The sequence below is a fragment of the Spea bombifrons genome, chromosome 4, assembly GCF_027358695.1.
Source record: "Spea bombifrons isolate aSpeBom1 chromosome 4, aSpeBom1.2.pri, whole genome shotgun sequence".
Lineage (NCBI taxonomy): Eukaryota > Metazoa > Chordata > Amphibia > Anura > Pelobatidae > Spea > Spea bombifrons.
The window spans coordinates 104,499,476-104,643,654 of NC_071090.1; the positions used below are offsets into that span (position 1 = coordinate 104,499,476).

The following is a 144,179-nucleotide window of genomic DNA, read 5'->3' on the forward strand; positions in this document are numbered from 1 at the left end:
ATCTGCCCCCAGTTTTTGTACAGAAATTTAGACCAGTCCAGGGAGGCAGTAATGCATGCGGGTCACGTACGTATATATTACTTGGGGCAAGCTAAGGGGATGAGTGAGGGAGGGAGGGAGAGAGTAAGTGAGGGAATGGTGAAATTGTATAAGTCTTTGTGTGTGAGCATGTATGTGTATGTCTTTGTTTAAGTGTGTAAGTATGAATGTGTGTGCGTAAATGTGTAAGTATGAATGTGTATGTGTAAGTGCTTATGTGTAAGTGTGTGAGTATGAATGTGTGTGCGTAAATGTGTAAGTATGAATGTGTATGTGTAAGTGCTTATGTGTAAGTGTGTGAGTATGAATGTGTGTGCGTAAATGTGTAAGTATGAATGTGTATGTGTAAGTGCTTATGTGTGAGCATGGGTGTGTATGTGTAGGGATCTATGAGCATATATGAGTAAATGTTTGCGTGTGAACATGGATGTGAAAGTGTAAGTGTGTGAGCATGAATGTGTATGTATAAGTGTGTATGTGTGTAAGCATGAATGTGTAAGTGGGTGTGAGAGGAATTATGTGTTAACAAGAGTGTCTAAGTGTGTCTTAATGAGTATGTGTGTGTGTGCATGTGTGTTGGCTTAAATGTGAGTGTGTGTGTAAAAATGTGTGCCAGTGCCTAGGTACGTTACTGGGGGGGTGGGGCAAGGTACCGATGGAGGGTGCCACAGATGGGATCCAAATAAAAAAAATGGTGTTTTTCACATGATATCACACCAAGCTGCTAAACTAGAGCTGAATACGGTATAAATATGGCTTCCTGTGGTAGACTTCTAAGTAGAAGAAATGCAAACATATAAACAACTACTTAGTAACCTAAAGTAAATCAATAAAAGAGAGCTGGATATTTAATTACTGCATGTTAAAGAAGTGTACACGTGTGTATGTGCATGTTTAAGTAAATCTGATTCCTTTTGTATGCCTTCAAATGAGATGATCGGATGGGTCACTCGGTTCAACCATACTAGCTCTTCAAATCAGTGTTCAGAATACAGATAACTGATGTATATGATACGGTACACGTGACAGACCCAGCATTATCTATTATCACGTTCCTGTCCTCACTTTATTATTATTTCTCTTTTCCTCTCCAGCCACTTTTACAAAGGCTGTAATAGGGAAACATTTATAATAATTAGAAATGATGTTCTTAATGCTGCGTTTTATTATGTTCAATTCAGCAGAGTCGGTGGAACAGCAGCTTTAATCCCCATAAGTAGCCCTCATTAAAGTATTGAATTACCTAATGGGGACCCCCGTTCTATGAGTACATTCCAAAGAGTATTTATGTATAAGTGAGTAACACTCTTCACCCTAACCACCAATCAGCTGATTTTTCCCTGGAATTTTGTTAAAAAAAATGTTGGCAAGCCCGATGTTTCGAAAGAAATTCGCTTGGCTGTTCTTATCTCGCATCCTGCAGATATTAAAAAAAAAAAAAAATAATTGAATGAGCAAAGAAAATATTCTCGTTTGCTTCAGCCGTTCCCTGACGGCCTCAAGGCCGGTGACGACACGGAAAGGTCCCAATAGCGCAATAATACGAATGTCATAGCTGCCAAATCCCCCGAATTTCCCAGGTGACAAAAGATTTCCCAACAGCTACGCCGGGCACTGAAAAGTAGAGATATGCGATATAAACGGAATTTTCTCGTTGCCCGTGTTGCTGAATGAAATATACGTCACTGGGGGGGGTAGGTGTCCCATCGCAACGACCCCAACCCAATGTGTGCCGATCAGGACCAATACGAGGACTTTTAGTCTAGTTTAGGCGTGGCGATTACCAAATGCCTGCATTTAGCTTTTTTTTTCGGGAAGACATTCCTATACCTATTGTTCTCCCATCCCCTGTATTCCATAATGGCGTGTAACGTACGCACACGGCTTCCTATGTGTGTTCCTCCGAGCTGACGGACCGTTACTGCTGATCGTGTTTGTTTATAGTAACTAACGTTGGCATGTCAGGAATCGGGATACGTTTTTCCTCTCCTATGATCGTGTCACTTCAGCCGTTTCCTAAAGCATTTTCTATGACAAAAGGAATTAAGTCAATTAAAATTAAAAAGTGAAAAAAAATGTAATATTTTATATTTGTCTATTTATAAAGTCATTTATTTTGTTTAAATAGCCTAGAACAAAAATGTTCCAATATTTCTGCGCGTGTGTGATCCAGATTGAAATAATACGTTCTCACCAATGACATAATGATGTGACGCTCCATTGTGGGCCATTATTAGCCTAGAGTTGCCCAACCCATGGCGCGTGGCTCTTTCGCGCGGCCATGCGCAGCCAAGGAGAATGGTAATCGTGCTGCGCAAACTGAAAATATAATGGGTGACGCATCGGGTATAAGGATTTATCCCATAATAAAATCCCCCAAAAAGTCACGCAGAAAATTCATCATGCACGCAATCAGCAATTTTTATTTTTTTTGTTGAATGCCAACGTTTTGACCAAAAGATCTTCGTCTGGGTCAAGAAGGCCTGCCAGTGTTTTCCTTTTTTTTTTTTTTTGGCCCTGACACAGACCCTTTGGGGAGGCTCACCCATGGGAAATTAAATTAATGGCCTTTTGCTAACTAAGGTTGTGAGCACCATCTTTAACCCATTAAATGCCACCGTGTCTGTCCTTTCGTGCATCCTAACTCTTGTTTTCGGGAATTTCAGGAGCGTCGTCCTGCGATGTAAATGTTGCGGAGCAGCAGTTGTTTGCGGAGCGGAACGAGTTTGTCCTCTTAAACTGCACGTCCGCGTGTTCGCCCTTACACTGGAAATCCCCGCTTCTGAAAGACAACAGGACGGAGGGCGACGGATGGATATCGGTCATGGTGAAAGCCGAGCTGAAAAAAGAAAAGGCCTATTGCAATTATGTATACCCCAACGCGACGCTGATTACAAAGGCGGTGCAAGTCATTGGCTACGGTAAATGATTTATATCGAATAAGGGGTGCCACCGCGAGAAATATCTTACAAACACCACAAAATAACAACTCACCAGAATCTCTTTTATTTTATTTCAGCCTTTCCCAGCGGGGTGGCAATAGACATGCCGGATTTACTAAAAGAAGGGGCTCTGTATGATGTCACGTGCAGTGTTTACGGGGTAGCACCCATTGATTCTGTCACCGTGTCGTTGACAAGAGACGGTCAAGTGAGACAGGAGAAGAGGTTTGACAACGACAGCCGGCAAGGGATGGTTAATGAAACGGTGACATTCCAGTTTATGGCGCGACGGAGTGACAACCTGAAGGACTTCTCCTGTGAAGCCACCCTGGAACTTGGCACTTTTCTCACCCATACGGTTTCATCTAACAATGTCACCGCTAGGACATTCAGTAAGTGACGCCGTTATACCTTTTACTGGGTAGCTTTTCGATGGCCGTATGTTTCTATTCAAAGCTCTTAACATTCACTCTTCCGGTATCAAACTGTGCAATGTTCTTGTGTTTAAAGGGACTACTCTGTCCTTGGGGCCAGTTCATGTTTAACACCCATGTCCATCCCACTGCCCCACCCATCACCCCGCGTTAAGCTCCTCCCATAAGCACACCTTTGTGCGAATAGGGGCAAGCCTAGGGTTCGTGTATCATGCATACATACTAACATGCCAACTCACTCTACCACCATACACACACACATGTTCTTTCTCCTCCTCTGCCCCTTCCTGGCACCACAACCTACCATTGTTGACTCAGGAGGAGGTGGGCTGGCGCCATGCTCACTCGACGTCCTCACATACTATGTCTGAGCGCTGGGATACGACATCTAGTGTCCAATAGGAGATTCAGCGTGTTGGCCCTAAGCAAGTACAGCCGGCAGCACTGGCCTAGCGCCATGCCTCTGTTTACTTGTCTCTTTTACCGCTTGGATACAATTAAAACATTTGAATATCACTTAGAGGAAAAGGAAAGCTCATGTTAACTCCCAAGATCCTCAGCCAGATAACAAAATGGGTGATGAAGGTTTGTTTTTGTTTGATTTCCTTGACGATAGCCGTTTCATGTGCTTTGCTAAGAGTTTTGCAAAGCCATCTGGCATCGAAAGGCTCGACTTCCTTTTGGCCTCTTGACAATTACGACAGAGACCAACATCCTAGTAGGATGTGAAGGGATATTTATCTCCCCCACTTAAAAAAAAAGGAAGCAGACATTGTAACACGAGCAAGGATAATGGTTACATGTAGTGAGATCTTCAGTGCTATCTGGTGGTAGGAATCTCAAGTAGTCTTCACAAGATGAGTTTGTCCAACCTCCGATGAGACCTTTGGTCAACTTTTTCTGGCCAAGACTTAGTAGTCCTGTACTCGACTATTACATGATTGAGTTTATCCAATATAGAGAAACTGCTGTTTCTATACTTATTATTTGACTTTTAGAACCCTGTGATACCCTCATACCCACCCAACATTCTAAGCTTCCAGAATAGAGGAACACCCGTGAAGGAAAGAGGTATTCGGGGCATAAAAAAGCAGACTCCCTTCATAAAGCCTACATAATTACTTTTGCTAATTATAATTCATCATTAAACCAGGAATAAGGTATGCTTTCAGTATTTATAAATTGTAGAAAAAACTGTAGCATGTCTGAAATCACATTGATTACATGTATAGTTTTGTTATTACAGGTCTACCAAATAACATGGAAATAATCTCGAAGGTGTGGATCGAGACAGGAGCCACCGCCGAAGTTAAATGCGTGGCGCCCAAAACGTTCCCCCCAGAAAACGTGACGATGGAAATGCGTTTTAACTTCGATCCGTTGAGTCTGGATACGATCGTAAGGCCGGACGGCACGGTGGAAGGGAGAAGTACGCTGCCTTTGAGCAACGTGCCAACTGGGAAAAACGAGCTTGTCTGTGAAGCAGAGGTTTTTGGCTTCGCAAGAAATAGTTCCTTCGAAGTCAATATTTATGGTGCGTGCATCTATTAAATACATTAATAAACCAAGCGTAAACGCGGTGTACAGGGTGGCGATGGTCGGGCAGACCTGGCATTCTAAGTCTGCTTGCCCCGCGTGTGGTGGACCACATCCAGCCAGTCTGAGGGTGTAGGATCTAAGTTTAGAGATGGTATCACCAGTGGTCTAGTGGGGATGCCAAGAGATTTGTAACACAAGACCAAACCGGGAATAAACACTGGCACTGGGGCTGTAAGACCAGCCATGGATAACTCCTTGACATACAGTTACGCATGGGTACAGGAGCCACCTTTACTAGACGTAGAAGTGCAGTGTGTGGCCGTATATGATCAGCCGCGTGCTACAATACAACACATTGCTGCATTTATAACACAGCTATGGTGCCTGGGAGCTTCCCTGGAATGGTCTACACCTCCTACTAGACATTGGCGTTATGAAAGGGGCAAATAACACCCTTATTACATCATAAATTGGAACAGGGAGTGGGCAGAAGCGAATGAGACGTGGATGGGGTGACACCACTGCTCTGATCCAGAGTATAAAAGGCTGATACAGAGGACCGGCAATTTCATTTGATACCTGGAGAGGTCTTGGTCATGCATATATAGTCCAAAGAATCATGAAATATGATGTAGGTATTCATCTAAAAAATTCTGACAATTCTTGGAGTGAAATGGACTAATATTTGTTTCTGTTAGACAAGGATATTGATTGACTATTTCCCTGTTGTATCTTTCCATAACTCCAAGTGCTATTTATCCTCAACAGAGCACCCAGCCATCGCATACGAGGTATCGAAAGACGGCATCGGTTTGGGTGAAAACATAACGGCATTTTGTAATGTAACAAACGCTAACAAAGAAGTGTATATAATTCGCGTCTTGGAGAGCGGGCAGGTCGTGTGTGAAGATGATAGATTTGGAAGACTCGCGTGCGATATTACTGCCGGCCGCAGATTGCCCGAGATGATTGTTACGTGCAGGGCTTACCTCATTGAGAATGAAAATGTAACCGAAGAGGAATCTAGAAAAGTTTCAGTATATTGTAAGTAACGTTTGACGCCGACATTATCTTTAGATTCCATATGGGATCAAACGTACCCAGTAATGGTGGAAGGGTTGAAGACCATATTGACCCAGTGATGGTGGCGTGATTAATGGGTTAAAGGTTTAGTACCATGACAATGACATGGTTTACTCGCACATTTCCAAGTCTAGTCATTAGAGTAACTGTTACGTTGGGTTTCTATTCCACAGATCCTCCACAGTTCACGGATAATCTTTGTCCAAACAACGTCATATGGGTAGAAGGAAAGACTACGCATCTCCCCTGCGAAGCCGAGGGGAACCCATTGCCTTCGGTGACATGTAATCTGCCCGACAATATAACGAGGAAACACTCCGGTGCTTATACATGTGAAGCTACGAACGGTCATGGGAAAGTGGAGAAGTCTATAAACCTCATAGTGCAATGTAAGATATATTATTATTATTATTATTATTATTATTATTTTTGTTTATTAAGTGCCAACAAATTACACGGCGCTGTACAATTTAAATGGGCCAGTTAACACATACATAACATAAGGTGTTGAGACCATGAACCATTCAAGGCCAACTCCAACTTGGCCCTTCTTGCAAGAGCAATTTGGTATATTATATGTAATATTCATTTATTGATATCACCTGCATCTCACTGCATGGAGAATAATCCTAATCATACGTTTGATTCCTTAAAACCAGTCATTCATCACCATAACCCCGTTTTTTTCTTTATTTACTGTCAGATAAGCCATCGCCACCTGTAGTAACCGTGGCTCCCAGCGCAGAAATTAGAAACGGATATCCTTTCAATCTGACGTGTGAGTCGGACGCTCTTCCCGCTTCCGAGTACAGATGGAGTCTCCCACCCGATGCTGTCGTGATCTCGTCCTCGGATAACAGCTCCATCACCATCACCCACTCGACATCCTCCCACGGCGGGGAGTACAGGTGTGAGGTCAGCAATAAGCACGGATCGGCAACAGCAAGCGTCAATGTACAGATTACGGGTAAGCGTAGAGAGTCAACACCTGTACGGACCCTAATCTTTAACTAAAATAACTCTTAACTATGCATTTGCTAGCACACTGTATGGCTGAAGTGTTTTGCACTTTAAAGTTCGAACTTGTCAGTGCCATCTTTGCCGAAAGCGTGTCAGTACCATATTTGTCCCCAAAACAGCTTGCCCACGCCATGTTTATCCCCAAAACAGCTTGTCAGTGCCACTATGAACTATGGGGGAGGATGGTGGTTTAGGGCTGGTTGACTGCCTCAGTGCCTGGACAGGTTGCCATCATCGAGGGGACAATGAAGTCCCAAGACTATCAAGGGATCAAATGGGACAATGCCAGGGTGGCTGCCCGCAGGAAAATGCACTCTGGGCTTTTGGAGCGGCCCAGTCAGAGCCTGGATCTTAACGGCGGTTCTACCATTTATTAAATCCGCCAGCTCTGCAAATGTTTAATGGGTTCAATGAAGACATCAAAGATGATCATTGTGAACCCCCTGGCAACAGGACCCAGCATGGCCGGTTCCACGTTGATACAATGTAACAGTGCGTACACCACGCTCCCTCCCAAATGATATATTAAAAAAACAAAATGAATGTAGTTATACTAAAAGTTTCCTTATTCCATGCATAATTCTATTACAATGTGTTTAATTTAGACCTGTCAGCAACAATATTCCAACGGAGCGGGTTTCTTTTTTTGGGGGGTCCAAAACATTGTTATTTAAATGTCTCTCTTGTTTTATTTTTATGACAGATAACACCTGGCTGATCGCTCTTATTGTCAGCGTGGTCGCCGCCGCTGTCCTGCTATCGGCTGGCCTGGTTTTTTACTGGTTATGGCGAAAAGGCAAAATCGGGTTTTACCGCGTAGAAAGTGCGCCGTGCAAGAGTGACTCCGCGAACGAGATGACCGAGCTGAGCAACGGGCACCAGCTGCAAAGTTAGATTTCCAGAATGTTGTTCTCTTTAGGACAGTAAGATTTGACGCATTGCCTTGTATGTTGCCGCCAAAGAATAGGAACGCTGTTCATCGTCTCCGCTAGCAGCGTCACGTTCCTTCACACACACACAGCAACGATTCTTAAAACGATGGGGAAGGAAACTTTGTGAACGTCAGAAGGATGAAGAAAAAAGTATTATGTCGTCTATCGGTGATGGGTCGGTTAATGCCCAACACCGAATCTCCAAAATCTCCACCCCACAGCTCAAGATTATTATTATAGACGGTCAAGGCGGCCATAATGCGGCTATAAAGACTACAGAATGGACCTCCGATCTGAAATAGCCATCAGATAATTTGTTTGTTACCTAAGAACTGTTGTTTTTTTTTGTGTATAAGTTAAAATTCACCAAATTGCCCACAGCAATGTAAAAGGTGGGTTCCAACATCATTCATTTCACTCTCTAGAATGATAGTTGCGGTTGGTACAGTTTATCGGGCCAACAAACAAAAAGATGTAACGTTGCGTAGCTGTTCAGACCTCCTTTTCAGATGGAAAAATCTGTCATTTTAGTGTTCCTGAAGACTTCACCACATTGCATTTGGCCAGAAGACACTAATGTGTGATGCGGTCTGATTAGATACACAGGCAAGGGCATTAAGAAGAATGTACACATTTTAATGTTGCAGAACACTGTGATACACTCATACCCAGCAAACACTGTGACCGTCAGGGTTTGTCTCTGAGTCTCAGGGGTTTTTTTTAACCACAAACTCAAGGTAAACAGGCAGATTGTCAGGTTCTCGCACTCTGGATGACACCTTCTTATACGGTTTGGACTGCTGCTTGTCCCACTGCAACCTACCCCCAGCATTTCAGGTGCCCCTTTGTTGGGGGTGAAGGCAGGGTAAAATCTAGAGATGGGGCAAGGGAGTCTACCCCTCGTGTATGACACTCACAACTGTCTGAGATAATGGAGGCATTTGGGAGGTATAGTGCTATAATTCATCTGAAATCCCTGCTTGAATGTAGGTGTTGATTGTTTGTTGTTAGAACCATTCAGGTGCTCAGTGGGATTATTGCAAAGTCTATATCAGATTCAGGGACTCTATGTACCCCGCGAGTGATTAAATATCTCCGAGGAATAATGTAATACGGAATGCTAGACTATCAGCATTGTTTTATGGAGATCGGGTCTTGCTCCAGATCCTCCTGGGCTTGTATGATAAACATACGTTTATATCTGAGTAGGGCTTTACATATCAATTCAGATTTAGCTAAAGCATTTAAAACAACGCCTTACGGGAGACCGGCATATCTGGGAACAGGCGGGGGAGGGCTGGCAACTTCTGGCCAGGGAAGCAGGTAAAGCCAAGCTTTAATATGCACACACATACACACTAACACACACACATACTTACACTAAGTCTCACTTACGCACTTATGCTAACACACGATCCCTATCACACACACTTACTCATATACATTAATCCTCACACACAGACACACATACACATTCATGCTCACACCAAACACTTACACATTCATGCTCACACCAAACACTTACATACGTTGATGTTGCCTGCTTTCGTCGAGAACTCATATACCAAGAACCCTCCACCATTCACTGGATTCCTAAACTACAGAATGACTTCTGAGCAAACTGCTTGGGCTGTCGGCTAGGTCCAATAAAGGACTACACTACGGCAGCAAGTCGACGGTTTGCGCTCCTCACCTTGGGATAATCTTCAGCTCGTAGAGCCTTTTCAGCATTATTATTGTTTTTTTGGTTGTATGGTTTTTTTGGATGTATTTTTCTGCTGTTGTCAATCATCTTCGGTGCAATACCTATTTACAAAGATGCTAATGTAAGTAAAACTGTGTTGCATTAAAGTTTGAAAAATAAAAAAAATTTAACTTCTTTTTCCCCTTTAAAAATGGGGTACCTGCTAGGCCCCCTGCTTTCTAATTTGAGTATTGATAGTAAAGAAAGAAGAAGTAAAATTTAAGAAGTAAAAACCATGTTCTGATGCATGAACAAACCTCGATTTGTGGAGTCATTCCCTGATTTGGGTTACAAGTTGACTCATTAAGTAATGTGCAATGTCAGGCAGCAGCTGCTAAAGCTAACCACGTAATATCATTCTCTAAAATTATTATTATTATTATTATTTAAATCTTTTTTTTGCAGGGGTTCTTCTTACCAAAAGCAATTTCTGTTAAAGGGACACCACAGACGTCATCAGCACTTCAATGCTTATTAGCTACACGGCCCCTTTAAATTGTAGCGGCTATATTTTCTGCAGAATCTGCCCAAATGCATTTGCCCCTGCCCCAAGCTATTTAGTGTGCAAACACATCTCCCCGCATCAGATTTACCCACGGCCTGTTGGCTTCAGCGATTTCAATGGAACACTGAGGAGGAGGGTGGCTGCAGCACCAGGGCTGCAGCTTCTAGGTCAGCCATTTTTTTTTCTTTTGCATATTTGTTACTCACACGAGGTTAGGGTTACTCGCGCAGTACTTTCCTATACATTCTTCTATAACATTTCACTGTCCATTTAATTCACGCATTGCATAGAATACACATTACGTTACAATTTTAAACTAACCCAAATACTTTTACCCGAGACATCTAGCGGCTACAGGTTGTCTGCTGAATTCAGTAAAGGTTGGGTTAGCCGCGTGTCTAGAACACCACTTTTAAGGATTAGTTACTTAGTCTTATTTCTACCTAGATTCTGTCCATTTTTGAGCTATACATCACAAGCCATTTGATTCCTATAGCTTTCTCTATTTCATCATGGCTCCAGACTTTTGTATAAGGCAGCTTGAGAAAGCGCTTGCTTGACTTGTAAGCAACAATAATATTGGTCCTTTCCTGGTAGATCTCCTTGACAGACAGAACATGTGCTTAAAATTTATTTCAGGCTTCCCAGGGCTGTCCAAGCTCGTATTTCAGAACCATTTGGCTCTCTCTCTAGACTCATCACGCTGAGAATCAAATGCTTAAACGCTCTGCTTCTCTGTTGAGAAACTAAAAACCATTTTCCAGCCAACATGGTTTGTTTACACAAAAAAAAGTCTCCCTCCCAGAAGCTTCTGGCTGCAATGCAAAGGAATTTTAATGCCATGCTGTCTCCAGTGCTAAAATTATGCATGATCTACATGTTCTTCATCTCTCAAGACCAGCTAATCCATAACGTGTGTGTGTTTATGTGCGTGCAGGAGGTGGGGACGAACGACAACACGAAAGGTACAACAAATAACTCCCTCGTAGACATTGATAAGAGAACGGTAAACCTTACATTAACACACAAACTCACTCTAACATCATATCCTTACACCATATGCTAACACACACCCACTCACACTAACACCTTATGTTAACACTCTATAACAACAATATAGGCCCAGGCTGCCCATTTGACAGGCCAGGCACATGCCATGTTCTCACCGACCCCTGACATGCCCTAACCAACCCCTGATAACCCCTCAGCCCCTGTAATGCCGCATCAGCCCCTGTATTGTCCCCACCCGCCCCTGCCATGTTTCCATCAGCCCCCGTTTTGTCCTCAGCTAAACCTACAATCCCCCTCCTCCAACCCGACTTTTTCCTGAGAGGGGCACCATTCTCTTGTGGTCCGGTGAAGAAGCTGTAGCTAGCACATCACGTTCACGCAGGACTTGCCACAGTCTCACAGAAATAAAGTGGGATGGTAAAGGGAGATCCTATTAGCTCCCTCACCTGACCCCTTGGGGAGTGCGAGGCCTGGAGTGCACCCTTGCTAAGTTGGCCCCTGGGTGCAGTGTAACCGCCTTACTACACCCCTGTAAATAACTCACCTCAATGCATATGATAGCTGAAAGGTCCCTTTACATTTCTGTGACTCACCCACTTTTTTGTTCTTTTTAACATGCATTTTTCTTTAGTGAGGCTGTCAGAGACATTACATTTTATTACATAACATAACAATATTCTCCCTCGCTGTTTTGACAGTGTAAATATACTCTACTGCCAATGGGTGGCGCTGTTGTACAATTGATCAAAGATTAATATCAATGAACCATGAATTGAATACATCGAAGGAGATTATAATATATATATATACATATATATATATATATATATATATATATATAATATGGCTCTTCTGGCACAAAGTTTTAATAGAAGTCTTATAAAGCATATTTAAGGAATGTTATATACATTATTTAGCCATAGTATATAGATATAATCCAGGAGAAGATGGACTCTTTAGCTAAAGGTGATACATCTTATTGGGTCAACATAGAAAAAAGATGAAGTATCAGATTTAAGCTTTGAGACTTATGTGGTCTCATCTGTCTCAATGTTGGCCAAATAAAGATTATGACCTTCAACTAACTCCACGGTTATGAACACAGAAGAAGCCCATCACATGATTAAGAACCACAGATTTTTCTTAACTGCGTAAAAATTGGTGTCTTTGTTGTTTATTGTTTAACCATTAAAAGGTTAAACTTAAATAAATGTAAAGGAACCTTCTACATAAGGTGTGCCATAAAAAGCAGAAGAGTTGGACAATGGGACACAGTGTTACTTTGTATTAATTCACGTGTAGATATTAAATGTTAGTTTTAGTCCAAGGTAAACTGGAAGTGGGATTTGGCCAGTCTACCCAAAACTGTTGCATCACAGAGTTCACTGTGATGTCACAACATGACAGATTGACTGTGTTCTTCTGTGGGGTCTCTTTACTAAACTGGGGGTCTGCATCACTCTCCATTATGAACATACTTAGGAACCTGATGGAGCTCTTGCTCTTTTGGGGGAATGGAGTGGAGTCAGCTCTATCTATCTATAGCTATAGGTTATTTGCACATGGGGTGGATATCACCCTAGAAAGTCTTCATTGGGCAAAGAGTAGGACAGGGAGTTGGTGGGGAATGGCTGAGGCCTTAACTTAACCCTTTAGAGGAACGTGACCCTTAGACCCCAGAAAGCAGCACTTCACCTGGAGACTCCGGACCTGGAGTTCCCGGATCTAATTAGAAACAGTGACGTATCCAGGCCTAGTCCGATGAGACCTAAGGCGTTGTGCCAATGGGGGGGGGCGTCAATCCCCCTCCTGCAAAACAAGAGGGCAGATCACCCTACCCAGCCAACCTCCTCAGCAGCCTACTTCCACAGACATTTGGCGCCTTTAAGACACAGGACACCAGGATATAATATCACACGGTGCCGTTTAATGCATTCTAGATAATGACTGCGGAGGGGGTGGCTGGGGAAGCTCCCTTGGGTCAGACATAGGGCAATGCCCAGGGTAAATAGGCCACTGATTATAAATACCCAACCCCAGTAAACTTCTCCTGCCAGAAGGGCTGATCTTGCCCTGTATAATGCGTCCATAACGTGGGGAGATTTATTGAAAGCAAACTCACCAATTTAAGGCTGCTGTTCCACTTCCATTAATCACCCTGGCATATTCAGCAACTGAGCCTTACCAGATTTATTATTTTATTCTTTCATCACTTAACCAAGAAAAAAAATGTCAAGGAAGCCTCTTCCATTTCTATGGCAACAACCATCACATGACAATTAAACGCTAATGGCAAAAATAGAAATGAGCCGTGAATGATTATTTCCGGGAAGGAAGGTTCTGGTGCTACCTTTAGTGACCAAAGTGTTTAGCCGCGAAGGTGTGGAACGGCAGATAACTCTTGAAAAGTCCCAGTTGGGTTGGTGATTAAAGGGACAGAAAGCTAATCACTGGGTAGAGACAATGGAAGAGGAAGACAGCGAAGGAGGGATACGTCAACATTGACACATACCAGTCTCCAGTCTACTTTCCTTCCTGTTCTACACCTCAGCCCCCTCTATGGCAAGCGTAAAAATAGCAGGAAGTGCCAAAGGCATTAACGTTCAAGAGTAGCGGCCAACAAAAATGGATATCGCTAAATCTCAGGAAGAACGTAGCTGCCAAAAAATGAAAGCATGCTTTTAGCAGTCACAGCGGGGATGTCTGCCTAGCACCGGTCTCTCTTTAGGAAGGAACGTGCTTACCTGGCACCCAAAGCCCCGATGCTCCTCTCACAGGGTTCTACAGCCCCCAGTTGGATCTTTTCTGAATATATTTATGCATCTACATATTAATATGGAATAACAGTTCAGGCACGCGCCAGGCACTCATATTTCTAACATCACACAACAAAGATGCCCATTTTGAAGTCCCTAGGTAACGATAGGCAGTTGCAGAAGGTCAATAAATAACTAATAATAATAACAAATTCTCACTCTGATGAAGTCAGCAACAAATATATAAACATAATATAAATGAGAGGTTTTGGTTATATGAATTGGCCAAAGCATAATTAAGCTCACCCGCCACGTCAAGGCACACTCTCAATAGGGTGAGAACCGACTCCCACCTTCATAGTAGGCTCAAATAATACAAATGTGTAAAATGAGGCCTAACAAACAGGTGTGAGCAGTTGTAGAAATTCCCCCAACCCCCTGCCCAAGACAGGTCCAAAGCAAGCCAGAACCTGGCAGGAAGTAGACGGAACGTCCAGAACATTATAAAAAAAAAACCCAGAGGTTACACGGTAACACTGAAACCATGGCAACAGAGAGACCATGGAGACTGGCACGTCTGTACTCTGCCCGTCCCTCAGGCTTGGTTATGGGGGAGTTGGCATTGCTTAATTGGAGACAAATACAGATATCTTGCGGTTTTAATAACTTAAAAGCGAACCGAATTCGTACCGGAACTCTAACCATATTCGTAAATTAATGAATCCTTTTTTTCTTCTTCCAAATCACGGCTCTGCCCTGCGAGTCACAATAGAGCTCTGAATGTTATCGCGCGGCCGGCGGCTTCCTACAGCCCTACGCTTGTTATTACAGCCCCGTACATAACAAGTGTCCCTGCTGTGGAGGGTCAGTCCCAAATCCTTGTGTCCTTCCTTCCTCCCCGATGCCTCCCTTTTTTTAAAGAGCTCAGAAAGTTTGCAATTCGCCAATATGTTGGAAGCTATGGACAGCTCCGCATGTTTCCAGATTGCTTCTTTAGCTTGAAGCGCAATGCCTGGATCAGATATTGTATGCCCTTCAAATGCCCTTCTTGTATAGAACCTCAAATGTGCATGAATTCTGTAGAATTCTCATGCATGTGTAAGTCGGACACTCTATGCATTATGATTGCTGGAACTTTTCTGTGAAGGATTTAAAGGGGTGCATCACTAGATTTATTAATCAGCAACTTAACAATAAGGAGAGCTAACCTAATGGGGTGGAATAATCACGCAGATCCTGAGAACAGGAAGATGAAATACCCTTTTCCCATATTCATTCATATGTTTCGATAATAGGGGTTTATTTGGCGTACAGAACTGTAAAATATAAGATTTGGGGGGGGAAAAATTGACAAAATCTTTAAATCCTAGGTGCATCGAAAGTAAATCCTTCAGACTCAATCCATCATCTTCAGAATTGGCTGGACTAAGGTTGGGATGAGGTGGAAACGGGTGAGATTTAGAGAATGACCTCACAAAGCAGGTAGGATAAGCGCCTTGTCTAAAATGGGTAGAGAACCGTGTTTTCAGAAGGTGCTTTGTTTGTCGTCTCAGCAGCGGGATCTGTTCAGGAAATACTCAGCATATTGTTTGAAATATTTTAGTTTGTGATGCATCCCCTTTTTCTGTTTTGCAACTAAGCAGATCCCACTAAAATATTATATTTCACGCTGGTAACAGTCTCCGAGGGAGAACTTGGCCCGAGTCGGGATGATTATAAATCACTTGCGCTTATGAAATGTTCAGTTGTTTAAACTTTCTAAAGCAAATAGATTCGGTGCTCTCGCAAACCCCGACGTGATGCATAAATATAACAACGAGTAGACACCACTCTAAAACACGACTCCTCGTACTAAACAAGAGATAAAATCATTAGAGGGATCTAAAACGCCATTCGCTCGCTGTCTGGTTCAGACGTTCTTCTGTGCAGGAGATGTATTGTCTTCGCTTAATCAAAAAAAAGATCTCCAGATCTTCAAAGCTTAGTCATTTTTTTCCGCTGAGTATTCACAAAGTCCAAACCTGGGCCAACCGGAATTAATATTGCTGCGTTGCAATAGCTACCCAAACAGCTCTTTTTTGTGTTGAAATGTATTTATAATTAGGTTTAAATGCCCAGCACCTGTACTTGATGCGGGCTTCACAGGAATCCCGGGCTGAATCCTGCAGACATCCAGTCTGTTCCAAATTCTGCCATGGTATTTTGGGAGGGGGAATGGAGTGTTGGCCCACCTTACTTTCCAATTGATCTACCTCAGGGACCACTTGGGCTTACGGTGTCACATCGTCTATACCTTTATTTTATTATCCCTGATAAGTTGTAAAGCAAGACCAATTTAGAACAAGTACAGGGCACCCCCCCTTGGCGCTTCGTCACGAGAATTCCATTTCTGGTAAAAAGTCTTGCTTGCTTTCTTTCTTAATTCTTAGGGGCGTTTTTAAAAAAATATTTTTTTTCCCCTAATCTTCCAAAATCCTCTTCACAGACGTCACTGTGGTCTAGATATATCAGGCCGTGAGAAACCTCAGTCCCTCCTCATTGGAACAAATCTCCAGAGATTTATTTCATTTGTCTTATTTATGAAATGTATTATAAGGATACCGGGCACTGAATACAGTTGTGCTGATGTTTTTTTTTTGTTTTATTTTAGAGCTGATCTTTGGTTTTTCATGGAAGTAGAACTCGACTCGCAGGTCCCCTATGTGATGGTACCCAGGCACTTCCTAGCTGTGGGCTACACGGTCATCACCTGTCTGGATATGCAGGAAAGGCTTGGAATCTTCTGGCCCTGTGGACATGGAAAGCCAAGTGCCTGCTCACCATAACTAACATACATACACACAAGCACTAACACACACTTATTGTAAGACACACATTTACTCTAAGAACACACACATTTGCTCACTAATGCTCTCCAGATAGGGCCTTGGGCAGGCCTAGAGGACCACATCTCGTTAGAAGACCATCCAAGTTATAATATGACTCCTGCTATATACAGAGGCCAAACAAAGATAAAGTAAATAAAAATAAACGTATCAATGAAAAACATGGGTGGATTCAATGAACCTTCATTGTTATTAACTGTGGCTGAACATGCCTGGTTTGTGGCTCAACGCCCTTCTAAACCCCAACTATGGACCTAGGCTTTTAAGCTGGCTGGTTCCTGTGGTTGAGGTCATCAAACACCAGTGAAACCATTAAAAAGTGAAACCACGAATGTTTAGAGGCTCCAGCTGATCGCTGCTGATCACTACCTGCATTAAAGATGGCCGGCGTTATAGGTGAGAATTATATGTGGTCATGGTTTCAGTTATTGGAATGAGTTATACGGGGTAATATAAAGTTTTAGGGAGATTTATGTGATTACATAGCTGTTTAATCTGCCGACTCGCTATACCAATCCCACCGCTGGCTCTCCATACCCTCAAGACCCCTCAATAGACGAAGCTCACAAGAGCATGGCCCCTTTCACCTTCTGTACCGGTACGCATACCTGGAAACTTCCGGGCCACCTGGAACCTACCTAGGACCTACGTGACAACAGAAGACGTTCTTCACTTGGAATATATGTGGTTTTACGGACAGGTTTTAGACGTTCGGCAGGAAAGAAATCAGTACATCAGAGCAGATGTGTTATCTCCTTCGCTGGAAATGTTTTCCTTCCGTTATAATTTTGGCCAGATTGGACAGGCTCGGCATACTTGGCACCGTTATGTATTTTTCTTCTACTGCCTTGAGATTTTTTTTTTCGAGTTCTCAGCATGCTGTCTGCCGACCGTCACGTTCATCTGTTATCAGTTATTTTATTTTTTTTTCTATTGCATAGTTTTCTCGAAATCATTTCATATTTTAATGCAAAGGTATTTTATCAACCCAGTCATTGCTGTATGGGGTCGGACAAAACAGGCCCAGGGCGCCCAGCATATATCTTAAATAAAATGGCGGCGTGGTGTAGTAGAGTTGAAATAATCGCGGCAATCTTCCTCCCCGGCGCCTGAGATGTATGTACAGAGTTGAACGCGTAGGCTTCCTCTGCAGTTACCAGAACAATGCTGATTAGTCAGCGACTAACTGGCAGCTTCTACTTGATTAAAAAAAGAAATAAATAAAATCCAGTCCCTGCTTTTGATTGGCTGCTTGCTACCGTCACAATTAGGGTAGTAAAAATAATAATTAATAATAATAATGTGGCAGCATGCTACCAGATGATCCGTTATAAATGCATCTGCTCAGGATGCAGCAGAAAAAAAAATCTGATCCCTTCTATTACGCAAGAATCCATGCTGGTGATGTCACAGGTGGCCCGCGGACGCAGGTGTGCAAGAGCTGCAAGAAGGGTGGCAAGCTTTTTAGTCATGGCATCTGAACGCTTCCCCTCGCTGCCCTTGATCCTCAGTGCCTGCAAAAGCGAGACAGAGAGGCTGCTCTGCAGGCAGTGCTTGAAAATCAGGACTGCACGACAAAAAAAACAGGACAGTGGGAAGGTATGACCTCCCAGAGGGCGAAAAATGAGTCTGAACCTCGGCACGGGAAGGTTATCCCACCCCCTTAGTGTATATACTCCATACACATCCGACGTTAATGGGGAAATTCCCTAGTTTCCCGATAACCCCTCCTGTTTTCGTATAACCCTCGTAGAATGATCCTTGGAGGAGCCCCCCCGTCACGGCTCTCCGTAGCTGGTAATCCTCGCGGCTGGTTTTCCTTTACTGGCTCCAGCAGAGAAAGAGTTTCATTCCAGGAACTCGTACATAAAAAAAAAAAAATCCACTCTCCGCATCTTCAACGAATTGACTTCCTTCCTCCGATTGTTTTGACAAAGCTCGTTACACGGGACTGTAAAGCAGCCCGAGCGCGCCCGCCACCCTCTCGCCCCGCTCCGCGCTCCGCTTTCCGATGGAGAAGTCCTTCTTCTGGATCGCTGCAGCCGTCGCGCTCGTCAGCATCTGCCGAGTCCATGGTAAGCCTTCTTTTTTTTTTGTGTCTGATCTACCATGATGCGCGTTCCTCCAGGTGCTCGACATAGACGGAGGAGAGGTGATTTCCGACAGACGATTGGGTTTTAACAAAGCGAGAGGATAGGATGGATTAAGCGAATGTTCCAAATTCCGTGTCGGGTGAACCGTCCACGATATCGAAAAAAAAAAAAACAACCCAAAATAGAAGGAGCCTGGGACGTCTCAGGAGAACTTACAATCTGTTGGTGGGGCGTAGATAGTAAGGTTTCTTCCCCACTCTCTGGGTGATGGGGTAGGTTTTGTTTCTGATCTGTCTCTTCTCCATCACAGATCCTGCACCCAGGGGTGCTTTTGACTTCCACGGAGTAATTAAAGTCCTGGTTTCAGTACAGGGGTAGGCAGCAATATTGGTTTTTTTTGTTGAGAGGGTAAGTGGAGCAGCCTCCCAGCAGAAGTGGTAGAGGGTAATACAGTGAGGGGACAGGCATTCGGCTCCTGAATCTAAGACGAGACCAACAACTAAATCTGGAAAATCAGCCAGACTAGATGGGGCCGAATGGGTCAACATCTGGCTGGCAGATATGGAACTATACTGCCAGCCATATGGAACTATACTGCCAGCCATATGGAACTATACTGCCCCAGCCATATGGAACTATACTGCCAGCCATATGGAACTATACTGCCAGCCATATGGAACTATACTGCCCCAGCCATATGGAACTATACTGCCAGCCATATGGAACTATACTGCCAGCCATATGGAACTATACTGCCAGCCATATGGAACTATACTGCCAGCCATATGGAACTATACTGGAATCACCTGGTGACCAGGGCTTTCTCCACCTAAAGCTGCCGTTCCACATACTCTACGTTTTCTGCTAAATGCCAAAAATGTCTTTTATTCATTCATTAAACATGCAAAACGCTGCTTTATTTTTCATTTTTGCTGGGACCTTTTAATTGTCATGTGACGCGGGACACTCCTGTAGATCGTACGCTTACGAGCAAGACCCTCTTTACCTAATGCATCGGGTCGTCTTGGTCCGTCCCTTTTAGTTCTAATAAGTATAATAAAAGATCATTGTAATGCATTGATTGGTTGTTGCTATGGAAACTGAAAAACTTATTAGAAGTTCTAGAATGTTTTTCAAGCGATTAAGAATAAAATGATGATGTTATTCTTAACATAAGTGGAACAGCACCTTTAAAAGCAGAGTTCATCGCTTTGTCTTTTTGGGCAGGACAAGAATGTTTATTAGGAATAAAATATTTTTAAAAATTGCCAAAATTACATTTTTACATAATTTTGACCCATTTTAGATCGCATTCGGCAAACGAAATACATTCTTAGGACTTTTACTTTCCTTGGTTTTGTACATGTGCCGGGGTTCTCATTACTACATTTAACCCTTTCAGTATTAAATACTACGCTGGTGCACAGTATGAAATGCATACATGCAATCTCACTGCATTTACCTCTACCTCTTCTGCTGGGAGGCTGTTCCAGCTATCACCCTCGCATTTTAAGCTATAAAACCAGGTTTTTATTAGTTCATAGAAGTATACATGAAGACTAACCCCTTGACAACCATTAATGTGCCAGACACGTAACAAAAAACAATCAGTCAACGAGAACTGAAATGCCTGACACTTCTTTGGAAAAATGGTTTTGAAATAGCAAAACGCTACTTATTACCCCATAACGTGCAGAAAAAAGCATAAACACATCGGGTGTTTCTAAACTCAGGACAAATAGTAGAATCTATTTAGCAGTTTTTTTTCATTAGCTTCATTTTTGGATGAGTAAAAAGATTTTTCAAAATAAAAGTTAGAAAATGTGTTTTTTTTCCTTCACTTTTTCAACATATTTTATTATTTTGTTTTATAGAACATTAGATCATATGAGCAAAAATATGGTATATGGAAGAAAGCCCTTCTTGTCCTGAAAAATATATATATATATAACTCGTGTGGGTTCAGTAAATGGGAGAGGAGAAAATTACAGCTGAACACGAGCAGCGCAAAAGCGTTAAAAAGGGTACAAAAAAAACAGCTTGCTCCTTAAGGGGTTAAAGCACCGCCATGGAACATTTGCATATGCATTTGGAAAAGAAAAACGATTTGATCTGCATGGAAAGCGTACGACGAGATTGTCAGTATCAAAAAAATATGTTATGATGGTATCTTTTTTTTTTTTTTTTTTTTTTTTTTAGATTTTAGCGTTTTGGGCATTTGAATTGGCTTTTGTTGTTATACTGACTCATGTGTATGAAAATATTTTTTATGGAGTGATCAGCACGACAACTGGCCCCAAAATGTGTTTCTTTGTTATTTGATCAGCGGGCATATTCCTTAAAAGAGGTTTAGATTTACAAGACATTTCTATTCGTTTTTTTTAGCGTTTCTTCGCAGCGGCCGTCTTAATTCTACCCTGAGGATGTAAGGTTTAGATATCATTTAAGGAAGTTTTACATTTTAGGATAGTGGATAAATGGAACAGCCTCCAAGCAGAGGTGGTAGAGGCAATTGAAAGATGCGTGGGATAGGCATATGGCGTTTCTTATAAACACCTGAACGGGTTATACAAGAAGTTTGTGCGTTCCAGCATTTTGTGTCACCCCACTGCCACGATTCCCGGGAAGATTGCCGGTAGGCAAATAAGAGCTGCCATTTAAAGGGCCGCAGACCGGAACGATCTATATGTTCAACCTATACGTACAGAGAAATATGTAATTAGAATCGTCCGCAGAGCACAATGTACGTCTTCTGTGTATCTATGGGTCATTAACCACGTAAAGAGCTTTTATCGCACCGTTTGCTACAATTCTAACCATATTAGCTCAAGAGGGTTTATGAAAATGGCTTCATGTCAAAAATGTTGCCAATCTTCCTTCTTGCCCCTCCCCCTCCATTTAATATTGTTGCAAGCAATGCAATAAAAGCTCTTGAAAGCGGTTAGTTCAATTGATACTTGTTGTGACGCTGCTGTCAAGAATCCCAGAAGTCTGATTGGACACTAGACACCGTGAGTTCACGTTATGAAAAATCAAAATGGAACCCATGCAATAATTGCACTATTTAATGAGATCTGATAATCGAATGGTGATATTGGCCATCGACGTGAGCATGCTGGCCATCCTTCTACTGTTGGTTGGGTTTAACCCCTTAATGATAAAGCCCGTACATGTTATTGTTTAACCCACCGAGATTATGAAGAACCAACCCTTGCAGGGGTCCTGTAAGAACAGCTGAGTCGGCCCTGTATAATGCATGCACTGATTTACCTATGCATGATACAGGGCCAGCTCGGCCTACCTTGCAGGAGAAGCAGATCGGGTGTTAGCCCTTCATCATGCGTAGTAATATCAGGGAACCGAAACCGCAGTAACTATTAGAATGCCTCTTAGTGAACCGCGTTAGATTATTTCAATGTGTAATAAAGCATTACTTGTTCTTTAGACTGCACGTCCGTAAATGTATATAAATATAGCTATAAAAAGGCTCCAGACATGCTGACGCCTACATATAACGGTGTCACCGAAACGGCACAGATTATCAAACAAATCCATAAAATAAGTCTAGGCAGAGAACAAACAGAAGCTTTTATAGGTATATGGTGTGTATGGCCTGATATCACATAAACATATATATAGAAGATATAATAATAATAATAATAGGCAAATCTATATCCATGCCCTCTGGTAGAGAGATTGTGGGGCGATTACTCTCCTGGGCGCTCGGTTTGAAAGAAACCACAAGCTGAGGTAACGGTGCTTTAAAAAAGTTTCCACTGTTAATGAGCACAAAGCCATTGTGACCATGCGCAAACACACAATACATTTATCCGATAGCAGGAAAGTCCCACCGATAGCGTTGGGAGGTACCTGGAGAGAAAAGGCTCCATTAATGGAGTATAGTAGCTTCCGGCTTCGAAATATCTCGGAATCTGATAGACCTTAAGAAGACAGAACCAATTTTATGTAAAGTATTTTTTTTTCTGTTATTCTAAACATATCATAACCCCCCCACACCAAATCACCGAGGTCCTCCTAGGTCTCCCCAGTAGGACAAAGGGATTATATTGTGTTTAGCTGACGGAAATGGAATTCATGATCAGTGTTTAATAATTAGAATCATGGGTTCTTGCACCTTACAAGTTTAATTTACTATCATCTTTCCGGCTGTATAAGCGTGTGTGTGCGTGTCATAACGGTTCTGTTACCAGGAGATCTTTTAGCACCATAGAAATGTCATTGTATACAATGTTTAGGGAGAACGTATATAACTTCATTCTCAATATTTGGCAATCCTTCTAAACAGGAGGGTAGGAATTTTTTTTTCCAGGCATGGAATGTTGAGAAGAGATTTGAGGCTTAGAAACCATTTAGTAACGGTGACAGTAACAAGAAGCAGAGGAAACACAATATTTAAAATGACTAAAGGAAGATGTGGTAGCTTCAAGAAGCCGAGTTCTATGATTCAGAAGGGGGTGCTGAGGAAGGCGAGATTAAGGATTACAAATTTTGGTTTATTTTATGGAGAAAAAATGGTGCCAGTGTTTATTATGGGAAGTTGTCTCTTGTGACGTATGGTTTAGGGTGACACAGGTACAGCACATATCTTCTATCTATCTATCTAATCTATCTATCTATCTATCTATTCTATCTATCTGTCTAATCTATCTTTCCTTTTATCTTAATAAAGGTCTATTAATAAAGAATCACATTATGATTGGAGTCTCTTAGTCCACCTAAATTAGGTTTGCTGAAACTGAGTGGCTGGTCTATTCACTAAGGAGATCTTAACTCAGCTGAGCTGCCATCTCAAGACAAGATGCTATGAAAAACACAGAAACTGGTCTACTCGTGTAAATTAAACTAAAAAAAAAAAGTCAAAATGGCATACAAATTATAACTTGGTTTTCAACTTAACAAATCAACTTAATTCCTTAGAAGGAGGCAGGTTGGCCCAAAACTCCATTAAACCCTGTAGGACTGCCCAAGCTGATGACCAACCGTCAACCTCCAATACAACAACCAACATGGCAGCAGTTAGGCTCAACTCAGCAGCAGCAAAATGGAACTTGGTGACAACTCCACAGAACATAATATTTAACTAGACGACAACGTAATAATTTTGATGCTGTCCAAGTTGGCTTAGCTGAGTGGATTTGAACTGACCTGCTGTCTCTCCCTCTCTCCATGAGATCTCCACCCAACTTTTATTAATCAACAGATCTCCCTGTTTCGTCCCCCCTTTTGGCTCTCTCTCCCACCGACTCACTTTCTCTGTTCTCCTTGATCACATGTAAATGATTCTGAACTGTTGACCCAAATCACCATGACTCCTAAACCTAAACACGCCAGATTGTTTATACAGATTTAGAGACACGTGCTCTGCTAGCTGCTCGCAGATGTTTTATTCTCATTACGGGATTTGGCTGCGTGACATCGTCCGTCCAAGTCTTGTCCCCAGTTACACAGGAATATAATATAGCTATTGACTGACATGGCTGATATTATAAATAGATGAAGACTGGTAAAACTTCTATAACGCCTACTGCTCAGCTTGAAAATCTTACAGTAATATGTAAAATGACAACTGATCGATGTCTCCCCCTAGTGGTGAGATCTGGCATGAATAAATAGGCATAGTTAATCACTTTGGGCTTTATTCACTAAAGCGAGAATTGCATCTCCGATCATTGACTTCTTTATACTTCCTGAAGGTCCAACTCCAGTGATCGTCTGCTGTAGGAAGAGTTTGAATGGCCATGTATAATGTATAATCAGTGAGATTCCATACATTGAACTATACATTGCACAGGGCCAGTTCAGCCCATCTTATTGGATAAACTTGCCAGTGTTGGCCCTTAGACTTAAAACCACAACTCTCCTGCAAACTATCCTTAGAGTTAATACTATTAAAAAAATGGTACCCACTACCCAGACTTTCTCAAACCTTTTAGTTTTAGCCTTACTAAGTACTAAGTTACCCGGCCATCTACCATCGGCAGGAAGCTGTTGACTTATCCTTCTAAAAAATGTAATTGATGCTAATTTAATGCTTCATTTTCATTTTATTCCTTTATGTTATTTTCCAGCTGTTGGACAAGGAGATAAAAAATGAAAGGGGATTCCCACCATGTTATTCCCCTCGGTCTATGAACTGATAATATTGGGTCTTGTCGGCTCCAGTGGAAATACCAATGATATGTAAACAAAAACAAAAACAAAAAAAAAACAAGACAAAGACATGGGTAGCATGGTGGTTACCCGAGAAAGCTCTCTTTTCACCCGAGGTTCAGTCTCTAGGTTCTTTGTGGCTGCAAAGACTTCATTACCTGTGGAAGTATGAGATACCAGATAACGGAATATTTCAAAGTGGGGATAAGTGGGTAGATTATGAAGAATGAGGTCAAAATGTGGTCAATGTCCATCAAGAACACCCCGTAAGAGAGGGTTATGTAGCATAGGATGGGTTAGTGACTGTATGCATGACCTACTGCTTCCAGGACTGTCCTGAATAAGCCCCCAAACAATGTTGTTCACGATCAAAAACGTGCCCAGAACACCTTCTGAAGCGAGAATATTACCATTTTATTCTGCCGCGTTTAACAGTCACAGGATGGAAATCTGCGGAGCGGCCCCTTCCTACATTCTTCCCTAGAGGGGCTACCTTGGCTTGGGAATGAATAGACTCCTTGCTAAATTACATCTCGCCTATTGTTCCCAGTCCCAGTAACTTGGAGATTGTTTTGGCCAACATGGATCTGGATTGGTTTGTATTTCCGCTTTAAAATCTACAGCGAAAACAGCCAGAAAGAGAGAAAGTTACCCAGTACAAACCAGTCAGAATGCTACGCGTTCCTGTAAGACCTCCAGACTTGTGATATAAACAGCAAAATGTTAAAGGCTACCCCTGATTAAAAATGATTACTTGTTCTCCTGCCTCCTGCCTTGACTCTGTCTGGAGTATCTTACATTGATCTCCTGCCACCTGCCTTGACTCTGTCTGGTATATATATTACATTGATCTTCTGCTGGCCGCCTTGACTCTATCTGGTATATATCACTTTTGTCTAATGTCTTAACTCTGTTTGGTGTATCTTACATTGGTCTCCTGCCGCCTGCCTTGACTCTGTTTGGTGTATCTTACATTGGTCTCCTGCAGCCTGCCTTGACTCTGTCTGGTATATATTACATTGGTCTCCTGCCACCTGCCTTGACTCTCTCTGGTATATATTACATTGATCTCCTGCAGCCTGCCTTGACTCTGTCTGGTATATATTACATTGGTCTCCTGCCGCCTGCCTTGACTCTGTTTGGTGTATCTTACATTGGTCTCCTGCCACCTGCCTTGACTCTGTCTGGTATATATTACATTGGTCTCCTGCCACCTGCCTTGACTCTCTCTGGTATATATTACATTGATCTCCTGCCGCCTGCCTTGACTCTGTCTGGTATACAGTATATTCCATTGATCTTCTGCCGCCTGCCTTGACTCTAGCCTATAAATCTACCATTATCCTCCAGCTGCCTGGACCCTTGTCTAACATCTAACATTTTCATTAAACTCTGCTCAAGAGCCAAACAATCAATCTCTTTCACCACCCCTGACATTTATAATAAATATAGCGTTTTCAGAACAGTTTGTATTTTATTTCTCAACTTCAGAACTGCTTGTGTATTGCCAGAGTGACTTATTCTAGGAGATCCTCCACATAATAGAAATGAACAGCATTTTCTGAGGCCACTCGTCATGATAAACTTCACAGCCTTACTCCTTTCCTGTAGAAAAATTCCACTTTCCCTGCGATCGGAGAGCTCTTTAGAACACGAGGTTTCCAGCGAGACGGCACGATATCGTTTAGCCTGTCGCTGTCTCTAGAATATTAAGATGTATGTGTTAGAACGTGGAAATGAGAATTTCCTCCAGATGAAGAAGAATGTAAATAATTTCCTGCACACTTAGAGGCCAGATCCTCACGGAGTCCCCACTACACAAAGCTTACAAAAAAAAGACGCACTTAATAAGTTATTAATTGTTTTCCTGCCACATGGAGGTTCTCTGTAGGCATTATTATTATTGTGGAAAAAGGGTTTCGGCAAAATAATGTTACAATGTAAAATATGGTTTCATTTGAATTCATTATTTTATTGTTACGTGCCTCAATCCTGAATCTTTTCTTCCTCTTTCAGCGTCGCTACCGGTTCCCGTCCTGACATTGGAAGACAACATCATGGAAGGTGAGGAGGCCGAGTTCTCCTGCACTTTACTATATAACGAAAGTTCTGAGGTGGATTTAGAGATTCTAACGAGCTCGGGAGAACCTTTTAAAGACTGTCAGCAGCAATCAAAACCCTTTCCAAAGGTGACCTGCAACCCAGAGGTTACTAAGGAGTTCCACAATACGGAGGTAACTTGTGAGGCTCGCCTATCAATCAGGAGCAAGCCAAAAACCATATTTGTTAGATGTGAGTATATAACCTATATGACCTTTTTTATCCCCTTATAATTTCCCTTTTTCCTATAATTGTTCCCCCATTACTTCATATAATACCGCCCTATAACTCCCCCCCTATTACTCCATATAATCTCTCTATAACTCCCCCCTTACTCCATATAATGCCTCCCTATAATTCCCCCCTATTACTTCATATAATACCGCCCTATAACTCCCCCATTACTCCATATAATACCTCCCTATAATTCCCCCCTATTACTTCATATAATACCGCCCTATAACCCTCCTTATTACTCCATATAATACCTCCCCATAACTCCCCCTATTACTCCATATAATACCTCCCTATAACTCCCCCTATTACTCCGTATAATACCTCCCTATAACACCCCCTATTACTCCATATAATCTCTCTCTGTAACTCCTCTCACATACCCCTCTTTAAACTGTTTTTAGATTTCTTTTCCCTCTCTCTCCCTTCATCCAGCCGAGCCAGCTTTTACCGACTGCCCGCAAGAGGTCACTTGGGTAGAAGGAGAAAAAAAGTCCTTTCACTGCAAGGCTGGCGGCTACCCGCCCCCCACGGTGACCTGCTCGATGGACAAAGTCACATACAAAGAAGGCGACACGTTTACAGTGAGCAGAAACATGTCCGGCAGATACACCTGCAGAGCCAGCAGCTTCGACGTCATTACCACCAAAGTGACAGTGAGCGTGGAGTGTAAGTCTCAGCGCCGTGATTCCCCGACAGCCTTCCCTCACCGCGTTAGCCTCTTACCCCTTCTAAAGCCATACAAATCCTATTAATATAAGAATAAGAAATAATTTATTTATTGCCCCCTTGCAGTCAAGCCCAAAGTATTGGGCATTAAAGGGCTGTCAGACCTGGCAGTGGCTGAAGGGGAGAACGTGACTTTGGTTTGTGAAGCAGACGGCCTCCCATCTCCAACCTACAGCTGGGACACCCCGACGCCCGCCGTGGAGATATCTGCCGACCACCGCACCGTTGCCATCGGAAACATGGAGGCCAAACACAAAGGAGAATACATCTGCAAAGTTCAAAACATACACGGGAATGACGCGACGAGTCTGACGCTCACCGTGCCAGGTAACCACTCGTGACGCTCTCAACCGGGGTTAAATGTCTCGGGGAGGGCTCGACAAGGCTTTCCGGGGTTTATTCATGAAAGAGGGAGTTTCCAGGAAAAAAAAAAATAACAAAAAAAAACGGCAAAAAATCTTGGGTACACAAGGCGCTCCATGGTCAATAAAAGGATTAAAATGTGTTTTTTTTTTTTATTATTATTTTTTTTATTTATTTTTTATTTTAGGATCCAGCAAGGGAGAAAAGCCGACGGCGTTTTACGGCTTCGCAATTTCCGCTCTAATAGTTTTGTATCTGATTCCTTTGCTTCTTTGATTTCGGTTTCTTTGCTATGCTTTGCTTTTTTTTATGTTTATATATTTTTTATTGCCAACTACTGAAAAAAAAACCCCCAAGTGTGTACATTGGATACAGATTTAAATTAAAATATTGTAGAACCGAGCAAAGTGTTTTTTTACTTCATTATTTGAGCCTCTCTGGCGTTCTTTCATTCTTTTGTGATTATTAACAGATCCTTATAATTCCGTTCAGTAAACGTATTATGCGTGGAGTATATTATGTAGTTCCTGTAAAGCATATATTCAGTGGAGGGGAATTGCACAGAAATCCCAATATAGGAGCCCAATAAGGATCCAGTAAGGATGTAAACACACACAGACAAAGTTATATCACTTGACACGGTAACGAATGATCAACATCTATATACGTGGGAGCCACGGTTCAAGCCCCGTATGTATTTGCCTCTTGCCACATCCCCAGATAGTTGCTGTGCAGGAGATATGGTGGGAATCCGACCTCCATTTCTGCTCATGCACGGAAAGCACTTTCATCGACTTCAATGAGAGTGCTTTCCTACCACTTGAAGCAGCCAATCAGTGGCAAGAATCACTGGACCATGGAGGAGGAGGGCAGCTGCAGGTGGAGGGCTGCAGATTCTGCATCAGATTATCCCCCCCCCCCATAAAGTACTTTAATATGCATTTTTCTACTGGGGCTGCCATGGATATTAAACCGGTCCTTTGATACTTGGTGTTGCATGGTTTCCAAGAAAATAAAAAAATAAAAGGTTGAATACATAAAATTTGCCATTAATGTTAAATATAATTTACTGATCTTCCTACTCTAACCTTAAACTTGTATTTCTCTGTTTATTAAAAAAAAAACAACGTAATTTATAGTCAAGCCGTGAGCCATTATGTGTATTGCACCCTTTTGACACGCAGGGCATAGAGACGAAGGCCGTGGGTTTCCTGTTATCGGGCTGCTGGGCAGAACTATGCAAGAAAGAGACGTCTGTGTCAATGTGTGTACGTTTCCTATAATCATTTCCGTTAATCATTCTTGTTTGAGTGCAAACCCCGAAACCGGGCCACAAGGATCACTGTCGGTATTTCCTTCTGAAGGCACAATAGGAAGACATACGGGGGGGGGGTGTTGGGTGGAATTACAAGTAAAACATACAATGAAGCTTCAGGTGGTGGCTGAAAATCTCTCAATCAAAACCTCCCAGAGAGCATTTGCCCCTCTGCCTCCTTTTCCAGCCCCCCCCACCTGGAGGAACGGGGTAACTGCCCCCGTGCCAGCCCTCCCCAGTATCCTACGCTGGCAATGGGAACTTGAGTCCGTATGGAAGACGGAGCCACCACTGACACCATCTGACCGTAGAAAAACAATTTATTGCTCTGTAAGAAAAACAGTTACAGAGTCCTACTTCACAAAATAAACAAAAAGGAATAAGAAATTATCTCATTAAATATCCTATTCGATCAGCAATCTTCACTTGCCTGCAAAAGAAAAGAAAACAGACAGATATAATTGGGATATAGTTGGGTCTCCGACCTTTCATTTAATGAGAGCCACGCATGATTAACAAACGATTTTGAGAGCTGGTGCAAAAATATATTAAAAAAGCAGCATTTTAGATATTAAGAATATACACTATATGGACAAAAGTATTGGGACACCTGACCATTAAGTATGTATAAAGTAATGATTGTTCTTTTTGTTGTATTTCATTCCGTGAGTTAGTTGCTCTTAAATAGATACATTCACCGACGTCTTCTCCCCCACATATAGCGCCCCCCAAAACCCACTAAAAGCCAAAAATGTTCTATTTAAAGCATAAAAAGTCACCTATAAATATAATGTGTCCGGCGAGTCAAGAGTGAAACTGGCTTTTCACGGCTGAGCACGGAAGGTTCCGCCACATTCACAGTATCTGGAACACGTTTTCCCGTCTCTCTTGGGAATATTCCAACAGTCGTAGCATCTCACTCCGTATTTCTTGTACCTTTGCAGCCAAGAACATAGAGAGGCAGTCAATACCGGAAGAGCTGGCCAAAGAGGGGAAGCACTGGGGGTTATACAGAGCAATAGAGGGGGTTATAGGAGGATGGATACAATGTTATTATACGTAAGGCACGGAATGCTGTGTACATTGTGTTACCTGATCCCACAGGCATTGCAAAGCGGGGTTCCATCCTCAGCATCTCTCCACAGGGGGGTCTTCTGAGTTTTACATGAAGCACATTGCTTGGTCCCTTAATAGAAAGACGAGCAGGGTATGGTTATTTTATCCCATATCCCATAAAATTTCCCCCGCATTAAACCGATCCAGATAGTTATACTGTAGTGAGTTCACGGTCCTTTCATGGTATATGAACTAAAGGCAAGCAGAGCAATGTTATCATTTTAGATTAGACACAATGATTAAGGCTAGGCTAAGCCTACCGAGGGTCTACGATTGGCTTCAGCCATTTCAGCGTCAGTCGATCCCCCTCTAAATCAAAGACAACCCGAGTCTATATATAGTAGCCGCCCCCCCCACGAGACTCACGCAAACCAACACTGATCAATAACGATACCAACGATACAGATTTTGTCTCTACACGGAGGCAGCGCGGTTTAGGGGTACAGCTGCTCCCACCTACTTTTTCTCATTTGCGTCCAGATAAAGGGATCAGTCCCACAAAAATGTATGGCCTAGCGTGATAAAACAGGAGGGGCTCCAGTGACCCCAGTAGCACATATGGCTACACTGTGAGATAAAGGGGTATGGTATGGAAGCATACAGTATGGATCTCTACTTCAGCCAACTAGATCAACAAAAGGGTGAGGTCCCTGAGACAATTGACACAGACCCTAGTACCAGCTCCTAAGAGTATTATCCAACTTGGAGGACCTCATACCAAACCACAGAATATGGATTAGGGGCCAGACTACATTCAATCAATGAAGAAATAGAACCAACTGGCCCTCAAATTGGCCCAGGGGCCCATATGTAAACCAAGGATAGTCATGCCCTGCCTACAGACCTTCAAATTAAAAAACAATGTCCAACATAGCTCCTCGCGCAGCTTGTGCGGCATAGCGACCCAACTAGAACACCTTATATTCCTAAGGAACCTGCGCTGCACGTTCTGCTAAGTTACTAGCCTGTATGGCATGTTAACCTTTTAAAAAAAAATGGAAATGTATTGTCTAGGCCACCAGTAGGCAAAGGGTTAAACAGGAGGGTTTGTGAACTGGTTGGATCATTTGGGGCGCTTCACCACGCAGAAGAGACACAGAAGCAGTGCAGGGTTGCCTCTAATTGTGTAAGAATCTGGTTATATTACCCACCGAGCACCAAAAGCGGGTTATAGAGAGACAGATAAAGCGGGGCCATCGTAATAAACGGCCTCTGGTGCAAAATCAGAAGCGCCAATCCCTTTGGTGCCCAGCAGGCTGTGAAACATCCGTAGTTTGCTGTTGGGAATTATTATCTCACGTACTTCTTGCAAATGAAGAAAGCTGGTCGTCGTCGGAGCCGCTGGACAACACATTATATCCGCGCTTGGATTTCTTGGTGCTTTTTTGTTTTACTCTCCTGTGAAAAGAAGACGTAGAAGAGAGGATCAGACCTACGTAGACTACCTCCGAGTGAGGCTTTGTGAAGTATGTGTAGGGCGTCCGATGTCACATGACTGGGGTATTTATACAGCGATACTCCAAAAAGTGCTGTATATCTACCCGCATGTTAATGGCTGTGTCTTGGCAGTACTTGCCTATGCGTGGTTATATTATGGAGAAAACAAATTTAAGGTGAAATTTACCTGTTTCCCAATCACTACACACGTACCTGTACAACGATGTCACTATGAGGCGATAATCCCCACCGTGCTCCTTCTCCATGCGCATCCGAAACTCGACTCCCCGGAACGAGGGATCGTCCTTCTCCGCGCTTTTCACCGGAGCTGTCTGCTTCCTGGAGCTCTTTCTGCCGGGGACCAAAAGGTTCTGTTGTCCATTTTTAAAGGGGCAAGAACGTCTCAGAGTCTTGTCTTCACGCTCACCCGGAACCTTTACTTTTTCTTTATCACAAGAGCCGCGCTCTTCACAGACAGTTTGAGGGTTAATATTATTTTTATTACGACTCTGATTGGGGTCGGCACATAACGGAACATCCGGACCCTTATTACCGTTTGAGGCATTTCGCAACACTCCGTCGCTCCCTCTAAACCCCCCCTGGTGTATTTTTAATTGGGGGTCTTCTCTGGCTCCGTCTTCCTGCCACCGGCCTGCTTTTCCCAAGCGGCTGCACTTTATGCTGATCAGGTTCAACAGTTCCATTTCATTGCAACTTTGTAGCGATGTTTTGTGATTGACCACAGGTGAGCTGTTTGCGTAGTAGTTCCATAGGCGAGGGGGGCAGTTGGGCTGGTACATGGGGGAATTGCTTTGCTGGTTGGCCGTATCTTCTGTGCAGGGGGTCGCGGAATTAAACTCTCGCTTTTCCACCTTGGGAAGGAGCTTCAAACTTTCTCGCAGAAAATATATGACGTTCGGCTTCGGTATCTGCAGCAAGCATCTCATCTTATTTCTGCGACGTCTCAAGTTGTGGATGTGACCCCTTGAGGGACGCCAGGGCTCCAAATTTTCCAAAACAGAGCTTTAAGAACAAATTTAAAAAATAATAGCAAAAAAATAATATATGTATATGATTCATGAAAATCAAGTTATGCAATTATTTTACCAAATATATGTCGTTGGTCCCGTCTTAGATTCAGGACCCATATGCCTGTCCCATGCATGTTTAAATCCCCTCAACCAATTACCCGCTACCACTTCTGTTGGGAGGCTGTTCCATTAATCTACCTACCGCCATCTACGTGGTAACACTTTTTAAATGTTGGGCTATTAACACTGATGATCTGCGGCAGGGTATTGATACCGGGCCCAAGCCTGTTGGGTAGACAGACATCATTTTATTGCAGTTATTTATCTCCTGGCACCAGGGGACGGCCGTTGGCAGCTGTCCCGTTGGGTTTATTTGTTTTTTCCCCTGTAGATGCTTTCTTAAAGTAAATACCCCCTTTTGTTGCCTTTACTTTTTAACAATAAACACCATTAAACTGGTTTATTTGTAATTACTGAGGAAGGGTTTTGTGTTATTTACAAACAAATACACACATCATCCAATAAGTCATATTACTCTTCCAGAAGGGGAGCCGTAATACCCTTCTGCCCCGATGAGGGGTTTTATTACAATATTCTCAGTTGGAGACTAATTAAACTGATATGTTAAAAGCTTGTGTGATGTAATGTATCACTGCTCCCCCTATGATATAATGTATCACTGCTCCCCCTATGATATAATGTATCACTGCCCCCCTATGAAATAATGTATCACTGCCCCCCTATGAAATAATGTATCACTGCCCCCTATGAAATAATGTATCACTGCCCCCCTATGAAATAATGTATCACTGCCCCCCTATGAAATAATGTATCACTGCCCCCTATGATATAATGTATCACTGCTCCCCCTCTGATATAATGTATCATTGCTCCCCCCCTCTGATATAATAAATCACTGCTCCCCCCTCTGATATAATAAATCACTGCTCCCCCCTCTGATAGAATAAATCACTGCTCCCCCCTCTGATAGAATAAATCACTGCTCCCCCCTCTGATATAATGTATCACTGACCCCCTCTGATATAATGTATCACTGACCCCCTCTGATATAATGTATCACTGCTCCCCCCTCTGATAGAATAAATCACTGCTCCCCCCGCTGATATAATGTATCACTGCTCCCCCTTCTGATATAATATCTCACTGCTCCCCTCCTCTGATATATCACTGCTCCCCTCTGATATAATATATCACTGCTCCCCCTTCTGATATAATATCTCACTGCTCCCCTCCTCTGATATAATATATCACTGCTCCCCTCTGATATAATGTATCACTGCTCCCCCTTCTGATATAATATCTCACTGCTCCCCTCCTCTGATATAATGTATCACTGACCCCCCTCTGATATAATGTATCACTGACCCCCCTCTGATATAATGTATCACTGCTCCCCCCTCTGATATAATGTATCACTGCTCCCCCCTCTGATATAATGTATCACTGCCACTCACTGACATTCTGCTTTAGAACATTTGGAGATGAAATATAAGGAAACTTTGTTTTCTTTCTGCTAATATTCTCCACTCGGGTGTTTCCAGCCCACGGAGTGCGTGGAAATATTCACTGCTCACTGAGGGTGTGAAACCTTGAGGTATTGGGGGCAAATTGAGCGGGAATAAAATGAGCGGGAAGCAAAAGTGCCCCAAGTGCCACCCCGGCCCAGAGATATGGTTAATAATGATAAAGGGATAGAATTCTGACTAAAACGGGTATTATAAGCATGTTTCCGATTGAACCCCGGGGGGGGAGGGGGGCCAGGGGGCACGGAGTAACACACGGCCCGATAATACCACAAACACCACAACGGGAGACATACACGTGTGATTAACCCTTTAAATTCCTGGGAGCAGCCAAAGCCCCCTGGCAAGCAAAGTGTTAATGCTGCAGCACTGGGGTAGTACCCCATTACTTGACAATCTTTATGTAATCCTCTGTAACCATTGTGCCCGCATTCCTCCTCCTCATACCCTCTATGACACCCATTTACCCCTCTGCCCCGTGTTATAAGCCCTGTATCCACCCCAGTTTACCACAACCTCATTTATTCCATAATTAGCCATTCTAGACTATTTACTATTTGTAAGTAACCACCAACACCCATTCTCACTAGAATTAAACCATTTGCCTCTTAATCTGCCCCTGAAGTACCCCAACATGTGAGTTTTAGCACTAATAGCAGACCTGGTGTTATCAGATCTGTGTATCCCTGTCTGTATTTCATTGTTCTTCCTTTATTACGTCAGTCATTAAAATACCCCACTTTGTGACCTTTTTCTTACTATTATAAAATAAATACCCCTCTCCCTCACACCTGTCACGGTGCGTGGCGCTCCCTCTGCTGGCCACTCCGCAGTGCTGCGCTGCCGTCTCCTCCCCGCTGGCTTTCAGCGCTCCCTCTGCTGGCCGCATCGGAGAAGCGCATCCACGGCTGCTCGGCGTTGCTTGTCCGGTAGGGACATCTAGCGGCTGTCGGCGGTACTGCAGGGTCTCGTCTTGCATCCATTGCCTTTCCAAATGGGGATCTTTGGAAGGACTCGCTTCCCAGCAGGGTGGGGAGAGCACCTCTTTGAGGAGGGAAAAATCCGGGTATTCCCCATCCGCAAACAGCATCCCTTCCATGCTGCTGGGGAGTCTGATCAGATCCACTGCTTCTCCTGAGCGATGCTTAGTGAATCTGGCCTGAAATCAATAGACTTTATCAGATTACAATTTGGGGTTCTGGTGGGTCTGATCCCTTAGGGCTGCCGGAGACATCTACCAGTGGATCCTGCAGGGGAGTAAGCAGAGAAAAGTCCTTATTCCTCCTGATCCCCTCTGCCATGTATAGAAAATTAAAGTCCATGTTATGAGGGATACTTCTGATGAAATGGGGGGGTTTTTAACTCCTTAGATCCTGGACTTGCAATGGCTTCCCATCTACAACACTGGATTGATCTGATCTGTTTGGTTGATGAGGGGTTAATGGGATAGGAGGAGTCTTCCTTAATTAAATCACCTGTTAGCGGGCTCTAGGACCGCCCAGACCCCCTTAAGGGCTTTATCTATAAAAGGAGACCCACCAATGCCCCCTCTCTCTTTCTCTTAAAGGTTTTGGGGTAAATGGAGCTGGTGGGGCAGATTGTAAAATGGACTAAAATTGGCTTAAAAAAAAAACATATTAAATTGTAGCGAGTTTGTAAGTTAACGGATACGCTTGTTGCGAATGTTAGTGGTTTATTGGTTATAAGAACAGGGTGGGAGCGTTTGACGTTATTATACAATCATGAGCGGTTATAAATGGCGTGTCTGATGAAAAGCTCCGATTAACCCTTATTCTCGTGCAGGAGGTCATAATCTAAAACAAGAGAGCCGCTTTAGATTTACCTTACTTTGCTGTGCTGGTGGTAGGTAAGTGGAACATACTCCAAGCAGAGGTGGTAGAGGGACTTTTAACAGAGCTATCCTGAAACCAACACTGATTACCGGATGGTGTGTAATATATATAATATTGTTTCTGAAAGAATGTACCAGTAGCTTGTGTTAACCCGGCAAGGTGTCTCCCATGATGCTGTTTTGGTTATAGGGAATATCATTTGTCCTAACAACTCCCAGCCAGCATGTGTCATAACTTGGGGTGATGAGAGTTGGCATCCTGCAACTACCTGGTGTCTGCCCATTCCGGAAATGTCTGATGCATACTATATTCTATGAGTTTCAGCCGGTATATGAAAAGGTGCCTGGCTGAGCATTATGTGAGTTGTAGTCAGGTATAGGACACTTGGGCTCTGGTGTACGGTGTCTTGGTGAGATCCCCCAGCCTGCTATGTAAGATCTGCATCATATCTTCGGTTATATACCTGTGTCTTCTGTTTGTACTTAATATTTGTGTTTAGCCGTTTAAATGTTCACGCTTTACTGAGAAGGTGGTAGATAAGTAGAACAGCCTCCCAGCAGAAGTGGTAGATGCTAATACAATGGGTGGTACGATATGGTTCCTTTATCTAAAACGAGACCAACGACTGATTAAGGTCTGAGTGTTTACAGCAGGAGAAACGGGCCACTAGACGGCTGAACGGGGGCTGATCTGCTGTTTCTAGGACTAAGGACCCTCTTGCTCTTTATTGTTCACAATATGTGATGTTTTGGTGAAATGTCTCATTTCTGATAGTTTAAAAGCACCTCCTTCCCATCTCTACCGGGCGATGGAGCGGATACGAAGCTGTGTTGAACCCTCGTAAACCTTCTCTATAAAGTAGGGGGGCTGCTTTATACATCTTCTAGGTATTGAGGGCAGTTCCGGTGCGAGGTGGTAATCGGAGTAATTGCCCCGGAAACCAACGAAGTATCCCTGCTCTAGAATTATTCCTTCTACATTTACACAGAGACGCTACAGCGGGGTCCTGGTCCAAGTAAGTGGTCTCTCTCTCACCCATTCACTGCCACCGATTGCCCCTCCAAGCAGAGGAAGCTTCGCGCTGCAGCCCCTAAAGGTAGGAACTTCTCAAAACTTTTTTTTACATTTTTTTTTTTTTTTTTATAATATTCGGGTTACCCGGCGATGGCCCTTCCTAGGTACGCCGACCTCGAGAGTCCAACATATTGAAGAAACGGCCGGGGAGAGGAAGGCTGGGAGCACCGACGGTAAATGCCGCTGCCAAACAGCGAGCGAGAAGCTGTACAGACCCTTTATAACGGGGCATTTCCGGTCTAAATGATTTTTATCAATAAAGTGAAGCTCCCCATAAGAGTTACGATTACAAGACGCATCCCAAAGGCTGTTGGTTCTGTCTGTACGCATCTTGCTCTAGACCTGATATTTGCCCCTCCAGCTCCTTTGTGAATTACCCCACTGATCCACTACTACCTGGCATCCAGCCGCAGATCAGAGTTTAGAATGATTGGTGGGTTTTTTATTACTTTGCATGCTTTTTAAATTAACCAGCTGTATACGTTTTGTTTTTGTTTTTTAATTAAAATCTGCAGCCATACTTTTCCTTGTTTATTGGTGGATGTTTTACCTGTTAAGTTTGCAGGTTTGATATTTGTAGAGTGTATTTAATAGAATATATTTATACACGTTTTCTTTCTTTATACATTGTGTCTTCTAGGGACCCTGAAAGACATTATTGAATTATAATATTTTTTTTTATATACGCATGGAAGAGAAGATGCTGTGTTTTCTTGAAGGTAATGGCTTCCTCCAGCAGAATTAATGGTTCCGTCGATTAGGGGAAGTGGTCCAGATCCTAAATCATCTCCCGACGAACACCGCGTGTGACGGACTCTGAAGTTCTTCTGGTGTAATGCTGCTCCGCTTTCGACTCATCAGCCTGTGGGACGTTATCCCAAATCTCTTGGGGGTCATAAAGATGTTTTTGGTAAACGTGAGAGGAGCCGGTGTGTGTGTGTGTGTTTTGGCCAGCAGTGGTTTTCGTCTTGTGACTCTGCCCCGGATGCCGTTTTTGCTTCTCTAACTGTAGAATTGTGAGCGCCGACCTCAACCGAAGCAACGGAGTCCTGCGGTTCTTTACACGTCGCTCCGCTCATCGCAGATAACGGCTCTCGTCCCTGGAGTCCTAGAAAAAGCTCTTTAACCCTTTCCCAACTGATAGATGCCAAGGACTCCGTTACTCATCTGTTTCCGTGTTTCCTTAGATCGCGGCACCGTCTGCTGCTGCGTGAGACGGTTTAGCCGGCTATCTGATGCGGTGTCTGTTGGATGTTTAGGGTGAGCAGGGCTGGTGGTGGAAATAAACCCAACAATTAAAGTTGGTAATTAAGGGGGCTAATTGCTTTATGGAGGGCCCGCTTGGGTTGGGTATCTTTTTCCCTTCTGCAGATGAAATGGTCGTTTAAAAGCTGCATCGTGTGTTTACTCAGGTAAAACTAGTTTGAGCTGAAGCTTGTGAAATGTATATAAGAATAGAAAGCAGGGGCAGATCCTTCCACAGCTCACGTCTATCCATGTCATGGAAGCGGCGGTAGCTCCTTGTACAATCCTGCATATCAGGACAGAACTTTAAGATATTGCTCTCGGCTTGGCGGGAAATGTTATTCAGACAGGGCTTAATGCTAATGACCGGTCCGTATGAGGGGGCCTTCACTTTAAGTCCCGCCAAGCATCACCTGAAACCCATGGGGGGCACCCAGTCTTTCCATAAGAGAACATGGAGGCCGGTATGGCAATCAAGGCTTGCTGGGAGAGAGATGTCCATCGCGTTACCGTCAGGCAGATGTATAATAAAATACTTTATTATAGGGTCCATTCAGTACCAGGAACATGTTGGGAGGGAGGCGTTCCCTTCTTTCCAGGCTTCCTATATACACCTCTAAGCAGGAATCATCAGGATATAACACGACCCCGGCATGGAGGTGTCTAACGTCCGTCTTCTAATTATTAGAACTACCCCAGACCTTGTCCTGTTCAGACATTTAGCGTAAAATTCAAAGCGGAGCTGGGTGTGGATGTGAGATTTAACACCTGACCCAAAGAGATATTCACTAAAAACTTATTTCAGATCATTTCATGATGAAGGGCCAACGTCGGCAGGTTTACCCCAGCAAGAAGCTGTTTTGACCCTGAATAAATCTTAAGTAGGAGGGTTTAACTATACCTTATTCGGGGCCAGCCAGACATCCTTTCCATAGCATACAGAGAAGAAAGAGTTAAAACCCACAGCTTTCCTGTCACAAGACAGCCGCTCTCTTTAGTGAATACACCCCCACAGTCCTCACTATAACATCAAGAAGCCCCATTCCCAGTAAGCTTCTGCTGTAGGAAAGCCTTGTCTGGCCCCTATATAAATGTATAGTTAAAGCAGTGGCGATGCACAATACCGCACCATATAACGCAGATAACAGAATGTTTGTTCATAATTCCTATAATCGGCAGAGAAAGAACCATAGAGACGTATACATTTAACACGCTTTAATTTTAAATTCATAGCACTGGGTTATCACTGCTGTATGTATAACCTCATACAGCGAGACCCCACATATTCCATAAAGGGTCTGACGCAAGATGATGAGCGAAGGTGGATTTCTATCCGGGGAGAATAAGTTGATGTCCTTCTGTAACCTTGGCCAGGCTGCACCTAAACCCGACACGGCAGAAAGCTCCTAAGGGTAAGTACCGAAAAAAATAAGTCTTAAAGACCCCCAGAGAAACGATTCTCCACCAAACCCAACGCCAGTCGAGTCTCTTCCCGACAGCCTGTATTTGACGGGTGATATTTCTGAGGCACTTTGCCAGCTAATAAGGCAGGGGGTGGAATTTATATAAAAGCACCCATTTCCTGCAGAGATCTTTTTTTTTTCATGCAAAGCCATTAAAACATTCCAGCAATTCCAAGAAAAAACATTCGGAGCAAGTTTTATTGGTATTGACACGGCAATGATTAGCGATACCCTAACCAAGCATACTTTAAAAGAAAATATCCACTGCAATATATTCTGATCACTCAAAAACACAGAAATATAACATAGCAATTAAAAGCCCCCCCCCGTGCCAAAAGAGGAGAAAAATAAATAAAAAAATATTGGAAGAATGTGCATTAACCTCACCCTAGTCAGCATCTCGAGAGTCGCGGTACTGGAGGGGGGGGGGATGTATAAATAAATATTCACAGTTTAGAGGTCCGAGCGCTCTTAGATGTGCTTCTATTTTAAAGGCAGAGTTACTTGATCCTGCAAGACAATGCCTGATTTACCGGCAGCAACTCAACTCACGCTTCCAAATCATCAATCCATTCCTCCAACATTATAACGAGTTTCCTGCGATTACACCCATGCCCAAAGTTTACCATAGTTGAGAATCCATTGAATATATATAAATATTTATATATAACCTGGAGTTAGCTAAGCGAGAGGAGAATTTTTTTTTTTGTAGTTTTTCAAGTTTTTTTGTCCCCCCCAGCCTAGAAAAGGTAGATGTGCGATATCGAAATATCACTGACGTGCAGTGTTTAAGTCTTAAGAAAAATTATATAAAAACCGGATCTGTTATAAATATAGGTTTTTACTTCTGATTTGCAAAAGAGAATAGTGACACAAGAGTCTAGTTAAAGAGTTACAATAATCTTAAAGAAAAAAAAAAAAAGTCTAGACTGTCGAAATAAAAATAGAATACAGCCACCTCTGTGATAGAATCAAAGAATTAATGCATTGCTAGTGCCAATTTCAAAAATACTGAAAAGTGGGAGAAAAAAAAAAATATAAAAAATTAAAAAGTATATAAAAAAAAATTAGAAAAAAATAAAAAAAAAAGATAGTGTTTGCCACGTGAGCAATACATTAGAAAAATAATCACTTGTCCAGAAGTCGGGACACTTAATCGGATTTTAGTTCCAGTATGGATAAAGGGATTAAATGTAAAGGTTTTGGGAAAATTGTGAAGAAACATATACTCTCGCACAGCCAAGAAGAGATCTCTCTCTCTCCCCCCCCCCAATCAGGTACAGGATTAAAGAAGGCAGCTATGATAACAAACAAGAGGCAGTGTGTTCTGTAAAGAAATGAAACTCATTCAATGGATTAAAAAAGGTAGGGGATTCCACAAAGTAATAATAATCATCCCCTACTAGCAACAGGAGAGAGGTTTAAAAACTACACAAGACAGTTAAAAAAAAAATTAAATTAAAAGCAAACAAACATAAAAAGTATAAATACAGATAGCATTCACATTCAAGGTGTAGGAGACGGCGTTTTGTCCTTGAATGGGATTCCAATAGCGTATTCCATCCCTTAATCCTTAAACTGCCATAGCAGCCTGGATATAAGTTAATAGGAAAGAAAATGGATAAAAAAAACTAAAAAAAAAAATTAAAAATGAAATTAAAAAGAAAACGAGCAGCAGCAGCACTTGATGACCGCGTTCCCGGCTCACGCTAGAATATTCTCTTGCGCTTGAGGTAAGAGTCCGCGTAGTGGCCTCCCAGGCCTTGTGAGTGCTGGCCAACATAGCCCCCTTCCGGGCTGGGCTCCGGAGAGGGGATTAAGTGCGAAAAGCCTCGTTTCTGAGCTCCGATAGGGGTCTGTTGGAGAGCAGAGAGATGAGGTTAAAGGCGCAGGAATTATTAACATGTTTAGGGTAGTACAGAGACGATAGATGGTGGAAGAAGTCACCTTGAGTCCATTCGTAGGTGGAGCATTCTGGTCCTCGAAGCCCATCGCTACTCCTCCAGGGCTACTTGGAAGCGCACCAACTGCCTGTGGGACAGAAGACAAGGACTGAGAAACCCACCTGCCCATCTGATAGAGAATATATATTTTTTTTTTAGTCTAGATCTGGTGCATTCTGGACAAAAGCTAAACTTTCTAACATCAGTAGGAAGAGAGAAGAAGAAAAAAAAAAAAAAAAAAAAAAAAAAAAAACTACTGACCAGGGCGTTGGGTTCACTTCATACGCTTACCTTATTCAGGTGAGTTTGCTGGCGCCCAGCCTGCAAGCCACTCGTGAAGTAAGAGGATGGAGACCCAGCGCTAAACGGGGGCAGGGGGGCAGGGGTACTATTACTGCGATTCCGAAACCTGGAAGGTGGGGGTGTCTGCAGACAAATATACCAATTAATAGAGAACCATGCCTAATAAAAGAGCATTTTTAAAAAGATTTTCACAGATCTAAAAACAGGAGTTCAGAGACAGCAGCAGCAACCGGGACTTTGAGTTTCATCCAAGCTGGAGCAATAATTACCCCAAAAAGGTATTAAGGAAAAGACACATTCTACACAAGACTGTAGAACGCAACAAGCGTGTGCCCTTTGCCCATGAGTCACGCGGTTCATACATCACCTTTAGCCTTGGCTCATAGCCTCCCGTGTTTGGGACAGTGCGGTCTCTGTTTTGAGAGAACATGTGAGGTGTCAGCTCCTGAGGAGAGAGGGGGGTTCTGTGTTAAAGTATAATAGGCTACAGGGTATATCTTGACCTTCATACGCAGAGACAAGAACGTTTCCAGATTTTGCCAGCCCCAGAACGCTCTGCTCACCCCTGGATATTCGTATGGATAGCCTTCCGGGGGAGTCAGGATCGAGTCCGATATGGAAGCCAGAGGGGTTCTTCCATGAGGTTTCATCTTATATAAAGGTGGTTTACTAGATGCACCTGCACGTTGGGGGGGAAGAAACAAGACATGCGTCCATGTTTTAGTATCTGCTCACCAGGTTGAAGGACATGTCCTGTGCGTCCTCCTCACATACCTAGAGATCCTGTGCTGCTGTTCCTGCCATGGAAATTCATGAACTGAGAAGAGTGCAGATCTCTTGGTGGATCCCCCAAAAGGGAAGCCTGTAAAACAAAGCCAGATGCAGGATCTTGGTCACTCCGTACAGAAGTCAGGGGCAGAAGGGCAAAGAGATTTTCAATGGAAAAAAGTTTTACCATAGGCTCTCCTGGCTTTTGAAGTCCAACCAAGGAGCCCATTGCAGGAGTGGGAGGAGGACTCTCCCACTCAGATGCCATCGGTCCCACAAACTGGGGTAGAGGTGGCGTTCCTAGCTCGGAAGGTGGGCCAACTGGATTACCTGTCACAAGAAACACAATACATTGGGTTCGATTACTTTATATCCAAATATCAGAAACATTGAGAAAGGAAAGAACCGGTTTGTCTGCAGCAGCAGTCGTAGACCACGGCCTTCCTCAGTCAACAGGGTCTATTCACCACTTACTTCACTAGTCAGTATGAAGGGCTGACTCAGCCCTGCATAATGCATGGTTTATTAAGCGATTAGATTTTTAAGCGTTTTATTGGTGCGTTATACAGGGTTAGACAAACTCATAATATCTTACCAAGTCCTAAATCAGACATGGGTGGTTTTGTAGTTGTGGGGGTAAGCTGGGGTGATAAGCCCACCGATCCATACAATGCAGAGAGTGGAGAGTCTCCCAGAATACCAGGTTTCTGCAGAAACACATCAGTAATGCAAAAATTAAACAAGTGTCAGGGGATGCACACCGGAATCCCCCAACATAGTAGGTCACATGTCAAGCTAGTTTAGTGCTCTTAACACAAATGATCTTGAGAGCACCAACCTGTGTTGTCTGGGCCTGCAGTACCAGCTGCAGCAGAGCAGTAGAGAGCGCAGGGCTGGAGAGAAGCGGCATGGTAGGGGGTGCGCCAAGGATCCCTGCAACAAAACCATGGGTCAATAGAGAGTTAAAAGGCAATCGGTAGCTGGGATTGGGTATAGCCATAGACAGACAGAAAGCACCAGCTATGGCATCATCACCTTGCTTATTCCCGGCCACGCCGTGTAGCAGAGGGTTTAGCAGCAGCTGCAGTGTGGCAGGAGAGCCCAGGCTGTTTAGGATCTGGAGGAAGTTGGGCTCTGGGAGAAGTCCATTACCGCGATTCAACGCCTACGGGGAAGACAGAAGAAAAGAGTCAGGCGGCAACTACGCTTTAAAGGAGTCCAGTTCCCGAAACAATACGTGCTGGAGTTCTGCAATCCATAGGAGAAGAGAGTCCATGTACGCTAGGAATCAATAGTTTATATAGTATACATGGTACCAGCTGCCGCCACTCGTCAGATTTCAAAGGTGAACCCAACTCGTGTGGCCCAGATGGGAGCTCTCTCACACATGCGCAGGTTTACACACAAAACAGGGGAGAGAAGTCTCCATTTCTGAACTCAAAGCCAATATAAACAGATAAGATTTTACAGAGGGAGGGGTTCTAAACACTCGATAACATCGAGCTAGCCCTCAGAAGCACACAGTAAACATTCACCACCCTATGCAAGGCCGCACAGAACACGTCCCTCGGACACCCCCCCGTGTATCCGGCTAGCCCACTCACCGTTGCTTGCGCGGCTATGAGAGCCGCCAGCATACTCCTGCCAGGCGGGCCGGGGGCACAAAATGAAACCCGGACTTTACTTCCAGCCACCACGGATCCATCCATCTGCTGCTGGACGACTTCGGTCACAACGTCCGACTCGTACTCCACGACGGCAAAGCCTTTAAACTGCCCGTCCTGACCGTAAGCCAGCTGAACGGATCAGAGAGAGATTAGTGGGACGCCGAGGAACGGAGACTTACTTCTGATGTCATACAGCGTCGCAGCAGGGAACGGTATTCAAGCCCCTCACTAAACCGTGTAACATGCAGCATCCCCGAGAACACCTTACAGGTCTAAATCACAGATCCAGAACACGTGACACGCGGCTCCAAAACATACACATCTGCATCACAGAGGCGTACATCCCAAGAACCTCGACGTAGTGGAGAACAAGTCCCAGGCAACAGGCCAAGAATGTAAGCACCAAAATAGGAATAAGAAGCGTTTTCCTGAATTACGACACACAGAGGATGGGTGGGGAAAGCTGAAGACAGAACGTACCTGGCAGAAGACGGGAGAGCATGTCTTTGAGAAAGCCTCCCTGAGCTCGCCAGCATCGCACTCCTGTAACTGCTCCACGCACAGGCAGCGGGAGTGCAGCAGCTCGTACGTCAGCTGACTGACATCCGACCAATGGACATACAGGGTGCGCGCGCCCAGCTGGCGCCCTAGAAGGTCAGATTTGGCACGGGAGGCAGAGTCCTTCTTCATGTACTCCACGAAGCCGTAGCCCTTGGGGTGGCCAGTGGCCCCGTTGTATACCAGGAAACAGCGCTCCAGGTTCCCGAAGGGGCGGACTAGATCCTCGAACTGCTGCTGGGTGTAGCCGTGGGGCAGGTTGGCGATGCAGAGGAGGGCATCGGTGGGCTGCAGCTGCACGGAGATCTCTCGGTCGCGGAGTCGCGTCTGGTGGAAGCGGCGGATGGCGGACTCTGCCTGCTCCCCATTCAGCAGCGTTACAAAGGCTGGACGGGAACAGAAATGGGAGTGAAAAAACCTTCTCTACCAGTCCACGGATTCACCTTAATTTTAAACACAGAATGGGTGATCAGGACATGTCCCTAAACTTGTGAAAGCCTCCACCATGTATGATCAGAAAAATAAGATCACACGGCGGCCATAAGAAAGGGTTAAACAGAGGACAAGGAGAAAGATTTAGTAAAATATTCCTGAGCGATTGTGAGAATGAAGTGTAATGCCTTCCAGCACATGCGGGTAATACAGAGAGGGAATTAAAGTATGCATGGGGCAGGGATAAGGTAGTTTAGGAAGTCAGGCGAAATATCTTCTAGTAGGTAGAAACATGGAATCTTTTCTGAACCTACATTCTGATTTAGGTTTTCCTTTCTGTCCCTCCAGCAACAGACAAATTAAGCTAATAAAAAAAAAAAAAAAAAAAAAAAAAAACAACCTTGCACAATAATTCACGCTTACCAGTTCCTTTGTATTTATCCACAAAACAGTATTTCAGCTCATATTCCCGCAACAGATCGTGGACTTCCTGAAGGAGAGGAAATAATAAATCACATTAAATTACAAAATAAAGCTAAAGTGTGTTGATTTATAGCGCCATCATATTCCGCAGTGTTGTACAAATGGGTAAACAGGCAAGCCAGCTGTAAGTAAATAAAAGCATCACACCACGATCTATGACATCAAACGTGCAATTTATTAACACAGCACCATTACAGGGGGGGGGGCAGACAGACAGGGGACACGGTTCCAGACTCAGGCCCCTGGCGGAGCGGGTGAGGTGGGGGGGGTCAGGTGACGGCAGCGGGCGTGTGTCGGGGGCAGAGGAATTCGCGCAGGATCCCATTGTCAGGGGGCCACTGAAAGGGGCGCGCGGCGATCACACGATCCAACGAGACACAGCAGCCATATAATGTATAGAAATGACAGCGAATAATACATGCCTGTTACCCGGCCGGAACATTCTGTACATTATATAAACATATATATTATATACACACTGCACGGGGCGAGTAAAGGCTGCGAAGTAAGAATGTTTTCAGAAATAGACAGTAAAAGTTTATTTTTATCATTTAACAAAACGCAAAGCAAGAGAACAGAAGAGAAATCTAAATCAGGATTTGGTGCGACCGGCCTCCAGAACAGCATCACATACACCTATATACACACACAAAAATATATACATACTGTACAGCTTTATATACATCATATGACAGCACTGTATACATTATATGTACGCACACCCACATCTATATATGCACATCATATCTATCTATATACATACACACCATGTACAGCTTTCTATAGCACCGCCGTATCACAGTGCCGTGTAACAGGTATATGTACATCACACACACTAATCAACAGATGACAGGAAGGACAGTCTGGAATACCCAGTAAATAAAGGACAAATTATTAACCTACCTGCTCCAAATTTACTATGCTTGAGATATATATATATATTATACAGATGTCAGTCCATATGGAAGTACGCATTATACTGTATAAGTGCACAGTTATAGAAATACATACATACATACGTACGTACATACTCTTTACTCTATAGGACCCCCTGACAGCCGCTCACCTGGTTGCTGATGTCGGTTGGAAGGCCCTTTATCAGCACTTTCCTCCGGTTTTTCACCTCCCGTTTCATCCTCTCCACCCGGCTCCTAATCTCCTTCGGGTCTAGGCGGGTTACTTGCTCGCCTGCCTCATTACCCTCCGCGGACATCCTTCCCCGGCTCCCCGCAGCCGCTCCGCCTCCACTCCTAACGGACACGGCCGCCGCCATCTTGCCAGGGGACTCCATGAACCTGGGAACAACACTAACGAGACGCGCTCATTGGTCGAGTTTAAACCGACCGCACAGGCGCCGGCTGATTGGTCACTTTGGAAGCTAACCCGCCTCTCACCGTGTTGTCAGGGTTACCAGAGGCGGGGTTGGAGCCTAGCGTGGCTTTATAACGGGTGCGATTACGTCATAAAAATAAATAATTCGAGGAAAGCCTAGAAATCATTCTCGCTGACGTCTAACTACGTTTCAACGAACATTTCAAATATCCGAAGAGGGTGTGGTCAGGGGCGTGCCTTGGGGCGGAGCTGTAAAGGAGTTATAGCTGTTCATATAACTGGGAAAGGCATTTGGAAGAAAGATGTATTTAAATTACACAATTTCCTTGAAATTTGTGAAATGTATGATTTATGCGGGTTTTATAAACATTATTATGACTTTTATGTCTGTAGAACCCTGCGATACCCTCATACCCAGCAAACACTCAGAGCTCCGAAAAAGAAAAGTGGCCCCGGCAACCATCCACTAAACGGCACGCCACGCGCTCCACATGCTCCACTTCAAAGTGCGCCAGATCGACCCGACCGCGGTTCCGGCCTGATATACAGGATCCCCCCATAAATCAGCCGAGTTATTTAATAACCCTTTACATGCTCTGTACTCGTGATATTGACTCGTGTTCATTAACTCTTTTTTCTTCTATTAAACATAAAGTCACAGCGCCATTTCTTGATATAATTATTATTTATTTATTATATTGCCTGCTCTCCTTCCTTCGCCTCCTTCTAGAAATCCATGTAATAGATGGGGACAGATCAGCCTAGCCGGGGATTCTCAGGGTTTTTGCCCCAGGTTAAAAAGGGTAAAATGTCGGGGTCGCTCAGTCTGGAGCGCTCTCATTCATGCTCTGCCCGGATCGGATACTATCTGTCTGCTGCTTTGGCTCCCAGTATGTTATGGTTGATATCCCTGCATGAATTCAGGTGACTCCACTAACCAAATGGCACTGATTCCTGTCCTGGGGAAGCCCTGACTTGTCATTATTTTGACACATTGGACATGCCGCTACCCACAATGTGGGCAATTAAAGGGTTAATATTTTATGGGTCTCAGAGTCACCTCATTTAGAAAGGTCCCAGCGGTTCAATCAGATATTAACTCCCTTGGTATCCTTGCCGGTACACAGTATTACTGTATACAGCCATGGGGGGGGGTGTCGGGCGCATTATATTACCATACACTGCACGGGGGGATTACTGTACGCAGCGCTGGGGGTGGGGTTACTGTATACAGTGCTGGGGGTTATTACTGTATATCTATACAGCGCTGGGAGGGGTTATTTTACTGTATACAGCGCTGGGGGGGTTATATTACTGTATACAGCGCTGGGAGGTGTTCTATTACTGTATACAGTGCTGAGCGGGGTATTACTGTATACAGCTCTCAGGGTTATTTTCATGAGACTTTTTGTGTATATGCGGGTTGAGGGATTTATTACACTTTTATTATAGAACACTTGGTGTATTGTTTGTTTAATGAATAGATCAGCTACTATCGCCACCTAGTGGTTATCTGTAACACTTCCGACCATTCCAGCGAGATAAATCCTTGTTTTCTCTTTGATAAATCTGGTTCTGCTGCTCGCTGTTACACGGACGGCCCCCGTAACGTAGTTTTTATGTGAATTATTAAAAATATACAAAGCACTTATTTTTGTTACAAGCGGGTTTCATGATTATTGCCAGTGCTCCCAGCAAGATGAATGGAAGCATTTTCCGCGAACGCACACAGGGATGTTATTATTATTATCTTTTATTTATATAGCGCCAACAATTTACGCAGCGCTTAACAAAATGCATATATACAAGGGATATGACAAGACGAGAATTGACAGACTAAGACAAACCGATACATTAGGTGGAGAGACTCGCCTCGCAGGCTTACAATCTTGAGGCAATGGGGTGACAAACATAAGGCATAGAGAAAGGGTGAGAGGTAGTCTGGGGGTATCAGTGACGGGTGAGAGGTGGTCTGGTGGTTGTATCAGTGACAAGGAAGTTGTAGCGGCTAAGATGGCACGGCTTGAAGTGGGTTTTTAGATGTTTCTTGAATATCGGGAGGGAGGGTGAAAGCTGAAGCTTCGGTGGAAGTAGATTCCAGAGATATGGGGCGGCTCGAGTGACATCTTGTAGACAGGAAAAGGAAGAGGTGATAAGTGAGGAGGAGAGCCTGAGCCCATGGGAAGAACGTAAGGATCGAGTAGGAGAGTATTTGTTTATGAGGGCAGAAATGTATGGAGGAGCGGTATTATGGGGGGGAGCAGTGTTATGGGGGGGCAGTGTTATGGGGGGGAGCAGTGTTATTGGGGGTATTATTGGGGGGCAGTGTTATGGATGGCCTTATATGTCAGTACCAGGATTTTAAATTTAATTCTAAAGGTAATTGGGAGCCAGTGGAGGGTTTCACAGAGTGGGGAAGCAGAAGAGGAGCGACGTGCAAGGAAGATGAGCCTAGCAGCGGCATTTAGGGCAGACTGCAGAGCAGAGAGTCGAGACAGTGGAGTGCCAGCCAGAAGAGTGTGGCAGTAGTGAAGATGGGAAATGATAAGTTAATTAGTTTTTGTGGATTCTTGGGTGAGGAATGGGCCAACGCGAGAGCAGCAGAGAGATCCAGTAGAATTAGAATAGAGTAGTGACCTTTTGCTTTGGCAGAGAGCAAGTCATTGGAGACTTTTGTTAGAGCCGTTTCAGTAGAGTGAAGGGGTTTGAAACCAGACTGTTGAGGGCCAAGGAGGGAATTAGAGGAGAGGAAGTTAGTGAGGCGATTGCACACAATCCGTTCAAGCAGCTTAGAGGTAAAAGGAAGCAGAGAGATAGGGCGGTAGTTAGTCAGACAGACGGGATCTGAGGAGGGATTCTTTAGAATGGATGTGATCAGCGCATGCTTGAACGCTGATGGTACAATTCCAGATGATAGAGAAAGATTAAATAGGTGGGTAAGTGATGGACATTGTGAGGTGAGGTGTGATGGGGTCAAGGGGACAGGTTGTTGGGTGAGAGGAAGAGAGAAGAGTGGCGGTCTCTTCTCCGGTTGTAGGGGAAAAGGCAGTTAGCATGGGATGAGTGGAGAGAGTGGTGGTGAGTGGTGTAGGAGGGAGCTGTAAAGAAGAGAGGTCTCGTCTGAACAAAACCCACGTCTGCAGTATTCGCAAAGCCGGCACTGACTGTCCGGGGGTTAAACGCATATGGAGTGTCCGAGAGAACGCATGCAACGTCGAAATATAACATGGATGAGTCAGGAATGCCGTCACTTAAATATTATATCCCGCTGAGATCAAATAACTCAACACAGAGACGGGTTTTGGGTTTTGGTTTTATTTCCGGCAGAACCATACAGAAGTGTGCCGAGGGTACTGTGCATCTGGCAAGCAGCTGGCAGGATTTAAAGTCAACCCGTCCAAAAATGATTCTGGTGCCCTGTCTGCAAACCGGTGTTATCACCACAGCCGGGCCAAGTCTGGCCCTGACCACAGCAATCCATACAATGTCCCTCCTAATAAACAAAAACATTTCAACCTTTTTATACAAGACATATAATGAAATCCCTGACATGTAGGTGAATTCCGTCCTATAGGGGGTTACCGTAAACGTATATACTAATCCAATTAAAAATCACAAAAAATATTAATTCCAATTAAAATAAATCAATATTCCTAAAATAACCTGCCTATCGGGGGCCATAATACTGTTAAATAACGATACAAGACAATAAAACAGATATAACAATGATAAACAGATATATCCACAAACATGGTGAGCAAAGGTCGTCGGCTCTGCCAGACAATCTAAACGGCAACGACAGGCTGGCAAAGCAGCCGGCGCGTTTCACTGTCTATACGGTTCCTCCGGGGTCATTTAGGAGAATTTATTTTAATTGGAATTAACTTTTGTGATTTTAACGGTTTTCTTCCTGACTTTTTTTTTTTTTACATAGCCTCCATTGTCAAAGGCATTGCACTTGTACAAGTAGAGATATATATAATCCCTACAGGGGAGGGTTTGCACATTCTGGCTGGGGTGGGGGGCAGGTAAAGCCAAGTGGCCCCACACTGGCCCCCATAACTAAGCCGCACATGCTCTCACACTTACACATACTTAAACACTCGCGCTAACATTGTCACACACATTCATGCTAACGCACTCTTCCTGCCAACACACACTCACTCACTCTAACATACATACATACTCACTCACTCTAACATACCCGTTAACTGGCCCGAAGCCTTCTTTCCAGCTCCTCGCACACACACTGTGTAAGCAACCCTCCACCGGGTCACATTCCTGCCTACGCAAGGTAGCCGTGGCCAAGGTGGGCCGGTCCTTTTTCAATTGCTCCCCTGCCCAGCCCAGTCTGGTTTACTTAACCCTTTATGGTTGGGCACACATTCAACTTTTTGCTGTGTGATTTTATAAAATTACACACCCATAGCACACTCAGCAGCTTTACCAGTTTACCCCTTTTTACCTATACATAAGAAAATTGGAAAATTGGCTAGCACGGGGTATAGGTGCAAATCCAGGCAACACTGCACATTATTTCTCCAGGACATGGCATTTCTAATAACGTCATTCACAGGCTGGAATTATTTTGCACACATATGGAAACGTGTATATATATATATATATATATATATATATATATATATATATATATATATATATATATATATATATATATATATATATATACACACATACACTGTATAGAATTGGCTTGCAGCAAAGCTTTCTAATGCGACGTCCTGGATCATCTGCCTATTTTGTATCGGATGCGTAGCATGCATTGCAAAAAAATCTATTAAAATGAGAAAGTTAAATGAAGACGTTGGCGCGACTAAACCCGCTGGCCCTCGGGGAGCCGAAGGAGTTCATAAAACGTATTCACAGTTTTATAATAGAAAAAAAGTTTTCAGTGGCAACCCCTTATACATCTTCCTTACCCGGGTCACTTACCCCGTAACTCACTTCGTTAACGAGCGGACACCGCTTTACCCTCTTTGGTTGGATTCCGGCTACTCTACCATAGAGAGGACTAGCATTCTAGAGAGGAAAGTGTGTTTTTTTTTTTGGCAGTCCTATTGCACTTTTATAATAAAATAAAAAACAAAATAAAAACATGTCCGCCGTTTGCGTCACTACAGTATCATCTCGTGATTTCCAGAAACCGGCGCAACAGATTAGGGGGACCTCCGGAGGTCAGACGTGACCAGGTCGGAGGCCGGCAGACACACGAGCCCCAGCTTGACGACGCAGGCGGGAATCCTATCGGTCGCAGACAGCCCATCTTGTACAGACTGCTGGTTTAGCACTTCCGCTTTCCGAGCTCTACAAAAAATAATAATAATTAAAATAATAATTAAAAAAATATTCTAAAACGTTTGGCCTCTTCGATCTAATCTATTAAAGCTGGCTTTGGTAATTGCACCAGGCTGGCAAAGAAATTTCTCTACATAAAATTTTGTTTCCCAACCCTTCGCCTCCCCCCCTTTCCGCCATACGCACCGCAGGGCCTAGCACAGGCTGAAGACCGACGGGGCCTGCGTGGAGTAGGTGGTGTGGAAGGCCTTCAGTATGGGGATGAGGTTCGTAAAAGATGGCCGATAACTGGCTTCAGTCTCCCAGCAGTGTTTCATGATCTTGTAGATCTGCCAGAAGAGAGAAGAATGAAACCGGTGACCTCACGGACAAACGCAAGAGGTGAATGAATGACGAGTCCTTCACCCATTGAAGAAGGACGTATTTCCCCATATCTCATTAACTATGTAGTATGAAACACCAACACATGTAAAGTTTGTGGCCCTGCAGGTTTCCCCCAGCCTCAAGCCATAGTGAGGGCTTTTGTCCTTCAAGAGATCATGCATCATCTCCACACGCTGTACCAAAAGTGATTATTGATGCTAAAAATCTTTATTTTATTAGGTTTTAATTTGACACACATACATATATATATATAAAATTTGTATTTAATGTATACACGCACGGACCGGAATGCGCACTTACCTCCAGAGGGCAGTCTGTAGGACGTGGTAGCCTCTGACCTCTCTCCAGCAGATCTATCAGCCGAACAACGGTCATCTGCCCCTGAGTGACGCCGATCATTTCTATGAATTTCTACACAGAAGAGGAGAGATTAGGTACACGGGTAACAAGTACACACCTTCACTCGCTGCACGTAACATAAGAAGAGCGTGTTTTATGTGCTACAAACTCGCTTTATCAAAGAGACCTTTCATTCCTAAGTTTCTTTACGGGGACAGAAATGATATACTCACGGCGGGAGGACTGAGATAGGAGTCGCATCGAGTCAGGAGCTCGTAGAGGGTGACCCCGAATGACCACACATCGGACGCATAGAAGAACTTACACTCCCTGAGACACTCCGTGGCGTACCTGCAAACCAAAAGAGCACTTGCTGGGTCATCGCCTTCAAATGGCCAACCGTAGGGGAGGAAGAGCCTGAAGAAGGACCATTGGAAACAGAACGTTGGTGCAAGATGTCTCCATAACCAAGCAAACCTCACTAAGGTGAAGGGAACTACATTGATGATGAAGAACGCAGGCGGTTCAGGAGCTTTAACTAGGAGACAAAATGTCGGCCAGAGAGACCAAGGTGGGCAGGTGGTGCGGCCACTAGATTATTGGGCACGGTCAGTGCAGGTTATATGCAAGTAGAAACATGTATGTATAATACAGAGCGCTAGATAAGATTTTTTTTTTTTTTTGGAGATCCGCTGTTAAGCCTCTTTTTACCAGAAAACGGGGCTGTCTCCATCTTCTCTGACCCTGTAATATTCGTGACCTTCCGGGACAGCTTTGGCAAGCCCAAAATCACCAATTTTCACCACATTTTCGTTTTCAACAAGGACGTTCCGGGCAGCAAGGTCACGGTGTATGTAATGCTGAGAGTGAAGGTAAGCCATTCCCTAAGAGAAAAGAAATGCGCGTTTTAAGGGAGTCCCTGCTACGCATGACAATTTTATGACAAATTGCCGAGTTCCTACAAAAAATTAGGTGTTGCAAATCAGTATAGCATCCGATGAACTCATTAAATGACAATGACACAGAAAGGTGGGTTTGTGTCAATTTATCTGCAAACCTGGAGGCGGCCATTGCTGTCAGTCGTGTGATATTTTGGGTGACTTTCCCACCTCCAACACCACACTGAGCCGATTCTTTATGGCAATGCTAATGAAGTCCTTTCCTCCATAGACTCAGGTTGAGTAGGACCAAAACATTCTCTTGTTCTCCAGCGGATTGTGAGAGTCACTTGACAAGAATCCTTCTGATTACTTACTCACCTCACAGATCTGTTGGGCAAAAAGTAATATCTGTGCCAGGCTCACGTTGTGTTTCGGTAAATAATCTCTCAGGCTCCCCAGGGGGACATACTCCATAATGAGCTGGACAACTTTATCCCCTGCAGACAGGGACGGAAAGATTATATGTGAATACCCCAAATTTATGAAATATAGACAAACGTGACATTCTGCATTATAACCGATACAACTTAATGTTATACCCAACCTCTAGAAGCACCGTATTAACCAAACGGAGAAGGTTTGACAGAGAATCTTCGCAAATGTGGCTATCTTTACAAAATCTCTCAAAGAGCAAAGGAGCATGGAAGAACATTCAGAGATTTGGAGGCATCTCCTGCCTCAACCAAGGTCAGTGTTGACGACCCCACCATCTGGAAGCTGGAGGACGCGTGGGGTTTACGGCACAGAGGCAAGGTAGAAACCCCTGCCCTATGAGAAGGAGCTGAACGCGCATCTAGAGTTTGCCGAAAAGCAAACTCCTCAAGAGTTCTGGAAGAGCCTTCTATGTACAGATAAGTCTAATGTGGAAAATGTCCAGGTGGCACGGGACCCATTATATCAAACGCTGTGCTCCACATGAAGAACTTTATACCAACGGTTAACAATGCTGATGGCAGGGCCATGGTTTGGGAATGGTTAAAATATAATGTTTTGAGATGTCCTAGTCTAAGTCTAGAGCTGAACCTCATTGAGATGCTGTAGCAGGACCTAAAAACGGCAGCTCCTGCTCAAAAACCCCCAAATGTCACTGAATGAAAGCAGCTCTTCACAGACGTGATCTAAAATTCATCCAAGCTCTATGAAATACCGATCAATAACTACGGGAAGTATCGATTTCAGTTATTGCTGCTAAAGACGGCATTGGCGGATTTTTTGGAGAGGATACATTTTCAGAAAAATACATTTTCTTAAAAAAAAAAAAAAATAATAATTTAATGTTTGTGTATCTCTTTTTCTACAAAAACAATAAAAATGTTTTATAATTTAATATATATATATTTTTTTACTAAATACAATTCTGCCTCACCAAAACCAATAGTTATTAGGGAAAAATACTGTAAGACTATACAATTTGTAATTTTTCCGCTCACCTTGCTCGCTGCAGCAGCCTTTGTACTTCACGATATTTTCATGGTACAAGGTTTTCAGGATCTTTATCTCTCCTTTCCAACTGATCTCCAGCTGCTGGCTACATCCAGATTTCAGGGACTTCACGGCCACCATCTCCCCAGTGCCATCATTATTGGGGTCGTAGCAGTACAAGCTGACCTTCCCAAAGTGGCCCTGGAACAGCAGGAGGGAAAAAATAAATGATTACAGGTCATCCCGGGTCATGGTCGGGTATTTCACGATTTATCATGAGTTTGGGCTACGGGTTCAGATGTATTGATCCACCTACTTGTGCTGCTGGAACAATAATAGCATGATAGCATGATTTAATGGAATCGAGGGGGGGGGGGCAACTAAAAACTAGAAGAAGAACCAAATAAAAGCCGAGTACCTCTCCCAGCTCCCGAATTTTCTTCAAGTAACGTTTCTGAAACACGGTGGGGTCGGCGACGGTAAAATCAGGACTTATCGAGGCGATATCAGACAGGTCTAGACGTAACAGAGAAAAGCAATGAAAAAATGAAGGCAGAAGGTCATGAATATGGCAGCCATCCAAAGAGTACTATATACCGTGCTTCACGCAGCCGTTCCCGACTAATAGTGCTACAAGCTAAATATAAATATAGTGTGAATGGCAACGGCCAATTAGAACAAAGTATGGATTTCGGAAAGCCGTATCTCTATAGATATGGTGTGGTGTACCGGGTAGACCCATTTACCTCTAAAACATCTTCAGCGCCACAGCCACAAAATGAGTTTAATTCAGTATTAGCAGCGTAGAAAAGGGATGTGTAAAATAATTAGAAAATATATACTTTTTTTAAGGTAGTGCTGTTCCCACAACAAACAAACGCACCTTCAGGTGAGAAAAAGTTATAAAGAATGTTGATGCTTTTTCAGTGTATATGGCAACGGCCAATCAGTGCCTGCTTTCATGTCACATGGCATTTAAGACCCCCCACCCAGTAAAAATAAATAAATAAAAAAAATATATTCCATGATTAAAGAATTATTGAGCACATTAGATGGAACAGCAGCTTTAATATTATATCATATGTTATAAGACGCCCAAAGTACTAACCAAATATAATAAATAAATAAAAAAAAAAAGATAAAAAAAAAAGCTGCCGAGAGGCACAGAATGTCTCGCTCACCCTGAGGCTGCAGCTGGGTCAGATCCCGAAGGATTGTCCGGAAAGACGGTCTTCCCGCCGGATTGTAGTTATGGCAGAGACCAATGAGGTTTGCAAGTTCCTTGAAGGACGGCTCGGGGAGGCCCAGCTCCTTCTCGTAAAACCGTTCTTTCTGCAGGAAAAGAAGAAGAAAATTCCTTTCATTACTATTATTTTTGGTTATCTTAGGGAGGACATCAGCGATTTATTATCCATTCAACACATTTTATTACGCATTCCTACAGAATCAGTAAAATTCTATTTTATCCTCTCCAAAATGCTAAGGTCTGTCGTTTTACCCCCCCCCCCGAAGGTCTAATCACAGAAAAGCAACACTTTAAGAAACTTTTTTTTTAGTTTCCATGACAACAACCTATGACTGCCTGCTTTTGTTTCACAGTCAGGTATTAAAACAGATTCAGCCGCGGCTGTATTGCGCAACTTTTTGTGTAATAACCAAACGATCTAAAAACCCGTGATCTAGAACACAGCGTAACGCACGCATTTACTGGAACCCAAGCAGGTGCAGGCCGCGCAGCCAGAACAGGAACAACCGGAGCTCTGCGAGGTATTTTCCAGAACTATAAAATTAGTTTTAATATCGATATAAATTGGCCAAAGTCAACAAGACATTTCAAGCACGTACGCAAAAGATTTACAAGAGGCTCTTAATGCGCTCCATGTCTTTTAATAAAACCGCCTTCCTGTAAAATATTTCCGCGCGGCCTTCTTACCACTATATACATTTATATTTTTCTCGTTTAAGGGGCGGATTCACTAAACCGGGAGTTTGCAGGATAAGTTGGACATTCTTATACCCCGATTGCGTTATGAAGGATCACCTGACCCTGTATAATATATAGTTAATGTGGGGAGGTTTTGTGGAATCCCCTCCCCCGTTAGTTTCTCTATGCATTATACAGGGTTATTTGTGGAAGAGAAGAGAGATATGATAGAAACAGAGACGTGCATTTCAAAGCAGGAGAAACTTTAAAGCAAGAGGTTATATTCTAAAAGTGGAGGGTCAGAGGCTTACGTAGAACATAAAGGAGTTTTACTGTACTGAGAGGGTGGTAGATAAGTGGGACGACTTCTCAGCAGAAGTGGAAGAGGGTAATACAGTGAGGGGATTTAAACATACATGGGACAGACATATGGCTCCTGGATCTAAGACGAGACCAACGACTGATTGATGTTTGGGTCTTTACAGCAGGAGAAACGGGCGACTAGACGGGTCTGAGGTGCCGGGAAAATTCCATGTATCCATATTTTTGTTCCATTTACGCCTTTACAATATAATAAAGGGAGACTTTGCTTCACATGCTTCCTCTACAGGCCTTTCCACACCTTATGTTTCTCACTAAGGACAGGTAGCATTTTGTAGAAATGTAGAAGATGTTATGGTCTTCAGCACTGAGTGTCTTCGGTCATCAGATACAAGAACAAGCGAACAAAATGCTACCTTAATAAAAAAACTCACCCCTGGGAACCACTAATGAGAAGTATAATAATTATTATTAAAAGGATGGAGCCCCCAGGTCTGGTGGAGGCCGCTCCCCCCGCTAGAGAGGCAGAACAAAGACCGGACGACCAGAATGTCATCGTTAACCTACGGTCGTTCGGGGTAAAACAGGCCAGTTTGATGGACCTGGACGCCTCGTACTCTCATAGAAGCCCCGGAACATGGACGCAATCATTCAGCACAAACCTCAGACGGCGTCCGCTCCTTTAAGGGGACTTCTCCGTTAAAACAGATTTCCAGCAACGTGGTCCCAAAGCTCCACTTGTCGGCAGCGGTGCTGAGACGGCCGACGTTCTGAACGCATTCCGGAGCGATCCACGGGATCCTCTCCACCCGCTCTGCGAAAGCAAAGACACAGCCGTGATCATACAGAGCAGCCGGTCAATACCCAACGACAGGCGCAGATACCCTCCACGCACACAAGCGCGTCATCATTAACATTTCACATCACGTAACGCAGCCGCTCTGTATGAGGATATATAAATAAATGTATATAAGAATAAAGAATGGAATACCCTCTCGGGACAGCACTGTGAAGGTCACTCCAGGATCACTCAGCTTGATGAATGGAGTCGAGTTCTCTTCTAGACCTTTCCTGGCCAGTAGAATATTCTTTGCGCAGACATTTCCATGCACCAAATTTTTATCTTCCTGCAGAGATGAAATACAAAGCGATTCCCAATTTAAATGGAGGACTATTTGAAACCCCTCCCCCACCAAAAACACTTGGTATGGTCCATTAAAAAGGAAACATGTCAGCCAACCCAACTCTCTTGGGGTAACATACCAGATAAGTCAAGGCACTGGCCAGCTGCCGAGCCACGGTGAATTTCCAGCCGGCCGTGATCTGTAGCTTGTCTTTACGTAGACAGACGTCTAGAGGGCCATGTTCGACAAACTCCTCCACCATGATATCTTTAAGGAGATAAGATAGATTAGGCTACCAGCACGACCCTTTGATATCATTAAATAATTAAGTCACTTACACTCTAGGACCACAACTGCAACAATAATGTGAAATTATTCAATATTTGGCATTTTTCAACACAGAGGATAAAAACAAATTATACCGGTAACAACGCCGAGTATAAGATCATCATGACTTGAAAGAGATTTGTGAACAAAGTAAATACTGATGAGGTATCTTGATTTTATGTTGAGAAAACAGGTATTTTTTTAAATAAGTTGATGTGATATCAAATGGTATTTGAGATTAAAGAATATTTGACAATTGTCCCCAAAAAAATAAATACATGTTTCCATATTAAAAGGGAGTTTAGAACATGCACACTAAGACAAATATTCTATGTGTGTGCAAACCTTCCTACACATTCATAGAACTGAAGATATGATACGGGGGAAGCAGTTTTATGGCGCACTTGTGACTTCCTGCAGCTTTGCATCAACTTCCTGAATGGGAAGCCCAAAAGAAGGAGATTCCCCCGAGTCAAACAGAGACAGCACGCAGATATTTTATGGAAGGAAGAAGTGTCTTTTAGGTCACACGAGGTGAACTCACTCTCAGATTCCCGTACGCACACTCCGTGGACAAACACCAGGTGGATGTGGGAGACCTGGCTCATCAAACTCGCCGTCTCGAAGAAAGCCTTAGGGCATTTAAAAGAGGGAAGTGTTAGACCGCGTAGAGACGAGCAAACAAAAGTTAACAAAGAACAGTCGATTCTGGGAACTAAAAAAAACCAACATTGTATGATGGAGAAGGACTAGGGGATGGCCAACCTCTGTCACGTGCTATAACATGTGCTATAACATGCAGAGCATCATGGGAGACGTAGTTCACAAGGACCGACGTGCCAGAAATTAAGTAAGATATTTTATTAGGGGAAAATAAACAACCACAGAGAAATAGATTAACCCCTTAAGGACAATGGGCGGTCCCTAAACCCATTGAAAACAATGCATTTCGAGCCCGTACATGTACGGCTTTGTCATTAAGGTTGTCGGGATATAAGTAGAAACCAGTAAATCTGATCCGTTTACTGAAGAAAAATCAAGAGAGGAAAAGGAGTCGGTATCTTCTTATTTACTAATGCGTCGTCCCCGTATGTAAATTGCTTCGCACTCTCTTAGTTAATTTGCATATGATAAAGCACGTCGATGCCCTTTGCCAGTATGGAAGCACAGAAGCTCCGCAGAGCATCGGATCATTGGGCTCTCACCAGCGCGATGTCTCGATGACTTGGATCCAGCGCTTTTAGGACCACTCTCAAATCGCTGGAGTTGTTGTTTAACTCGCCGGACTCGTAGCCCTCAATCTCGCTGCCCTTGCTCACCAGTAGTACCCCTTCGTAAATGTTGGTCCGGGTACCCTGGCCCAGGTGGGCTTTCTGTGGAGAGAGAAAGATCTTTAAAATAAAAGGTGCACAAAACTTGCAGCCAATGAAGGGATTTTCCATAACGGAGTATACAAGCAAGAAGAAAAACCCAAAACAAGCAATGGGACCAGAGATTTTTGGGGCTTTAGACCCCCCTCTGGTTTGTTAATTCACAGAGGACCTTGAGAATTACACGTCATCCCTCCTTTAACATGAAGCTGGTTTTACCACTTCTTGGGTTTCTCCGCCATCATTAATTCTCGATCCTTGCACACAGAATATAGCTCTGAACGCCTGTGAATCTATACTCCATTACAAATCAGCCGTTTCCAGCTACAATAGTCATTTACAACATTAACCCCGTCTGTGCTGGATTTCTGATCCATTTCACGTTACTTTAATGGGGAAATTTCAAAGTGACCCCAAACTTTTGAACAGCAGTGTAAACATACAACAGGGACGCTCGAGCAGCCCATGCCAAGGAATCTCTGCGTTAGAAGTGAGGTTTTTGTGTCTGGAGAGCATACGGTTATCGTGTTCCATCCCGCGGCAGCACTCCGGCGCCATGATCTCATATAAAGGGCCGAGAGGATTTTGCGTCTCTCTCTCTCTACGGCGCACACAAACCTGTAAGATTTCATGCTTGCGGATCTGGTGGAAGCTGAGTTGGCTCAGATTGAGGTTCCTGGACACCCCGCTCTCTCCGCGGTTCTTCCCTCTCCGGCAAATCGTCAGGTTGGAGATTTCTAGTGCGGGGAAAATAGATCATGGACGTATCGCGGAAGCACATACATATAACGTGGTGTCTTATCGCCCAAGCTGCTTTATATGGTTCCAATGAGTGATAAATCCACTTTTACACCCAGAATCATCTATTTTACTTAAATTCACTCAACTCAAGCAGTTGATCCATACACAACAATAACTGCAGACAGCTAGGCAGCTTACCTCCAGATTTGGGCAGAATGCACTTCTTGACGGAGAAGGTTTCGTCTCCGGATTTCAGGGTGCATCCCCGCAGATTGTCCGTCAGTTCCTTGACGCTCGGGAACCCTCGGTCCCACCCTTCCAGGACGTACGAGTCGCCCTTCTTCTCGATTCGGAACTGCTTGGAGCCCAGATCCTTGTTCTGTTCCAGGAGAGGTTTTAGAAACATTTCACTTTCCTCTACACAACAAACGGGCCGGTGAGCGCCGGTAAACAATTACAGAGAACATAGACGCGCCGGACCGGGTCACGCAGCTAAACCTATTCCCGCGGCCGCATGTGGATCGACTCCAAAAGGCAATATATAAGAACGATATATATCAAGATTGTAAGCCTGCGAGCCGAGTCTCTCCACCTAATGTATCGGTTTGTCAATTCTCGTCTTGTCAGACCCCTTGAATTTATGTATTGTGTTAAGCGCTGCGTAAACTGTTGGCGCTATATAAATAAAAGATAATAATTAGATATATAATCGGCACCTGGTTGGCTCTCTTCACCGTCATGATCATTTTGTTGAAGTTGAAAGCGCTCCAGCGGATAACATAGAGTCCGTCCTCCTGACCCTCCTGCCTCAGCTTCTGAACCACGTACTGCTCCCTGGAGGAAGGGGTTAAAAAAAGGACCGGAGGAAGGAAACATTGAATTTGATAGCAGATCAGACATATTCAGCCCGTCTAGCCTGTGCAGACTCAGTCCTTTATCTGGTTTTAAATTCAGAAAAGCTTTATGCCTGTACCTCTACCACTTCGGATGGGAGACTGTTCCACGTATCTACCACCCTCTCCATAAAGTAAAAATGGCTTACATGACCCCTAAAACTCTTACCCTCTAGTTTTAGACTATGACCTCTTGTTCTGACATTTCTCCTTTGAAACAAACGTCCCTCTTCTTAAACTCTTTATGTATTTATGACTTGGAGCAAAGGGTGGATAACAGGAGGAGGCGGAAGGGGGAAGATGGGGAGGTCAACCTACTGAAGAGGGCCGTGAATCCCGTTGGTAACACTCATCACCAGCCGAGGAGGGGCCACTTCATGACACAGATAGTGGTTTGAATCCGTCGTGAGGCGAAAATACCCGTCCACCAGCGAGACGAAGGACAGAGCTTCTTCATACGAGGGTAAAACTATCTCCTGGAAGACAGAGGACGGAAAAATCAGCCCCACCGGCCGCGGCGACACGGAACACGGACGTCATTTATCACTCGTTACGTCATCGATAAGACGCAAGGCACTCACAAGACAGCGGTTGTCCTGGCAGTTAACGCTGACTCTGCTCCTGCTGATCACGATGTGGGTGATATCCTGGAAGTCACAGAACTGAAGCCACTTGGGGTTGCTCCTTTCCGCCCCCTGTTGGGTTTTGGCCGTTTTCTGCCCTTTGGCCCGGCTCTTTTTGCTGAAGTAATTTTTGGGGGTTGGGTTCTCAACAGCTTCCTAGCATACGAAGGGGGAAAAGAAAAAAACTATTATTTATTGGTTTCCGGAGAAGTGGTTCTAGTAAATATTTGGATGGAGGTTCTTCAAAAATAATCCCAGGTCACGCAGGTTACTGGATTATAGGGGGTAAAAAAAATTAAAAAATTGTCAAGCTCTACATGTTACATAGGGGATAAAGTGAGAAAACTCACAATTAATGATACCCCTTCCCTTAAAAATAAATAAATAATACAGGCAGACACAAGCCTACGTCCGCAGCGATCAATGGGCACCACCATGAGGACCTCCCAGATGAACTTGGAGGGATCTCCATGGCTGAAGGACACGGTCAAGTCCAGCTCTACAGTTCCCCTTTACCCTTCCTCAGAACTTGAGCTCATCCTTATTGACCCCCCAAAACGTGGTCCTCATGGACTTCTTGACCTAGCTCATCTGGATTAGACCAAACGCATTGACATGAAACTTCAATAATCCCGACCTTTTCACATTCAAGTCAAATTTTGAATACTTTCTGATCAAAATGATGAGAAGAAACCAGAAAACGCTTCATTTCAATTCATGATCCGTCACCCAGAACCCCTGGTTGCCGAGTGGGACATTTGGTTTACCTCCTCCTTGCATTCCCGCCACTTGATTCCGTCCATTCCGCTCACCATGACCACGTGAGTGGTGGTGGGCTCTTGGTTCACCGTCTCCGAGTGGTCCATGTAGCCCCCGTTGATGTAGAGAGGAAGCTTCTCCCCGTCTGTCGGCAGCTCCAGGGACAGCGCCCTGAACACCTCCGAGCCGAACCGCGGGGCCAGGTTTTCCAGGGTGGACAAGTATTTGTACATAACGTCTTCTTCGCTCAGCTTCCCCGGGCCCACGGTGTGGAGGTGGAAGTGGCGGACAAACTTCTTGAAGACGTTCCTCATGCGGAATTTGGTAAGGTAATTGTTCTGCTGGATCTGCCGGCAAAACGACTTTGGGATACACTCCTTGAAGCTGAAAAGGTCAAGACGCAAAAAAGTGTAAGAATGATACATAAAAACGACCGGTTTGGGACTGATGCAGTGCCGGTTTCAGGAAGGGCACATGCGCTACTCACCTGACCTGTTTTGCCACCTCTTCTAAGGACACTTTCTTCTTAATGGCGATATGAGACAGGTGCAGCACCGCCATGCCCAGACTCTCGTTCTTAAATCTGTGGATGTCCTGCTCTGTCCAGAAATCTTTCAGCGACACCACGTCATTCACAAAGTCATACTTGCCCTGTTACCCCCCGAGACATGGAACACAAAAGCGATATTTCTATTAACGTGAAAATTGAATGTAAATATAAATATTAATAAACGTCCCATAGCTGCCAACTGACTGCGTCGCCCTGTCATTCCCTATATAATAAAGTACCTGTTCGAAGAGATACTCAAACGATGCCAAGTCCAGGATGGCTTCTGCTTGCTCAGTCTGGCTCTTCTCCTCGCTGCTCTTTGGGATATTTCGGCAAACGAGGGGTTCTTTCTCATTCATGCCGTGCCAGTTCCTGAAATAATACCTAAAAACACCAAAAAAGGAGAGGTTTGTCACACAAAATGGGGAATTATAGGAACGGTGCAGGAGCTGAGAGACCGCTCTATAAGAAAAGCTCACTATTCTATACACGGCTGGTCAAAAGTTTGGGGTCACGTAGACATTTCCTTGTTTTTCAAAGAAATGCAAATTTTGTCCATTAAAACAACATGAAATGGATCAGAAATCCAGCGCAGACGGGGTTAATGCTGCTATTGACTATTGCAGCTGGAAACGGCTGTCTTTTAATAGACTCTCTTCATAGGCGTACAGAGGCCTTTATCACTCCCATCACTCCTGTGTTCCAATGGACTGCTTTATCACTCCCATCACTCCTGTGTTCCAACGGCCCTTTATCACTCCCATCACTCCTGTGTTCCAATGGCCCTTCATCACTCCCATCACTCCTGTGTTCCAATGGCCCTTCATCACTCCTGTGTTTCAATGGCCCTTCATCACTCCCATCACTCCTAGGTTCCAATGGCCCTTTATCACTCCTATCACTCCTGTGCTCCAATGGCCCTTTATCACTCCCATCACGCCTGTGTTCCAATGGCCCTTTATCACTCCCATCACTCCTGTATTCCAATGGCATGTTGTGTTCCCTGATCCAAGTTTAAGTTTAAAAGGCTAACTGATGGTTAGAAAACTCTTTTGGGAATTATGTTACAGCCAGAAACTTCCTTGTTTTCCCTAAAAACAGCTAAATGACCCCAAACCTTCGAATGCTAATGTATATAGACAGACAAAGAGAGGGTTTATAATAAAGAGCAGGAATAAAACGCCGCTTACCTCATGCGAAAATGGAGGAGAACCTTCATGTCTTTTGAGATCTTAAAAACATGGTTGGGTGGATACCAATATTTTTCTTGAATGTCATAGAGTGCAAATAGCGTGTAGCACAGCGGGGTAATTCCTATAACACGGAGCACACGCATGTAAATGTATATCAGACACGGATCAGCTAATTACAGACACATTCACAGGGAATGAAAAATATTGGTGTAATCTTTCAATTACATTAGTCTGTCACCCTGAGGTGGGAGGGAGAGACTCCGTGCCCCATAGCCCCCTCCTGTCTGTGTCACCCTGCGGTGGGAGGGACAGACTCCGTGCCCCATAGCCCCCTCCTGTCTGTCACCCTGCGGGGTGAGGGACAGACTCCGTGCCCCATAGCCCCCTCCTGTCTGTGTCACCCTGTGGTGGGAGGGGCAGACTCCGTGCCCCATAGCCCCCTCCTGTCTGTGTCACCCTGCGGTGGGAGGGACAGACTCCGTGCCCCATAGCCCCCTCCTGTCTGTGTCACCCTGCGGGGTGAGGGACAGACTCCGTGCCCCATAGCCCCCTCCTGTCTGTGTCACCCTGCGGGGTGAGGGACAGACTCCGTGCCCCATAGCCCCCTCCTGTGTGGTCTCCTCACCAAGTCTCTGTGCGATGTGTATACAGATCTCCTCCGCCGTGCTCTCCTGCTGCGTGAAGCTCACATAATGCTCCTTATTGTTGCTCCAGTACAGATAGACGCGGAGGCCGACACCCGTGAAGCTGCAGCTTTCCATGTCCGGGTTCCGGTGTTTTGCTGCCCACTGACACAGAGCCATGTCTCAGGGCGGGGGGGCAGATCTCGGCTCTGTAGAGGGATAATCACAGACGGTTATAAGATTTATTACACAGCAGCGGATAGATAACAGCATTACTATATAAAGAGACCCCCGGAATGTGTGGAAGACCCCCGACTAAATCACGGAGAATATAAAAAGGATCTAAAAACCTAAAACTCAAACCCAAAAGAATGATTTTATTTATATACCGTGCTCCCGGTATATATACCAAGTGTCAAACATGGTCTTATCGCCATAGCAACTAGTGGAATGGACCATTGAATAATACTATCACGCCATGAGGAACTACTAAGAGGCATCTTTGTCTGCTGTGCTTTTTTTTTGTTTGGCCTGAGGGTAAAATCTATAGAGGGTTGTGGATAAGTGGATCAGTCTTCTAGCAGAGGTGGTAGAGATTCATTATGTGAGGGATTGGGGTAGGCGTAAGGCTTCCATGTACACAAGACCAAGGGCCGAATGGCTTTTAGATAACAAAAAAAAACAAACATAGCTACGGCGTAGATACTGAATAAGAGACCACCGAGGTCATCTAAGTTTGCAGAAGAACAAATACACAGCGAGGGAACATCTTCACTAAGCCTTTGAGGCCAACATATCAGGGCCCTCTGAACGTACGGACTGGAAGAAGCGCTACGGATATTGTTGGCGCCATACAAATAAAAACACCACCGTGGCCCTCTGGCACGGCTGGCACCGCTCACGTATTTAATTCCTCATAGCGTAGCCACTAAACCTCCGCGGCTTCAATAAAAAACAAACAAGGCATTTTCTAAAGCAAGAAGACGGACCAAGCCCCTGCCTGCGTGCGGCAGAAACCCCCTAGTTACCAAAATAAAATATTGCAAAAAGCTCCAGGAAAAGAGGGAAGTCAGGGGAGAAAAGAAAAAAGTTTGGGTGCCAGAGAGGGACTGGCTCCCCTAAATAAAGACAGTTGGGTGGTGCATATGCTCTCCATGTTACGAAACCAAGAAGACTGTCTTCCTTCCCATAGAGCTGTTAACCCGCTGCGGAGACGCCAATCCCTTCTTACATAATTCAACTGTAAGCTCACGGGGTCAGCGGCCTCCTCTTTGCTGAACTTCCGTGTGACATTTTCCACAGTTTTCTTGTGCGAAATGCGACATAAAATGTCCAAATTTACAAAAGAGAAGCTGAAAGTAATGGTAACTGCGTGTGTGTTACAAACAAAAAACACTGCGCTGACAGATACAGAAAAATAATAATAAAAACATACCACATGCATTATATACAAAAATTATATATTACACACACAGATATATTATATATATATATATATATATATTATACACACACACCAATATATTATATAATCACACACAGACATATTATATATTATACACACATACAGAGATATTACATATCACACACACAGATATATTTATATATATATATATATATATATATATATATATATATAATATATCTGTGTGTGTGATATATAATATATATATATATATAATATATCTGTGTGTGTGTGTAATATATAATATATTACACACACACACACCGATACATTATATATCACACACAGATATATTATATATTATACACACATACAGATATATTATATATCACACACACAGATATATTATATATCACACACACAGATATATTATATATCACACAGATATATTCTATATTATACACACACAGATATATTATATATTATACATATGCAAAAAAACATTCTTATACACTGGACTAATACGGCTACCCGAAACTACAGTACATTATACACACAGATATATTCTATATTATACATTATACACACAGATATATTCTATATTATGCAGAAACAGATATATTCTATATTATACATGCAGAGCTATATTCTATACACACACAGATATATATTATATTATGCACACACAGATATATATTATGCACACACAGATATATATTATGCACACACAGATATATTATATATTCTGCTTATTATTATGCTTCCAACAAGCTGGCTCATGCTCCCGCGTAACACAGACCTTACAGCACATGACAAATTCACCGATTATGTAGTTTCTGCCTCAGATTTTTCCACCCCGGGTATTCCCCCTGCGCTCTGGGTAACCACATCCCCTAGAAGCACTGATCAGACCTATCCCTGTTACTGATATTACTCTGATCTCTACAGGTTCACGCGATACATTCTTTTTAATACACTCACCAGCCGCGGTCCTACAAACCTTGGGGCAAAATGTACCTTACTGTGTAATTATATATATTATATATACACACACACCGTATATATATATATATATATATATATATATTATATCAGCCGCTTCCAGCTACAATAGTCATTTCCAACATTAACCCCGTCTGCGCTGGATTTCTGATCCATTTCTTAATGGGGAAAATGTGCTTTTCTTTCAAAAAGAAAATTTCTAAGTGATCCCAAACTTTTGAACGGTAGTGTAAATATAATATATATATATATATATATATATATATATAAAAATGTATATGTTATATATAATCCTCACTGTGGTCTCCTATACTGTGATTTAAGTGCAAGGATGTTCAGTGCGTTCTAACCCCACACCCCAGAATAAAACGTTAGTCTGGCTCAGATATATATACGTGACGTATACGTGAAGCCGGACATTCTATAAGGACGAGGCATCGGAGTATTCAGGAAGAGAAGATGTTAAGATGTGATACGGAGATGGGGTGGGAGGGGAGCGGCGGCGTTACACAGGAGCAGTCGCCATGAGACGTAGGCCAAGCAGGGAGCACAAAGGGAGCCTCACAGGCATCCACGCAGCAAGACGTCTTTACATATACACGCTATATAGAAACATACAATGTGACGGCCGATCAGACCCAGTCGCACCGTCTAGTCAGACTAGCCCGTTTTTCAGACTAAAGATTGAATCAGTTCTGTATGTCTATCCCATGCATGTTTGATTCCCTCGCTGTATCAAATTCTTCACTTTATATATATATATATATATATATATATTATACACAGTTGGGATGTGCTTGAGTGATTCAATACCATGTCTAACAAAAGCATATGGCATTGCAAAGGTTAACACAAGACAGCAAATCGATCAGAGAGATGATGCAGAAGTGCCCTGGGGTGACTCACAGCCTAATGCTGGATCAGGGGAAGAGGCAGAATAAGCTTAGATCATACCCCGAGACTGATGGGAGTTGTACTATAACCGCTAACGTGGGTAAGATTGGATTGTACTGTGAGGCACGATCAGTGGGTCTGTCTGTACCGTATAGATCAAAATATAGGCATCAGACGTACACCTGCCAAGTAATACTATTACATTATATATCACATATTACAATACTATTACATTATATACTACTATTACATTACATTACATATTACAATACTACTAAATTATATTATACATGCATATTATAAATTACAATACCGTTAAATTATATTACAATATATTACAGTTATATCACGTTATATAATACTATTACATTATATTATATATCACATATTACAATACTATTACATTATATACTACTATTACATTACATTATATACTATTACATATTACAATACTACTAAATTATATATGCATATTATAAATTACAATACTGTTAAACTATATTACAATATATTACAGTTATATCACGTTATATAATACATAAATATATATATATATATATATATATATATACACACACATTTTATAATATTATTACATTATAATATATACCATTACAGAAATAATATGTAACAATGTCATCAATACAAAGATGATCAAATATCATCTCCGCTGCACAATGTAAACAGATTTCCAAATATGTCAAGTTTGGGGGGGGGGGGTTGTTTTTTAATAAAAAAAAACAAAAACACATGAATCTGAGTGCGAGAGGCAGATGTCCTAATATATAGGAGCTGTTATATAAGGATGTGAGTTATATAGAAACTAAGAGTGGGTGGAAAATACTGGGTTAGACTGAGAGCTGTTAAAGAGGAGGAGGGATCTATAAATTAATGTATGTGAAGGGTATAATTATCAATGTACATTAAATACATGACATAAGACATGAGGAGGAATCTATAGGGTTATATAGAGAAGCAATAAACAAGGAAGCTATAGGGTTAAGTAGCAAAGCTATAAATAATAGGGAATCTATAGCGTTACAGAGAGAAGCAATACATGATAGGGAATCTATAGGGTTATGTAAAGAGGCTATGAATAAGGAATGTATAGGGTTAATTGGAGAAACAATAACGTATAGGGTTATATAGCGAAGCAAAACAATAAGGAATGTATGGGGTTATAAACAGGGACGCAATAAATGATAACGAAACCTATATGGTTATACACATATAGGGACCAGGCTTACCTTGCACCCGGTCACATGACCCCCGCTGTATCCGCTCTCGTGGGCCCGAACTCGATGACAGCCCGACCGTCTCTCAGGCAGGACCTGCTTCACGGACCACGCCCACTTCCGCCCATCCCACACGGCCGATTGGCTGACTGCTGCAGCCTTCCCGCATAGGTCATTGGTGGGCAGAAATTAAAGGGCCCTGCGCTGCGGGCGACAGGAAGTGCTGCGGCTGGTGGTTTCCCTGTTTACTAACAGTTCCACTGAGCAAGTGAGCCGATGTGTATATAGCGGGGTGGGGACATCATGTACCCAAGGCTTAGCATAGCTGCCAAATGTCCCGGAGCTCCAGGAAGAGGTACAATTACTCCTTTCTTCCCCCAGGACAGAGTACTTCCAGCAATTATTTTCTTACTTTTACTTACAGTAAAAATAAAAATACGTCTTCAGTAGTATTGCAGGGTTTTCCTTTTTGCATAATATAATGTTTTCAGATAGCTGCATATTAGCCACTTCAATGAGTTCTCACTCTTTTATCCGAGTCCAATCCACTAGACAAACATCTTGACTTCTTGTGGCAAACAACGGAATGGCTCAGTCTTAATCACCCAGTCGGACACTTTGACTAATGAAAGTCTATAGAGGATCATCAGACTTCATTAGCATTGCCATAAAGCATCAGTGTGGTGTTTGAGGTGGGAAAGTCACCCAAAATATCACATGACCGACAACAATGGCCGCCTCCAGGTCTGCAGATAAAGGGAGTTTATTGAAAAAAATGAGATAGATTCTTGTCAATGCCGACCAACATTACCGTATACAGTGCTGGGGGGGTTATTTACTGTATACACCGCAGGAGGGGGTATATTACTGTATACAGCGCTGGGGGTCGTTACTGTATACAGCGCTGGGGGGTTATTGCCTGCAAATTTCAAAAAATGTATAGTCTTGTTCAGAGCTTTTGCTTTTATTGGCCTCTCTTGGGCGTATCACACTTTTAAAAAATGTAACCCTGTAAATACCAAAATAAATGGAAATACCAGGTATATATATATATTTTTTTTTTTTGTCCAGGAAAGAAAAACCAATATACGATTGGTGGGGGTGCGCCAAATGAGTTCGTGGGCAATTCACAATTGAATAAAGACATAGCAAAAACACAAAATCCTGTGCCCCCCGGGAATATGTTCAGAGCCTCAGAATACTTAATAAGGTTTCAAGTCGTAATGAAAGTAGAGATGGCTGGAGGGGAGGAAGGGATGTCATCCCACGGGAGGGAATGAGATAATGTCACAGAGATAACGGATTGTGAAATATCAGCATACGTTATCGGGGCCGATAATGGCGTTAAGAGGAATGAGAGCAGAACACAGGACGGATGTGTACAGGGGGCGAACGCGCCGATTAAATAACCGGCATAATAATTACTGGGGGGTTTCAGAGACTGAAGGGTTAAAGAGCAGCATTTTACACACTAATAGAGTGAAAAAGATGCTTTTTTGGTAACTTTTTGGTAACAGACTAGTTTACATAGAAACATAGAATTTGATAGCAAGAAAAGGATCGTTCCGGCCATCTAGTCTCCCGGCATCTAGTCTGCTGTTCTTCCTGCTGTTAGGGATCCGATGTTTTATTCTAACATATATATTTAAAAAAAAAGAAAGAAGAAAATGACAGTTTCATGTGGAAAAAAAAAAGTGTATTTATTTTCATTTCAGTGCTAAGCATCACATATCATAAAATGCAGAATAGTCCGAAGGTCCAGACCCACATGGGATAAACCCTACAGGAGGCCATAGGGTTAGGCTTGGAAACGGCCCGGGTTTCCAGCACATCGGTACCGAGACTGACTTCTTATCCCTGTTAATGCCATCAGCAGCCATGATGCCAACGGCACAGCTTTCATATACACAGGTGATTAAAATGTAACCCTTTCCTGTCTGGGACCAGCAAGGTGTATTCACTAACTTGGAGAGACTAACGTTTAAACTCCCCGATATTATCATGCACCCTAGAGAACTTCTCCAAGAAGGCCGAGCCGGAGAAGTTTCCGTATGATAAAAGCTCAAGCGCCTTGATAAGTTTAACTCAAATTTCCAGCAACGTCCAAAAAAAATAAAAATATACAGTAATAGTTGGGAGTTTCTGCTTCGGGAAATAAAGAAGACGTTTACTACAATATCAGATTAAATCCATCTGCATCGCACCAATGTATGCATTATCCGGGGCCAGCTCAGCAGGAGAAGCTGCTCACTGGGGTTATCCTGTCATAAAGTATAAAGTCAACACGACTCTCCATTTAGTGAATAGAGCCCAATATGCGTAGCGATGCTCACAGACACTGGTAAGGTTGGGCAGGTCCGGGTATCGGATTAGAGCAGCCTCTGCTGATACCGGATGGAAAATGAATACATTGGTGGCGACCCAGCGATAGATTTTTAGCTCTCCTATAACATAATAAACCCCCGTTTGTCTTTGATTGGCAGGGCTGCGATAATTCACTTCTCATGACTGTAAAACAATGCAGTCCGGCCTCATAGGGTTAAACCCCGACCCGTTCTTTCCAAGCATTCAGCAGTGGTTTCATTGGGCTCCTGTTAGATATAATAAACTCGATTTTTTGGAATGTTCTATTCTATTCATGGGCTAGTGAACCAAAAAAATAAAATAAAGGTTTTATCACACATACAATAATGTTTGAGGAGTTAAAACATGTTCCAAAATTCAAAAAGGGAAGTGAATGGTTTTAGCAGCACCCCTTCCAGGCCAAGAGGTCTGGCACCCTCTTCTCTGAGGTTTAAGTCTAACGCTGTATAGATTAAACTGCACTGGGAACGACGCGTTCCGCACTTATGATGATGCCTCCGTCTGCTCGGCGGTGTCCTTCTTGGCTTCTTCGTACACGGGTTCGGCCTCGGCGTCTCCGGCCTCTGCGGAGTCCCCTCCTCTGGAATTCGGAACCCAGAGTCCCGAGTCAATACACTGCTTCATATAGTATCTGGCTTCCTACAGCACACAAGGGGTGCAGAAGCGTTATACACAGCACAGAGACACGCATGGATAGAAGAGTAGACGGGCCTGCATTACTAAACGCCCTTCCCAGAAATAACTTGTCAATCATGTCAAACTTTTGCCTCCACTGTAATTTTTCAGGGCATGCTTTATAGTCACGTGATACGATAGTGGACACCGGTAGGCTGTTGCCATAAATAGCAAATTGTTTTATGTGAGTAAACCTTCAGAGGAACGGCTAAAAAGGGCAAATCTCCTAAGGTTTATTTACTTGGCACACCTAGGGGCACAATTTATGATTTGCCCTATCATGTTTTTTATTTTACCCAAGGAAACCCAATTTCTTTTTAAGGCAAATTACTATGAACTTTTCATAAATACCTCATTTAATGCATATCACCGTAAACATTTCTCCCCTATTATATCTAAGATATTAAGTGACAAAACCTAAATCTCACCACTCCTTTAGTAAGTGTATCCAATATACGTGGTTGAACATACATGTATATGTGGCAGTACATGCATAGGTGACAGTACATACAGTAGATATACATAAGGGGATTAAACTCCAGAATTATGCAATATAGAGGTAACAACGCACAATTCCCAAGTATGAGACCTTTTGGCACCTCTTGACTACTCCCTGTCTTCATTCTAGATAAGGATGATGGGAGTTGCAATCCACAAAAGCTCATTAACCCATTACTACACCCCTGGTTAGCCTTGTAGCCAATGACACAACCATGAATAATGCAAACTTACAGTAGGGTCCATTTTGCTGATGGCGTCCTGTAGCATCTGTATATCTTTAGTATCGAAACATTTCTGGAGTTCCTGAGAAGGAAAAAAAAGGCATAAAATATTTAAGAGGAATTTGCAGATTATTTTTGCAGATTATTCATGCAGCGGGGTGTCCAGCAGGTGGCGCCCCCATATGGGTGACAATTCTTTAGGGTAATAGGCTGGTGCAGAAAGTATACATCCACGTTACTTACAGCTGGGAGGGATTCATAAACCTCCACGGGATCCAAGCCACCGGGGCCGAGTCTCTTCTTCCGCTCCTCCTCCTCGTACTCCTTCAGCGCTTTCTCTATGCGGACTTTGGCTCGTTCCTTCACTCTCCCTTTAAAAGCTTCCAGCTCATCATTAAACGCATCCATGTACTGCTGATCCGCGGTCTGAGAGAGAAAGGGACAGCTGCCGTTACCAAGAAGTAAATCGGACCTGGCGACAACATTCTGTATTCTGGCGACGGCATCTGGATTAACATGCACCGGCGCATTAGTCACGGCTGCTGAAACGCTGGGTAATCACAGACAGCAGTCATACTAAACCAGCAGTGACCCATTCCATTCCCCGACACACTAATGAGCCAATCAGGGCGCTCGGCTCGGCGAAAGCTCTTCTCCTGTATCGGCTTTCACCAGCTCGGGACCTTCGTTCACACAGGTTTCTCTCCCACGCAAACCTTATTTTGAACATATCATGCATCGCAAGGAAAGACGGGATCACAGAGTACAGAAATAATGAGAAATTGGGTTGTTTTGGAGTAAATCACATTCTTAGTAAACTGAAACAATGCTAACATGGGAAGGCTAGCATGTTACATCACATAAAATGATATATATATATATATATATATAATCACATATAATCCTCGACACACAATGGGGCGTATTCACTAAAGGAGGTTTCAACTTCTAGAATTCGCTATACATTAATAAGGTCCATCCCCAAACGAGCTTCTGCTGGATGAGCTTGGCTGGCCATGTATAACCTATAGCTAAATCCGTGAGACTTTTCCCAAAATCTCCCCACCCACTGAATTATGCATTATTCAGGGTCAGCTACAAGAAGGTTACTAGAGAAACCTGCCAGTGCGGGTCCTTCATAACGAATAGTTAAATAAGGGAATGGAGCCCATCAGCCGGACACATGAATGTATTGTCAAATTATGTTAATACCCTTTAAATCCTAAAAAGAAATCTAAAAATGCGCAGTACCAGGCAGTCTGCTTGAGGTTCAGAGCACAGCCTGCTGGTACCAGACACACCAAGAGCATCTTAAAGGATCATTCTATACGATGGCTCATTCCAATAAACATTCATCAGAATGAGAATGAGGGTATGAGAATGAGGGTATGAGAATGAGGGTATGAGAATGAGGGTATGAGAATGAGGGTATGAGAATGAGGGTATGAGAATGAGGGTATGAGAATGAGGGTATGAGAATGAGAGTACGCACCTTGATCTTCGTGAAGAACTGTCGGAAACAGGCTCTGGGGTCCACCTTCAAGCTCTTGGCCAGCTCCAGAATAAACTGCATGACGATTGTCTGATGAGCGACTTGCTCCATCAACGCATGTTTCTGCGCAGTCAAAGCAAAGAGAGTTCGTTTAAACCAAAATAAAAGGAGTTACTAAGAAGGCGATAGTTTATTCACGAGCCAATGAACTGTTAATTATGCGTAATAAAAATCTCATATGCTTTTAAAATGAGAAAGAAATGCTGTTCCTTGTAATAACGCATCCTTTTAATTCCTAAAAAGCTAATTACCTAAATTTAACCCTTCTAACCTTTCAAAAGTAGATAAAATATGCAGTTCTAACATTCTGAACAACTTTGACCTTTGCATGGGGGGGATAAAACAAACAAACCCCAAACTCACGTTCTTTAAAGAAAAATAGCCCCAATATTGTTTTGAATTATTTTGTATATTTTAGAATGAACATAATGGGCACTTTCACCCAAAAATATGTTAAAGAGCAAGAAATTCTACAAGAAAAAGCCAATTTATGTTTTAGAAGATTAAGTGGTTTTTTTTTTGGGGGGGGGTCCTCCTCCTCCTCCTCACCTCTTCGACTTCCAGATCAATGCTCCAAATCACCAGGTAGTTGGCAGTCTCCTCACACACCAAGTGCGGATTGTCTGATAAATATTTTTGGCTGTCGTCCCAGCGTCGAAGCATCCCTTGTTAAAGAAGAAGGATCAAGAGTGAGACAAGACACTTCCACTCCCCCGAATACAGCGGCCAAGTCCTTTCCCACAATGCCTTCTGGGAACCTCCCAGAAGAGGACACCGACCTTATCAAACCGGCAAACCGGACCATCTATCTCGATCACGGCAGGCACGGCGCTTACCGAAATGTTTTAGCAGCTTCTCGTTTTTTTCCACGAACGTTTTGTGCTTCTGCTCCTTCTGCTCCTCCGTTTCTTCGTTGTTTTCGGGCTTGACGTTGAAAACGCTCTGTCGTGAAAACAGAAGCCGCGTGTTACGCAGAGCGAAGAGCCTCACTCACGTATATATTCATTCGGATTGAATTCTATTCTTCAAATCCAACACGGGGTGAAAAACTATTTCTTAGAGGCACTCTTGGCATTACCTATACATGCATTAAGTGTTTGTTGTTTTTATGGGCCGCGGAACTAGTTTTTAATCTCTACTCGCACTACAAGGAACGTTCCGTGCAGGAAATTCCACTCATACAATGCAGGAAGATCAACACGGGTTTAAATCTCATTTTTATACCAAAGGTTAGAAAATCTGTCATGCTAAATCTTCCTGTTATTAGGTCACGTCTTTTAAGAGAATTCACCTTGCTGAACCCCTCTTTGCTCAATGTGTCCACATTCCACGGCATGTTCTTCTCCTTCCTCCTGAACTCATCCTCTTTCTTCTGCCAAGTCTTCTCCTCCTTCTTAAGCTGATCCAGCTCTATCTGAAGCTTCTGCATCTCAGGACCCTCTTTGACCTCTAAATCCTTCAGCTTCTTCTGACACTCGGCCAGCTTCTTCTTGCATTCGTTTGCCCCCTTCTGAAGCTCTTCCTTCTCTTTTTCAAACTGTTGCATTCTCTCCACTCGAGCCTACAACAGAAGTGAGGACTCTTAATAATCTTACAAGGAACCATAACACTAGAGGGTCAGAGGTAAGAGATAAGTGGAAGAGCCTTCCAGAAGCAGTGGTAGAGGTTAATACACAAAGAGAATCGAATACACATGAGATAGGCATAAGGTTGTCCCATTTAGCCATGGACATACCTGGTGGCGCCATCTGAACAGACTGGGAGTATCGATGTTAGGATGAGTGTCGTCTTCATCGTCGGACACCTCTATGTGATCCCACACACTGTAGTCCACCATCCTGCAGCGGAGCCGAGGCGATTGGGAGAGTCACTGCGAAAACACAGAAATACTTAGGACCAAGAAGAGAGATTGGTACGAACACAAATAATAACTCGCATCACGAGATAATAAACAGATATTAGGATATATTATAGTACAGAATACTTGGAGCTGAAATGCGCTGAGTGTCCAAGTACACAGAAATAATCTATCTCTATACTAACATACCAGCGCAGACAGTTTCTTATTAGGGTTGGGTTTCCAGAGCCGCGGCCCTCAGCATGTCTCAGAGCCGCGGCCCTCTGTGCCGAGATATGATCTCGGTGTGAGAATGATGGCTACTGACACGTCGGGGTAAATGGGTCACTCGGGGACATCGGAGATCTCTCTTGTAACCGGCCAAATGAACGGCGATGAGCAAATGCTCCTGATTGTACAAGAGAACCCATGTCTTGTGAACTACTGGCCCCCCCGGCCCAGCGTAGGCTCTAGGGATGTACGAGTAAACGTGTTCTGAAAGCAGGGAAATAACCGATATTAAAGGAATTTGAAATTGCCAACCTGCAGAGGGGACTGAGAAGTCGGCCGGCAGACAGAAGCGTCAGCCGGTCAGTAAAGGGGCTACTTTCTTCAGAACCCATAAGGGAACAGTTTTGCAAACCACCCCTGTAATATACCCCAGGCCTGCATAACAGAGAGAAGATTTACAGTCTGCCTCATCGCTGTCCTTCAACCAGCTAAACAAGCACTGCTTGCTGTCCCGCGCATGCGCCGCACTTTGGCGGCTTTCTACCCCCCGCAAGGCTGAGGACCGGCCCCTGCCAGCATCTGTCCGCACGCCAATGACATGATAGACAGACGTGACTTTCTCTCGAACCGTAAAGGCCAGAGGAGAGAGCAACTGTTAGATAAGAACAACAAACACTAATGAAGTGACAGAGACAAAATCCCTTAGTGACCGATACAGGCCGAGCTGGAACACGGAGTTCAGCCACTTATCGGGCAAATCCACTCCTTTCATCGCCCCCCCCCCTCTGATAACAATGCCCCAGGTAGGTCGCGCTATGCTTTTATTTTCTGCTTTGGGCAGGGGACACAGAGGGGCAACTAGGAAGTGGAACTGTGACACGGAACCCAAACCTTTCGATCCGCTCTCCGACCCCTCACCCTGCCCAATGTGTATGATGCAGGGAAAGAGAAGACCGTAGGATTCTAAAACGGAGAGCAAGCTCTTCAGGTGTCGCTGCATCCACCAGTAAAACATGACACAATGCAGTGTTTTGTTGAAATGAATGAGAATTCGCCGTCGTAACCTGATCCATAAAATTATCAGAAAACCATGTTCTTTTTACGCTTCTTCTTGATCAGACCAGGACTTTTTACACCAAACTTTCCCAGCCTGGGATAACGGCGTCATTGGGGGGCGCGTGACTGTTTAATTTCAGATCAAGGAGTTATATATAATTCTATATGTTTGCTATAAAGCATTCCTGTATACATTAAAAGAATAAATACAATCATCAAGCGGTATACAGCTGGGGGGAAAAGACACATCGCTTAACATATAGATGCCTATATAATCACACAGGTTATGCAACTATACGCACAGAGGATTATACATTATAATGCAGCCCGTATTCCAAGCATGCACTCGAAAATTAACAGTAAATCATAAATATCTGTATCAGAACACAGCAAACTATTATAATGTCTATAGATAAACTGGCTGAGGGTAATGAGAGTTTCTAAGCCAGATGTGAGGTATATAAAGAACAGAGTATCGCATTACAGCAGTGATATGAAGTCACATTTCCCCCACTGCAGTGAAGATTACTGGATAATGCAGGGTTCCCTCTAATTCTGTATATGTGCAACTTACACCCTAAAGGGTTAACACCAAGAGAACTTTAATTGATATAAATATTACCATATATATAAATATATAGATATACATATAGAAAAGCGCTCACTCACCAGCACAGCACACAGGATGCTCTGTTATAAGACGCACTCCCTTCTGGAAAGCTCTGGCACACTCTCAGTTCCTGCCCGCCCTTGGACGTCACTTCCTCGACCTCATTCCGTCGCTCTGCCCTCCGTCTGACGTAACGGAGAGTTGCCCACGTTCTGGTGCGTGCGCGATGGAGCCTCGCTGCGTGAAGTCTGAGTGGGCGGAGCCAACTCTTTTAACATGTATCTGGGTGGAGCGCACAGCCGCTCTTGGGGCGGAGCCTAGTGAGTGGGGCGGAATTTCATGATTTTCGGGATCAATTCAATCAGCCTTTATTTATTCGATCGCGTTACCCACGTATTTCTATTAACCCTTTACTGTGATCCTAGGAATGGGCGGTGATTTATTGACTGTACTTATTTAATGTCTTGTTTTTTCAGTGACAGTCCCTGGTATTGTTGCAGTGGCTTGAGGTTAAACATATGTTTTGTCACTGTGTATTATGATTTAATAGAAAAAGGCGTACCTCCCAACCTTCCCATTTTACATGGGAAAGTCACTTTTATGGGCTGTAGGCATCACGGGATAGTGGTGAAGATCCTCTGCTCTCCCATTGGTGGCCTGTGCAGTATCTCAGAAGGCGGTATTGCGGTGGTCCTGGCATAAACTCAAGCAATGCCCACGTGCCATTGGTCGGGACAGCCAACCAATTGGACAGAAGTCCCGATCTAGGCTGCTGGCAAATATGGCTATGGCTCCCTGCAGAGGACTGCACCGTGACCTTGGTGTTTCCATTCTTGGTAAGCGGACAGGATGAGGTCAAGTGGTGCAAAAGATGCCCGCCGGCTCGGAAGAAAGCAGGGTTGCTCCAGGGTATACACTGTGTATAAAAAACAGCTTAGTGTACCCACTCGCTTGCCCCTGCCTTTTTTGCTCAACAATACTACAGTTGCCAGCAGTGACCGGAAACCTGCTGTTCCGACACTGCTGTTCCCCTGGTGGGCCGCCGGCCGCTAGCACCCCATACACCCAATCGGCCTCTCCGGTGGCAGGTCGGGTGCTGCGGTTTGTGGCCACCAGCTGGATACACGCAGCCGCATAGTATAAAAACATAACGTGAAGCTGTGCGGATTCAGCATGGGCTGCTTAGTCATGTCCAGTGCGGCCCTGATGGACACCACACCAAACTGTACTGTTGGAGAGAGAAGGCAGGAGGTTATCAGTAGCTGCGAGTGAAGCAGCTTCTTTTACTCAAGAATTTAAAGAGCGCCTGTCACCCACAAACGTCTCCACTACAGGTACGTATCACACTTTGGATACACGTTGTTCTATAGCATTCATGCACACGCGATGTCCAGCAGTACCATCAGCTCAGCTTTGGCAGAAAACAGTGGGACCCTGGTACACCCATCTACCGTCCGGAGACGTAGTCACAAGAGGTCTTCACGAGAGACGTGGCCAAAAGGCCATACCCTCCTATGCCAAGTGATCAACTATTCATGAAAACAAGGGAACCGGGGTGCAGAAATATGGCAGCGGGTGCTCTGGACTAATATGTCAAAATGTGAAATGTTTGGCTGTTGCAGAAGGCAGTTTGTTCGCCAAAGGGTTGGAGAGCGGTACAAGAATGAGTGCAGGCAGCAGTAAAGCATGCAAGTTTGAGGCTGCATTCCAGCAAATGGAGCTGGGGATTTGGTCAGAATGAATGGTCTCCTCAGTGCTGAAGTACGGCCAGGTACGTATACATCATGCAGTACCATCTTGGAGGCGTATGATTGGCCCCAAATTTATTCTGCAGCATGACAACAACCCCAAACGCAGCCAGTCATTGAGAACTATCTGCAACGGAAAGTAGAAAAAGAAGGCCATGTAGTGACGGAGAGGCCCCCGCAGTATGAACATCATCAAGTCCGGGGTAACATGAAGAGAGAGAAAGGTAGCTGAGGCTAGCTAAATCCACAGAAGAGCCGTGGCTAGTTCCCAGAGAAGGTCGGAAACATCCTACCTGCCGATTTCCTTAAACAAATATGTGTGTGAATGAACCTAGAAGAATTGATGCTGTTTTGAAGGCAAAGGGTGGTCACACCAAATATCGATTTGATTTAGATTTGTCTTCTGTTCACTCAAACTATTTTTGAATGTATGCTTACATGTATGTATATACTGTATATATTAGTTATATAATACCATATACTGACATGTGTTGTTTGTCATGTAGTTTGTGCTTTTATATATGTCAAATGCTCAAATGTAAATTAGACTGTGATATAGCATTTTTCTCTTTCTTAATTCCCCTCGTTAGTCATAAGGTGTTAGTTTTTTTAATGAATTTTTACTCACACTATATCGTATCTATATACGGGTACAGCAACACCTTTAAAGTATTTGATTATTATACATACATAGATGTTAGTCCTGATGGTATATCATGATTTTATGAGATGTAACAGTGCCCCCCAGTGGAGAATGAGATTATTTCATGCTTTCATTTTGTTTGCTTGTTCCCTATTTGTTTGCTAAATCCCAAAATAGATTTAGGAGATTCATTAGGGCTGCTGCTCTAATGAAACAGATCTATACGCTGGGTTGCTTGTGAGCTCTGCGATTTCATACCCCCCAGGTTTCCCCGTTCAGGAGGGGCAGTCCCTCTTTGGGACCCAAATCCCCCCATCCCTCTGACGCCCCCTTTTTTCTAAGAGTTCAGAATGTTTGCTGGGTATTAAAGTATCATGGGGTTCTACAGCCCTAAAAGTCACAATTATGTGCATAGAAATATAAGAAAATGGATTTATTAAAATGTATAAATAAAAACTATTATTGCTCTTTTTCAGGAATGAGCTTGTGTATGTTTGTGAAGCGGGCATAAATACATAGAATTTTAAGGCCAATACGATCCATTTGGCCCATCTAATCTGCCCTTCTTTCCTGTTGTAAAGTCTCAGACCTTCGTCTCTTCTTAGATTCAGGTGTCATATGCCTAACCTGTGCATACTTACATTCACTGTGTAAGCCTATACTATTTCTGCTTGGGAGCTGCTACGCCATTCTACCACCCTCTCAATAAAGTAAAAGTTCCATGCATCCATTAAAAAAATAAAATAGAAGTCATTCCCATACCGGGAGTCGAACCCGGGCCACCTGGGTGAAAACCAGGAATCCTAACCGCTAGACCATATGGGAACTTCATGCAAAAGCGTTGGTTGCTGTCAGTGAAAGAATTTGGGGAACCACCTGAAACCGTGTTCTATATAAAACTACCATGGTATGCAGAGAGTCACTGACTATGGGGCAGCATTCACCCCCTGACTCCGTTCTGTGCTCATGTAAGTGTGTATGTTTAAACCCCTTTGTGACCATATGGAAGAACCATTACGTCCATGAAAAGGTAAGGCAAGATGCCCCTTCGGATGTACCAGTAAGTCCGACAGACAATACAGTGGCGCGCTCTGGTGTGTGCCACAGATAGCTGTTCTTCCTTCGGAACCAATGATCCCTGTGATCGGTCGTCATCGCATGACCGTTACACCAGATGCTTTGTCTCCCTCCTCCATCTTTGTGATTATTTTATTTATTGTTTTATATAGCGCCATCAGATTCTGCAGCGCTGTACAAAGGGTTTGATTGCTGGGAAATGCAGCCAGTTCCAGACCTCACTCTTCAAACAGGTGCTGTCCCGGTGGGTGCGCCGCTGGAAGTGGAGCATAATGTGATGCCGCTATTTGCGGCGCATCCAAAAATCTGTCAGATAGAATACTCTGCCTCCTCGGTTCCTGAAAGGCGTCATTAGAAATATCATTGATCTTCTCAGGCTGACCTCACAATCGTTCTCCTTCAGTTTCTAAACTCCTACTGCTGGATAAAAACGGATCTGTCAGATTCTACGATATATAACACAAGTTACATCCACAAAAACCCATGGTAGTTACAAATATGTATGTATATATTAAAAAAACCCACCCTCTGTAAATAACATTGGGCAGCCATCTTAACCCGCATGATTATCCCTCCCCATTGTTGCTGATTGGTTCGGTACACTTTTTATTAGACCAATATAAAGGTACGAAGAAAAGAATTCAAAGAATGATTCAGTTTGAAGGCCAAACTATACAGTTCTATCCATTTTCCTTATTACGGTTGAATGGAGTAGAAGGGAGATAACGTTAGAAAAGGGTATTGAATAGGTATGCTAGCTGTGCCCCCCTGTGCCACAAAGTTCAGCTTCTGTGAGGGAAAATAGATAATTACTCTTAAATAAAATACTTACCATATAATTATACCCCTTCACATTATAGACTTATCTACCTGCGGTGTATACTGCCGGGGAAATATTCAATTGGTTGAAGCAATTGAACTCACCCCACACGGGTAAAACAGACACGCAGCAAATGTGCAGAGACCAAGGCGAGTAAAGAGGGACAAATATGAGGGTTTTCCCTAAATATGAAAAAAATTACTTGTGTACACTTCATGCCAGAACCTGTCAATCATCATTGACTGTGTAATAAAGTGGTTAGTTCAATTGATTCTTGTTAATTTATTAGCATTATTATTATTCTTATTATAATTTATATCGCTCCAACAATTCCCATCCTGTCCGTTCATTCAAACGGTATGACAAAACTAGAACTGATAGACTAAGACAACCAATTCCGGCTTTTATCAGGAGGATCTATACTCGTGTTTACAGCTCGTTTGCCTTAATTGAACTAATTGTTCTGTCAATTTGATCTTAATTGGTTTGCTTTGATCTGCTTAGACATGTTCATACTCGCCATTAATGTACTCAGACAAGCAGCAACTTTTCATGAGAAACAGCGTCCACAATGAAGAGATTCAAAGGTACGCTCACCACATGTATATGCGAATTTCAGAGGTTATTGCTCGTTAGTTGGATATGTGCGCTGGGATCTGAAATGATTACTAGAAATGATCTTGTTTGTTTAACCAGTAATTTTTTCTTAAATTTAAGTCAAATCATAATAATTTGTGCGTTCTCTGTAAAAAATGAATAATAAATAACTAAATCTGTACCAGCATTGAATGGTTACATTTAAAAGCCTATTAAATTACTGTAGGCCTCTCTATACACCCCATGGGTTGCTTCTTATTGATCACTATGGAACCTTTTTCTCACAGTCTGGATTCTACAACCACAATCATTTATTGTGCTTTTTTACCATTATTAACACCAATTAAGGATTAGCGGCCTGATGTGGCCATAAGTAGTGGTTCCTATAAACTGGTACCACTATTAATACAAGGCCATTGTGCACGCCATCATGCTTCATATTCCTAAAAAACAATAGGACAAAATAGCCCTGTGTCACATTAGGCCATTTGGATTGCCGGTGGCCTTCTGAGTGGCGCTTATGGAGTCCTGATACTGCCACGTTTACTGTACTTCTTCTACCTGAATGCCTGTTTCTTGTACCACCAGTCCTTGTACCCGTCCGGTGACAGAACCTCCTCATATCCAGGCACCGGGGGCATGGTAGGTAGTAAAGTCCCGGCGGCAGGAGAGCACCCGGCGGTTAAACTGATGGAGAAAGGGGGCTGTTGGTGAATATCCTACCATAAGCACCAGGGGCCTAACTTGGAGAGTTACACTAGGAATTGTGAAAAATGAGTCACAGAAAGTATGTGGAATGAAAACTTTTATTCCAGCTCTATACAGGTGTATTTGAGAACTGAAACAATAGGCAGTTCTATTTAATACCTTATGAAACCCCTTTCAGACTTTAAATGTTACACCATTTACCCTCCTCCTAGAATTCTCTCCTCTTGACAACCTTTAGAATTAGGATCATTAATCACGCGCTCGCTTAGTTTGATTGGGCAATTAACTCTCTGCGTCTAATCCTTTTACAAAGCTGATGTTAAACCCTTTGTCACTGACAAAATAATTTACTATTTGACATCAAAGATTACGCAGGTATCGCGTGGCCGCGCGTGTCGTTGCGAGTTAAACACAAAATGAAGTAGGATGTTAGTGACAAAAACGCGGGGCAACAATTGCCCCTTGTGCTCCATGTCAGTCCTCGCCTGGACCGGCCTGTTGGATAACCCTGGGATAGAGACGACCGAGTGACCAAGTTCAGGATTCTCATCATTAATTCCAGGTTTTTGAGACGCAGCGTGTTTTTTTCCCAACGAGCAGATGATGTAATGTGCTGAGTACAACGAAGTAACGGCAGCCGGGGGACTGTAGTGGAGAACCCCTGGCCATTGTTGCTGTTACCCATCTTTTGGTTTGGTTCAAACGTGTTTCAGCTGAGCCAGCAGCATGCTATGGGACTGAATTTTCCAAAAAATTGTCCCATTTTGATGAATTAATCTGAGGAGAGTAAAGAAGGCAAAACAGCAGCAGCAGCAGTAGGGCAATGGGAAGGCACTGGCAAACAGACACGTCCCACACATCATATGAGACTGAAATTTCCCCCAAAAGAACAGATTGCCTAGAATAGAAAAAGTAAAGATAAAAACCACAGGTTCTTAAACCCATCAATCATAGCCATGATCAACGAGACTGTCTGTACACTTCATGCCACAATTGTTTTTGCTACTTCTATCAATCACTTATTCTGTAGCCTCCTAGAAACAAAAGTTTCTTGCTTGTTTCTAGTTTGTTTCATTTGGGGTCCCTCCTTGTTTTTGGAGAACGATACAAGCCCAATGCATAAGTCTAAGAAACATTCAAATTTGGTAAAAAACAAACAAAAAACGAATCAATAGACGTGCATTCGTATTCGGGATAACATGAAAAAGAACACGAAGGGTATGTTTTCGTTGTTCGGCCTGAACATGGCGGTGCAAAACGTACACGAAGACGCAAAACACAAAGAATCCTCGTCGTCGTCTTTGTTAATATCTTCTAACTAATCTACCCCTCTAGCCTACCTTGTATATGCAGCATCACAGGGGTTAACAGGAGCGGGAATCCGTAGGATTGCGCAAGCAGTTAAAGGTCCGTGCGAGCATCTCTATTGGTCTTCTGCAGGGGCCTCTTCTGGCATCAACCAATAAAGGGCAGCTGCCTTCGCCGTCAGGAGTGAAAGGTCCATACGAGCAACTCCATTGGTCGCTCATACAGACCTTTAACTCCTGGAGCAGGGGGTCTCCCCAGGCGGAGTTTCGCTGTTAGGAGTTACAGGTCTGTACGAGCGACTCTATTGGTCGCCGGCAGAGAGCTCCTCCGCTAGAGGAGCTCCCTTCCGGCGACCAATAGAGTCGCTCGCACGGACTTTTAACTCCTTGAACCTCCCCAGGCCAAGTTTAAAGGTCTGTGCGAGCTTTGGTTGATGGCAGAGGAGGCCCCTGCAGGCAACCAATAAAGTTGCTCGTACGGACCTTTAAAATCCTGGCGCCAAAGCTGCTGCATACTTTTACCGAGTTAACCCCGTCTTAAACCCTTCTAAAAAAAAATGGCAAAAAACGAAGAAAATGTACACGAATATTCGCCCGAACCGAACACAGAAACAGGCGATTCGTGGAACACAAACATTTTTCCCCACGAAGACGAACAAGAAGAGTTGGTCGGCGCCCCAGTCTACTAATCAAAAGCAACAAGCATTCGCACATACCGACCAATGGGCAGCAAAGGGCATTGGGGGCTGGGGAAGGCAATTAGAAAAACATATGCTCATTCTTCATGGGGTTAATAATAGAGTAATACAGAGAACTCTGGAAAGTAGGAAAGGTACATTGGTTGCTAACAGTTACACATCACATACAATAAAAAATGCAGAGAAGGTTAGAGGGTCTCTCGCTTGAAAGGGACATTGCTTCATGCGCTTCCTTTATCTACAGTATTATAGTCATTCAAAACATCTTATCCCTGTCCTTGAATCGCGGCACTCAGGGCTCGTCTGATGATTTGGTTTCTTCTGGTCTTTGGCTTCCGTCTGGAGATACCTCCACCCAGCATCTTGCCGATCTTTGGCGTGTATTCTCCTGGTCATTGTTCACATTACCCGTCGGTTCCGCCTAAGCCTTCTTTCCTGGTAGACTAACTTTTTTGACTTCTCTTTAAATAATGTACACCAGTCAAGCCTAGTGGCTGCTTTAGCACCCTCAAAGCTGCTTCAGGAATGGTGATTTTGCCAAACTCCAAGGTAGGAGAATAGACCATCTCTGTAGATATCTCCGATTTTTAGGTGCCTATGTTAAGGACTTATGCTTCATTTCTTAAGATATCCAGCTTTAATTTCCAATACAATTCCTTGCATTCCATATCATCCCCAATCCAAACCTGTAAGCCAATGAAGAACATATTAACAGGAGTTACGAGCGGTCGACTAATTGTGATACCTCTGGTGGTCAGAGCTGGTTAATGTAATTCTGAATAAACTAACAATAGAACATTAATAAAGGTAAGGAGAATTACACAGCTGTTGTCGTAACACGTGGTTCCGATACATTTGGGATTTTTTTTCCTCACGGGGCACGTAACCTGATGACACGCTGCTTTCCATGCCGGTGAGTTTTGTGGGAAAATGCCTGTCAGCAATAACGGTGAACTCGAGCATTTTTATTCTTCCAATACAGTCAGTTAACCAAAATTTGAGAAAAAAAAAATAATAAGAATAATAATATTTTTGATTGGAACAGAGCGGAAGTCTTCATCCTTAAAATGATCATTAAATACAGCAGTGTCACATGGCTGTGGCTGAACGTAGACAGTTTAAGGTGACCTTCTAAAGTGACCAGACCAGCAGAATGTATTTTTGGACCTAAAACCTATGACATCAAATATTCCTCCTCCGAAAGGGAATCCTAACGTTGGTTAAACATCACTGGTGCTGATAACGAAAGTGCTTACCTTCATTTCGATTGGAGCACTTTTCTGCCATCAAGCAGCCAATCAGGGGTGAGAATCGTCAGAGCACCGAGGAGAGCTGAAGCATCTCTGTTTTTCAGCCGTTTAAAGAATGCACGTTAATGTTCTCACAAGGTCATTCTTCTTTAGGTAAGCTTCGTGGGACATTAAACTGCCCCTTTAAATTTGGTGCTTCAGGCAACTACCTGCGCTCTTCCCATGTGGCTGAAAGGTTGGCTCAGCAACTTCAAAGTTCATAGCTACCTCCTTTCCCGCAGATGTGTGAATACAGACATATCCGATATATATTTTAGTAACTGAGACAAGACCTAAGTGGGAGAGATATCTTAACCGTACTACAGATCCATTTTAATGTACATCGCGCTAAGATCAAAACCTCGTGCTGTAGAAAGTAGGGCAGATGTATCCCTCTGGATATTACAATTTCTTTGTTCTTGCAAAAGGAAACATATTTCTTGTTTCCTAATCAGATGAAACGTGTGAAATGTTGGCTGAAATGTGCGTTTCCTGTAGTCTAACAGATAAGCTGTTCTTGGACGCCATGTTTTGCGAAGACCTTTCTAGCTCTTACCCTCGCCACGTTACTTAATTAACTGATCCAAACCCAAGAACAGTGCACAATGTCAAGCAGCAGGTGTGAAAGTCAACAAGATGTCATCATCTTCATACTAATGGAAAAGTAAGCAAGGGGTTATATGATGCCAGTCCAAGAAAAGAATGAGTTGTACCTCGTCGAGATAATGCAAACTGACGGTGGACTCCTTTTCACATGAAAATATTATGGATTTGGTCGAAAAAAACACACATAGGCTTTAAAAATCATAATAGGAAGGATTCAGATACTAAAAATGGTAGAGCTGGGCAATGGTTTCTTGTTGATAAATTACAAAAAGGCGGTGTACATAGGAGATGAATAGGAAAGTTCTCTACAGATGGTACCAACAAGAATTCAAGAAATATATCCAAGCGCTGCTGGAGGAATCGTGGTGGAAAGGGCTCAATGCTACACATCTGGTGGGACTGTCCTGTTCTAAAACATCTCTGGTCTCCAACCTTCAAGATCAGTTAAGAAATAACTCCCTTTGCCCTAGAACTTGCCCTCCTGGATTTCATCCCAATTCCTAGAACGACAAAATAATTGATTACAATAATTACAACATCTACCAAGCAATTAATTGCAAGAAACTGGAATCTGGAATTACCAAAGAAGAACTGCTGGAAATAATCAGCAAGACACATAAACCGGAATACACCTCTCACAAAATCCATGGATCAATTCCCACTTTCCAAAAAAACATCGGAAGCTTGGGAGCTGTGGCTCCAAAAGAGGAGAAGCAAGCCTAACTCCAAAAAAACTTCTTCAAACTATCTAGGAGGAACGCCTTCCTGGGAATCTTCTACCCTCGTCTTTCTCTCCTCTTTTCTCTCTTCTTTTTTTCTCCTGTTTATTCATCTTTTTAGTCTGTATATATATAGAAAAATAATCACACGAGGAAGATGCTTGCTTAAGGAGAGACTGGAGCTCCATGACTTCCGTCTTCTATATACAGTAGAATACTGTATTGTGGCATTACTTTTTTAGAGGCATAGTAAAGATGATGTATAATTGCAATTACAGTGCAAAACCTTGTACGTGTTTACTTTCTCCAAGATATGTATTGCTTTAAGTGCTTTATCCTCAAGCAAACTCAATGAAAAGGGTTTTATAAAAGGCAGCGTCCAAATCCAATTAACGTCATTTATAATCTTGTAGCGGTGATGTCATCGATAAAATGTTGGAGGTCCACTTCATTGCTATTTTTCTGGTAACTGTAAATTGGAGTAAATGTTGCATGGACCCCCATGCATTTTATTGCATGAAAGCTGGTGCGGACATTCTTTACTTAGAAAATGAGATTTCTGTCTCATGTAACCCCCCCCCCCAAAAGGCTTTACTGAAAGCAGGAAGCATTTGTAGGTACGGTCCTTGCACATGCTCAGTAGTTAATATTATATTCTAAATTCTATAACTAAAGAATGCACCAATTTCGCATGCGGTAAAATGCGTTGGAGTCCACAAAAAAATGAACCCAAAAATACATTAAAAAATAAAAATACAATTTAGGTGACTAGTCTGTTCTTTTAACATAATTTTCATCTTATTACAACATATATATATATATATATATACATATATATATATTATAATCTGTGCTTCGCCACTTGTCTATGGCTACCTTGACCAAGTCTTGTGGTTCCACATCCTCAGCTACCATGACAACCCTCTTCTGTCTACTCATCCTGACTTCTATTTAAGGTGACATTAAAGGGAGACATTATAGGAACATATGTAAGAGGAGAAGTATAGAAGTGTATGGGCAGTGATGGGCCATACAAAAGAGAAAACTGGGAGGTGTATAGGGCAACAGCCAATGTCTGTCATCGGGGGGGTATGAGGTCACCTGATGTGGATCCTTTGTGATGGCAGCTCCCGCGTATTTCCGACATAGGCCTAACCCAGGACAAAAATAAATACAGGCTTCACACTCCAATGATAAGGATAAAGTGCTTTAATGTGCAATAAAGTGCCGGTATAAACACATAATCAATGGGAGAAAAAGGCACAAAGCTTAATGTGCTTCACGCCTTAGATTGCTGATCCAGGGCAGCTCCGTCTGCGTCGCTGTCCTTCCCAGTGGGTGTTGGGATATGATGTCATATCCTGGCGCTCCACTTTTTAAGGGAGTGCGACCATACCTGGGAACTTCTGGGCTCCGGCTACCCTGAGCCTGCCCTTGTGAGACGCAGCCAAGACTGCCCATTGACAGTCCCGCTGAGGTCCGGGACGTTCCCGCTGCTGTCAATGGGCGGGGCTGCTGAAGTCGGGGGCGTTCCTGCTGCCATTGCGGGAAAGACCTCCATTTAAAAGGGAAATGGACGGGAGTGGGGCCTGAGAGTGCGACTTATAAACACATAAGGCGGGGTTCTAAAATATATATATATATACCGGTATATATAGATTGGTCTTTAAACCACTTAATAGATTTAGGGAAAGTAACATATGCTTTACATATAGGACATTGTAGCCTATATTATTATATGGGGTGTATACGGTCAGATTATGACGGGTTTTCTCCCTGCCACATTTCTGATGCATTAAAAATGTCTCCTGTATCTAGTGAGAGAAACACAACATTCCCCTAAAGGGCTGGTTCGATAACAGTAGATTTTACGTTTTCTCCATCTCTGCCAAATTCCATATTGTGGGTTCTGCATCCATACGCTGACAAAATCATTCTCCAATCAATAGAGATCTTAACGATGAGACGCGGTTACTTATGCGGAGGCCAAGCCTTGGACACTCGAGAATCAATTAGCAGAGCAGGAAGATGTATTTGGAATCCTAATATCCTCCTCTCTAAACTCCAAACATCAGCCATCCAAGGGCTTTACACGGGTGAGTTATACACGGGCAACATTATATCTAATATACTGCAAATGATTGTAACAACTCCCATTACTCCATGCCCTCCAACATTTCAGGTATCCAAATTAGGACACCTACGTTGGGGAGTGTGGTTAGTCGGGGAGAGGGGTGTGGATGGACCCATTATGGACATGATCGGCCCTGGAAGCATCAGGGTACACCCACCAGACCTGATGAGCCACCTTGGGGCATCATAAGGCGGCCACACAGCATCCTTGGCCATTCAGGGAAAATTAGATGATCTTCCCAACCAGCCCATGATGCTCCCACCCTGCAAAAGCAGCTACCCAGGATAGCAGGACAGTGTTCAAAAATCATGGCTGTGCTGTGAAAACCGGGACACTTGGGAGGTATTGGTCCAAGACGAGACTTGTTCTTTAGTTGTTTATTGGAACAACATCAGAGGTCATCCTCAGCGGTCTTTTCTTCCGATGGAATCTATTAAGGTGTGAAATCTAATTTGACTCCTATAATTCCCCCTAATGCTCCGTTTAACCCCTTCTGTGTAACTCCAATTATTACTCCCTATTTAGTATACCGTATAACTCCTCCTTTTACCCCAAATAACCCCTCCCTGTAGCCCCTCCCCTAATTCCCTATATACCTTCCCTATAATGCCTCCTATTATTCCATATCACCATTCTCCTCCTATTACTCCTTCTAACTCCTCCCGCACACCTCCCAGCCACTTACACCCCATGCCCCTTCCCACTAGTGAATGGCTCTTAATAAGATATTCCCCCACACCTCACACTTCCTGGCTCCTGCCTCTCTCTCTCCCCCCCGTCCATGGAGGAGATGCCACACACGCTCGGCACAGATAACAGGCAGTGACAAAGGATTCCCTGTGAATGAGCTCCTCCACAAGACAGACCCATGCAGAGATGCAGCCACACTGCTCAATTCTCCCCTGCAAGGTAAGAGCATCTCCTTTCCTCCAGATCCTCTCCGCCAGCTTCTGAAGACAAAGGTCCACGCTTAGGATTCCCTCTGCATGCAGCAGCCTCGGCATTGCCGGGGGGGAAAAAAAAAGCAGCATGCTGGCAGAGGGGTATCACAGCCTGGATCTATGATGAGAAGCAATCACCCTACTGCAAACAAATACCCATTCACCGCAATGGTTCCCTTCCCTGCCTTTATTATTACGCTCATTTATATAATGACAGGCTTTTCTCCTGTAGAGGGTGGTGGAAACCTTCTGCAGACCCCCCCGATTAAAGGGAAGTTGCAAAGCAGATCTGCAGAGCATTTCTTCCGAAAGGGTAGATGAGTATATTCCGCCGGGGCAATAACACTCTCCAATGTTTAATAACACCTCCGCCTGCATTGTTTGCACACAATCCCCCCCCCCTGCCCTGCAGAACTAACAATCTAATCGGCGAGTCTGGAGCGCCTGTCTAGGTCACATTGTGGCCACCTGAATTTTGTAGCAAGCGAGAGATACAGTCATTGTTTATTGTATATGAATAACAATTTACTTAGCATGGCTTATTGTATACGCCCGCCGGGAATAGAAAATGTACCAAATCTTATTAGGGAAGGGGAAATGATCTTATTCATTCCGAATTCTACTTCTGCTGCTTGTGCTGTATCTTAAACCCGTTCACATATAGAAGACATATATTAGTATAATATGCATGCGTGTATATGTTTATGTAACGTGTTTCGGTCTAGTTGTATGTAGATTAGATTGTTTCAATGTATATTCACTGAGAAGTCTCAAGCAGTTACTCTGGTGTATATGTGTACTATATAGGCATATTAAGGTCTGGCATTCGGAATTCTGACACCGTGTAAGAGAAAGACGCACGGAAACATAGAAATGTAGAATTTCACAACAAAAAAGAACAGTCTAGCCTGCCCATACAATAACACCTACAGGTATGTAATATATATATATATATATATTTATATATATATATATATATATATATAGTATCACGGTGGAGTTTAATAGATAAGTTTAATATTAAGTGCCAGTCACAACATTTAGCATTGTCCTTCAGACACATAGATTAGGATATATAGATTAAATTGTCTCCCACGGTTAGAGACATATTTCAAAGCAGAAATCCTATATAAGTAGACAAGCGGATAGACAGGTAGACGGTTAATGGCATCGCTTTCCTAGAAGGACTGTCACTGCGCTAATTCTTACATTAGTTTGGAGACATTTGGATCAAACCTTCTTAAGGAAAATCACAGGCCAGTAGGGTCCACTAGAGAGGAGGAGACACCCAACCGGCCAACGTACGCTGTATGTATGGAATGATTATATAGATGTAGGGTATCTGCGGCCATCAATGCAGAAAGAGTTTCCAAAATCACTTTCTAGCACGTCTCGAAATCCTTTAATAGCAGCCGCGTGCGTCAATGTGAACAATTACTACGGGGAAGGGGTCAGTCCACAGCTAGCCTTTTTGTACTGCTCTCTTTTGAGCACAGATCCCAGCGCTGAATACAGCAATAAAACTCGGTGCCGTATACAGCAATAAGCCCCAGCACTGTATACAGTAATAACCCCCAGCGCTGTATACAGTAATAATAACCCCCAGCGCTGTATACAACAATAACCCCCAGCACTGTATACAGTAATAACCCCCAGCGCTGTATACAGTAATAATAACCCCCAGTGCTGTATACAGCAATAACCCCCAGTGCTGTATACAGCAATAACCCCCAGTGCCGTATACAGCAATAAGCCCCAGCACTGTATACAGTAATAACCCCCAGCACTGTATACAGTAATAACCCCCAGTGCCGTATACAGTAATAACCCCCAGCGCTGTATACAGTAATAACCCCCAGCGCTGTATACAGTAATATAACCCCCAGCGCTGTATACAGTAATAACCCCCCAGCACTGTATACAGTAATAACCCCCAGCGCTGTATACAGTAATAACCCCCAGCACTGTACACAGTAAAAACCCCAAGCGCTGTATACAGTAATAATAACCCCCAGCACTGTATACAGTAATAACCCCCAGTGCTGTATACAGTAATAACCCCCAGCGCTGTATACAGCAATAACCCCCAGCGCTGTATACAGCAATAACCCCCAGCACTGTATACAGTAATAACCACCAGCGCTGTATACAGTAATAATAACCCCCAGCACTGTATACAGTAATAACCCCCAGTGCTGTATACAGGAATATACCCCCAGCACTGTATACAGTAATAACCCCCAGCACTGTATACAGTAATAACCCCCAGCGCTGTATACAGTAATATAACCCCCAGCACTGTATACAGTAATAATAACCCCCAGCGCTGTATACAGTAATATAACCCCCAGCGCTGTATACAGTAATAACCCCCAGTGCTGTATAGAGTAATAACCCCAGCGCTGTATACAGTAATATACCCCCCAGTGCTGTTTACAGTAATAACCCCCAGCGCTGTATACAGTAATATAACCCCCAGCGCTGTATACAGTAATAATCGCCCAGCACTGTATACAGTAATAATCGTCCAGCACTGTATACAGTAATATAACCCCCAGCGCTGTATACAGTAATAACCCCCAGCGCTGTATACAGTAATAACCCCCAGCGCTGTATACAGCAAAAAAAACAAAACAGTGCTGTATACAGTAATAACCCCCAGCACTGTATACAGTAATAACCCCCAGCGCTGTATACAGTAATATAACCCCCCAGCGCTGTATACAGTAAAAAAACCAGTGCTGTATACAGTTATAACCACCCAGTGCTGTATAAAGTAATAACCCCCAGCACTGTTTACAGTAATAACCCCCAGCGCTGTATACAGCAAAAAAAACAAAACAGTGCTGTATACAGTAATAACCCCCAGCACTGTATACAGTAATAACCCCCAGCGCTGTATACAGTAATATAACCCCCCAGCGCTGTATACAGTAATAACCCCCCCAGTGCTGTATACAGTAATAACCCCCAGCGCTGTATACAGTAATGTCAGTCGGCATTGACAAAAACCTGGTTTTATCTGCAGACCTGTTGGCTTTCCCACCTCAAACACCACACTGAGCTGATGCTTTACGGCAATGCTGATGAAGTCCGTTCCTCCATACACTTTCATTAGTCAGAGTGTCTTAGTGATTAAGCCTGAGGCATTCTATCGTTCACCTGAGGAGGCAGGTGTGTGTCTAGTAGACGGGGGCTCAGATAACAGAACAAGAACTCATCCAAATAGCTGATAAGCGGCTGCCCGAACACATTATATAATGGGGCAAAAACCAGTGCTTCAACAGCTCAATGTTTTTGAAAATGTATTTTTATCTGATACTAGTAACGAAAGAATGCTGGAAGTTCCCTTTAGACTAGCATTGCCCCCGTTCATTCATAGTATATTATACATGCCCCGTGCTAGCATTCAATATTCAATAAGAAAGGAAGCTTGAAGACGTGTCCGTTTTGTGTTCTTCTGTTTAATGAAAATGAAGCATTTGCCCAGGAACTGCGGGTCTTTGACTGTTTGACGGAATAAGTCAGTAAGAAAGCTGTGTGCTTGGCGTTCTGACTCTGTGTCTGTTAGATGTTACGTTAGGTACCGAAACCTCGGAGGGCTTCTTGGCCAGCCAACATCTATCACGGGTTAGAATCCTTAGCAAGCTCAATACCTGGTAAGAAGCTGCAATTCTTCGAGTTCCTCGCGACTACAGAGCCCGCAGCCTTTAACGCAGACTCGACTTGACACCAGTGGCAAATTTACCCCATGGAGAGGAGAAAAGACCAGTTTTTGGCTTAAAACTATTTCTGTATGTCATCTTGTTATGTTATATACTAATTGTTATGTCCTGTCTAGCCTTTGTACTGTGCTACGGAATATGATGGCGCTATATAAAGCAATACGTAATAATAATATGGGCAATGGGACACAAATGTCCCGTCTCCCCCCAAGCTAGACACCAGGGAAACCAGTCCAGCTACAGTACTGGGTGTTGCCATCCCAGCGGAATAACTGAAATTCATGGGCAGATCTTGGTGTCCTTCTGGGTCACTGAATATTGTAAGATGTTAAGAGATCGTTTGGAATCCAGAAATACTGCCAATTAATTTCATAATAAATAGACTTCAAAGCAACAGACACAAAGGACGAGGAGCGGGAGACAGCAGGCAGGCAGGCAAGAGTAAGCAAACAGAAAATCCAAATGTTTACAGTGAAAAGGAGATGAGGATCAGAATTTAGTGCTATTTGTTAGTAAATGTAGTTTTAGATCGGGCTTTTTTTTTATATTATCACATCACAGACCCTGTTTAAGAAGGGTCTTCAATTTTGAGCATTGGTTGCTACTGATTTTTTGATAATTAAGCAGTATTAGAAACACAATTCCCAGTACCATTAAATGCCCGAAATTATTCCCAGAAATAAATCTTTACTCAAGTAAGATTTTGTGGACACTTCATTGTCATGTGATACAAAAAACAGGCACTGATAGGTTGTTAACACAGAATCTGCTAAGGTTTATTTGCCAAGCATACTAGAGAATGCAAGTGACGTCTAAGTGGAACAGCACCTTTAAGTAAATGCATTTTCTTAGGAAATGTTTAATATAAATTTAAATTTAGGTCTGCTTTGTAACTCCATGTCAATCTTTCTTTGCGAATGCTACTTGTGAGCATTTTGGGGAAGTTTGCATGTTTTTAACGAACTTCATTATTTATAGCTGGCAGGAAGGATGTGACGGAGAGGATATGTGGCAACCAGTTAAATACGTTAAGGGGTGAAACAAATCACTAAAATTAGGACGAGAAGTGATAGCCTAAAACTAGGAGGTCAGAGGCTGAGACATAATGAAAGAAATTATTTCAATGAGGCGGTGGTAGATAAGTGGAACGGTCGCCCAGTAAAGGTGGTAGAGGCTAATACAGTGATGAGATGATTTAGGCATCTGTGTCCTTACGGCGATGGGGTTTCATCTACCGTAAACGATCCAGTTCTGTCCCGTGTATGCGGGTATGACAGCAGTGCTTACAGGAGGTGAAAATAATTTATTAATATCATACATTCTGACAAAATCCTTAATTTTCACAAATCCACCCATAATTTTGTCTTCTACATATTTGACTAATTATAAATATATGTTCATAGTGAATCATGTTGTGTTATTTTAACATATTTAGGAGTTTTCCCTACACACACAACCGCACACGCACACACACGCTCACCCCAGAAGCAATACTACAATATTATTACAGGCGTTATATTTATGCTATAGCTCTATACCTCCAGCAGGGGGCTGCCCGACATGGATTTTTTTGATACTTGTGGTGACTAATTGGTTGACCCTAATCAAAGCAGCGGCCCGATAACAGTGATGTATTCAATGGGTTAAATGGGCGATCTCTTTTGGGAGTATGTTAATGTAATGAGTTGAACAGTATTAATGTCTTGTATCCATAACATAGGGTCCTGCGGGGCAGAGGGGCACCATAGGTCCTAGGGGTTACCTCAAGTCTTCTTGGTGCACAAGCGGCTGCTTTGATGCCGGTACTAATGACAGTCGGTGCTAATGAATCATGTACCTAATTACCCAATTACCTCATTAATAGATGCGTGCAAGTGGTTTCTTACCATATCACTGGCTTATTTATGTGAAAAAACTGGCACCTGGGGTTTATTAGCTCCATAATGTAACTACCCGTGATTGATTTCTGAGTTCACGCGTGTGGAATGGCATATTCAGAGACAGGCATTGGGGTACACGAGAGGACGGATACGAGGAGAGGGAGCCCCTCAACACAGCTTGTGTGATATGGCCATACCTGGCAACTCTACGCGTTTCGCCTGGAGAACTCCGGCAGAATCGCTGCTTCTCTGGTTCTCGACACCATTATACCTACTGACCTCCACAACGTCAGCGGGACCCAGCTGCGTCCTGCAAGGGTGGCCTCCGAATAGCCTCCGGGTATAGCCGGAGCCCACAAGTTCCCAAGTATGGATATGGCGTAAACAACAGGGCGCTATGTACTTCCCAGTACAGGGTGACAGAGACAGCAGGGAGCTATGGGGCACGGAGTCTGCCCCTCCCACCCCAGGGTGACACAGACAGGAGGGGGCTATGGGGGACGGAGTCTGTCCCTCCCACCGCAGGGTGACACAGACAGGAGGGGGATATGGGACTCCTGAGCCTGGCTTCTCTGAGAGCTCGGAAGTCATTGCATTGCTGGGGTGGCCAGCTGAGACCCTACTGCCTAACACTGGCTTCCGCGGGGTCACTGACGGTATTTTCGCTCACATCACAGCACCCGTCTTGTCTCACAGTATGACAGGGGAGAGCTGTGAATCGGATTGCTGCCTTATTCCACTTTATCATTCATGTCTGTAAAACCGATACGCTGTCGGAATCTTAATGCGTTCCGCTGCCTCACCAGCACGATTATATTTATAAACCCAGCTTCCATTACAGACCGTAGTAACCTCTCTAAAAGGATGAAAGTGATAACAAACTCCATCAAACTGCAGAACTACGCGACCCAAGCTCAGCTTACAGCGCCTTTTATTTTATTTTTATCGATGTAGTCGGGTGTCGGTAGTCTTGGGGAGCCCAGCAGAATTTGGGGCCGCAACTGCAGAAAAAAAATACGGTAATATTCAGACAAAGTAATGTTTATGAATATATAAGTGTATTTACCTAATTTCCCGTAGATGAACGCCTAATGCGTTTCGCGGCCAAAGATGGTGCTTAGTCCCTAGGGCGCGTACTCAGCCGTGGGCCCTATTACCGAGGGTCTCGTTACTTCCCATACACCCCCCTCTATTGTGGACTAGCTCTCGTTCTTTTGTCTGGTTCTTCAATTTTAATGGGGCCGACAATGGAGATAATTAATCGGCGCCGAGATCCCACCGCTGCCTCCCTGTGATTGACACATGATAGATGGTGGAGAGAAGGCATCCCTCCCGAAAGGCATTTCAATTTAGGAGACCTGCATTAAATACTGATCACCCGTTACAACAAGCATAGGAAAGCTAGGTCCGGCAATATTGTACAGCGCTACGGAGTGTGATGGCGCCATACGAATCAATAAATAATAATATATAAAATGTATGCCAAAAACGGGAATCGATGATCAAGTGGATTTCCGGAGAATGCTCAAGCGGTTCGGTGCCGTGCTACAAAAAACACATAATTTATGCTCTCAATACGTCCATGATAAATAATAATCACTTTATTCTTTCCTCTGAAGGTTTAATCAAATAAGAACAGCACAGAAGCTTGTAACAAGTGTTTTTAGTTTCTATGGCAACAACCTATCAGTGCTATTAGGCATACTTAAAGAGACACTCCGGCCATTATAGGCACATTAATGCGTACGATAGCTGAGAGGTCCCTTTAAGTTTTTGTGGTGCCCCCCTTGTAAACACATCGGGGGGGGGGGATTCTGTAGGGTTCTGCCAAAGGCATTTTCCCCTTTGCCCACCCCCACCTATTTGCCATGCATGCCGATACATCTCCATATGAGGACCTCAATGTGCATGTGCAGAGAGCTTACCTGCCACTGATTGGCTGCTTCAAGCTGCTTCAACACTGCTGCTCTGGAACTGCAGCTTCTCCCTAACATAAGTATTTACATTTTTTTCACTTTAAATAAATGCATATGGAAGTGTCTTGACACGATCTAAATAATTTTTTCGGGATAGTATGTAGACATTTACCAGTCCTAGAATTTTTTTCTCCAATATTGCTTTTATGAAAATAGTAAATTTAACGGAGAAAAGAAGCTGATTTTAGGGTGTCTAGGATGGATGTAAAGGATAAATATGAACATTTTAGAACACCTTATAGTATTATGTGGGGAATATCTTCCTGATGTGTAAATGCTTACGTATTTTTGTGTTGACCCTTCGAAGCCAAGGAGACACTGGCTCTAAAATTAGGTTTTAGTACGGGAAAATGCAAGGGCAATACAGCAATAAAACAATCAATTTACTGCATTAGGCAATCCGGCGCTTAATAATTAATCTCCATTACCGAGCGCTCTTTAGCTGCCGTTTTAAATCTACACCAATATAACACTCATTTACTTGGCCGGGATGTTTAACTGTATACAGAACAGTGGGAGTTATAGAGAGTAATAGGGGAGGGGGCATTATATAGATTAGGAGGAGGTGTTGTAGGAAGGGGCAGTGCCGCTGACGTCGGTGGGTGGTCCCGCGCACATCGCCCATGAAAGTGTTGCTGGAGGGGAAGGGGGAGGGGAGTGGGGAGTGCCCCAATGCCACCGTCGTGACCCCTGAATTTGCCCTTGGTGACCCGGAGAAGTGGCGCTTCACTCAGAGTACCCAGGTATGCTTTTATGGAGTAATAAGTAGCGTAATATGGAATAGGAGGAGGGGTTATAGGAAGGGTTTGTATGGAGTAGTAGGTGGGGTTATATAAAGTAGGAGGAGGCCGTATAGGAAGGTGGAGTCCTATGGAGTAGGAGTTATAGGACGGTGTTGTATGGAGTAGTAGGCGGAGTTATATGGAGTAGGAGGAGGCGTTACAGAACGGTGTTTTATGGAGTAGTAGGCGGAGTTATATGGAGTAGGAGGAGGGGTTATAGGACGGTGTTGTATGGAGTAGTAGGCGGAGGTATATGGAGTAGGAGGAGGGGTTATAGGACGGTGTTGTATGGAGTAGTAGATGAGTTATATGGAGTAGGAGGAGGGGTTATAGGACGGTGTTGTATGGAGTAGTAGATGGAGTTATATGGAGTAGGAGGAGGGGTTATAGGACGGTGTTGTATGGAGTAGTAGATGGAGTTATATGGAGTAGGAGGAGGGGTTATAGGACGGTGTTGTATGGAGTAGTAGATGGAGTTATATGGAGTAGGAGGAGGGGTTATAGGACGGTGTTGTATGGAGTAGTAGATGGAGTTATATGGAGTAGGAGGAGGGGTTATAGGATGGAGCAATTTTATGGGTTGTATGGAGGAGTGGGGTGAGTTATAGGGATGGATTATATGGATTCAAGATGGAGTTTAGGTTGTCCATCGCCTTTATAAAACAAAAAGAAAAATGTCACATTCTTACTGTGGCGTGTGCTAGAGTTTTGGCCTTGTATGGCCTTCGTCTAAGCTAAGCAAAATCAAAACAGGTCTGATGAATACCATACATGACCAAAATGTTCGTACATGTCACAAGAACATGTGACCTTTTTGTTATTGGTATGTATGCGCGGTGTAGTTTTTTGGTTTTATGAGACACCTCAACACTGTTGTGTTTTAAATGTATTTTATGAATAGTTTTGGTGTTGTCCCGTGGGTGGGCAGTTTTACTTTCAACCACCTCCTCATTGAGTCTCCGGCGCTCTATGTAGGCAAATGGGAACTCTTGTAGGCCCTTGTGATCCATATTCCCGGTGGGGCATTGGCCCCTCAGTTTGTCTACTCTACAGGACCAGCTGTACCTTAAGTATATATATATATATCAAAGATAGCTACTTTCGGTCCTAAACAAAAAGAGGTCCCCAACATAAGGATCCTTCCTATGTCCGCAAGTGAGTGCATGAAGGGAATGAGTGCCATTGCCTAGAGCTTTATAAAATATTACGTTGCCCCCGAGATCTCGAATGGTTTAAGAAAACATTCGAGAATAATGGTCTAGACAAAGAATGAATAGAATAACAGTGACTTCATCGCTGGCCCAGCTGCTGCCAGCCGGCAGACGCGTTCCAGGTCTACAGAAGTGTTTTAGATGAGAAGTCCAAGGAGGCCATAAACTACGGTGGCAGGATGCTGCATTTCTACTGTAACATTTAATTCAATGAAGCAACAGATGTATCTGCAGCTAATTCATTTACTGACTAAGTAATTCCCGTAATGTTTAACACATTTAAAAAAAAACACCTGCCTGGTGTATTCCTCGAGGTTATTCGGGAATATTATATTATTTCCTCTTATTTTGTTAAATAGGCTATTTGACGTATATACTGTATTTGGTTACAGTAACCTCTGTGGGCAGTGAATCGCACATCCATACCATTTATTCTATAAGGAACCTTTTTCAAGTGGGTCGTGCTGGGTCCAGTCATGGGTGGCAGGAATTGAGGGCCAATGACGGGGGGCCCATGACAGATCAAGAAGGCCGGGCCTCTGTTGGATACTGGTTGTTGCCCCCTAATGGCGGCCGCCATTCATATTTACTCAATAAACCTATATAATGCCCCTTGTGATACATTTCTGTTCATCCTCGCTCGTTGTTACGCCGTGTTGTGGACGGTGTACGAAAGCTGTACTTCACAGAGCTGAACCAGTACGTTTCCAGTCTGACCAGTTGACAATGAGTAATCCCCTAATTGGCAACGTGGCGTGAATGGCTATTATTGAATATTTACTAATCTCATGTTTGGCTGGAGGCAGGTCGAGCTCCATGCTGCCTTAATGACCTTGGCTAACAGGAGCCCGGTGCTCCTTATTCCCCCGGCCGATATCACGGTCATTTGAAATATATAGTCTTTGCAACTAGGAAATATATAGAAAGACAGAATTCCGCCCCAATATTCCAGCCTTTGTGCGATATGACTGTAGATGAGAAGTTGTTGAAGAAGAACCTCTTGCTCCTTTAGGCTATTAACTTACTATTCGATGTAATGTTAAGAATTTGTACTTTACTGAGAGGCTGGTAAATAAGTGGAACAAGCACTTCGATTCAGGATAGCCATATGTTTAAATTTCTTCACTGTATTGACAGTACCGCGTCTGCTGAGAGACCGTTCCACTTATCCACCACCACCACGTGCGTCTCTCGCATGCCTGTCGTAGGTCGGATGCAAAGATCATTGATCAACCAGGTCCCTAAATGCAGTATACACACCCTAGCACTGCAAGGGTTAATCCAGTCTCGTCATGTCTTACAGATTGCGCATGAATGAATTTTGTCAGAATCGTGATACATTTGTTGCGGTAAGAGGTTTATACATTGGCTCCGCGCCGTTCCTCCCGTTTGGTTTGAAGCTCTCGTCCCTGCCGTATCGTATCATCAATTATGTGCCCTTCTTCCTGCGCTTGTTTCATTCCCATCCATTATTAAAGAGTTTTATGCTGTGGTTGGTTTTCCACCAGATACATCGTTTAATGTCTGTTTGGAAGCCGCTTGCTTTGTTACTCTAGGGATGTGGAGCTAACTAACTACTAGCTACTGAGCACTGCAACACCCAGGATGCTCAGCCAGCACTCAGGCCGAACTTAATAAGTCAGTTACTGCTGCCCTGGAGATCTAAGCCTCTGACCTTTTATTTAAAAAAGCCTCCTGATCAATTTAAGCCTCCTGATCAATTTAAAATGCATGTGTCAAATCCAACAGGTTAGCAATAGACGTGTAAAATGATTAAATGAATATTGTGTTAGCCTCTACCACATCTGCCTGGAGGCTGTACCATTTACCTACCACCTTTTCAGTAAAGTAAACCTTCCTTACATTCCATCTAAGCCTCTGGCCCTCTAGTTGTAGATTATGGCCTCTTGTTCTAACATTAAACTTCCCAGGTATGTTCGCAATGCAGAGTGAAGCCAAGCAGGTTTAGTGACTACACGCTATATGAATGTATAACCCCCCAAAAAAGTTTCCATTTCTGCCGCCGCACTTTCCGCTCTGTCTTTCGTTCAGAATCCGAGTGTCTCCGAGCATTAAATGCTGCATCGTTTCAGCTGTTAAACAAACGACGCTTCGCTGTATTTTAGGAGAAAGCTCAACTTAATCTGTATGACGCGAGTGTCACAATACTTTACTGCTCAGCATGACTTACGGCTTTCAAAGGATCAACACGCTACACGCTACACGCCACTAAAGCATTTCCAGCTGTAGAGGAAATAGAGAAGATATGATTCCGGGACATGTCTGGTTGCCCCGAGAATCCAAAAGTCACGGTTGTCATGATGTCATATTCCGGCGCTCAACAGGAAATGCCGGCACCACGACGGAGTCACGGAGAGTGAAGGGCGCCGATTGGTTGCTGAAAACTTCACGAGCGACCGTTCGGCACCCCTGACCGGGACTTAAATTAAAGTATTGTTTTTTTTTTACTTTATTTAACATGAAGGATGTTCAATAAAGTTAAAAAAAAAAAGTTAAAAAAAAAAAAACCTATGTTTTAATTTAAGTCCCTGGCAGGCACCCCTGCTGCGATGGCGCCCTGTGTGGCCGCACAGGTCGCACACCCCTAAGGCCTGCCCTGGATGTATGCCTGCTTCCACCCTAGGGTGACAGACAGGAGGGGGCTATGGGGCACGGAGTCTGTCCCTCCCACCACAGGGCGACACAGACAGGAGGGGGCTATGGGGCATGGAGTCTGTCCCTCCCACCGCAGGGTGACAGACAGGAGGGGGCTATGGGGCACGGAGTCTGTCCCTCCCACCGCAGGGCGACACAGACAGGAGGGGGCTATGGGGCACGGAGTCAGAAATTACAAGTATGTGTTTTAAGGTTAATATTATCTCATATACAGGCAAAGCTATTAAGTGTCAGCATGTATGGGGTGTCATACGGGGGCTGTGTTTTTACCCCTGCCCAGTCACAGTAATTTCACCGAATGCAGGGATCTCCTGTACTTTACTGCTCTGGATTACATCTCCCTGCAGCCGATAATTACCAGTAACGATTATTCCTCGTTACATAAACCAGGATGTCTGAGCTCATCGGATACGACGCACCCTGTTTCTAGTTCTGGTGACACCTCCTCTTATATAACAGCGGACTCCCACGCTGCGGCTCCTTCTCCGCTTATTATACAGACGATCATTTAGATGCTAATTCATGAAACTATGTTATATACAAAACATCCCCCATACTCCATTCTTGCCAATATATCAAAGCCCAGAATTTGGTATTACCAAAAACATACAATATAGTTTGGTCAGCGACCAACTTTATTATTACAGGAAAAATATGGCAGGCCAACAGGTCGGGGTGGTCATCGTATGTTGATAAGCCAAAGCTTCAAGAGATACTCGAGTGTCCCAAACATGGTCTCACCAAGAAATGCATATTGAAGCACCCTTTAAGTAATATGAACTTAAAAAAACAAACAAAAAAATAAGCAGTTACATTAGGGAGAAGCTGCAGATCCTCTCCTTCTCCATGGCCCAACGTTTGGCTTCTAGCAGCCAATCAGTGGCAAGAAAGTGATGAAAAGGAACACCACGTGACATCACACCATCACCAACATATGACATCGCATGGAATATTTGAGTGTTTAGAATTCCGCCTAGGTGTTTTGGTGTCTGCTCTTTCGCTCACATCTGTTTATTCCACCGTTGTTATTCTGAAGTCCATTCCGTATTCTTGCTGCTACGCTGCAGCTTTCTAGGTGTCCAGCACAGCAGGTGTGATATATTGTGTCCTAATCTGCTTATACGGGAACACTCACTGCTTAACAGCTGGTCCGGCGATCCCGATCCAGAATATTTATACAGATGTTTTCCCTTCCATTTCTCTCTCTGTCTCTCTCCCACTATCCCTCTCTCTCTCTCTCTCTCTCTCTCCTTTCTCCGTATCTCTCTTTCCTTTCTTTCCAGTTTTTTCTTTCTTTCTCTCACCTTTCTGCCCATCTCTTCCCTTTCTCCCTATGACTCTTTCTGACTCTCTCTTTCTTCCCCTTTCCCCCTATTTCTTCCTCTTCTTCCTACCATGATGGTCCTGTGTTGGGAGTGTGAGGTACGTTCCCACACACCTCCGCTTTATTGTTCCCTCGCTGTGCAAGGAACAGGCCTTGCGCTCCCTTCATTTTGGTCGAGTTAGAGGGAGATCCATGATCCAGTCCGCCTCTAGAGGGACCTATGAGGGTGATGGCATCCCCCAGGGAAGCGGGCACCCTGCCACCCAAGGTGGACATTCCCCACCTCCCCGGCCTAGGTAAGAGGGGAGTATTGTCCCAAAAAATCTCTGTACATTATTGAAATGTTGTACACTCATATTCTAGAATGTGTTTGTTTCCCTTTAAAATTTTGGAATAAATACAAAAATCACAATGTGGATTTATTCTCTATTTTATTCTGTTTTACAGGCAAATGTTGCTGGACTCCACCGATAACTCATGCACGATTTACAGTGGCAGTCTGGTCTTCTCAAAACAAAACCCTCGGCCAACTGAGGCTGGCATCCCAATGATTTAGAAGAAACTTTAAGGGAATGAAGAAAAATCTGGCAGAAAAATCCGGAAAATACATTTTGATTTGAGACCGATTTTCAATAATCCGGATTACAAATCGGGCAGCGATAGAGACAGCCGCTGATGAATATTTATGGCTGAGCTTTCGGCCTAGCCCTGGGGCAGCGATAGGATCCGGAAGAACTCAACTACGATGAAGAAAAGCCTGAGCGTTCTGACCGTCTCTGGAGATGAGGTATGGATTCTATTACCAGGTTCATGGAGTTTCGGTTCTGCTCGGTTGGTTTGCTCTCTTCTTGTTTGGTTCACAGCCTACTTTTGATTGACATAATATTATAACCACCCTCCTTCTCTCCCCCCTCTATCACCTTTTCTTCTCTCCTTCTCTTCTCCTATCTACAGTAGAACTCTCCATCCCAAATTATCTCCCTCTCACCCTCCCGCTACTACCACGGGTTCACATAACACACATTATGTGACCCCACCGGGCGCCCCCTTTTACCGGGGGGGGGGTTAAGTGCAGACTAGACGCAGGAATCTAATCATTTTACAGACTTTATTGTTTAGTATATGGCAGCAGGTACGCGGCGGTCATACCGTTCCCTGGTCCTTTTACGTACGAATAAAAGGTAACCTATCCTCTAATGGACAAGCGACGTGGCCGCACGGGCCAGGTGGTGAGCTCGGCCGTCTATTTTTACCTGTCTGGCTCAGAAGTCCTTTGTTAGCCTCCAGCACTTGAAGAAAGAACACTATGTTCCAGATAGTATCTCGTACCACCAGAGACCTTTCTGCCGCCGGGCCCTGAGGTCCATCTTCCTGCCACGCTGAAAGATCTGCCGCTGAAACCTCTCGACCGCATCTCTCCTAATTAAGGAGATTAGTCCCAGGCGTAGCTCACGTTCTTCCTCGGTCTGCGGTTTACGCAGGCGGAATTAACCGTCTCCTCTCCGCATCTGTACCGCCTGCCCCCGACAAACCCTTCGCCGTAGACCAGCTTTGCTAAACCTTCTTCTTCATTCATTGGACCAATGCTGGATTGATGTTTTCATTTGCTGATCCGGAGTTTCGGTAATGCCTCATATCCTGGGGTTTTCACCGTTTCTTGACATTTACAAGCAAATATTAGAAGATTAATGTCGCTTTTTTGCAACTTGTAATATTTTTTTTTCAAATTTGATTATAGTGGGACTGCAGCGTTAATAGCGCTCCAAAACTACCAAACTAAATATATTTTTGGCCAGCAGACGGCCGAGGCTATTTCTTAAGGCTCGTTCTGGCACTTATCGCGCCGCCATATCCTCACAAATATCTTCTACAGCCCGGCCAAAAAAATAAATCTCCGTTCCTTTAAAAACCGGCGTGCGATGTTGCTTAGGATTTTATCCACGGCAGAGATGCCGCTGCTGAAATAAAGTGATTTACGTCCATCGATGTCCCCTCCGTACAGCGAATTCCCCGCATTCATTGGCGCGTTAATTCATTTGATCCCAAGTCCTACGGCACCTATTCAACTTTTTTTTAATTTTATTTAATAAGGGAAGGGTCATAGAACTCAGAAGAACTCTAGCTTTTTAATGAAAATAAGTATAATTGAGAGTTATTTGATCTGTCCACTAATTAACCTTTAGGACTCCTTCTTCCTGCTAATTTGAAAATATTCAACGGCGTCTCCTCGCTCATTTTCACCGAGTCCGATATTTCTCCAAAGTCTGCCCTTAATTAAGTTCTTCATTAACAGGCAGGTTTCAGTTCCTCATTAAGGTCCGGCTTGAGTGCATTTTAAGCCACGCTTCACAAAGTAGTTGACAATTGTCGTGTTATCCCTCGTGAATTGAGTTTCTTATGCGATGCCCCCATGGTCTCCCGCCGTTTGCTATTACTAGTATCAGTTTCCCAAAATCCTGCAGTTTTCCCCCTTTTAAAACAGTTTTATTATAATGTAATGTTTTCTGCTGAATATTATTGTATTAGCCATGTTTGTAGCTCCGTTATGTTCGGACATTTTACTTGTGTCCTGGAAAACATGGCCGCCGTGATTATCCTTAGCTGGTGGTGAGTTTATCTTAAGTTCCGGCGTTAAAGGCTCATTTCGGAAATGCTTTGTTTTGACCCTGATGCTTCAGTTAAAATAATAATAATAATAATAAGTACAGCATAACCCCCCCTATCAATATATATAATGAGCCTGAGGGTGGTACAGTATAACTACCATTAATATATACACAGACGGTGGTACCACATATCTCCCATCACTATATACAGTGCCAGACACTGAAGGGGGTACAGCATAACTCCCGATATCACATAAGAATATTAATATCGCTTTTTAATTAAATGTGCTGGGCCATCGGTGCAAGCTTTCCTAGTTTTTACAACAAGTAGCTGTAGGTAAAAGATGTGTCCAATAATTATACATTATTAAGAGTCTGTTTAAATCTATAAAAGCGTCAGCTAAAAGAATGAAAGGTTGGCCCATCAGGTTGGCCTTTGCTGAAGTCCTGTGGTGGGAGCTCGAGGCCTGTGCTCAGATTATGCGCGGCTTCACTGCTGAACGCCATGATATGATGTCACCGAGCGGCTGCTGAAAACTGTTAAAAGCTGTAAAATGATTCCACTCCATGTCCGCTGTGCTGTGAACTATATTTTGCTACTTCCATAACTAGTGGAATCTCTAAAATACTAAACTATTACAGAGAGTACGTACCCAAGGGAAATCTATACCACTAGTGTCAACCAATACAACCGAAGCGTTAGCTCAGTCCTGCCGTTTCCAGGAGAAACTTTATCATGTTAACGGGATTATTAGCTTAATTAGATGTATGAGGGTGGTCCATGATGTCAGGTCATGGGTAGAAACCAGATGAATTGTTCACTACCAGCATGGGTAGTGGGAACCTCGTAAAGCAGGGGCCACCACTGAAGGGCCACCATCCTAGATGGCAGCAGATACACTGCAGCTTCATATGTTCTAAATGAAGAGGACTTCATTAGATAAACAGGACTTCATTAGCATAGCCATAAACATTCAGCTCAGTGCCGTGTTTTTAACAGAAGTCTTTACTTGAAGATGATATTTTTTTTTGGGCCAACTTAGAAGAATGATAGAAGAAGAGACCTCTGATGTACGGAAAGCTCATGCCTGTCCCATGCATGTTTAAATCCCCTTACTGTATTAACCTCTACCACTTCTGCTGGGAGGCTGTTCCACTTCCCTCACTGTATTAACCTCTACCACTTCTGCTGGGAGGCTGTTCCACTTCCCTCACTGTATTAACCTCTACCACTTCTGCTTGGAGGCTGTTCCACTTATCTTCCACCCACTCAGTAACGGCAATAAAGACCCCTTCCGAAGTTTATCTGCTTATCCATTGGTAATAACTGACTTTGAGCGTGATTTATAGAATGAGAGAGGGGAAGGCGCACCAAATGCATGCTGAAAAGATTTCATATTCTTTCCGATGGGGTGGATGGCAGCATAAACCTTCGAATTATAAGCGGTTATTAATATTCCCGGCACAGACCTTACCAGCAATTATCACGGTGGTTGAACTTTAATGAGCTACAGAAATCGGTGAAGGAACATCGAGAGAAATGAACTCGAGAAACGTTTCCTCTAAACATGGTTTGGGTTTTTTTATCGCTTTGTTAGAAACGTGGAAATCCGTTTATCCGCACGTGTTCATGGAGGTCGGAACCGATCGGCGCCCGCGGGGTCTGCCGAGCCGGAGCCGACGGGAGGTAAGTGTGTCACGTACAAGGAGATGCGATGTATATGGTGGGATTCTCCAGATGATATGACATCATAACCGGGTTACCTCATTACCTATTAGCCCTTGTAGTCTGCTTTCTTTGCTGTGCTTGCCTTTACTGTGTTCACTGGAAATCTGTTCCAGCTATCTACTACTCTTTATGTAAAGTAGAATTCCTGTTAGTATTTGAATGTCTCTACCGTATCTCCCCTCTCCTTTCTTTATATATATATATATATATACGGGGAAGGGAGATCTGGGCCAGCCTATGAGAAGCGGCTTGGGGGTGGTGGGGTAGAACACAGTCGCACCTTCGGATTTACCCCGCCGCATCGTTACGTTAGAAATGTTTTCCATCATTTCCTATTAGAAGAATGCACCTGAAAACCAGATGGCCTTGCTCGGAAAGTCTGTTCAGAGTCACAGAGACATTAATTGATATCAGGATCTCGAGACGATCGCTGGAATAGATATTATACCTCCAGTTATTAAACCCCAGGGCCTCTTCATGAAATATTATGGGACAGATTTCCCGAATTATACCGATTTATTCTTCCAAACCTCTCACAGACTCAGTGAGAGATATTTCTAAATATATACAGTATATATAATTATATAATATAATATATTTACATGTATTATCCACAGATTAGATGATATTTCTACTTTTAAATTGTCTGTTCCATTTAACATTCGATTGCAAGCTCTTCAGATCAGACCTCGATATATATCTATAATAAACGCAATGAGATGTTAACATTACAGTATTACTGGAAGGTGGAAAGTGACCAGCTCACCCGTTATTACATATTCAATAACGGAAGCCCGGAATGTTTTCTTTGTCTCTGTTAGAGGGTGCTGTCTTTAGTCAAAAATGACATTAATTATTATTTATTGTTTTATATAGCACCATCATATTCCGTAGCGCTGTACAATGGGTAGACGGGACATAACAAGTAGTCGTATTCTGACTTACAGAAACGACACAGAGAACGGTGCAGGCACACGAGCTTCCAGGACCTCATAGCCGGGGACGGAGACATGGGCATCCAGTCTGTGGCAGGAAAGTGTTCCCATTTAAATCAATGGGAGTGCTTTCAATGCATGCGCAAGGGGGTGAACAGGCCCCCATCCGCAGCATTAACGGAGCCAGTGCCGGAGGTGGCTGGGGGTGTGTTTGGGGGGCAAGTATAGTATGTCACACGCAGAGAGGTGTTCGGCTAAACACATGTACTGCACAGAAAGTACCTGGGGGGCGTCAGAGTTGCGTATGCATATGGGGGGGGATTCAGCACAATCCCCCCATGCATTTGTAAAGGGGGCACAACAAAGATTGCAATGGATCGCGTAACTATCATTGACGTTAAAGTATGTTTGGCGGCTGGAGCGTCCCTTTAAAGTGTGAGAGTTTTCAGCACCATGGACAAGGGAGCCAAGTACTTTACTATTGCAGGCCACGGTTGCCTTCTCAGCGGAGTTTCCATCTCCTGCTCCTTTGGTCCATCAGTGCAGTCTATGGATAGATATTTCTTGCCGTAGCCTCGTCAGTCTCCATTTCCAATAGATCAATGCCGTCTTTATAACCTCACCTCCTGGTCCAGTGGGCTACCGAGTAACGCTCCATTTCCATTGTAGATGCCTGCGTACTACCGTCTAATAATCACAATCTGTGCAATCACAATGCGTATGATCCTAGCAGCTCAGTGGCCTGTTTAGTTCTTGAGAGGGTGGTAGATAAGTGGCCCAGCCTCCGAGCAGAAGTGGTAGAGGCAAACACAATGAGAGAAAACCAGGCAGACTAGATGGGCCGAATGGGTCTGATCTGCCGTCAGATTCTGTGTTTCTATAGGCATTGGCCGTCACTCATTATTTGGGTATTTCCTAACATGCCTGGAGGCCACTACTTGTCGGTGTCATCCTCCAGACCTGCTGATGAGGCCAATAAAGGCTGAAACGTGTGGCCCTGGATTTCTGTGTTAACCCTTTGTTCTGCCTTGTCTTTGAATTGCGTTCTAATCGGACCTTCTCACTTTAAATCTGGTTTACCCCATGGGACTTCACACAGACCCTCTGTTTTTCTGGCTTTGACACCCTGTTTGAACATGATTGCCACTCCACATATTGGTTGATGTGGCTTTGGAAGACCTTTCTGCCCCAGCTTAACCCCTGCCAGTAAGTGGCCGAAACTACCTACGCACAGACGGCCCGACCTCTGACGGACTCTGTGACAGCCTATAATTAACTCGGTATTTACGTATACAGCCTGATCGGCGGCGTCTGTATATCGCTTGACTCTCGGTCTCATAGTCGTTTATCCCTCTAGGACAGACCTGGGCCGATTCTTTTATTCTCCATCCTCTCATTCTGTTTATTGTAGGCTCAATGTTCTGATGACGGTTGATAACGCATTGTTTGTCTTTTGGGTCACTTTGATGATTATCAGACATTGTTACAGGTAAATAGGATTACTGACAGTGAGTGTGTGTGTCTGAGCGCCCTCTAGTGTTCATCTGTTGAACTGCAGCACATATATGGGGTTTATCCATGTTTATGTTGGCGAGTGGCGGGGGTTAAAACATGTCACAACATCACAACGCATTATGAAGGACAAAAACCTGTCGTGCAAGAGATGACCTCTTGTATTAGGTGGTATTATGCAGGAGGGGTTCACTGGGGGAGACCCTTAATGACGCATAGAGTGACCTCTACGGAGGGCTTCAGGTGGGCTCGGCGACTCAGATCTTTCCGTCCAGGTGCATTTTTTTCCCCAGAATTCACATAAACTTTGCCGAAAAACATAATGGTTCGGATTTCAGGATTATGCAGTTTTCTTGTAATGGATCTTTAAAGTAATATTTTGTTTTGGTCGTTATGTGTGATTATCCTGAGCCCAGAGTGAAAATTAATCTTTTGTCGAGAAGCTTAGCAGGAACAATACAAGCAGAATATGAAACATTACTCTCTAAATCACAATTATAAGGACATTCTGGGCGTCAGAAAGATGTCAATTATTCTTGGGAACTCCGTGGATTTGGCCTCCGGGACAGCCTTTGATGTCTCAATAGGGGGGAGTAGCATTTGGTTCTGCCCAATAACTGCCCCATCTACTAATTGCCCCCGCCCCACAACCAATAGGAAGTTATTTTACGTAACCCCGTCACTGGCATACATAGCAGCAGGGCTCTGTTGTAACCAGCGACATATACTCCCCCTGCCCCCAGTCGCCCCTCCATAACTGGTATCTTCATTATATTAAAAGGCGCACCGTGCCTTTAAGACACAGATCTCAGGGATATGACATCATACACCCGGCTGTGGGTCTTAAAGGCACAGAGCCTCTTCTAATACAGTCCGTGGGGGCCTGTGCTGAGTCGGCGAAGCCTTCATAGTGTGAACGGGCAGGTCGAGGAGATCAAGATCTCGCTTGCAACCAGTCCTTTCGCAAAAGGTCAATCTGCCCCGGTTTTACGGAATAAAAAACAGTAAAAACGGTTAAAAAAAATGCTTTTCTGCCGATATTTTCACGTCTCTGTTCTTCGGAAACGTCAGTGGGCACATAATGGGTTAAAGTATTATTTAAAGCGATGTAATATTTAAAACATCATTCTCAAATTTAGATATTTGGGATTTAGCCCAAATTAAAGACAATCATTTTGTGTTCTCTGGGTTCCAAATAAACCTCTTGTGCTTAGCCACCGATATAAATCCCACTCGTGCGTCCCAAATCCTAAATAAACCAATTTTAGTGTAAAATGACCTAATTTTATAGACTGACGTACACAATATATATGTATAACCAACTTTATATGTTTGTCTTGGGAGCAGCCGCGTTTACTTTCTGTTTTGAGGATCTCGGTGGTTTTTCCTCCCCATTAAGTTCTCTTCTCCATTGTTTTTGCTGGATCGGGCAGTGTTTGAAAGCACAGGAAATTAATATGCTAATCGTGTCACCTTTTGCCACACATCTCAGCGTCACTAATGCAAAACAGTCCATTATTTTATCTCAAAAACACAGATTAAAAAATGAAAAGTCGCATGGAGCTTTAACCCCTTAAGGACCAGGGCTACAAGACCGGAGGATTTTTTATTTCCAGGCTTGTGGAAAAAAAAGCCATTTTTTTTCTGTACAATGAAAGGTTTTTCCTTACAAAACCAGTTTAAATTAATGTACCATAGCTGCCAACTGGCAAAGATTCCCACAGTCCCTAAGCAGTATCCGTGTACCAGTATAATGCTGATCTAGTACTCTGAACATTCAGTAGAAGCGGGCAGCATTTGTGGATCTTTATCTTTATGGCTTCTTTAAAGTTTTACAGCCTCTTTTAAAATTTGTAAAAGCCATATAAAAGCATTCCATCGCATCAGGAGGATGTTACAGCCGACTACACGACGCTAGTGTAACGTAACATAACAGAGTATTTAAGGGAAGGAAAAAAGACCCCACTCCCCCAACCCGGAGGATTCGGGAGTCACTGGCAAGCCCCCCATACTAACCAATCCGCCGCCCATACCCAGTCTGCAGCTGTTCGTACGTCATTGGGTCTTAAAGTGCCACCTCGTCATCCCCAGTCAGGCCCTGGCTGTACGAATGTTATCATTTTATATTATAATACCTGGGACCTATCTAAATGTACAGACGCTGAGACTTTTGAAAGCTTAACCCTTTAATAACCCATCGTGGAGGTTCTATACAGTGATTCGCCAAATGTGCCACCCAAACGGCTCTAATACCAGCCCCCAAGGAAACCGTGACTCGTCATTACCAGATATCATAGAATGTGACGGCAGATAAGAACCATTCGGCGCATCCAGTCTGCCCTTTAGATCTGGAGTCACTTCATTGAGTCACCTGTACTCAGACAAGGATATCGATCAGGACATACTGGTAGCAAAAGCATCAATTGGTCGCAGCAGCGTAGAATAATAATAAGTACAAAGAAAGTACCGAAAGAGGTGTACGCCAGTCGATCATCAATGGATCAATACATTTACTCTATATATGAATTTTACAATCACTTTTCTCGTGTACACTGCCGTATAATACCACGAGTCGTATCTATTAAGGCTGACACATCGCTCTGCCTTCTTCACGGGTCCCAGGGTACACCCTAAACAAGCAATGCATATCAAAATGCTCTGTAAGTACTATCATATAGATTGTTCATACGCGTTCAATAAAATACTTTACTTAGGAAGAAGCTGCAGAGATCCAGACTCCTATTCCATCCATTAACAGATCTTTCACCCCACTGAAACAGTGACAGGAGCTCTTATTGTGAATGGTCCTTCGTAATGTATAGTCAAGCCATGGAGCTGAAACCGAACTCACCCTTTAGTGAATAAAACCCATTTTCAGGCAGACTGAACCCTTTAAATCCCCACCACTTTCTTCTAATGAAAAAATAGTTTCTTCTTCACTACCATGGGCAACTGATGTTGCTGTCACTGCAGTGCCATATTTTGACCACTAGGTGGTGGTAATTGCCTTCTGCCAGCGAGTACCAGAAGCGAATCCCAGATTTGCACCTTTGCTGTTGGCGCTTTTGTTGCTTTTTTGGCAAGGGGTGATTCATAGAGAAAGGATCTAGTACAGGGGGTGGCAGCTCATCTGCCTTATTACAGGGAGTCAATCAGGCAACCTGTAGCGCAACTGCTGCATGGAATGGTTAAGAGGGAGATGACCGCTCTCCCCAACTGGCCCACTAACAGTATGGAGGACTGTGCCACATAGTTAATTTCCACCTTGTGCCGCGGGTCCTTAAAAGACGGCTTTTTGGGATATGATGTCATAAACCGACGCTCTGCTGTAAGGATGGCGCAGACGTTGGCATTGTACCGCTGAAGGTCTATTGGACCGCTGAAGGTAAATTTTGCCCAAAATGTGGCCCAGTGCGATGCTAACAAACATTGTGTGGGTGCTTGATTATCAGATATTACAGATGTCATTATCAGGAGACCAGATCCAGTTTCGAAAGGTCCTCCTCTGCACCAAGAAGCCCTCGGGCTCCCCTAAGTCCCAGACTTACCTCTTTATAGCCTGGAGAATAGAAGCAGGCAGGGCTCGACAGGGTCATGTAACGGAGCGGTAAGTGACCAAGTGGAACTTCACGAAGGGTGTGCCTTAGGGTGAGCTTCTGGATATGTGTGATTGTTAGTTTGTGTGTCTTAGTGTGTCTAGGTAGGTTTGTGTGAGTGTCTGGGTGTTTGTTGGTGACTGGGTATGTTTGTGTGTTGGTGTTAGTGTCAGTCTGAGTGTCGGTATCAGGCTGAGTGTGAACTATGCGTCTCTGTGTAAGTCTGAGTGTGTCTGACAGCGTCTGTAGGTGTGTTGGGGTTAGTGTGTATTAGTGTCTGGTGTGTATTAGTGTCGGTATTAGTTTCTTACGTATGTGTGTGTGTTTGTGTCTGGGTATGTGTGTGTTAATGTGTGTTGGTGTGAGTGGCAGTGCTAGGTATATATTTGAGTGTCAGCATCTGTGTGTGTGTTAGTATGAGTGTCTATGTCTCCTCCCAATTACCTCTGTTCTGTATTTCTTTCCTTTTTCTTCTCCACCTCTCTCTCTCTCTCTCTCCCTTTTCTCCTCTTTCTCTTCTTGTCTTCCATCTCCTCTCATTCTTCCATTGTCTTATCACCCTCTTGTCTCTTTTTCCTCTTCTTTTCTTTCACGCTTGTCTCCTTTCACTTTCATCTCCTCACACTTCTCCCTCCCTTACAAAGGCTGCCTGAGCCAACCAGCGACGATCAGCAACTTAACAATAGGGGAGAGATAACTTAATTTGACCTATTTGGCAATATCCATTTTTGCCTCTCAGTGTTAGATCCATCCATGATTTGGTAAGACTATTTATTTGTTACAGGGAGACGTTTTCTCTCTTTTTCGCAGCCATATGTCCCCCAACAGACAGGTTATTTAGGGAAATAGATTTATTTTAATTGGAATTAATAAACTTTTGTGATTTTAATTGGTTTCTTCCTGCCAAGATGATTTAGTGTGTGTCTGAGCTTACCCCAAACTATACGTTATTACTCAACCAGGAATTTCTGCCTGAAAACAAGTCATTAATGAATTTACAACGGAGATGTCTGCGCCCCAGAAACCACGGCCTGTTTGTGGCCCCCGAGGACAGCCCTACACTAACCGGTCTCATCTTCATAAGTCATCTCAACTCGAGCCGTACTAAGCCAGCTCCAGAACGAGTGAAAAATCTGCCCCTCTACCTTGAGAGTCCCGAATGCCCATGGGGGCATCTTAATTGAAGCAGCGTGGCCCCGACGCATTCCTCTGGCAATCCGCACAATGAAATCGTTATATCCGAAATAACGCAACAATGTAATTTCCATGAGCAGGAATTCCCCTTTTTTTATGTTTCTCGGGGCTATTTCCCCCTGATCTTGTTTTATTAAAAACATTGTTTTCCTTTCTGCGTTTCCAGCGGATTGGGGGCCGTCACACCGGGCCGCTCTCGCTTCACCCGTTGTTTTCTCTCACGGTTATATCTCATCTCCCGGCATGTTGTGCTTTGGTTTTTTGTGCCATGAAATCCTAATCCTGTTTGTTTATGTGTTTGGGGCCGTGGCGCCGGCTCACTGAATAAGCAGCGGGACGAGCCATTAATATTTATGTTCCAGAAACGCTGGCAAACAATGACAATGGAGCTAACACTCTAATGGCCCTTAAAGGGACAGAGTCACAGATGATTATGGAACCGTCTACCTGCCAGTGATTGATTTTAATAGAGAGCATACCTGTGAGCGTTTTAATTGGCCAATAAGTGTTTTTTACAGTGGTATACAGTAACAACCCCCTGCCCTGTGTACAGTAATAACCCCCAGCGCTGTATACAGTAACAACCCCCTGCCCTGTGTACAGTAATAACCCCCAGCGCTGTATACAGTAACAACCCCCAGCCCTGTGTACAGTAATAACCCCCAGCGCTGTATACAGTAATATACCCCCAGCGCTGTATACAGTAACAACCCCAAGCCCTGTGTACAGTAATAAACCCCAGCGCTGTATACAGCAATAACCACCCAGCGCTGTATACAGTAATATAACCCCCAGCGCTGTATACAGTAATATAACCCCCCAGCGCTGTATACAGTAATATAACCCCCCGGCGCTGTATACAGTAATAACCCCCAGCGCTGTATACAGTAACATAACCCCCCAGTGCTGTATACAGTAATATAACCCCCAGCGCTGTATACAGTAATATAACCCCCCAGCGCTGTATACAGTAATATAACCCCCAGCGCTGTATACAGTAATATAACCCCCGGCGCTGTAAACAGTAATATAACCCCCAGTGCTGTATACAGTAATATAACCCCCCAGCGCTGTATACAGTAATATAACCCCCAGTGCTGTATACAGTAATAACCCCCAGTGCTGTATACAGTAATAACCTCCAACGCTGTATACAGTAATAACCTCCAATGCTGTATACAGTAATAACCTCCAATGCTGTATACAGTAATAACCCCCAGCACTGTATACAGTAATAACCCCCAGCACTGTATACAGTAATAACCCCCAGCGCTGTATACAGTAATAACCCCCAGCGCTGTATAAAGTAATGTTGGTTGATGTTGACAAATACCTGGTTTTATCTCATTTGTTTGAATAAACTCCCTTTATCTGCAGACCTGGAGGCGGCCATTGTTTTCAGTTGTGATATTTTGGGTGACTTTCTCACTTCAAACACCACACTGAGCTGATGCTTTATGGCAATGCTAATGAAGTCCGGTCCTACATAAGCTTTCATTAGTGAGCCTGGCCGATTGGGTGATTGAGACCCAGCCATTCTATTGTTTCCCACATGCGGTATAAAGAGTCGGGGTGTTTGTCTAGTAGATTGGGGCTCAAATAACAGAGCGAGAACTCATAAAAATGGCTGATATGCAGCTGCCTGAAAATTAGAATCGTTTAAAACAGAAAAACAGCGCAACATTATTGAAAATGCATTTTTAAATCCGTAATGGAAATAGTGGACGTTCCCCTGTAACTGTAGACGATGGAGAGATGAGTATCTTCTGTATAATCATTGCTTCCTGATTCCTCCTCTTCCCATGCAGCTCAGTGCTTAGTAAATAAAGCCCTCTGTTTCCGTGGCGGGAGGCAGTGAGCTCGTCCTCGGCGTTTGTGGATATAGTCGCCAGTATATCTTACAGCTTGTATTCGCGTATGTGTTTCCGCTCCGAAGGCAAAGTCTCCGGTGTAGGCGACCTGTCTTTAAAAGAAGAAGTTGCTGTTAAAGTTACCGCTCCCCCGGCTGCCCTCCGCCGGGTCCGAGGCGCTGAAATATACCGTCTGGGTTACTCCGAGGAATAGAAATGATATTATTACAGGAAAGTGAAGAAAAGAGCACTGTTGCACAGTTTCGAAAACTTATTTGGAATGCTGATGCGTTTAACTGTGTCCATGGAAAGAGATAGCATTACAGAGTGGCATACCTCCCAAGTGTCCTTGATAAGTGGTGACAGTCCCTCGTTCCTCGGAGCTCAGACTCTTTGCTGGATGTGAGCACTCTGCGGCCCTTAGGATCTGTCCTTACGGTTGAAATGAGTGGTTTATTTATCTTCGGATCTGCCCTCAGTCTAAGCCTTGGAAGCGCCACTTGCTGCCCTCTTCATGCCATATTCTGCTCCTGAGCGCCAGCATATGATGTCATATTCCGGCACAATGCATCTGAAAGGCAGCCATCACCTTTTAATGGATTCTAATCCTATGTGGACTGTCATCTATAGGGTTAATGGGCCAGTAGGGGAGATTGGTGGCCCATGGAGCTGTAATCGGCTCCCTGTTACGTGGTAGAGGGGCTTCTGCTCTCCTGGACCTGAGACCCTAGGGCTAGTTTGCCTAGGCCAGAATATGCCAAATGTTGGTGTTTACATAGCATGTGATGGCAAAATGAAGTCTTTTGCTTTAAGAGTTCAATGCCATTTACCCAGCAGGCATCCAAGCCATGTAGGCACGTTTGGGTATCTACTACCCTTTTCACTGTTGGGATCTTGATTTTTGTGACTTTCCTTGCCCCCTTAGTATTATCATCATGTGTACGTCGTACCGCATGTAACCCTACCTGCTTCAGGTCACGTGTCAGGTCAGCTCTCACATAATTGTCCGATATTCCCAGCTCAAACTGCAGATATGTCATCTAAATGTCAGCGCACACGGCCCAAAGACCCAGGGGGATCGCTAACACGTTATGTATGGAAATGACATGCAAATTGTGTCTATAATCCTCCCACGGTCTCCAGATCTAGATACAGAGTATGTAATTCGTAACGTGCTGGTGAAACATGCAGCACACGTTATACCTATGTAATCTACAAGCGCCTGATGCCATTGACTCAACTTTTTTGCTTCTCCTAAAGTAGACCCCATAAGTGTGTAGTAAATGGCCATTTGTACATCATTTATTGGCTGCTGGCCTTAAAGGGACAGCTTCATGTCATATACAGCCTCACCAAAGAAGGATCCCAAGGAATTTGGGCACAACCTTCTGATCTATAGGTAGCCCGTCTACCATTGCGGTAAGAGATACAATGCGGTAACCACCTCTGTGAAGAAGGTGACGGTGACGGTGACGGTGCTCCATGTGCGGCCACGGAGGACACTGGTCCTTACTCTTTTTCTTCCGTGTCTACTCTCCCCGAAAGCAGGGATAGGCAAAGTGTCCATACAAGGACACCATTGTCCTTGGCAAGGGTCATGAAGGTTCAGAGAACATCATTAAATCGCCACATACGCCAGTAAATGTCCACCATGAGCAATGTTGGTGCCCACACCAGCCCGAAAGGGTATGTAGCCCCTTCCTTCACTCTCTGGTGAAGCTAAGGGACGGCCAGATATTCTAGCCCACCCCCCAGAAGAGGAGAACCACTGAGAAGATCAACCGACATCCACCAGGAAAAATCCAAGTCTTCAAGGACTCAACTCCACCTTGCATGTCCTGCGCGCATAACAATAAAGCCTTAGGAGAAAAAAGATGGCACATGCACCAAAACAAAGGAAACCATTGCCATTTCCGCCCCAGCCCGTGGCTACCGTTGGGCCAATATTTGCTCGTCCCCCCAGTTGTTTTTCACTAGGGATGGAATGCAGGGGAATTTCACAGCTGTAACTTATTAGTGAAATCTGTTAGTAAGCGAATCTCCTCAGCGGAAGCAGGGATTGATATTGGAGGAAATTAAGATGCAGAAAATAATCAATGGAGTTACCTTTTCTGTTTCTTTTTTTTATGCCGTTCCACAGATTTTCTTGGTATCTCTAGGGAAATTCCGCAGCCGGCAAAAAAATATTTTTTGTTGTTGTTGAGGGATTTCATGGTGGAAGTGATGATTTTTTTCACATTTCGATTTATGGTGGGAAATTTAATTAATCTGCGCCCGCGGCGTCACCTTACTCCTCCACGTTTAGAAAAAGTGACCTTGAATAATGTCTTAATCTTCCTCAGAATGTGTGGATCTGTTCTGAGGAGATATATGTTTCATCTAAAAACGAAATCCACCTAAAAACTGTTTATTTCATGATGTTCTGCATACAGAAGCACGTTTACTCGCTTTATTACTTAGAACATGAAATGACTCGGTCTGCTGTGTCTGTAGAGCTCAGAATTGTCTATGGCTGATCCCCGGAGACTTCTTAGGGCAGCCAACCTGGAGCTCTCCCCCTTTTGAGTGAGTGGATTCATATGTGAGTGGGGCTAGGGCCCAGCATGCATTTTGTAGGAGGAAATGTGGGCGGGGATCAGGGACATGTGGGCAGGGAGTAGGCGGAACATGTGATGGGAGTGGCCACATGCTAATCACTGGCCTAAAGAAAGAAGAATCTGACTTGGAGACCTGGAGAAACAGGGCTTCGCCAGGAGACTCCAGAGATTTCCAAGTCATGCTGATCCCCTATAGCTCTCTCTATCTTGCTCCTTATTAGATTCAAGTGGGGTATGCGTGGGTGCGTGCGGGGGAAGGGTAGCTGTATACAGAGGTGAGGTTTGCCAATAGACTTGGGGTGGGCAGAGCCAAACGGCACTCCCCCTACTGGTACATCATAGTCGGCTGAGGTCTTGTGATCAGCTTTGGATCCTGGAGCCTCCAAGTCAAACCTGGAGAGGTTCCTAGGTGTGTGCATCTGCCCCCCTCCCCGACACATAAATAACCAGCCTCACTTTATGGCTGTACAGGTGATTCCTCCTCCCACAGAGTCTCTGGTCGACTTCCATACTCTTTATTGGGCCAACATAGAGAAGGTGTGAGGTCTTCTCCTGGAAGAGGAGTAAGCATTGTTCATTATGTAAATAAACCCAAATGAAACATTAAAACATTGGCAACCGAGCTCACAGCCATTATGATAATTGGTCTATTAACTGAAATGTGTGTGTGTCTGCGAGTAACGTCCAACTCCGTTATTTACTAATCCCAAATTACATTTTCACAAGTCGGAACAAGGTTTCAACTTGGAAATTTCGCATTACCTCCTCAGGAGGAGCGCCCCGCTGGAATAGTAATGCGATTTTTCTCGCCTCCCATGGGGTTGTCTTCATGTGCCTTTGGCCATAATTATTATTTATTATTATTATTATTATTATTTTTTTATATATAGCGCCATCGTATTCCGTAGCGCTACAGTCCTAAATCCTCATGTTTATGCGCTGTATATATTCGGGGATTTGAGGGCTTGACGACTATGCCTGGTAATTCACAAGGTGCGCCACGGAAATTGCAATCTGTTAGATTTTCATCGACGCAGCAGGGGCCGTATATAAAGCTGTCTCCGGAACAAAGCCGGAACAATTTGGGAACAATTAGCATCTGCGCAAGTGCAAAAGACTGCTTTCAAATAGCAGCGTGGCGGAATTATTACTTTCACATGAACTGTTGCCCGCACAGGTATTGTTATCCTTAAACTTATTTAGAAGTGGAAAAAACTACTTATAAGTAGAAAAAAGAATGTGAAAAAAAAAACATTCACATTCATGCACTTGATATACTTACCGCCAGTCAGCTCCAGCGCTGGGGGTGTTTTCCTGCCACTGATTGGACCACGGGTGAGGGCGGCTGCAGCAGCAGGGCTGCAGCTTCTGCCTCAGGTAAGTACTTTAATACTAAATAATAGTATTTTAATATGCATTCTGCTATAGACGGGCTGTTAGGGACAGTAAACTGTCACATTTTTAAACACATCTTTACGGTTTTAATCCGGCGTACGTCTGCCGTTTACAACGTATAGGAAGACTCGCCATCGGAATCTGTTTAGGGTAACATCGGTCAAGTATATTGGTTTTATGGAATATCTGCCAAACAGCTCAATGATGTGGAATGCTCTCAACACAAGTAATAGTTCCGCGAGGTTTATTGATGAAACAATATTGTAAGAAGGCGGCAGGTCCTTTTTAATAACACAAATCAATACTTTACCATAACTGTAAATTCCTTGCATTAAGCCGGGTTTTTTTTTTTAAAGTACCGAGCAGTTTTAATATACTTGTCATAATCCATTTTGACGAAGGAGCTTTGAGACTCATTACTTCAGTGTTACAGCCTGTACCGTGCAAACATATTGCATTTACCGCATTATATAGCATTCAATCAGTGATTGCGGGTCTAGCCAGGCTGTTCACTCATTTCTTTTTTTATATATGACTACTCCTTTATATACTAAATCCTCGAAGTCCAGGTCAGCCTCTTTGTTCATACCTGGGGTCTTGAGAGGGTGATAGATAAGTGGAACAGCCTCCCAGCAGAAATGGTAGAAGCTTATACACTAAAGGAATTTAGACAGGTATGGGAAAGGCAAGTGGCTCATGAATCTAAGACGAGACCAAGTCTTTACAGCAGGTAAAATGGCCATTTTGACATCTTATTTATTTGTTCACCCATTGGCAAGGATTCAGTAATGACCTTCCAATCCCCTTATTCATTATGTAGCCCCCCCCCCTTGCACCTTTTCCAGTTGCTTTTTAAGGACCGGTCCCCGGAATTGCACCGCGTATTCAAGATGAGATCATCCCATTGGAAAGAGGCAAGATTGTATCCCCCTCCTGTGAATCAATACCCCATTCTATAAATGCCAATATCGTATTGGCCTTTAGCAGCTGCTGACTGGCATTTTGCACTAAAATAAAAGAACGTCAATAAAAAGACATGGCCTAAAACTATGGACTCTGTCACTGGGCATAGGTGTCTGTCATCATGCAGAGAGAAGAGTATACTAAAACTAGATGGGGGGCACAACCTCTTTCTGTTCAACCCCCTTTTTTAATGCTCAGGAGATATAACATGGGGATCAAGGGGCTCAGCTCAAATTGTGGTCGACCTCTAGGATTTTGGTTGACCTCTGGCTCAGTTCCTTTCTACAGTACATCACATTATATATAGCGAGAGCTGGCAGATTCCATAGCTCTATGTGAAAATGAACAATAACAGTAAATGTAATTAAAACATTACAAATGAAGTCATACTGGTACAGAAGGAGGAGAGGACCTTGCTCCTGCGAGCTTTTTAATCTTCTTTGAATGAGATGAATTAAGATGGGATCCGGAGATCATATGAAGAAGAGTTTTTGTTTTACACATCATCACCTTATAGACGTTCTTACATAAAAGCGCAGAACACATCATTGTAACCGTATGTTGGCCCAATGGCTATGCAGCATGGATGGAATATGACATCACAGGGCTACCCTATTACATCACAGAACAAGGATAAAATGTCCCTAGTTTTCCATTGTAACCCCCTTTTTTTTACAGTAGCAAAATTTGCAGATGAATGCTACTGGGTCTTGGGTAGGACCGGCCAGTCCTCATCAAAATCACTGGTCACAGTCTGAAGATCCTTGCCTCTCACAGGGTAATCAATGGTCACCAGCCTGAAGATCCTTGCCTCTCACATGGTAATCACTGGTCACCAGTCTGAAGATCCTTGCCTCTCACATGGTAATCACTGGTCACCAGTCTGAAGATCCTTGCCTCTCACATGGTAATCACTGGTCACCAGCCTGAAGATCCTTGCCTCTCACATGGTAATCAATGGTCACCAGCCTGAAGATCCTTGCCTCTCACAGGGTAATCAATGGTCACCAGCTTGAAGATCCTTGCCTCTCACACGGTAATCAATGGTCACCAGCCTGAAGATCCTTGCCTCTCACATGGTAATCACTGGTCACCAGCCTGAAGATCCTCGTCTCTCACATGGTAATCAATGGTCACCAGCCTGAAGATCCTCGTCTCTCACATGGTAATCAATGGTCACCAGCCTGAAGATCCTTGCCTCTCACATGGTAATCAATGGTCACCAGTCTGAAGATCCTTGCCTCTCACATGGTAATCACTGGTCACCAGTCTGAAGATCCTTGCCTCTCACATGGTAATAAATACCGGTAATACAAATGTTAAGTATGTTTTCTGACAACTAGAGGTGTACACACAATAGAAGCAGTAATGGATGCTTCAAAGTACGAGTGATTTATCTGTTTTACTTGTGGGTCAAAAAGAGAGTGAACTCGTGAAATATCATTTTCCATGAATACAATATTGAACTATGAATCAGCGGCTTAAGCAAATAGAGAGCTCACTTCAGCCTGGTCCCCAGAGGAACATGATTCTCAGCTTTGACAACCAGAGCAGATGGTCAGCCGCGCTCGGGCCATGTTGTCATAGAGAGAACTATGTGGCCTGTTGGGAGCAGAAAGCCTGCTGTCAAGAATATCAAGGAAAGATGAAGGGAAGGGTCTCACCTACATATAAAACTGTCTCATTTCTGCATAAGAAAGAACAACAAAGGAACAAGACAAGAAAAAAAGATCAGAAATGAGAAAAGGTGCAGACAGATAGACATATTCTCAAATCTACAATTACAAGGATAATAGAGGTGGGTTTTTTTAACAAAAAAAATAATACAATTATGACACTTGATGAGGAACGTTCTAAGAAGTGTAACGTGTCAGCCCAGAGGATTAACATAGAATCTGACAGCAGATCAGACTCGGCCCATCTAGTCGCCCGTTTCTCCTGCTGTAAAGACCCCGACCTTAGTCATTCGTTGGTCTCGTCTTAGATCCAGGAGCCGTATGTCTGTCCCATGTATGTTTACATTCCCTCACTGTATTAACCTCTACCGCTTCTGCTGGGAGGCTGTTATACACATACACTGATCACACACACAGGGCCGGCCTTAGGGGTGTGCGACCTGTGCGACCGCACAGGGCGCCATGGTTGCAGGGGCGCCTGACCGGGACTTAGATTAAAGCATCGTTTTTTTTTTTTGTTTTTTTTTTTAAACTTTATTTAACATCATTGATGTTAAATAAAGTTTAAAAAAAAAAAAACGATGCTTTAATCTAAGTCCCGGTCAGGGGCGCCGAGCGGTTGCTCGTGAAGTTCTCGGCAACCGCTCGGCGCCCCTTATTTTCCGTGACTCCGTCGCGGTGCCGGCATCTCATGTTGAGCGCCGGACTATACCGGCGCTCAACATGAAATGCCGGCAGAGCGAGAAGACGGATGCCTCCCGCTCTTACCGCAGGACTCCGGCAACAAGGTAAGTGGGGGGGGGTAGTTTGAAGGGGCAGAGGGGGGGGTAGTTTGAAGGGGCAGAGGGGGGGGTAGTTTGAAGGGGCAGAGGGGGGGGGTAGTTTGAAGGGGCAGGGGGGGTAGTTTGAAGGGGCAGAGGGGGGGTAGTTTGAAGGGGCAGAGGGGAGGGGTAGTTTGAAGGGGTAGAGGGGAGGGGTAGTTTGAGGGGGGGTAGTTTAAAGGGGCAGAGAGGGCGGGTAGTTTGAAGGGGCAGAGAGGGGGGGTAGTGAGGGGGGGCGCCAGAGGAGTAGTCCGCACAGGGCGCCACAACGCCTAAGGCCGGCTCTGCACACACACACTCACACTAACAAACACATACACACTCCCTCTCACACACTCACACATACACATGCTAACACATGTACAGTTGCCAATGTTGTTGATCACGTGTACAGTAAGCAGACAGGGACACTTGTCTATTTTATTTATTATTCCTTCCTGGGCTAGCCTTGCAAGTGGGAATCCAGCACTGCTCCGCAGTCATCTCCTATATTCACCATGATGCAGTGCGCCCGCGCCGTAATGCCGTGCGCCGGCGCAACGACGTCTCGTCTAAGCACATGCTGTGGCTCGTCTCTGATATATGTAACTGAATCGAGACTTTCTAACAGTGTGGACCTGGTTTTCTGAGTAAAATTGGAGGCAGGAGAGCTTGAAATTGATTTCCAGTATCTTCCTGCTCGGTCGGATAGACAATATATTATTCAAAGTGCCACTGCATTTTATTTTCAAAACATGGACAAAAAGTCTGGGGTGGGGGGCAACCCTTTCCAGGGCCAGACTGGGAACGAAAAGCAGCCCTGCTATATATTTTGTTGCATGCTCGAGCTCATGTGCCCAAATGCCACATCAAGGGGCGTAACTGGAAACCACGGTGTGAAAATTGCCCTGGGGCACCCAAACTTCACATGCAACGTGCCACCTTTGCCAAACAACAGCTTGTCTGTGCCACCTTGCACCCAAACATGACTGTGCCATCTCTGCCCCTAAGCAGTCCGTCTGTGCCATGTCTTCCCTTAAACAGCCTGCCTGTGCCATCTCTACCCCCTAAACAGCCTGTCTGATCTACCGCTATCCCCTAAAAAGCCTGCCCATTCCACCTCTGTTCCTTAAAACACCTGCCTGTGCCACTTATGTCCCCTAAATAGCCTGTCTGTGCCACCTCTGCCCCTTAACAGTGTGCCTGTGCCACTTCTACCCCTTAAACAGCCTGCCTGTGCCACCTCTGCCTCCTTAACAGCCTGCCTGTGCCACCTCTGCCTCCTTAACAGCCTGCCTGGTCCTATTGTAATCACGTCATTGAGCAGTGGCGGCCAAGCATTGCCCAATCCCCTGCTGCCCTCGGCTTAGGACAGAATACATCCCTGGTTGTGCCAGCCTTTCCTCACTACCTGCTGCGTTCATCAATACTCCAACAAGACCAATGTCGCGTGGATCTAGCACAGTGCTCATGAGAAGAAAGCACAATTTTGTCTAGAAAAGTAAGGGGGTCATGGACCTGGAGTGACCCCACCAAATCAGCTCTTCAAGGGGCTGCCCCCGGCTCATTGACCGGCTATTGGTTCTTCAGTAAAACTAAGGCTTTTTGAAAGAAGGAAAGCAATGATGGACATTTCAAAGTCTAACGTACCTGCCTCCTCCCTAACCCGCCTATCCTTCATTGCTTCTCCTTGTTTCTCCCACCTTTAGCTCCAGAGGACTCAGTTCAGGATCGTGTTATGAGTCCAGATGAGTTCCAGAGCAGGAAAAACCAGACTAAGGGCTGAATGGCTGGTATTCGCTCATTCTAATGGCAAATTCTATGTAATCAGATAACACTGCAAGGATCAGCGAAGGGTTTGATCCAAATCAAAGGGAATGGTATGGATAGATTCAATATTTTCTTTAAGAAAGTAATGTGAAGCAAAATAATGCATTACTGTTTTGTTAAAATCACCGCCCCCCCCTTGGCAAGTCTACAATGTGTCCTTATATGCAGATTATTGTTTCTGATTTGCATATAAGGGATGAGTGAAAGATTTTTTATATGCTGTATCTTCTTTTGGTGGGAAATAGTTGTTTTTCACGTTCTATATGTACATTTCAGCAGCATTGTTGTCTTGAGTGGCAATTATAATAATCCACTCATCACGACTGCCCTGGCTCCGAGTCTCTAGGCCGTGTGCTAAACACTTATGTGCTATTAATGCACCCTCTGCACTATATAGTAATATTGAGTATTTAACTATTTGCGTTCTAGGGATGATAACCATCTCTGGTCCCAGAAAATGCCAAGGCATTAAGGGATTTGCTCTCAGAAATAATCTGTTCTTCATCCTGCGAATTTGCCGTTACGGCTGCTAATCTAAACCACGTTGGCAAAGCCAAGCAAATTACTGGAACGTCATTTGCTTTTCAGCGCTTCGTAACGCCGTCCAGGAACATAAAATGCCTCGGCAGGGAAATCCCGGGGCCTAAATGAATAGGGCCGCATCGTGTGTTCCTGTCTCATTGTATTCCTGATCTCTGTCTGGCGGGGAAAAAAAACAAAACGTTTCACTGTAATAATAAAACACAGTGGGGACTACCGATGGACATTGTACAACACGCAGAGGACATGACACATACGTGTGGGTGTACGGGGCCAAACCGAGAGTAGAAATTAAATATAAAACAACAACCAACCGGCAGGTCGGAAATATAAAGCGAATAAAAGGTATTCTACGTTTAAAGGTGTTTTTCTCCCCTCGTTTAAGACTTTGGTAGCCCACATGTAGACATTTGGCTAGTGATCCCAAGATGGCCAGTGTTTCAATTTGAAAGACATCTTCTATTGTGATTCAGCTTTGTCTGTTTGATTCCGTCATGGTGTTTTACTTGATGTAGGCTCCATCCCAAGCCACACCACGAGAAGTCCATCCAAAGTCCCATGCTGGGACACCAGAGGAATCAGAACGTCTTGAGCATCCCACCCAAAACACGTGGAACCCAGCGTGACGCCACGCATGGTGTGCTCTTCCAATCTACCGTGTCATTCTCTTTACACGCAGTAACCGGTTCAGACGCCGCACGTGCTAACACCAGGAGCCTCAACAAACAGGACAACGGGGCAAACGCTACAAAATATGATGCCGCTATATAAAACAATAATTACTAATAATAAATAATAAGACAGCCAAAAGCCGGGACCTAAGCAGGGAAATTCAAACATACACTATACCAAAGTACAATGAGCTCCTAGGCTTGATTCTTTGCACAGCCATGGGCGGTAGCCCCCTTTCCCACCACAGCTGCACACATTTGAGGACCACCTCTAGAAGACCACCTCTAGAAGGCCACCTGCAGTGCTTCGGTGCTTTGAACCCTTCAGGTAGCCCCTAAGCTTTGCCCGTATGGTGCAAACGTGTCGGAACGGGGTATTTTTACATCTTACAAACAGATTCTAATGGAATTTCCGCCATGTTTCGTCATAATGGCTCTCTTGGGGCTGATAGAACAGGACGTGCGCGTGTGAGCCCCGTGAAGGTGAGAAGTCTGGGGACTGTGGACATTCTTGAATGAGAAGCAACATGGTAACGGATATTTTATGCGGTCTTTTACGGGCCTGATTGTAAGTCAACCAGCTGGGACATCGGCTATTACGGGGGCAGAGGCCTACGTTCAGCCCCGCGTGCGTATTGACATTATTAACACAAATATCAATGTATGCACGTGAAGGTCACCGTGAAAATGTCTAGAGATGCGAGGAAATCAATATTATAAATCAGGGCTGCAGTTGGTGATATTAAAGGGACCGTTTAACGTACTCTGAGTAACCCTAACCCTCTCTGAGTACGTTCATGCGCATACTTCCTAAACCAAAAAATAAAGCATTTAACTGAAGCTGCAGCCCTGCAGCTGCAATCTTCCTTGATGGTCTGACAATTCTTGTCACTGGTTGGCTGCTTGAAATAGCCAATCAGTGGCAGGAAAGCACTCCAATTGAAATCAGTGGAAGGGACCCTCGCCCGCTGCGTTCACCAAGTGTATCTTTAAAGGACCCACCATGTGTTATCAGAAAGGAGCAAGGGCCACAACGTATTTGTTCCCCCCCAGCCTCCCCAGTTTTCTATACTTTGTGTTAATACTGCGCCTCTCTGTATCCACGGCTGGCTAAGCACCATGTGAGCGGCAGTCCTCAGGAGCCAGAAGTAGTCTTTTCTGATGTGTTTCAGCGCGTTAATGTATAAATTAGAGAACGGCGGTTTACTTCTTTATCGAAGCAATTATCTGACCGTGTGAAGTAAGCAAGGAAGCACTCGATAGATAAAGGAGAAATACAGGAGAGGCAGAGACGGATTTGGGGTTGGAAATAATAACCCGTCTACCGGTTGCTTAGATCCCGCCGGCGGGTAAAAGAATCCATTACCAAAATAATTACTGTCAAGAGCAGGCGTCCATCCTTGGGAATTACTTTCAATATTGTGTATTATGTAGTCGAATTACAAACCTGTGTATATACAATTTATCTTTAAAGAGATGTGAAGTGACATACGCTTCTGGGACGCCAGAGGTCTCTTTTGAAATGGAAAGGGATGATCAGAGATTCCCTTGTGAAGAAGAGACCTCTGAGGTCAGTTCCACCCACTCCCACACGCTTTCAAGTATATTTGGGCTGGCTCCTCCCACACGTATGGCTCGGGGGTTGACTAAGGTGGTCACACTCACTCTCACCGCCCACAAGGAGCAGTAGTGTGGGTCTGTGGGACAAGCGGTGGGCAGTTTCCAGGCGTGCGTGTCGCTATATCGGGCCTGGACTGGCCATCCGGCAAACCAGGCAAACGCCAGATGCCTGGGATATGTACAGTCATCTTAAATTCCTACTCTCAAAATCTGTACATTTATTCCTCCCCATTATCAATACCCTATTTAAGTTGCTGGTTGTTGTTAAAACTATACTTTTTCCTTAGTTGTTCTTCCTGGGGTTATATATTTTTCTCCAGATTGCCACCCTGATTCCACATTATAGGCTCTTATTGCTCAGGGTTTGCCCGTCTGTCCCTTTTTCTCGTTGTCTCCTTTTTCAATGTCACTTGATGTCACTTCTCCACCCTCTTCCTTCTTCTCCCTGTCCCCTTTCTTCCCTCAAACTGTTCCTTCTCCTGCCCTCTCCTCTCTTCCTTCTCCTCTTTTACCCAGTCCCTTTTGTTGAGTCTTTATCATCAACCTGTAACCTCTCTTCCCGTTCTCTGACCCTTCACATCTTTTTCCTTTCACCCCCACCATCCCTGGACCCATCTCCTCCTTCTCCCTGTCATTTTTCTTGACTCTTTGTTATCTCCCTTTCCCTGTCACCTCTACTCCCTCTCCCTTCTTCTCCCTGTCCTACTCCCACCTCCCTGTCCCATCTCTTCTTTCTCCCTGTCCACTTTCTTCATCTTCCTCATCGTCTCATCTCCTCTTTCTCCCAGTCCACTTTCTTCGTCTTCCTCATCGTCCGGTCTCCTCTTTCTCCCTGTCCACTTTCTTCATCTTCCTCATCGTCTCATCTTCATCTTTCTCCCGTTCCCCCTCACCCTTCCTCCCTTCACTCTCTTTCCTCTCCTAGCTGCCCCTGTCCCTCTCTCATCTCTGCCCCATGACCCTCCATCCACAGTATCTCTGAAGCGGCTTTGTCCAGACCTTGGCGCGTCTGGCGGAATAAAGACATTAATCGGACTGTAATAATAAGTGTCTCTCTCTGCCGGCAGAACATTCTCTCCATAATGCGATGCACACTTTATAGATCCAGCTCCCTGGCCTTGCACTGAAGAATTGAACCTTTTGATAATATGATCTGTTCAATACACAAACCAGAACTGACCCGGAGAAATAATTACCCTCATCGCTATATTTAATATTTATAGCTTTCTGTCTTTCACTTGCTCTGTCTGTATCCATTATGCCCGTCTGTTCAATTATCTATACCGCGGCAAGGTTTCATTTACATTCAAATAAGACAGCGAGCTTTATTGGGCTGGGACCTCTTTCCCGTACTGCTTGTGCGTCCTGTGTATCAGATCCCGCCGTTGAGATGCTCTGCATGCAGGGCAGGATATAATAAATGCTTTTCTGGGGCCGACCTAAGGGACTTTTTAGGGTAAGGGACATGGCTAGGATAGGTTGGTTGGATGTCCTCATTTTCGGGGGACAGTTCCCTGCCCGAGACTTTCATCCCCAACGAATGAAAACATATAAACATAAAATGGAATGTCTGATAAGAACCATTAGTGCCACCTGGATGGAGTATTTCTTTGGCACCCTCCCCCCCCATAATGAAAACAAATGTACATAATAACATGCAAACTCACGCTAACACCATACACTTAAACCTACTGTACATACACACTACCACCCTACATTCCTTCCCTCGCACCACTCACCCTGGGTTCATCCCTGACAATCTAACACCGTGCTATAACACACACGCTGACACAAAAATGCTAACACACGTACTCATGCTAACACCATACACTAACATACACACACATACTTTAACCACCATATGCTCCACGGTCCCAACAGGGTAGACATTCCGGGCTGAACAAGCCAAATGAAGAGTGATTTCAGTAAATGAGAAGAATGGGCGAGAGTGTGAGAGCTGATATTTGGTGTTCATGAATGTAGAATAATACACTCTGAGTCTGAGTCTGAGTGCGGGGATATGAGGTGAGGACTGTGAGGGAGCAGAGGAGCCAACAAAGGTAGAGATAAAAAAAAGTGTGTCCTACTGTTACTGATTGTGTCTGTGTGTGTAAGTGTGTTACTGTGTGTTAGCGTGTGTGTGTAAGTGTGTTACTGTGTGTTAGCGTGTGTGTAAATATTTTAGGATGTTAGTGTTCCTATGTCTGTAAGTATGTATGTTAATGTGTATGTATAAGTATGTTAGTATGTTTATTTGTGTATATGTTAGCATGTTAATGTGTGTGATAGTATGTGTTAATGTGTGTGTTAGTATGTGTTAAGTATGTTAATGTGTGTATAATAGTATGTGTTAGTATGTGTTGGGTATGTTAATGTATGTATAAGTATGTTAGTATATTAATTTGTATCTTAGTATGTTTGTGAGTGTGTTAGTATGTGTTAAGTATGTTAATGTTTGTTAAGTATGTTAGTATGTGTGTTAGTATGGGGGGGGGGAATGGTTCCTAAAACCAAACCCAATTTGTTGACAACTGGACTAAAGGATCTCGATCTGTATAGCTGGAGAAGAGAAAAGAGAAGAGGGGGTATTCGCTCACTGTACTAACCTGTACCACTTCTGCTGGGAGGCTGTTCCACTTACCTACCATCCTCATATTACATTATATAAGCAATAAACCTGTTATCTTGGTGAGCCTTCTGGCTGCTTCTTTCCGCCACACACGCGCTCTATTTGTACATACTTTGAGATTATTCAAATAACAATGCCAGACTCATTTTTACAGCACTTTTGGCCTTTGCCCAAAACAAGTGGTTCATTTTCCACCTCAGTAAACGTTTCCCTGTTCCTTCGAGTTGCTTCTAATTAAACTTCAATCATCTTTTAGGCAGTGCAGATACAAGGGTACCCTTCAGAGAGCACGCACAATTACAGCCGGGCGCCGTGTCCGCGCCAATCACCTGCGCGCTCTCTCCGCAGCGATTCTGACGCGCTCGCGGGAAAGCAGAGGGCCTGTAAATTAAATCATTCTGCTAATGTACTTGACAAGTTAGCTGTTCATGTAGTTTTAACGGAGACATATTAAATAATGGCAATCTTTTATAATAACTTTGGTCAAGGCAGATTATCGTAAACTAGTTAGAGATCCAAAACCTGATTATATTAAACAGAGAGAATAGTTTTCTAGTACCGGGATGGGGGGGGGGGTAGTAGTTGCCATATTGCTACCCCCAATGTTTGAAGGAGTGCCATCGGAATTGGGGCATCTGTGTTGGAGGGCATGGCAAGAGGCAGGGAGGGGCAGGAGCAGCCCCAGAAGTGGCCGGGACAGAGTTAGGAAACCTGCCACCGACTGTCACAAGGTGACCCCTTGGTAGCTACAATGGAAGTCTGTGCTGCAACAACACAGACCTTCACTGCCCGGTCAGCAGAGGTCAGAGGATCTGCTCAACCGGCCCCCAAACCCTATTACCCGCAAAAGTTGGACAGTGGCTGAAAATCGGGTCTATCCCGCAAAAACTGGGACTGTTGGGAGGTGTGCTATTTATTCAGAAAAAGGTTATATTAAAAATTTTGGGGTAAGGGATGATCCCCTCATCAAGAAAAAAATAATAATGTATATATCTAAACATAATGTATATATATATATATTTTATTTAAAAAAAAAAGTGCTGATCCTCGGTATCGTGACTCCTAAAGCCTTGTTTTCCCTTCCTTGCAGAAATCCAAAGACGAGAGCGGGCGATACAGCAGGTCCTATACCTCCACTAGTACCCTGGGCGCTGACCTCCGCAGGGGGCGCAGACGACCCTCTTACACCCTGCAAGTCCCTCCCTGGAGACCGGGGGAAAGGGCTCGGTCACCTGACTATGACAGCATGCAGAGGCCGACGACCCTCCCGCTGAGGATTCCTCCCCGGATTTCCATCACTCAGGCTGACGCCGACAGGTAGGGAGCGGACAAAATCATTATCTATGCATTTGTTTTTTCAAAACGGATCTAAATGGTTTTATTATTATATGTGTGATTGTTATTATTATTAGGGCACTGGCTAAATGGAGCAATGGGAGTTATAGGCAGGATTATATGGAGTACTAGCAGGAGAGAAAGGTTCCAGCATACATTAGTTATACCAGGAGTCTCCGGGTAAAGCCCTACTTGCCCAGGTCTCCGGGTCAGTTTCTTCCTTCTCTGGGCAGGAAAGCAGTGCTTGGCCACACCCACATTCTCCTTCCTTTACCCCTGCTCCTCACCCATTTCCTTCCCACTAGAGGGTTAGCCCCGCCCCCACATATATATACGGTATATATATATATATATATACCTAGCCCCACCCTTACACAAAGCCACTCCTTAGAAGAGGGAGATCTCCAGGTATCTTACTCTGAGAAGCTCCCAGCCCTGCCTGACTAGCTTATGTATCCATTAGAATGGCTGTGAGTGGCTACATGCTGCCCATCAAAGGGTTAATATTACGGTAAAGCGCGGCAGGGTCAGCTGATTTAAAAAAACACAGGTTCCTGGGTATGTTTTTAATGAGAAGAAATCAGGAGCTGAAACATGTGTCATATTAAGGCGTAATATTGACGGCCTGTGTGAGGAGGCTTCGTGAGATGATGAATTGAGTGCTGCAGAAACCAGCGGGACTTAATGGGGTGGATTTACTGGAGAGTGTTTTTTTGAATCATTTATTCCCATTAGATCATTCCCAGCCTCACAAATTGCTTGTTATGTCTCTGCGAACTACATATAAAATACATGCAGGTAATCTTTAATATTACGTTAAATCTGCTTTGAGATGCAGCCCTGCTTTAATCATTTACTTGGCGAATTGGAATATTGGTTTACTTTGGTTTCGAACTAGAACACAGACGCATAAAATATCGAGTTATTTCATTATTGATGTTTTTCTTTGTTTGTATATTCAGCGCGATGATGTCATTTGATGGGTCAGGGAGACTTTGGAGGGGGGGGGCGCATGGCTGTTACAATAGTTATATGATTAGTAAGATAAAATGAAGACATGGAGTCCCGTAAAGCCAGCATTCTCTAATCATTTTTTTGTCATGAAGTTCTCCATTTTCTCACTCGCCCTTTCAAAGATCTCATGAACCAACCAAGAACAATCAGTAACTTAATGGGAAGGAATAATGTGTAGATCCTGAAAACTGGGTGACTTTCCAGTTTTTCTGGGCAGGGGAGTGATGTTTGGCCGTGACTTCTGCCCCCCGCCGCCTCTCCAACTCCCAGTCCATTTGAGGCCAAAGTAATTTAGGACAACGTTCCGCTTCCAGCTTTGTGGGAACAGTTTGGGGGAGACCCTTTTCTATTCCAGCCTGACTGCGCCCAGCGCACCAAGCAAGCTCCGTAAAGATATGGTTGGATGGGTTTGGGGTGGAAGAACTTGACCGGCCGCACAGAGCCCCAACCTCAACCCCATCCAACACCTTTGGGATGAACTGGAACGGAGATTGTGAGCCGGGCGTCTCGCCCAACATCAGCGGCTGACCTCACAAACGCTCTACTGGAAGTCATTATAGCTTCAAATGGCAACAACCATATTAATGTCTATGTGTTTGGAATGTGATGTCATCAAAGTCCATGTTGGTGTAATGGTCAGGTGTCCCAATACTTTTGTCCATATAGTGCACGTATATTATTTATATGAAGATGCACAAGCATGTGCTCAGGACATACATGTGCCGTTAGTCGTGTCCTTATGAGGATCGCAGCTGAGTTAAAATAATATGCAGATAACAGAATTGTAATAGTCCTAACAGATAACGAGGGCAGAGATCAAGATCACGCTAACATACTTTCCATTACATGATCTCTAGTTCTAAAGCTGACCATTTCAAGGTTGACAAAACATTTCCACGTGATATTTCTTGTTGCGTGTAGGATTGTGGTTTACCCCCCCCCCGCCGTCTCCATTACAGTTCGAGATTTATTTTGTCTTTTCTGCTTTTTCTCACTCATATTTTTTTTTTATATGGTTGTTTAGCGGGGTTACCGCTTGGTCACGCGCTGCCATTTTCTCTTGCGAGCCCAAGGCTAAAACTTTGGAGCTGAGTAAGTGACCCGAGGCTACGCATCACAGAAGAAATGTTCCATCTTAAACGGGAAGCATAAGAGAAAAGTCCTTTGGGCGATGATTTCAGAGATGCAGAAATCTGAAGGTGCTGTTCCACCTCATCTGCTAAACGCACGATAGTGGGAGAGCTCAACCCTGTCCCAGAAACACGTTTTTTAATCATTTTGCGTCATTCGTAATTTTTGCGGGAATACCTGTCATGTGACGGAAAAGGAAAAACGGCCAGGACTACCTGCCGTCGTCAGTGGGTGGTCCCACTGAAGTTTAAGGGGTCTCCAGGGGAAAACTGGAGAGTTCCCATGTATGCCAGTTATGTCCAATATCATGGAGGTTCCCATTCATGGAGGTCACATGGTCCTGAAAAAAAGGTTGGACGTGCACGAGCGTTCCACCTATATTTAGTTGTTGAGAGAAGTAAGTACAGCTCTGCAGAGCTTACACTCTATCATATAGAAGAGTGCAAACCCAGGTCATCCTGGTCTGCAAAGCCTACATTCTAGTAGAGGACACGCATCACATGTAGAGCTATTAGAAGGTTGTCCTAGGGGTCTTACGCTGCAGGATACTTATTGAGAACATCCAAGAGCATTGAGAGGCTTATAGTTACCAACTATTACTACTATTACCCACAGATTGTATACATACTACAAACACTAGGTACCCCTGGGACCGGAAACAGGCCTGGGCATTTAAATCCCAGCGGTTCATGTTAAGTGATTACATGCTTTCTGCATTTAAAACATGAGCGCAGGGCAGGTGGCCAAGTGGGCATTTGCACTATTAGCCCTATGGCCATTCTATGCATCCCATACACAGGGATGTATCCTGGCCCAGGATGACCTAGGGTGGCAGGTCCAGGGGGAGCAACAATCCACTGCTGCCAAGCCGGGTACTCTGGATCTGTCCGTGAAGAGCTTACACTCTAACGTACATTGGGTCAGAGATGACTTTAAATCCCTCTCTAAAAAGAGAGGAGTTTGTAAACTCTCAGTGGCAGCTGAAGAGTTAATGCAGCCAGATCTCATTCTTTCAGAAAGCTCGGCGTACGCTCCACACACAGCCCCACATCAATAATCTCATTTCACCTCTTGTGTTTCCTGTCGGGTTCTACTCAATACTCATTAATGTTGCGCATGGGCCTGACCGTGTCATTAACACTCAGACGAGGCTTTTACCCACCCCAGGCCTGCTCACCATTGATTTCCAAGCATACTGAGTTAAAGACACTCGATCCAGCAGCCCCCGCTAATGTCTGCAGATCATTAATGCAGTAACGGGGCGAGGCGTGCCTGCGTTTAACTCGAAAATGAGAAAATGGACATACTGTCTGTAGTATTATTAAATAACCGACGTGCCAAACAGTATATACTGCTCCATATTCAGTACATAGACACGTACTCTATATAACTGCGTGGCGCGTTCATTATCAGTGTATAGATACTCGGTATTATTATACAGCGCGGGGGGGTCATTATCAGTGTATAGATACTCGGTATTATTATACAGCGCGGGGGGGTTCATTATCGGTGTATAGATACTCGGTATTATTATACAGCGCGGGGCGTTCATTATCAGTGTATAGATACTCGGTATTATTATACAGCGCGGGGCGTTCATTATCAGTGTATAGATACTCGGTATTATTATACAGCGCAGGGTTCATTATCAGTGTATAGATACTCGGTATTATTATACAGCGCGGGGCGTTCATTATCGGTGTATAGATACTCGGTATTATTATACAGCGCGGGGCGTTCATTATCAGTGTATAGATACTCGGTATTATTATACAGCGCCGGGCGTTCATTATCAGTGTATAGATACTCGGTATTATTATACAGCGAGGCATTCATTATCAGTGTATAGATACTCGGTATTATTATACAGCGCGGGGGGGTTCATTATCAGTGTATAGATACTCGGTATTATTATACAACGCGGGGTTCATTATCAGTGTATAGATACTCGGTATTATTATACAGCGCGGGGCGTTCATTATCAGTGTATAGATACTCGGTATTATTATACAGCGCGGGGTTCATTATCAGTGTATAGATACTCGGTATTATTATACAGCGCGGGGCGTTCATTATCAGTGTATAGATACTCGGTATTATTATACAGCGCGGGGTTGATTATCGGTGTATAGATACTCGGTATTATTATACAGCGAGGCATTCATTATCAGTGTATAGATACTCGGTATTATTATACAGCGCGGGGGGGTTCATTATCAGTGTATAGATACTCGGTATTATTATACAGCGCGGGGCGTTCATTATTGGTGTATAGATACTCGGTATTATTATACAGCACGGGGCGTTCATTATCAGTGTATAGATACTCGGTATTATTATACAGCGCGGGGTTCATTATCGGTGTATAGATACTCTGTATTATTATACAGCGCGGGGTTCATTATCAGTGTATAGATACTCGGTATTATTATACAGCGCGGGGCGTTCATTATCAGTGTATAGATACTCGGTATTATTATACAGCGTGGGGTTCATTATCAGTGTATAGATACTCGGTATTATTATACAGCGCGGGGTTCATTATCAGTGTATAGATACTCGGTATTATTATACAGCGAGGCATTCATTATCAGTGTATAGATACTCGGTATTATTATACAGCGCGGGGTTCATTATCGGTGTATAGATACTCGGTATTATTATACAGCGCGGGGTTCATTATCAGTGTATAGATACTCGGTATTATTATACAGCGCGGGGTTCATTATCAGTGTATAGATACTCGGTATTATTATACAGCGCGGGGTTCATTATCAGTGTATGGATACTCGGTATTATTATACAGCGCGGGGCGGTCATTATCAGTGTATAGATACTCGGTATTATTATACAGCGCGGGGTTCATTATCAGTGTATAGATACTCGGTATTATTATACAATGACACGTGTAGATCTGACCGTATGTGGCAGTGTATAGGTTTGACCTGGAGTCACTGAGTGAAGTCTGGCTTTCCCCGGGTCTCCGGGCAGGAGAGCTACATCTAGCTATGTCCACCTACTACTTTCTGACTTCTCTCCACCCACTTTCTTACCACTAAAGGCTTTCTAGGACTAGACCCTCCCCTGCATATGGATGACCACACCCACTTCATGAAGCCACTCCCCCAGAAGAGGAAGTGCTCTAAGAAGCCTACCCTGGAAAGTTTCCTGCTATGACAATGAGTTAAAGAAAATTCAGTCTCTCAGGTACTCCTTCATATCCCGCTATAACGTTATTTTCTCATGGCTTGCTTGTAGACAGTGATTTGACCTTGACTTTTAACCGGGATCAGCCGCCATCTTAACTACATTCCCTCAACCCTTTGTGAGCCCAAAGAAGCAGTCTTCGCTGCATCAGCATCTTCGGCACGTACTGACATCATCAACGCGCATCTACAGCTCACTAGCTGTCAGTCGGACAGCAGCGGAACACCAGGTGTACCTGAATAAAGACACATTGGGAGATTCAGGCAGGCATATGAACGTTTACATAGACCTAGCACGTCCTCGCCAATAACTCACAAAATGTAAAGTTGCATGCCCTCACAAGCAACTCAGAGATCAGTGAATGTGTGAGTTGTTTTGTGAGTGTTAGCATGTGAGGTCATGCGACAGAAGTCTGGCCAAAAGAGTCAGACAGAGAAGGGGTAGAAGGCAATCTCCCAGTGTTTTTACGCCTTGCAACTGGGTCAGGGCTCCATGCACTTTGCAGAATATGTGTATTACTTGTACTATACATGTACTGAAAGTGTTTGCTCTCTTGGAACAGATTAGACAGTCAGCAACTTAACATCAGGGAGCTTTTTATAGACGTATGGAGTATTTTGATAAAATTTGTCCGCGCACCAAGTAGGAACTTGCATGTGGTTAGTACACTGTGGGAAACAAGTCTTCTTAAGCATGGGGTCCAGCTGTGACTTTATGAATAATATGATTATAAGAAATAAAATTATTGTGGTCTCTTGGGATTAAGATACCGGAATATTTTATAAAGCTTGGAGCTGTTTTGAAGCGGAGATCACAAACGTTCCATCAGAACCCCCAGAACCCAGACTGAAAATAATTGATTGTGAATGCAAGAGAAGGACTGAAAACAGGCAGTGTACTTTATCGTGGTGGGAATAAAGAGAGGTGGGGATTTAAACGAGATTGTTATACATTCATAGGTCTCCTAGTTGGGTCATGTTTGGAATTAGTACAGATGCGAGGAATTTGTTTTTAAGACATCTGTGACTTGAGCCATGGATGACCCTAATTATTATTTATGGATTTATATAGCGCCATTATACTCCACAGTGTTGTAGAGAACATACCTCGTTTCTTCTCCTGCTAAGGACAGTATTTAATGTATGGGTGGAAGTGCAGCATTTTGTCCACTCTTATACCACACCTGGGGACATCTGGGTTGGGGGGTGTAGCAGAAAAGTCAGGACCACAGCTATGGCCACCAGCCCACCATACCAGAACAGCCGCTTTGCGATACTCAGGTGCAGAGCATTGTGAGGTGGCCACATGTGAGCTGGAAAGGAGTTCTAGCCTGCTATAGCGCAGACCTCCATTCATTTTTCAGCCCCTGGGCTGGTCAGCTGGGACCATAGGTACTCCCTGACAATCCCACGACACCCAACTTCCCGCAAAAGCTACCCAGTACAGTATCTGCAAGTCCTTAATATCTTTTGTAGGAAGTTTGGGTCACTCCTGCAAAAACAGTGACTGTTGGGAGGTATGTCCTTCGCATCCCACTCAGGTTCTATTAAATTACCGTTCCCTTTGATTCTGCCCTTAATTGGGGCACATGTTCTTCTTGCCTCCTGTATGGAGTAGGAGAAGGAAAGCTCCAGAGAGTTTGGGACTGGAAAGCTCCCCCCCCCCCGACATTCTACCCCATTCCCTTCCCAGGTTCTTTAATGCTTTTCGTGGGGTACCTGTAATCAAGACACACACCCCTTCCTGCCTCCTATATAAAGCAAGAGAGGGAAAGTGCTGGGGAGGGGAAGGGGGCTAAAAAAATCTACCTATTAACGCATTCTAAAAACATGAAGACTCTTTTAATTCGGCTAGCATCAGCCGTTACATTGTATCACGTTAAACGCGGCGCGCGGGTACAGCTAGTCCGCA

General features: G+C 43.9%; 5 protein-coding genes and 1 non-coding gene across 6 annotated transcripts in view; 2 read left to right on the top strand and 4 right to left on the bottom strand.

The window, feature by feature from the left end:
* LOC128492327 (intercellular adhesion molecule 5-like) overlaps positions 1–8,986 on the top strand; it is a 13,699-nt gene extending 4,713 nt beyond the window's left edge. Inside the window, exons 2-8 of the mRNA XM_053464845.1 lie at positions 2,706–2,960; positions 3,059–3,373; positions 4,662–4,949; positions 5,723–5,998; positions 6,211–6,426; positions 6,741–7,004; positions 7,761–8,986. Of these exons, the coding sequence (XP_053320820.1) occupies positions 2,706–2,960; positions 3,059–3,373; positions 4,662–4,949; positions 5,723–5,998; positions 6,211–6,426; positions 6,741–7,004; positions 7,761–7,951 (1,805 nt within the window). The 3' untranslated portion in view covers positions 7,952–8,986. The remainder of the gene's footprint in view (positions 1–2,705; positions 2,961–3,058; positions 3,374–4,661; positions 4,950–5,722; positions 5,999–6,210; positions 6,427–6,740; positions 7,005–7,760) is intronic.
* A 9,595-nt stretch (positions 8,987–18,581) lies between these two features.
* On the top strand, positions 18,582–28,987 carry ICAM5 (intercellular adhesion molecule 5). Its single transcript, XM_053464862.1, has 5 exons — positions 18,582–18,965; positions 27,171–27,446; positions 27,924–28,157; positions 28,284–28,544; positions 28,768–28,987. The coding sequence occupies exons 1-5, from the start codon at positions 18,902–18,904 to the stop codon at positions 28,854–28,856; spliced, it is 924 nt and encodes a 307-aa protein (XP_053320837.1). The 5' UTR covers positions 18,582–18,901; the 3' UTR covers positions 28,857–28,987.
* Positions 28,988–42,341: 13,354 nt separating this feature from the next.
* RAVER1 (ribonucleoprotein, PTB binding 1) lies at positions 42,342–48,080 on the bottom strand. Its single transcript, XM_053464843.1, has 14 exons — positions 47,879–48,080; positions 46,753–46,819; positions 45,820–46,283; positions 45,277–45,468; positions 44,708–44,837; positions 44,511–44,605; positions 44,268–44,379; positions 43,860–44,002; positions 43,679–43,766; positions 43,468–43,583; positions 43,272–43,349; positions 42,893–43,027; positions 42,606–42,689; positions 42,342–42,514 (listed from the first exon to the last, which is right to left on the bottom strand). The coding sequence occupies exons 1-14, from the start codon at positions 48,023–48,025 to the stop codon at positions 42,368–42,370; spliced, it is 1,998 nt and encodes a 665-aa protein (XP_053320818.1). The 5' UTR covers positions 48,026–48,080; the 3' UTR covers positions 42,342–42,367.
* A 5,026-nt stretch (positions 48,081–53,106) lies between these two features.
* On the bottom strand, positions 53,107–71,652 carry TYK2 (tyrosine kinase 2). Its single transcript, XM_053464825.1, has 25 exons — positions 71,543–71,652; positions 66,997–67,203; positions 66,369–66,492; positions 65,418–65,562; positions 65,116–65,279; positions 64,637–65,012; positions 63,828–64,025; positions 63,565–63,722; positions 63,070–63,187; positions 62,552–62,732; positions 62,231–62,349; positions 61,448–61,615; positions 60,787–60,874; positions 60,055–60,182; positions 59,783–59,918; positions 59,454–59,605; positions 57,728–57,878; positions 56,965–57,062; positions 56,555–56,747; positions 55,443–55,561; positions 54,895–55,067; positions 54,417–54,534; positions 54,145–54,255; positions 53,647–53,789; positions 53,107–53,469 (listed from the first exon to the last, which is right to left on the bottom strand). Exons 2-24 carry the CDS (start codon positions 67,172–67,174, stop codon positions 53,655–53,657), a joined length of 3,531 nt encoding a protein of 1,176 aa, XP_053320800.1. The 5' UTR covers positions 67,175–67,203; positions 71,543–71,652; the 3' UTR covers positions 53,107–53,469; positions 53,647–53,654.
* Positions 71,653–74,265: 2,613 nt separating this feature from the next.
* CDC37 (cell division cycle 37, HSP90 cochaperone) lies at positions 74,266–80,753 on the bottom strand. The gene is made up of 9 exons (XM_053464855.1): positions 80,637–80,753; positions 78,579–78,713; positions 78,135–78,404; positions 77,680–77,785; positions 77,393–77,508; positions 76,784–76,906; positions 75,535–75,717; positions 75,302–75,373; positions 74,266–74,533 (listed from the first exon to the last, which is right to left on the bottom strand). The coding sequence occupies exons 2-9, from the start codon at positions 78,678–78,680 to the stop codon at positions 74,378–74,380; spliced, it is 1,128 nt and encodes a 375-aa protein (XP_053320830.1). The 5' UTR covers positions 78,681–78,713; positions 80,637–80,753; the 3' UTR covers positions 74,266–74,377.
* Positions 80,754–83,721: 2,968 nt separating this feature from the next.
* TRNAE-UUC (transfer RNA glutamic acid (anticodon UUC)) lies at positions 83,722–83,793 on the bottom strand. Its single transcript has one exon. It is a non-coding gene; the product is annotated as a tRNA-Glu (tRNA).
* Between the last annotated feature and the right edge of the window lie 60,386 nt (positions 83,794–144,179).

Excerpts from the sequence above, each read along its gene's own strand:
- ICAM5 (XM_053464862.1), top strand. The coding sequence starts at position 18,902 with ATGGAGAAGTCCTTCTTCTGGATCGCTGCAGCCGTCGCGCTCGTCAGC. Across the intron at positions 27,447-27,923 it reads AAAAACCATATTTGTTAGAT|CCGAGCCAGCTTTTACCGAC; the intron begins GTGAGTATATAA and ends CCCTTCATCCAG. Across the intron at positions 28,545-28,767 it reads TCTGACGCTCACCGTGCCAG|GATCCAGCAAGGGAGAAAAG; the intron begins GTAACCACTCGT and ends TTTTTATTTTAG.
- RAVER1 (XM_053464843.1), bottom strand. The coding sequence starts at position 48,025 with ATGTCCGCGGAGGGTAATGAGGCAGGCGAGCAAGTAACCCGCCTAGAC. Across the intron at positions 43,767-43,859 it reads AAAAGCCAGGAGAGCCTATG|GCTTCCCTTTTGGGGGATCC; the intron begins GTAAAACTTTTT and ends TTTGTTTTACAG. Across the intron at positions 42,515-42,605 it reads CACCTACGAATGGACTCAAG|ACCCCTATCGGAGCTCAGAA; the intron begins GTGACTTCTTCC and ends GCTCTCCAACAG.
- TYK2 (XM_053464825.1), bottom strand. The coding sequence starts at position 67,174 with ATGGCTCTGTGTCAGTGGGCAGCAAAACACCGGAACCCGGACATGGAA. Across the intron at positions 59,919-60,054 it reads CCAGTGCCTTGACTTATCTG|GAAGATAAAAATTTGGTGCA; the intron begins GTATGTTACCCC and ends TCATCTCTGCAG. Across the intron at positions 59,606-59,782 it reads CACAGTGCTGTCCCGAGAGG|AGCGGGTGGAGAGGATCCCG; the intron begins GTATTCCATTCT and ends TTGCTTTCGCAG.
- CDC37 (XM_053464855.1), bottom strand. The coding sequence starts at position 78,680 with ATGGTGGACTACAGTGTGTGGGATCACATAGAGGTGTCCGACGATGAA. Across the intron at positions 77,786-78,134 it reads GCAAAGAGGGGTTCAGCAAG|AGCGTTTTCAACGTCAAGCC; the intron begins GTGAATTCTCTT and ends TTTTCACGACAG. Across the intron at positions 74,534-75,301 it reads TCAGCAAAATGGACCCTACT|GAAGCCAGATACTATATGAA; the intron begins GTAAGTTTGCAT and ends TGTGTGCTGTAG.